General features: G+C 45.0%; 2 protein-coding genes across 2 annotated transcripts; one reads left to right on the top strand and one right to left on the bottom strand.

Moving 5' to 3' along the window:
- The first annotated feature begins 2947 nt into the window (after nucleotides 1-2947).
- Nucleotides 2948-40204, top strand: RPS6KA6 (ribosomal protein S6 kinase A6). The gene is made up of 22 exons (XM_058813930.1): nucleotides 2948-3100; nucleotides 11457-11516; nucleotides 15091-15207; nucleotides 17942-18023; nucleotides 18821-18901; nucleotides 19779-19858; nucleotides 22782-22888; nucleotides 23152-23189; nucleotides 24231-24373; nucleotides 25127-25197; nucleotides 26466-26554; nucleotides 26964-27028; nucleotides 27758-27860; nucleotides 28903-29027; nucleotides 29308-29433; nucleotides 29871-29960; nucleotides 30568-30726; nucleotides 31383-31544; nucleotides 31934-32010; nucleotides 32725-32842; nucleotides 33884-34024; nucleotides 34875-40204. Exons 1-22 carry the CDS (start codon nucleotides 3026-3028, stop codon nucleotides 34998-35000), a joined length of 2235 nt encoding a protein of 744 aa, XP_058669913.1. The 5' UTR covers nucleotides 2948-3025; the 3' UTR covers nucleotides 35001-40204.
- A 35727-nt stretch (nucleotides 40205-75931) lies between these two features.
- POU3F4 (POU class 3 homeobox 4) lies at nucleotides 75932-77263 on the bottom strand. The gene has a single exon (XM_058814238.1). The coding sequence runs from the start codon at nucleotides 77261-77263 to the stop codon at nucleotides 76148-76150; it is 1116 nt and encodes a 371-aa protein (XP_058670221.1). The 3' UTR covers nucleotides 75932-76147.
- Nucleotides 77264-121896: the final 44633 nt, after the last annotated feature.

The raw sequence follows: 121896 nt of genomic DNA, 5'->3' as shown, positions 1-121896 counted from the left end.
GTGCATAAAAGGGACAACTGAGTGCTTGGATTTCATGTTACTGATACTGAACAAGCTGAATTTTGGCTGCAGATCCCATTTATTACTATATTATTATTACTTTAATTTTTATTTTTATTTTTATTCCTTTCCTACTAGGCTCAGTAAAACACTACTCTCAGCAACTTTACCATGCTGTAGAAAGATTTTTGAAGTGAATCTATATTAAGGAACTAATTATTTTGAACCCTTCATCTAATCAAAGTCCTCAGAGGTTTTCATGCTGCTCCTGCAAGGACCTGCTGAGGGGTGGAATGGGCAGAACCTGCTGAACAGAGGAAGGTGCTGAGGTGTCAGAAATATTCAGCTTCAAATTGCTCAGCAGGGATGTGATACCCCCAGCTGAAACCTGGGCACCAAATGAGATCTGATATCCTTGCAGGCAGATTAGATGCTCTAGAAATAGGAGCATATAATATCCAGGTATATAATATTGAAATATTCATTTGAAACCCAAGACATGGGGCCCTGCTCCTCCTAAAACAGTGATTTGCTAATGTATTTTTGATGGTTTATTTCTCTATAAAAGACCATTTGAGGGGGATCTTGCTGATTTTTACATTTCAGTGACATACTGTTGCCTTTTTTATTGAATGCCTGTTGCTTGTTTGGTTGTGAGACCTAGAGTAACAGAAATTCTGAATTTCCTTTTTCTGATATCTACATACATAATAATTTCCCTTTTCCAGCCTTTGACACAAATAACAATCCTAACTCCTTTAATTATTGCTTTCCTCTGAACTTCTCAAATCCCTGGGGATGCAGAACACTTGTTTGCAGCCTGTTATTATTTGGAGCAATGGGAGAAGTCAGACGCAGGAAAACAGCATCTGCCACAGGAGTTTCAGACACAAGTTCTTGTTGAGCACTCCAAGAACTTTCAAAACTCACTTCTCACTTGATTTCCTTTGTATTTAAATAAAATGATGGCACTGATGAAGTATGTACAGATCTAACCTCACAGAAGATTTGGTCACACCAGTGTCACCAGTGCGGACACTGGGATATGGCTGTGTGCACCCACATCCTGCAAATTGTTCCCACCACAACAAAAATAGAGTGACTCGGCCTGAACAATTCTATATTTAAAGCATAAATTCTCTGTCGACATCAACTCCTGTGACTTTGCTCCTCCATTTTCTCACGTGATTTTTATTTTCTGAAGGACAAGCATTCCTGGTACACACCCCAAAACATTTGTCTTCCGTGGTTGAGTTCCAGACCCTTAAAAACAGACTTGCAATGGAAGTGCTCAGGTGCCAGCTGGCTGCAGTGGCACATTTACAATACAATACTCACTCTTCATTCACCTTTGGGAATGGGCACCTTTGGGGGACTGGGAATGGGATCGAATCAAGGACTGGAGCAGCACAGCATCCTACACTTGTCTGTGCACTGGTTGACTTCTGAGCCAAAAAAATCAGCATGGAAAGTGTTTGAGCTGTGGGGTGCACCAGCTTGTTCCCTTGTTTGTGCTCATTTCATAGAAATTATTTGGCAATTAAGAACGGTTTGAGTCTTCCTGTGCTTTATCTAGAGGGCAGGGCTTACTGATAAGTCATGCAGCATGTTCAAATACAAACTGTCATTGAGGCAGCTTTCTAGCCTTTAAAACCACACTTTTGACAGCATCATCTAGTGTATTCCAGCTCCTAAAATCAAACGGTGAAGTGGGAATATTATTTTTTCACGCACGCTCCTTCTCCTGCCCCCGTCGGGCAGTGCTGCCGTGTTTCTCTCCCAACATACATCGGCAAACAAAGGCAGCGGGGCTGGTTTGCCATGAGCCCGGCGAGGCGGCTCCGGGGCCGGTTTGCTCTGAGCCCGGTGAGGCGGCTCGGGGGTCGGTTTACTCCGAGCCCGGTGAGGCGGCTCGGGGGTCGGTTTACTCCGAGCCCGGTGAGGCGGCTCCGGGGCCGGTTTGTTGTGAGCCCGGTGAGGCAGCTCCGGGGCCGGTTTGTTGTGAGCCCGGTGAGGCGGCTCCGGGGCCGGTTTGTTGTGAGCCCGGTGAGGCGGCTCCGGGGCCGGTTTGTTGTGAGCCCGGTGAGGCAGCTCCGGGGCCGGTTTGCTCTGAGCCCGGTGAGGCGGCTCCGCGGCCGCCCCAGCCGCTTCCCGCTGCCCACGGCCCCGCGGGGAGCGGGCTGTGCCTCCCCGCCGCCCGCGCTTCCTGTCCCCACGCCTCGCACGTTCGAAAAAAACAAAACCGAACGAAACTTTTGGGTTTTTTTTTTTTTTTTTTTGTTTTTTTTTTTTCCTCTTCTCTGTCAGCTCCGTGGAACAGCCTCGTTGTGCGGGGCGCGCAGCCGGTGCCCCTCAGCGCCGATCCCTGACAGTCCGCGTCCCCTCATCCCCAACCCTTTTATCACCAATCCCTTGATCCCCGTCCCCTCAGCCGGATCCCCCTCACACCTGTCCCCGCAGTCTCAACTCCAATTCCCTCACCCCAGTTCCTCACCCCCAATCCCCCTCATCCTGCGTCCCCCACCCCCAATCCAGCCACCCCACGCCCCCTCTGACCTGTCCTTCACCCCCAACGCCTCAATTCCCAATCCCCTCATCCCCAACCCCTCCATTCCCAATCCCCTGATCTCCAACCCTTCCATTCCTAATCCCCTCATCCCCAACCCCTCCATCCCCAATCCCTCCATTCCCAATCCCCTCATCCCCAACCCCTCCATTCCCAATCCCCCTCAACGCGGCGGCGCCGCCGCCCGCCCGCAGCCCCGGTGACGTCACCACGCGTCATTCCCCCCCTCCCCATGCAGGGGATTCTCCGTCCCGCCCTGACGTCACCGCGGTGCGGCGCAGGCCCCGCCCCCGCGGGCCGCCATGTTGGGGGCGTGCGCGGGGCAGCGCAGCGCGGCGCCGCCCCCGCCGGCCGGCAGCGCCCGCACCCCGCGCTCCGCTCCGCGCCCCGCGCCCGGCCCCGCGCCGCCCCGCACGGCCCCCGGCAGCGGCCGAGCCGCCGCGGCCCCACAGCCGGGACATGGTGCCGTGCGCGCCGCTGGACGACGAGCCGCAGCCCTGCCACAAAATGGAGCTGTACGTGAGCGGCGCCGAGGTCAGTGCGGGGCGGAAGGGGGGGAACGGGCCGGGCCGGCTCCGCGCCCCGCCGGCACCTGCGCCCGGCCCGGCCTCCCGCGGCCCCTCCGCGCGGGGCTGCGCCGGCCTCGCCCCGCTGCCCCCTCGGCCCGCCCGCCGCGCCCCCGCCTCCCCGGCCCCCCGGCCTGCGCACGGCCGCGACCCGCGCCCGCCCTGCCCTGCCCTACCCGGCCCCGCCGCCCGGCCTCGGTCCCGGCCCGCAGCCCGCGGCCCCCGCCCGCCCCCGCCGTCCCGCGGGCCCGGCCGCCGCCACCGCCGCGCAGCCCCGCGGGCGCCCCGGGCCCGGCCGTGCCCCCCGGGCGCGGGCCGTGACACGTGTGGAGGTAGCGGCACCGGGGAGGCCGGGGCTTTGTGTCGCCTCCCGGCCGCTTCGTGTCACAGGTGTCCCTCCCCACGCAGCATCCGAGGGGTTGGGAACTCACTTTTATGGCCGTAGCTGCTGTGAAAAGTTACTTTAAGTTCTGCGGGAAATTTGCTCGCGCTAACGTGGCTGCGCATCCAGGTAGGTTGTCACTACGGAGGTGCCTTTGCCTTCTCCTGGAATAACTATACATTAATTACTATAAACGCAACGAGCAGAGAGAACCAGGAGTGCCTGGCTGAGGTTGGGGTGCTTAAACGTGGAATAACTTAACTCTGCGTTGGTTATCATAAACACAACGAGCAGAGAGAACCAGGAGTGCCCGGCTGAGGTTTGGGTGCTTAAATGCGTTAAAGAACGAGGAACGACTTCGAGGTATTGCTTAGTGCTCGAGGTGCTTCATCAGCAAGGAGCAAATGCAATTTAAAAGAAAATAAAAGGTAAAACTGGTTCTGTTGCAATGATTCCTGTGCCTCAGCAGAACGTGGTGCTCGAGTATTAAAACTCTGGCACTTTGAAATCAGCAGTGAAGGGTTGTGTATCAGGTATTGTCAGCTATGACAAATAAAAGATTACACCTAGGTCTGTTAGACACACAAAAGATGTTATCTAAACAAAGTTGCTTAAAACTGGTCAGACTTGCTTTCTGTGCACCAGACTCTTCTTATTGCAAGTGAAAAGGGTCTGTAGCAAAACCATCTCAAAGGACAAAATGTGCAAGAGTGAAAGGATGTCCCTTAAAGGGTGTTGTGAAATTTATTTTCCCTGATAAAAATTCAAAGGGGAAAAACAAACCCCAAATTTCTTTGTGCTTTTAATATTTGGGGATTTTAATGCCACTGCCAAGTACTATAATTACTGGATGTGCATCAGATATCAGAAAGTCAGCTGAAGTATGAAGGTTTATTTGTTCATATCGTTTTAAAAGCAGTTTGTTGTAATTGAGGTATGAAACTTAGCGAAGGTCTGAGAACTTTCTTGGTCCTGTTAAACAGTTCTTGAGGAAATATTAGGAGATTATGGCGTATCAGTGATAAAATAATCAGGAGCAGAGTGTTGGAGCTGAGGTGGGCTGTGCATCCCTGGGTGTTTTGTGGCTGGATGAGCCCCCCAGCAAGGGGAGCCAGCAGAGCTCCGGGCAGGGGTGTCCAGCTGAAAGGGCTCTGTGTGTGTGACATCTGAGGGCAACAGTTTGCAGCAGTCACTCTTGAAATTGTATTTCACAAGGTCTGTGTAAAGCCCCTCCAGTTGTGCTCTGATTAAAAGGAGATTTAAAGGTGTTTGTTGTGTTGGGGTTGGCCAGCAGCACTTAGAGCCCATTTGTGCCAAACCAGTTTCTTCAAGTTGAGTGTGAAGTTCCCAAGTGACAGGAACAAACACTTGTGTTGTCATAACCCTTTCCATTAGTGATCTCAGGGGTGTACTGCGCTTCTCACTTGTTGGATTTCTACATCCACGTGCCTTGGGGATTCAACAAAGGTGCATTTTATGTGAAAATGAATTTTGGTGTGGTGTGGCCTTTCTCTTAAATTTTACAGAATTAAGTATAGCTCATAGTATTCGTTACAGCCTTGTATTGGCAGTCTGAGAGATCTCTGACCTTGGCCTTACTGGACCTGCAGTCAACAGAGCTACTGTGAAATAGGTTTTTATTTTGAAGATTAATTTGCGCCTTCTGGTGCTCTTGTCCATCAGCTGTGGCACAGGAGGAGAAATCCGAGAAATGGTTTTCTCAGAGACTCTGCATGTTGACTAAATTTAGGATTATGTTATTAGCAGTGAGTGCATTTCCAGTAGCACTTGTGTTGACTTGGAGTAAAAACACCTGGCCAGGAAAGGAGGTGAGCTTGAAAGTAGGAAACAAATTTTCATGCTTCAAGTGACAAGAGCAGCATGAACTTTTGGAAGAAATTATTGAAGGTCAGGATTGAATTATTTTGCCCTTTATGGCGGGGGTGGTTCTTTGAAGTGCTGAGGATTTGGGGCTGTGCTGTTCATGTGTTTATATTCCTGTGACAGTGTCACTTGTGAAGCTGTTTTGTGGCTCTGGGAATTCCTTAAGCCTAGGTAGGAAGTATCAATGTTGTGCTGTTAAAGCTTCAAATATTCAGTGAATTTCTTTTCCCCTGGATATTGGATTAATAAGTATTTCCATGGTAATAAAAATAGATATGAGGGTGTTGAACTGTTTTAGATTATGAAAATGTAATTACAGTCTACAAAGAAACAGGAAAGTAAACATTAACAATTTACTGACCAAGCTGAATGAAATACAGAAATAGTTGGAATTGGGTTGAATACAGAATTTTGGGCACTTTTTGCCCCTTGAACTGGGAGGATTGCACTTACCACGAGCTCTGTAATTGCTGTAAGCACATGGCTGTTTGCAAGACATGAATATTGTGAATTGCATAAATGCAACCTCCTTCTCAAATACTTACTTTTGCAATAAATACTTCAAGAACCAGTTGCTTAATTGCCTGATTGTGACAAGCAAGACGAGGCTGAAACAAAGAAGTGACTGCAAACTAAAGTATTCTGCTGGAAAACGGGGTGCATTGAAAGTTGCTGCCCTCCAAAAGGATTTTTCATGAGCTGAGCTCTGCTGTTGTTGTGCATGAGCTGCTCCCTTTGCCAGTTGAGATAAATACATCTTTGATTTTGGCCAGTGTTTTCAGTCCCATCTCTGGAGCACGATCTGAGCCCGGTCTGTCAAAGGCCACTGAATTTTGTCAGTGTTAGGAGTTGCATAACTCCTTTGTGAGTAATTACTGGCAGTGACGTGGATGACTCAGCTCTACCTAGTTCGGTGCATCTCAGAATCTCCACAATCGCCTGGTGTTCTGTCAGGAGAGAAAGTAAAACATTGCCCCTCATTTGAGTGCCTCAGCCATTGCTACAATGTACGGATTTTGTAAAGGTCTTGGAGAACAAATTGCCTTTAAAAAAAAAAAATGGGTGCACGGTAATGCTCTTAAAGAGAAAACAATGAGTGTCTTTATGCCCTGAGAAGTGCTGCAATACAGTAATAACGATGGTGGGTTTGTGTACCACCTCTGAAATTGGTTTTGGAAATCTGCTGTAGTATTCTGAGTCTCTGACCAGATCCAGGAGTGTGTTGCAGGTAGCTCACCTTGCTTCCTGCAGGATAACTTTGGAAACACTCCACAATAACCCTAAATCCAAAGAATGATGTGATTTGTTTACTCATCACAGTTAGAATTCTGCTATTTATGTAGTACTTCACTACATTAAGAATAAAATATGAAATAATTGCTTTCCTCAAGTATAAATCTCATCCTTTTCCAGAATTACCTGCCATTAAATATAATTTGGAGACTGGCTGCTTTGTGCCCTTTGATTTAAGGTTATGTACACAGGCAGGAATGAAAAGATCTCAAGTCCTGTGCTAATTCAGTGATCCCTGTGCTTGGGGTCAGCTTTGTGTCTTGTCAGAGCTGGGACTTGTTGGAGGCACACGTAATTTTCCCTTGATCTGATAATGGAAAGGATCAAAATGTTCTTTTAAAATCACTAATTATATGTTGCTGAAGGTTTGGTGTCCTGTCTGAATGTATGATTTATTTGCCACAGGAAAAGAACTTTGTAGCTCTCCCTAGTAACTGATTATGGGTTTCAGGTGTTTTAGATTGCTTGATCTCCTTTTTCACTTGGTGTGTTCGGGAGTGTGAGGGAGTTCAGAGGCCTCTTCCCTTTGTGGGGGGAATTGAGGGAGTGGGGCTGGCCCAGAGTTTGTGTAGGTGGGGAGGGAATGTGCCCAGAACCCTCAGACTCCTCAGACCTATCTCAGGAAATCCTCAGTAGGCCAGTGTGTTGCTAATTAAATTAATGGTGCAAACTCTATAGATGTAATTAAGAATAAATGAGGAACAAATGTGGTCGTCCTGTCAGGATTTTTTTTTCCAAGTCTTTTTGACATAATTGGGATTTCTGATGTAAGCTTCCACTCAAATATTTTGAAATAACTACTTGAAGGTTTCCTTCTGTTTGTGGGGAAGGAAACTGCTTATTCCTGTGTTCATGTGGGAGAACTGGGGTGCAGCTCTGGGAACACCCCATAACTTCCCAAAGGAGCCCAGGGAAGGAGGAGCTGTGGAGGAGACAGGAGCTCTTGGTCACCCTTGGGTAGAATTTTACCTCTTTGAAGCCAGACAAGATTTTAGGTGAGTGCTGCTGAATATTGCTTTTTACTTCTAATTATAGTATGATGATAAAATTCCCAGTTCTGCTTTTTCTAGAATTTTTTAAATTCTGTTTGAATCCCTCAGCAAAGACATTTAAAACCAGGGCAGGATGCACCTGCTTTACATCTTCCACTGCTTTTCCTGGGATTAGGCATTTTTGCTGACCTTTTGCCTGGCCTCTTTCAACCAAAACCTGTAGACCCACCAAGTCCTGAGGGATTTACCATGTAAACACTGAAAACATCCTTAATATGGGAGGGGGGAAGATGGTTCCAGTCTCTGGTGATACTGGGAATACTCTGTTCTGCTGTTCTAATCAGAGGAAGAACATGTGCAATTGTCATTAAGCCTCTTCCCAGCCCTTTGGATATTCTCCAAGGGAGCAGGGATGGTCCCAGCCTTGGGATGTGTTTAACCCAGAGGCACATTGCTGTCAAGGGAGAGGGAATGATCCCAGCCATGGGATTATTTAATCCAGAGGCACATTGCTGCCAGGATAACAGGAATGGTCCCAGCCATGGGATTATTTAATCCAGAGGCACATTGCTGCCAGGATAACAGGAATGATCCCAGCCATGGGATTATTTAATCCAGAGGCACACTGCTTTTAGGATAACAGGAATGGTCCCAGCCATGGGATTATTTAATCCAGAGGCACATTGCTGCCAGGATAACAGGGATGGTCCCAGCTATGGAATGTATTTAATCCAGAGGCACACTGCTTTTAGGATAACAGGGATGGTCCCAGCTATGGAATGTATTTAATCCAGAGGCACACTGCTTTTAGGATAACAGGGATGGTCCCAGCTATGGAATGTATTTAATCCAGAGGCACACTGCTTTTAGGATAACAGGGATGGTCCCAGCTATGGAATGTATTTAATCCAGAGGCACATTTTCCCCTTCTCCCTGGGAGGCAGCTCCCTCAGCCTGCACCTCTGCAGAAGAGTCTGACCTGCCAGGTGCTCTGACCTAAACTTTGAGCTCATCTGTTTACATAGTTCTTTTTGTTATTTTTTACTAATCAACAATTTGGGGTACTTTGTGTCATTTCCACATTGTGTGTTTGGAAAGTGTCGTCAGTGTTTGCCTAAAAGTCTGAGTTCAGTTTGTGTTTTCCTGAGTTAATATTTAAAATGCTCACTTGTAGGACTTGAGCAGCACTGAGCAGCAGAATGATTGAAAGATGAAGGAATCTCCTTCACCATCCTAGTATTGGCTTCTTTCACCTGTTCTTTTTATAGAGAGCTGTGCTTTTTAATTCTCAATAATAAATTTGTGCATTTGTAGCTATTTAGTAAGTAATGACTTAGAGGTTAAAATCATTCTGTTCTATATGTTTGTGCATAAATATTCATGAATAAATCTCTGAAAGGAGCCTCACTTGGCTGTGGGAGCTGTGCATTTTGTATCTGGTTTCCACAGAGGTGGGAAATAAGTATTAACTGTCACTTTTCTTTTTTGCCAGCTTCTGGTTATTGAAACTCAGCCAATTAAGTGACTGTACAAGACAGTAATGATTTGATTTTTGTCATTGACTTTTTTTAGCTGAATTACTTAACAAGCCACCAGACTTTGGGTTCTATTCCAACAAGTTTGCAGATTTTTGTTCCTTGGCTTTCTTTAATGGACAGTGACCAGGATTCATAAACAAATATGGCAAAAGTGTAGTTGTGTGTATCAGGCAATAAAAGCAGCTTCGTGTCCTTGAACAGCATAGAAATTGGCAGGTGTCCCAGTCTGTATCAGTACAGAGAGACTGGACAGGAAAAAACAAACACAAACCAAGGAGCAACAGTGAAGGGGAAAAGTGTATGATAGGAAATTGTTAATTAAGATGATTACCTGCCATAAAAATCCAATAGCTTTAGTGCACTTGATTTGCCAGCAAGTTGAAAGTGCATTAAATGGTGTTCTCAGGAAGAACCTAGATGAAATAACACATTGATTTTGGGTTCACAACCCCGTTCCAGCCCCATTTTTGTATCTCTATTGTTTTCAGTGTATCTATAGTTCTTCTGATTGGTGGTGTTGGTTCCAGAGCTTACATTTAAGTAACAAAACTTGGGAAATGTTGCCCATCTTCATAGAAAGAAAAGGTGAAATGCACAATAAAATCACTTTGAATTGAAGTCCATGAAGGAACAATGTTGTTACATTTCTGAGCATCAGCAGTAGAAACCCAGTTTAGTTCCAAAAAAGCTTTTTGGATAATTTTGGTGGACATCACATTGTTTCACACTTGAATGTAATTTATGGTGTTGTGAAAAGAAATTGCATAGAATTGAGGATGGAGGTCAGAGCTGGGCTGAACTTTGGTGTTGCTGTTGGATTTATTCAGTTAATTTGTACAATAACAACCATAGTGAGTGTCTTGTCCTTCCCACTGTCTAATCTGTGAAAAAAAAATGCAAAAAAAGAAATAAGTTATGTAGCAAATGAGTAGCTGGATCCAGGTAATGCAGGAGTGATTTTTGGCTGTTAGAGCTCGGGTGGCAACACATGAGAGATGAATGATGGGCTTGGGTTGGAGCTACATTGGTTAAACTGAGTTATGGTAAATAGAAACTTGTGGAGTGAAAATAAATGAAGCTTTGTGCTATTTCCTTGTTCTGTTTTTCTGTTTTGTCTTTTTCTTTTTTCCCCAGTGAGGATATAGTCCAAAAATAAGTGCCAGTATCTTGCTACAAAAACTGGAGATTTAATTTTATCAAAAGCATTAATTTGTGAATTAACTCTTCACAGCTCTACTCCAAACTGGAGTCTGTGGCAGCAGTGGAAGTGGTTGAGGGTTTGCCTGGGTGACAGAGATGTGGTACAAACCTGTCCCTCCAGACTCTGCCTTTGGTTGTGAGCACAGGAATTTGGGGGGATTTCTCTGCAGTCCTATGTTTTACCAACTCCCATGCTGACAGCAACACCATATTCCAAAAAAAGTCATTACCCAGCCTAACAGTTTAATTGGTTCAACTTGGTTTTCAGAAAAAAAAGTTGGAGTTTTCTTATGTCATTTCTAGTTACTATTAATGTGAGACCTGTGCCATATAAAGGTAGAGATGCTGAACAATTAATATATAAATAAATTAGCAATGATTACGAGCAAAATCCATAATGACATTCATCCATTTTTGTCAAGTATTTCCAGTTTTTAATGACTGCTTTGCATGTCTGAACAGAACATGTCCTTCATATTTCTGGGTTTTGGTTGGTTTTTCAGTTCCAGCACTGAATTATTTGTGACTTAGAGAGTGCTTAAACTGAGTTTGGGGTTTTTTTCTCTGCAGCTGTGGGTTTGGTAATTTCAAAAAGGCTTGGAATCGCTTTTGCATCTTTTCCCTTTAAACTGCAAATTAATTTTCCTTAGAAAACTCTAGGTTTCTGAAAAGCATCTGCAGCATAAGTTACATGCATAACTGAGGAGTTCTGCATTAGTGTCATCTTGTAGGAGTGGTATCTAGCTTTTAAAGGAGTTTTAAATTAATCCCAATTAAATAACACTGGCATAATAATAATAATGATGGCATTTACAAAGGGAGATGCTAAATGATACATAAGGGAGATGCTAAATATAACTACTGAGTAGTAGTGTTTGTTTGAAACTACAGCTTTAAATTAGAGCAACCCCACCACCAGCTCTCACTTGTGTGCTCTGAAATGTAAATTGGTCAAGTTTTGAACTCTTATTAATTTGAAATTGCTGGGTCTTAATGATGTTTTTCTTTTTATTTTTTGTTTTTTTTTCCCTGCAGTTAAATGGCCTTAAAATGGCAGATGAGCCTATGGAAGAAGGTGAACCATATTCCTACCATGTAAGTGTTTGATTCCTGCTCTCTTCAGCCACTCATTAGCATGACCTCCTGTTGCAGCAGAATTGCTGCATTCCCTGCTCTTTAATAACTTCTGAACCCATCATTTCATTGAACAATATCTGAGGAGACTCTGAGTCTCAAGGATGGCTTTGGAAATTAGTACCTGGCTAGGGACTGTGGTAAATGCCTTGTTTGGGAACTCCGCTGCAGGAGGCAGAGCTTCATGGAAACATTCCCTGTGCTGGAGGGGGCATTTGTGGATCCCTCACCCTCAGAAATGCCCAGGCCAGCCTGGGACCTTTCACACAGAGTGCTGAATGCTGCTCTTGCTGCAATCACTCATTCTGCCTTGGTAGTTTTTAGTGTAGCTGCTGTACCTTCAGCTCAAAGGTATTTATTTCTGCTTTTTTAGAGCAGAATTAATGTGCACACCAGTGTGTTAATTGTGCTTTTATGGAGAAATATCCCAGGTAAGCCCCTCTTGAGGTGGGTTTTGCCCAGTGCCTGTTCAGGAGATGCTGAACTTGAGTGTTCTGTTAAACCTTGCACTAAACTTGAGGCTCACCTGTGTGTGGTGGAATGCCTGAGTGCCCATGGAAACATTGGCCAGCATTTCTCAGCACACTCCTCCTTGTGTTTAGGGTCACAAAGGTTTCTGTTGCTCAGAGAGTCCCTGGCAGTGCCCAAGGCCAGGCTGGACAGGGCTTGGAGCAGCCTGGGACAGTGGAAGGTGTCCCTGCCATGACGGGGTGGCACGGGCTTTAAGGACCCAAACCAGTCTGGGATTGTGGCATAAATCAATTTTATCACCAGCTGTAACCACTGCTTTGTGCTACAGTAACAACATTTATAAGGAAGGGATTTGGAAATGAAGTCTTGGCACAGACCCTCGTGCTGCCTGGACATTTTCTGGTGTGGAGTGGGTAAATCAAGTGTCAGAGTGGTCTCACATGTAGCAAGGAAAGGAGCAGAGGATTGTCTGAGTTTTCTACTGCTCTAGAACAGGATGAGGAGGTTGCTGAGCTCTGGAGCCACATTCCAGGGAGCTGTGACAAAGCCAGCACTGATCCCAGTGTTCTTTGGCTCCCTGGCTCCTGGAGAACCTGCTGGGAGCAGGGAAGAGTTGAGTTCCCTCTTGTGCAAGGCCACTGGGTGGGAGCTGGTGCCTCAGCTTGGGAAGAAATTTGCTGCTCAAGCAGCAGAGCACAAAATGAGAGAACCAAATTTGTAGTTCGTGGAGGCCAAAGTAGAAATGAAAATGAAAGTGGCTTGGAGCTGCTCAGCTCTGTGTGCTCATTCCTTGGTGGTGATGAAAAGGTCTCTTACCTCAGTCAAGCCAATTTTTAGTATCTTAATTGTAGTTAAGTAAGTGAAATTATATAGACATCTTTTGTGAAGATAAAACACTTTATATAAAAAAAAAAACAACCTCATTTCATCCATCTCAAGTTAGTCTTTATTTGCATGGAAAACATTTCTCTCCTGAGTTCACATTTAGAAATCCTCTCAGTCTCCTCAGCAACCACGTGTGATGTCACAGGCTAATGGCTCGAGGTGGGTGATAAACACAGGAGAGGCTGAACTCTTAAAGAGCTTTTCTCATGCAAAGTTTCACGGTGTTAGGGAATACAAATTAGGATGGTGAAGAAAAAAGGCTTCTAAATAGAATATTTACATATTTCATAGCAAGAAGCAGCCATTAAGTCTGTTGTACAACTTGGTGTGTAATTAGACAACTTGCTGCTTTCATCTGTCATCAGATGGCTTCAAAATGCTGCTGTTCTTACCTGCCTTAAATTAGGCATGTGTTTAAAAAGTAAAGGAAAATGAAAAGATAGGTGTATCTGTGCTCTGAGAGCATAAGTGACAGTCACCAAGGGGCGTGGATGAGGGGAAGTTGGGATTTTACAGTGTGTCATCAGGGTTTGTGACCAAAGAGGGGAATAAAGTGGCTTGGTTGTGAATTACAGAATTCACTTTGTTTTCCAGCAGTGCCTGGTGTTCATACCCACCTTGTGTGGGAAGCAGGCAGGACCAACAGGCCTTTCCCAGAAGGAGGATGAAATAAGAGAGGGGAGGGGAAGGGACTGGTGTGCAGCAGCAGCTGGACTGCAGTTTGGGAATATACCAAGATGTTTGTTTGGACTCTCTTTCCCCCTCTGGACAAGCAAAGCAATTAAGGCAGAAGCAATTAATGCAGTGTGATGATTGCTTCTTTTTTTTTTTTTTCTTTAATTACTGCAGCATATACAAATTCAGATGACCAGATTTCTACTCTGAATTTCTGTGTAAAACCAGAATTTCATCCAGGTCCTTCTGTATGAGCTGTGATAAATCTGATTGGAAGTTTTAATGCTCAGCTCTGGGCAGTAAGTTCACCTGACTGCAGAATGATGTTCTTTCCAAAACTGTTTCATCAGTGCTCAGGTCCTTTCCTGGTGCTGTTTGCCCTTCTCATCAGGGGCTGTAACTCACAGGAGGTTGGTGGGGAGGTTTTCTGGTCTCTGCTAAGAGAAGCTTTTAAATGAGGCTTGAAGAGAGGACAGGAGACAGCTGATCATCATTTGGTGCCCCAAAAGTGAATTCATGCCAATCAGATGGGATTTTCACTTGTGATTTTGTTGCGTACAAGAATTTTGTTGATTTTCTTGCTGGGGCTGAGGGTGTTGCTCCTTTTCCACCTGCAAGCTGAGGTTGCTGTTGTGGGCCTCAGGTTTTAATTCCAAGGCTGCTTCTTTTGACACCTTGCTTGTTTTGGCTCTCAGAAACTTCTCTTACACCACAAAAGCTGCAATCCATCATGGGATTTGTGTCAGCAGGAACATTTGTCTTTTCACAACTGGGGCTGCTGTGCCCTGCTTTGCTGAAGGTGAGAGGCACATGAGACAGTCAGGAGAGCATTAAATCACTCACCTAGCTGAGAATTACCCTCAGCTGTCTGAAGGAGGTCCCCACACAGGATAATCTTCCCAGGAGCTCTGCACCCCAGAGCTGTTTCTTCTCTTGGATGCAAGAATTCTCAGAGTCCTTAAGATGACTCATCTCTTATTTATGGTCTTCAAATGCTGCCTGTTCCTCCAGCTACAAATGGATGACCAGAGTTATTATTTGCTGCTTTGAAAAGCAATAATTACCCCAAATGATGAAATTCAATTTGGCTTTCATTAAGACTTATTTCAGGAAGGGGGAAAGATGAGAAGAGTAATCACTGGGAAAACTAAAGCTGCTAAGCAGAGGTGAAGCTCAGAAGTCTTGGTTTAAAAATCTGGGCATTTTTTCCTTTCATGTAAAATAATCCAGCTTTTCTGTAGTTGAAATATTTATGGCAAAAGGAAATGAGCATTCTTTGAAAATTTTCCTTCAGTTTAGAAATTTTAGATGCATCTGTTTAAGAAAAGAAAGATGGGAAAATTCTTCATTTGAACAGTTTTTCTTTAAGCCTTATTAGAATTTTAAATATTTTACTAAAATAAAACTAAAGAAAGAAAAATCCAGGTATTTACATGCACTTTTAACAAGACTTAGTTACTGCAGGCCTGCTCACTGTTGTGTTTTGTTTGCTTTGAAATCACAGGATGAAGGAAGTGTGAAAGAAATTCCTATTACACATCATGTGAAAGAAGGATGTGAGAAAGCAGACCCAGCACAGTTTGAACTACTTAAGGTTCTTGGACAGGGATCATTTGGAAAGGTAAGATGATAAACTTGTTCCATAGACCTGTCCAGACATTCCAGGGAAACAGGGGCCAGCAGAGCTGCTGGGAATGTTTGAAAATTTGTTGAGTAATGGAATCCATTCCCAGCCCTGCTCCAGAGCCATGGGCAGAACCTTCTGAAGGAAATGCTTGTTTGTCTTTTGGTGATGGGACTTGGCATACTGGGAATATTTGGCTTTTTTCAAGACACAAAATCTGTATTTATGTAGCTACAGAAGAGTTGATTGTGGCAGTTGGGAACTTAACCTGAAATAAATTTCCCAGCTTACTTACTTTTTCTAGTTTGCTGTATTTATCAAGTGATCTCCACCTAAAAGACCCAAATTATTCAAATGGCACAGAGAAGAAATATGGCAGAGTTTTTGTTACAATATTTTCCTTTTGTAATGTGCCACTGGGTGTCACTTTGCAGAAATGAAGGTGAAAATCTGATCTCTGTCACTGTGTTGAAACACAGTAGCTGAAATATTAATCCTAGTGTATAGGAAGGTAATTAATTTTTTAAAACCAGTCTCAAACTACATCTTTTGCAACATCTAAAGTAGTCAATCAGCTTTACATTTGTTCCCATTTTCCTGTTCTTCTGCTGATTCTTTGTGTGTCTCTAGGCAGGAACAAACCTCTGCATAAAATACAGTGAGAGAGGAAGAAGCTGACATTAGGGAGGCATTCTGTGCACAAGTGATGATGTAGAGAACAGACTTGAAATATTCCTCAGTATTTTGAGGTTGCAGAAACACTTCTTGATAATGTTCATTGCCAATTCCCTCACACACTTCTCGCTGTAGGAGCCTGAAAAGGCTCCATATATTTATTACTCCTGATTTGAGGTGCCTGGAGCCACCTGAGGGTTCAGCACAGCCAGCCCTGCCTCAGATTTGGCTTCCAGAGCTCAGGGTTCTGCCAGCCTCAGGAGGGCTCCTGTTTGCAATGCCAACAGCTGGGCCAGATGTGCTCTGAGGCTTTGGAGTGCTGGCAGTGCCTCTCCAGGTGCTGCGCACCTGAGCTCAGAGCTCTTAACTCTGTTTTTTCCTGTGAAAAGAGAAAACAAACAGGAGGGTCAGTGCCTGTTGCCCTCATGGTGTTTTCTCTTCCCAGTTTCTGCTCCCAGGCTGCGTCCTTTGGGTTTGGCAAACACCAGGAGGGGTTTCCTGCAAACTGCTATTGACATCAGAGCAGGATTTAATAATCCCACAGAAATAAAGAGTTAAACCTGGAGCCTGCTCTTGACATCAGTGCAGGATTTAATCATTCCACAGAAATAAAGGGTTAAACCTGGAGCCTGCTTTTGACATCAGAGCAGGATTTAATAATCCCACAGAAATAAAGAGTTAAACCTGGAGCCTGCTTTTGACATCAGTGCAGGATTTAATCATTCCACAGAAATAAAGGGTTAAACCTCCTGAATTACTGAATTCTCTTCATTCTCTCAGGAATGATGTGCCTTTGGAGTTCTGGACAATTTGTCTGCAAATTAAATAAATAGGTGGTGGTTCAGTAGTTTGCACTATTTTTATACTAGCTAAAATTTGTAACTTGCACACAAATTTCTCATGTTCTCACAAATTATTTGTTGTTAAGACTAAAATATTACTATGTACTTATTATTAATATTTTATAATTGTGATTGTATTAATCTCCAGCTGTTTTCTTAGTTGCTGGTGTTTAAATTCTCCCTATTTTCTGTCACCTTGGCCTGTAGGAGAGCACTGTTGTAGGTCAGTTATTGTGCAAAACTTATTAAAACAAAAAGCCAGACAACCTTGAAACACAATATTTTTCTTCTAACCAGAGCTTAAAATAAAAACAACCCCTCTCCCAACCTTGTACAACTTAGTCATAACAGTGCTTGAATTTCTGATTCTAGACTGGAAAATTTGACAAGATCGTTGAAAAAATTTATATAATTTCTAGATATAAATAAATTAATTGTAAATGAAAGACTGGGTAAGGTGAGATCAGAGAGGTAATTGTAGGGAGCGCTTGACTTTCTCTTGTGATTTGTATGTTGTGGTTTTTTGTTTTTGTAAACATAACTTATTAATCCATAACTAATAATTGCTATTACAAGAACAGCAATTTAGAAGTAGGAGCACATATCAAACCATTTTGTAAACTGGAAGATCTGGTGGTTAAGAATTAGTGTAGCTCCATGTCTTTGTAGTGCAGTGTTTTATCTAATATGCTTTTCTCAGTGTCGAGTTGTATCCCATCTATCTTTAAAACTCTTCTGGAGAGAAAAAGTAGAAAAACCTGTTGGAGTTGCTATTCCAGAGGGAAAGGGTGCTTTGATCTTAAATGGTGAGGTTTCCTTGCTTTCATCTCACCACTTGTACAGAATTCATTAATAAAAATGAATGTTTGATATTTGATACTTGGGTCTTAAGCCTCAAAAACCTCTTGGGAGGTGCAGACCAGGCAGAATTGTCATTCTCCAAGAAAGTGATAGAAGGAAACATCTTTCTGTAAGAACTTCTTTGATAAATCAGGAGAGAATCCAGAGTTTCTGGGCAGTGTCATGCTTCAGAGAGCTTGGTGCTTTGCAGCTCTGGTCTGATCAAGGAATTTTGCTCTTCCTTTAAAGGTGTGTGCTTGGTGCAGAGCACTGGAAGCTGCCTGACATTAACGGGAGCTTCGCAAATGCTTTGTGAGAGTTTGGGTTTGATTACCAAGCTTGCAGTGATTTAAAAATGGGCTTTGTATTGCCAGGTCTTCCTCGTGAGGAAGATAATTGGGCCTGATGCTGGGCAGCTTTATGCAATGAAAGTGTTGAAAAAAGCTTCTTTAAAAGGTAGGTTTGTCTTTCAACTGAGACTTTGGACAATGGGGTTTAGTGCACCTGTATTTAAAAACTTTTTTTAATCCTAAATATTTGTCAGTGAGTTCAAAATTCTTCTCTGACAGGAGGTTTTTTTTGGAGTAACTTGTAAGTTCATGTTTAAGTACTATTTTAAATCTGGCCAGGTAGCTTTAATTATGTGGTCAGAAATGTCCTTTCAAAGTTTAAAATTGGATTATTTAATTCTGTTTAGACTTTTCATTATATGAAAACGAGTTAATTTCATAAACAGTTTTCCTTTTGTCTTTTGTTAAGTCAGAACTCTGCTGTGGTTAAAATTAAGTCATTCCCTTGTTCCAGGAGCCAGAACAATTTAATTCAGTGTTCAGAACAATTTAATTCAGTGTTTTGGCTTTCAGGAGACACTTGAATGTGTGTGAGTCCGCTGTGTGTAAATAGAGCTTTACTGTTAAAGGGGAAAAAGTAATCTTAAAAATATTTTATATTCAGGACAGAGAATTAATTCAAAAATTGAAGTTGGGAATGTAGATAAGAGCTTTTTTCTTGAAAGCAGTATGGATTATCTCAAAATATGGAGATGTGCTGGAAATGCAGTGAGGCAAAGAAGAAAGCTGGGGCAGGCAGGAAACAAACCAGAGTCCTGCTGTCTGAAAGGAGGAGTTTTGTGGGAGACTTTAACATTAAAAAACAAATCAGGTGATGAGGGCAGAGATTCCTTTAGCCAGCAAAGCCTTTCTGTGTGCTGCTAAATGCATTTGTGTCCCACTGTTGTTGTTTCTCTCCCTCAGTTCGGGACAGGGTCCGCACCAAGATGGAGCGCGACATCCTGGTGGAGGTGAACCACCCGTTCATCGTCAAACTGCACTATGGTGGGTCCCTGTGCTCTGCCCCTTCCTCCCCTGCCCCAGGCCACAGCTGCTCCTGCTCTCCCTCACTTGTGGAGGGCCCACATTAGCTTCTAGCACTTGGGAAAATAAAAAAGGAGTGTAAATATGTAGCTGTAGAGAAGTTTTGTAGTGGATATTTTCACCCCCCCGACGTCCGGGAGGAATGATGAGGAGGACTCCATCTTATCAGAAGGCTAATTAATTGCTTTATTATCCTATATTATTCTATACTGTATTACATGACATCTAAACTGAATCTGCCAAGCTTCCAACTGCACAGAACTCGTGACTGTCACCCAACAGTCCCCACACACACACCTGGCCCTGACAGGCCAAGGAAACAGAACACCCTCACTTTGGGTAAACAGTGTCCATATTGCATTCTCCTATTGCACAAACACAGGCACAGCAAATAAGGATTGTTTTTCCTTTCTCTGAGGTTCAGAGAATGTGAATCTCAGGAATATTCTTGGGAAGTTGTGCCTTGCTTTTCTCTGTGAAGAGAAATGTGGCTACACGCGCTCTTGTAAGAACTTTCTGAAACTTTATGTTCAAGTTCTGCAGAGGTTTTGTACTTTGCATTGATTTAAACCAAACCACAGTAATTTATGTCCTTCCCTGTTTGACAAAGGAGAAATAAAAGAACATTATTTTAATCATCTCTCATGACTAAGATTTTCTTCTGTGAAGAAGCAAGGAATCATTCAATAAATTACCTCATGTGCTGAATTATTTCACTTCCACAAGCAAAAGTATTGCCTGTGATTGAAATTTCCTACTTGTAAAAGCATTCAGATTTGTTTTGTAGCTTTGTCATACAACTATTGATTTTTATTTACTTTTTTAAAATTTTTTTAAGCCTTTCAGACTGAAGGGAAGCTCTATTTAATATTGGATTTTCTCAGGGGAGGAGATGTATTCACACGATTATCCAAAGAGGTAAGTACCTAAAATTTTATCTCCACTCACTCTTAGACAGGGGTTGGGTTTTGTTGGTACCTTCTAAACCTGTTTTCCCCCATTTTTTTGTCGTAGTGAAGTTTTTAATAACTTTTGGGCTTTCCTTACATATCCTAGATTCTGTTCTATCCTTAAGAAACCCGAGTGTTTAGTGATGAGTAGCCCAAGTTTTAATTTGGCATCTGCAAAGTACAGTTCTTTTGTCTAAAAATGTTTTGTTGCTTGGAAACACAACTGAAGTAAATGAATATTTAGCACTGAGGGAAGGGGATGTGTAGTTCTCATGCTCTTAGTCAGCTTAGGTGCTCCTGGAATCCTGCAGCTCTGAGAGCTTTCTGCTGCACTGTAAAATTGCCTGGTGCTGCCATGCCAGTGCTCATCCTGAATCCCACAGAGTGGGAACACAAAGTGCTTCTGAGCCCACTCCCCTCCATCCAGCCCTGCCACACAACTGGACCTTGAATTTTTCATTTCTATTTTGGTTTCCTGGAGGGAGAGCTCCAGAGGAGGGGATGGGATGCAGCTACAGGCTGTTGTTGTTTTTTTAAAACATTTGCCATCAAATATTTATCACATGTTACCTTGAGTGTTATGAACACGTTTAGAAGACTTTTATTTTCTTATGGCAAACCTTTTATAAAGATCTAAATTTTTAATGGCAGTTTCTCAACAGCTTCACAGCAAGTGAGGTTTTCAGTGTTTTCACTACTGTAAATCCATTTATATTGCCAAAGCACTGGAAAAGCCACTTTCTTAAATGAGAAAACTGTTATCTGATTCTTTTCATGGCATGGGGGAGGTTGTTTATTCCCAGTATGTAAGGCCAGGAGAGTTTTTTCCCCTTATACTTCTCATAAAAATAAAGATTTTCCTTTAGGAACAGGCAAAAGAGAGAGAATTTAAAGGCATTTTTGTTAAAAGCTGAGATTGGTAACACAGTGATTATATCTAAGAATTGAGCTCAGAATTAATTAATCTGGAAGCTAAAATGGCTGTTAGAAACTTCAAGTGACCAACTTGTCCTGGCTTATTGGAGCAGGAGGTAGGAAAGAGGTCAGGCTTTGATATGGAATGTCCAATTCCAGAGGGAGTTCTGGAATAGCAGGAGGAGCTGTTCTGTTGCACTAACCCAGCTGGGATTATCCCCCATGGAACATCTCAAATAAGGGATGCTGTCCATGAGGACTCTTGCTGGGGGTTGAAAGAGAGAGGTGTTCCCTGTGAGAATCAAGAATTCATAATTCTCAAGTTTTCTTACTGTTAAGACCCCCTGTTTTTTGGAACACTTAAGTTACCTTTTATACTGGCTTTTATGTACATAAATATGAAAAAATCAGGTTTTTATTTTCTGGTGGGAATGGGAAGTAGTTTCAAAAGTCCATGGACAATGCACATGAGGATAAATTCCCTGTGGCACTCTATACTTTGCACACCAGGATTATTTTAAATTCATTTGGTTTAGTATGAAGTTATTAAAGTTATTGAAGTTATTTTGTTGGTCTTTAAATTCTTATGTGGGCATGAGAGTTTCAGCTGTGGCAGTGAGATGAGTGTGTAATGAAGTTCTGATTGGTAATATTTAATGGAGCTGACTTGCATCATGTTTGACTTGACCCAGAGAACAGCTTTGCATGTCATTGTGGGGAGATGGCAGATTAGCATTTAGCATCATTATATTCTGAGATTTGCATTTTGGCTGCTCCAAGGAGTAATAACGAAATCCAAGGAGTAATAACAAAATCCAAGGAGTAATAACGAAATCCAAGGAGTAATAACGAAATCCAAGGAGTAATAACGAAATCCAAGGAGTAATAACGAAATCCAAGGAGTAATAACGAAATCCAAGGAGTAATAACGAAATCCAAGGTTTCCCTTTGCTCTTTTGCAAGAGGTGAAACCCAGAGATTTTTAGAGGTGTGAAGGTGACACTGTGTGGAGTGTCCCAGCTTCATTGTTCACCCGAGGTCAGCCCCTGTCATTATGGAAATCAGGAATATTCTGAGCCTGGAGATCAGATCACACCTGAGCAATGCAGAGCTCAGGAACCAGGGAGCCCAGGAGTGACTGAGTGGCTGCACTGCACTTCTGTCCTGAGCACTCCACTGGTTGCTTTAATTTAATATAAAAACTCTGCCTGCTTTGGCTCTTGTCATGTTCTAGAAATTACTGGAGGAGCTTGGAATCCTGCTGGATTCAGCAAATAAAGGAATAGTTCCCTTAAAGCCCAAATTCAGTCCTTTAAAGATTCCAAGCTCCTCCAGAGAAATCTATAGAACATGACAAGAGCCAAAGCAGGCAGAGTTTTGTACATTAAATTAAAGCAACCTGTGGAGTGCTCAGGACAGAAGTGCATCTCTGCTCTAGAAGTAACATCAATATTTCAGTGTCTCACCAGGGTTCTGTAATAGTTTTTTTCCTAAGAGCAGAGCAGGTTCCCAGGCTGTCACTGTTATTGTCATCAGTGATTTATTCTCCATGTTTTTTTCCTAAATGATTTTTTTGCTTTTTTTTTCTAAATCTTGTTGATGTGAATTCACACTCACCCAATACAGCAGCCATATATTAAATTTTATGATGCAGTGGAAAACTGGGTTTGTGGCAGGAGGAGTGCTGGGTGTCAATTACCCCAAATATAACAATTAATTTATTATCTAAAAGTTAATTAATGCTCTGCAGTAATGCTGATGGTTTTATTTAAGTATTGCAGGTAGTTCTTTGTGTACTTTATAATTAACAGATATTAGTAAATCATTTCTCTTGGCTGAACTCAGGAATTATGAGTTCACAAGGGACTTTGAAAGCTAAGTTTGAAATCTAGGCAGACAGGAGTATATATTTTTTAGATTGCAGTTTTAAAAACTGAAGACAAGATCAGAAGGTAAATCTATACAGTTCTTATTAGGTTATGTTTACAGAGGAAGATGTGAAATTCTACCTCGCAGAACTGGCCCTTGCTTTGGATCACCTTCACAGCTTGGGAATTGTGTACAGGGACCTGAAGCCAGAAAAGTAAAGTAAAATGTATTTTACCACTATTACGTGTATTTTGTTGTTGCTTTGCATTTTCCACTGTAAAAAATTACAACTATTTTTGTTAAGCCTTTGTAAACAAATACAAAATGTAAACCACGTATCTGTGGTTTAAATGAAATAATATTAGCTCATTTAAAAAATAACAGAATTCAATGTCATAATTTTTAACTTATATTTTAAATGTTTTCTGTAAGCATTGATCTTTATGTGTTTTGGTGAATGTGAATTTTAATTTTCAGCATTTTGCTTGATGAAGCAGGACATATCAAGTTAACAGGTAGGCACCACTCATTCATACATTTCTTTGTAAATGAGTTTTTTTGAGTTTCTGTATTATCAATTTTAAATGCATGTAAAATTGCAGAAAATAGTTCTGTAAGGAACAATCCAAATACATATATTCTAGAAATGATGTATATAAAAGACAGTTTAGAAAACAAGTTACTGTAAATTTCTGGAAGCTTTAAATTACATTGACTGTGATAATTTTGTACTAGAGATTTCATCATATAGTTTAATCTAAGATATTGCTCTTAGATTCCAAGAGAAAATGTTTTTTAAAGCCTCAAAGACTTGATAGAATAATGGTGATGGAGATCAGGTTTATGAAATGCATTCCTTTTAAAATTCTGCTATATTTAAACACAATTCAATCCTAAATTTGTCACTTCCTTCTGAAAGTGGAAACAATGGATGGGAGCATTGATTAGCAATGATTTTCTCCTGTAAAAAAAGGATGTTTGAGATCTGAGCCAGTGTCAAGGACTTGTGTATCCACAACAAGGAAAATGTTCTGGGAATGAAATATTCTGGGAATGCAGGGCTGTTCTGTACTGAACTTGAGGCAGGTTACAGAACCATGTTGCCTTATGTAACACCAATATTCTTAGTGTGATTTTATTGATTTATCATTCAGTAAGACCAGACCATGCAGGCTGCATTCCTTTGAAACTGATTTTTACTTTTATCCAATTTTTTTGTGTGAATAAAGCAGGCAGTAAACAGAGAAAATGAGAACTTCTGAGTGTTTTAGAGCTCTAAAGGTGTAGGATTTCAAATGCCACGTTAATTCAGTAATAACTTTGATGGCTAATCATGAATTTAATGACTTTTAGAATGGTTTGGAGGTGTGTAGTAGATGAAATGTGCTCTCTCCAGATACCTGCAGTCTCTTGTTTCACAGAGAGCTGTGCTAATCACATTTCTGAAAATAACCAACCCAAACCTCTCAACGCTTGCATTTTGAGTTACCATCTATTGATTTATTTCTGTTCCCCTGCCATTCTTTACTGGCTGTGTTCTTGTGGTGCTGTTGTAGACTTTGGACTCAGCAAGGAATCAGTAGACCAAGAGAAGAAGGCCTATTCTTTCTGTGGTACTGTAGAGTACATGGCTCCTGAGGTGGTAAACAGGCGAGGGCACAACCAGAGTGCTGACTGGTGGTCCTTTGGGGTCCTCATGGTACTGTATTTGCCTCTTGCTTCCCTTGCTAAGCTCACACAAATGCACTTAGAATAAGCTTGTCCAGTTCTGCTTAGGGATGCTTGGGTAAAGGGGACACTGAATTGCTACTGGGTGGAATAAAATTGATTTTTCACCTCTAAGAGTGTTTATCAGGCACCTGAAAAATCCTGGGTTGTAGTTTTAGTAGTTAAAATCAGTTGTAGCCAGAGTGAGACTTCACTTTGTATTTTTACTTTGCATGTTACTTAATAGTTAAACTTAAAAACAGGCTTGAAAGCTTGGTTTGAAGAAATATTAATGGGATTTCTGTGAGAGTGAGCCTGTGGAAGGAATGCTGGAGTGGAGTAGTGAGATAAGTCAGTAACTGCTGCCACTTCTGCCCTTCCTGGGGTGTGTTAGAGCATCAGCCTGCCATGGAGATGGACTTGAAAAGTAAACCACTGTTCTAGAGTTTACCATTCTTGCAGTTTTCGGGATATGACAACATCTAAAACTGGTTTTGGAGGAGATTTTATTACTTTCAAGTACCTTCTTGATGTATAATATTCCTCCATCATCATCATGCTAGACATGCTACTGTTCTTACCATATAAACTGTGAGAGCAGAATTTTAGATTTGGGAACATTTCCATAATATTTGCAAAGTTCAACCAGTGAGGTGTAGAGGTAGGAAAGAGTGCAGTGTTTAACACTTTGCTTCAGCAGTTGGGGGAAGAAGTGTTGATTTAGATTAACATTTGTTCTTTCCAGTTTGAAATGCTCACTGGTACCCTGCCATTCCAAGGTAAAGATCGAAATGAGACTATGAATATGATACTGAAGTAAGTACATCTCCTTTCTTTTTCAGAAGTCCAAAAATGTCATTTCAAACATGTTTTAGTAGCTTGTTGTAACTCCTTGTGCAGCCTGGTCTTGTGGAAGGTGTCCCCGTGGCAGGGGGTGGAACAAGATGAGCTTTAAGGTCCCTTCCAGCTCAAAGCATTTTATGATTCTGAGAGCACTGAGCTGCAACAGGAGCAAACAGCAAAGCCCCTTGATAAACTTTAGATGCCAGGCTGTGAAGTACCATTAAGTATCCCCAGCAATTAAAATCTCAGGGATGAATTTGTACTTTGATTGTGGGCGTATAATGAAGATAAGAACAGTGCAGTGACTGAGAGCAGCTTGATTTACACTCTGTTGTTGTTACACTCCCTTGCTACTGTTACAGCACACCTTGTTTTGTAAGCAGCAGCTGATCAGGTGTTGCTTTGTGTACAGATGTGTGGAGAGCCCTTACGTGCTCAAATTCTCATTTCAATTGCCCCAGTTACAGCAGAAGCTGCTGGACTGGACAGACTGGGTGAGCTGGTGCTCACTGAGGGGAGCTGTTGGGCAAATATGTTCTCATCTGTCTGTGCTCAGCTAGGAGAGTTTCCTCCTGGCACAGGCAGAGCCTTGGGCCCTCTGAGGGGTGATGGGGAAGGGGAGGAGGGAGAAACTCAGTTCTTGCCAGCACAGGGCACTTGGAGCTTGCCCTGAGTGGAAGTTCCTGGTGCTGCTGCCTGTGAAAGGATGGCTCAGACCTTGAGCTGCCTCCCTGCAGCTCCCAGTGATGCTGCAGTGCTGCACAGGCATTTCCTGCTTGGCTTTAGAGTTTTCATTAAATACAATAAATGCTAAAGTCAGTGAGCTTTTATATGATGGCTTAATGAGCCCTGGAGGAATAGTAGCAATCACCTCAAGGACAGGTAATTGGGCATTTGGTGAGTCTCTTCTGTTACTGGTATTATTTTGGTAAAAACCTCCTGGTGACATGAAGATACCTTTGAAAATACTTACATGTTCCTAAGATAACTATTTTACTCTGTTGCAGCAGAAAGCTTGCTTGGGTGGGGTTTGGTGGTTTTGGTGTGATGTGTTTGTTCTCTGGGTTTTATTTTAAACCACTCCTATAACAGGAAACTTAAAAAGTTGATGAGTTAAGTGTGTGCTCTCTACAAGGCTTTGGAATAGATCCTTGATACATCAAACTGTGCAGTGAAATCTATGTAGACAGTTTTTACTAAGATAAGTTTCTTCCTCTGACTTGTTCTCTGTTTTCTTTTAGAGCAAAGCTGGGAATGCCTCAGTTCCTCAGCCCTGAAGCACAAAGTCTCCTGAGGATGTTGTTTAAAAGAAATCCATCAAATAGATTAGGTTGGTTTATTTAAATAATCAACTCAGCCTAACTTTTTATTTCAAAGAAAACAGTTGCTAGAGACTCTCAAGCTCTGGGTGATCAGTAACATTTGGGTACCATTTCCTGTCAGTTTGGGTCATGGCTTCCAGGGTTTGGCCAAGGAATGGTCAAAATGTGGGATCAGTGACTTAGGAGTGAGCCAAAGCTGTGACAGCATCCCAGCAAAGAATATTGACACTGTATTTATTTATGGGCTTTTTCTGCTCTCTTTGCCTCCCTGGGTATTTTACATCCATGGAATATTTCAGTATTCACAGTTCCCTCAAATAATCACCTCTGTGCAAACTTTTTGGAAATGAACTAATTTTTAGTGCAATCTTCAAAGTCTTTACCAAGTGTGTTAACTACAGCCTTTCTTTTGTTCAGGAGCTGGTTCAGATGGAGTTGAAGAAATCAAGAGACATCCTTTTTTTTCTACTGTTGACTGGAATGTGAGTAAAAAAGGATCTGAATGATAAAGATGTTGCTGATTTTTCTGTGTGTTGTAGCATTTGTAGCAGTATTTACATCTGAATAGGGCACAGCAAACACTGCATTACTGCTGCCTGGCACATCCTGCCTTCTCCTCCAATTCCTTGGCATCTGGAGCTGCAGTATTGACTGCAGATAGAGAGTATTAATTACAAATTGTGCATTTACTTTTTAAATAATTAAGAGTTGCAGCATTCTCAAGCTGAAATGATCCATTGGAGCATTTCTAGTTGGGAGAGACTGCTGGTGTTCCCAGGAATCCTGCAGGAGGGGTCTGTCCCTTTCCTATATTTTGATTGGTTAGTTGGTTTGTATTTTTAAACTAAAATATACTGTATGCTTTTGTGCAGAAGGGTTAAATTAAAAAAAAAAAAAAGGCAAAAACTAGATCTGAAAGGAGGAGAGAAATAGCAAGGAAATGCTCTTAGAACTTCCTAAATTTTGCATCTTTTGACATGAGGTTTTCTGTTCCTTAGCTGCAAATGGGATTTATTGCAGATTTGAGATCTTTCCCTGATTTATTTGGGTGGATTTGGAAAAACCTGGAATAGACCTTTGAGAATGGGCAGTTCTTGCCCACAGGAATGTGCCTGACAAAGGTTGAAATCTTTGTCCTTTACCCTTTATCTTGGCAAAATAACAGCACCCATGGAAGCTTCAGTGACCCTTAAATGTTTGTCCTCTTTCAGAAACTGTTCAGAAGAGAAATTCAGCCTCCATTCAAACCTGCCTCTGGAAAGCCAGAAGATACTTTCTGTTTTGATCCAGAATTCACAGCAAAAACACCAAAAGGTAGTTGTGCATGGCTGTAAATTGGTGAGGTTTGTGGGACAGGAGGGTCAAATTAATGCTAAAACAACAAGCAGGAAAGCCAGGGAGGACAAAGTTAAAAGCAAAGGATGCAGCAGGGTTCCAGTGCTTTGAAGGAGGATGTTCCCCTCAGCAGGTCTGTTCTTTGAATATTTTGCTAATCATTAACTCAGGAAGAAAAAAATAAGTGGAATATTAAAAGCTGGACTATGGTTTCTAGTTTATGATTCAAGTCAGGCTGCAGTGTTTGAGGGGAAGTATTCAATATTAAACTCAATTGGATTGCAGCAGTGATTCTTTTTAGGGTCAGTATTGCATTGACAATGCCTTGCTTTAAGAAGCATTAACTATTATAATTTCTTGGTCTGCTTCAAGTTTCACTTCAGGTTTTCTTTTGTGACCTTTTTTCTTTCCTGCTGCATCCAGCTTTTAAACCCTCTTCTCATGATTGTTTGGAGAAGGTTTGTGCTCTTAATAGGCTACACAAAGTTATTGAGCTGTGCTCACTGTGAGGTTTCAGACAGTGAATTCAGAGGTGCACGGAATATAACCTGAGGAAAACTTAATTCTAATAATTCTGGGGTATCTTTTCAGTGAAGATTTACTAATTGGATATTGTTGTGTTGCCTCACTTGTGCCTTGCCAGCAGCTCATTCACCACTGAAGCAGCACATTCTGTTGTTGCTCTTCTGTGTTACAAAGCTGTTGAGCACAAGATAATGATCTTTATTTCTTTTCCATAAGTAGTTCTGTTTCAATAAACTTATTCCTTAAAACATGTGTTCATATATAAATTCCTGCAGTGCTTTGCAGTTTTAGATAAAATTATGGAGTACTTGTTTGTGTTTGTTACTGAAGGAAGGGAGCTCAGATAACAAACCAGAAGTTTTATTTATTTAACATTGATGTTCCTCTTGTTTGCTTCCCTTCCCTCAAGATGATTTTTGTAACACCCCTGTCCTGAATGCTCTGAAATGGCCTTGCTGGCTGTACCACACTAACCCTGTGTGTCTGTGTGCCCCAGATTCTCCAGGGGTCCCACCCAGTGCAAATGCCCACCAGCTCTTCAAGGGATTCAGTTTTGTTGCAACTACTACTGTAGAAGACCATAAAATATCACCCCTCACCAACATCCTGCCCATAGTCCAGGTAATGTTTTGCTTTTTGGGAAACCTTGGCATGCCAAAGACTGACCAATGCTCAGTATTTACAGTTCTTCTTGCTTTGTTGAGGAGACTGTTATAAAATGTGTCTCATTAAATACTTCCATAGGGTATTTTTAATTTTAAAAAGTGAGTTACTGTTTTTTTGAAGGCAGAATTTCAAAGAAAAATCATGAGCAAGCAGGAGAAACTTCTGCTGTTGGTACCAGTGTAATGGCAAAGAGGATCCTGTTGCTTTAGATAACCACTTCCCTGTTTTTTTAAAGCAGCTTCATGGAAACAGTGCACAGTTCACTGATGTCTACGAACTGAAGGAAGATATTGGTGTGGGCTCCTACTCTGTTTGCAAGAGATGTATCCACATAGCTACAAACATGGAGTTTGCTGTGAAGGTACTGGCATCAATTCCACTCTGAAAATATTGGATAGTAGTTTTGAAAACTTAAATTTGTGAGTTTTCCAGCTGCTGTGTTTTTATGAGTTTATAAGTTACACTCTTAGAAGCTAAAAATACTGTACAGGAACACCTGAAATAAAGTGAGATTCACAAAGTGGAACTGGGCTGCAGGGAATTAGTGATGCTTCAGCCCAATGCATTTCCTTGTTCAGTGGAGCAGGACAGGCTGCTTTAATGATGGAATTTTAACAAGGACAGAGCAAGAAATGAATAAATGGGATGAGAAGCTGGAGGATGAATTACTCATGATTAAAAAGAAATAATGAACTCTAGAATTTTTTATTCTGTTGTTGAAATGAGAATATAAATACAAAAAATGTCTATATTTAATAACTTGTTTATGCAAGTTGTTTTTCCTGTTATTTTTTGCAGATAATTGATAAAAGCAAAAGGGATCCCTCAGAAGAAATCGAGATTCTCATGCGTTATGGGCAACATCCAAACATTATTACTTTAAAGGATGTATGTACCTCCTTTTCTGCTGCCTCTTATTAGACAGTGCTGAAAAAAATAAATGCAGATGTAGGCAGTTTATTGGGATTCATTAAATTTCTTTTACATAGAAAAATTTACTGGGAGAGCAGTATGTAACAGTAGAGGGAGTGTCTCAAAACACAACATTGTCCTGACATTAATTTTTCTAAAGGCTGTTTAAGCAGCTTGAAGTGAGGAATGATGTAAAGGTTAGAAATGCCAGATTTCTTCTTGTTTCAAAGGAGCAGCCAATGTGTTGGTAACCTGAGAAAGCAGTGGCTTGCAATGGAAGGGAAGAGCTGTTCAGGAGTGTGGGGCTGCTCTCTTCTTCTAACAGCAACTCTTACACAAAAAAAAATCACTAAATAACTCAGAGTGATGAATTAACAGCTTGAATGGAGAGTGATGAATTAACAGCTTGAGTCATGAGCTCCCAGGGTGACCCAGGAGCTGCCTTGCCCTCCCTGCTCTGGCAGCCCCTGCTGTTTGTGCTGCCCCTGCTGTGGGAGGAGGGGATTTGTGGGCACGTGGAAGTGCAGATGTTGGCTCTGTCAGAATGCTCTGAGTGTGAGTGCCCTGTTAAACCTGTCCCCAGGTGTATGATGATGGCAGATTCATCTACCTGGTGACAGAGCTGATGAAGGGAGGGGAGCTGCTGGACCGGATCCTGCGGCAGAAATTCTTCTCAGAGCGGGAGGCGAGCGCGGTGCTCTTCACCATCGCCAAGACCGTGGACTACCTGCACTGCCAGGGGGTGAGTGAGGGAGTGAGGGACTGCCTGCACTGCCAGGGGGTGAGTGAGGGACTGCCTGCACTGCCAGGGGGTGAGTGAGGGAGTGAGGGACTGCCTGCACTGCCAGGGGGTGAGTGAGGGACTGCCTGCACTGCCAGGGGGTGAGTGAGGGAGTGAGGGAGGGAGTGAGGGACTGCCTGCACTGCCAGGGGGTGAGGGAGGGAGTGAGAGTGAGTGAGGGACTGCCTGCACTGCCAGGGGCTGAGTGAGAGTGAGTGAGTGAGCCCTGCCAGCCACAGCCCTGGCACAGCTTGCAATCACTACTCCCCTGCCCTCTGTGCTTTGCTTGACTTGTTTTCCTGCTAAGAGGTTTTGTATTTTATCACAAAGGTGAATAACAGAAACAACTTGTGCTGTTATGCTGGCAAAGCCTTTGGACTCTGCATTTTATGAAACTGCAGATTTTTTTCCTGTTCTTGTTGCCAAATGGTGATGTTGGTTCCAGTTGCATTATGAGCCAGGAGGTTTTTATTACATTGCTTGAACTAGAATTTTTGGGTACTATAATTCTTTAAAACTCTCATAAGTATATTAATCTACAGAACAGCCTTTGTAAATTATAAACAAATGTACCTGCTCCTCCTAAATGATGGCTTTTCAAATGTCTTTGCTTATAGGTGGTGCACCGAGACCTTAAACCCAGTAATATTTTGTACACTGATGATTCAAACAATGCTGATTCTATCAGGATTTGTGATTTTGGATTTGCAAAACAACTTCGAGGAGAGAATGGACTGCTTCTAACTCCCTGCTACACTGCAAACTTCGTGGCACCAGAGGTATTTCAAGCTGCTCTGTTTTCTTTGTGCTGTTTTTGGTGTGTCAGATGCTAAAACTTTTCAGCAATGCTTGGAAAAAACCCTCAACAATTCTGCTACTTTTCTTTAAATATAATCACACATGCTTTTTAAACATGAGTACATGTGTTTATAATAAACCTGCTTTAAAAACAGCAGAGTTCACCCTCAAAAATAAGATGTGAGCCTTTTGAAGATCTTAAGAGATCTGGGAGCAAGAAATGTTGGTGGTGTTTACTGCAACTTGTATATTAGAAAGTCAATAATCTCTCACATGATCAGGGATGATCTTACCCTTCCCTAGGCTGTGGTGTTGTTTTGGGGTGTTTTTTTTAATATATGACAAGAATTTAACACTCTTTGTTTCATAGGTTCTCATGAGACAGGGATATGATGCTGCTTGTGACATATGGAGCTTGGGAGTTCTCCTTTACACAATGTTGGCAGGGTGAGAATATTTCTGAGCTGTTTTGTTTACCTTATATCCCAGAATGTTGCCTGAATCCTTGCTTCCATAGAAATGGTGAGACATTGGCTGATGGAATGACACAGACACAGGTGGGACAGGCAGCTCTGAGTCAAAGCCAAACAATCCACGTTTAGCTCAGAGTAGGATCAAGGTTTCTCTTCCCAGTGCAGGACTTGGAGGTGCCAAAGACTTCTCCCACTTTTCAGGAGGGAATTGAGTCTGTGAAAATAAGTGGTGGGTTTGTTTTTCCCCTCCAACCTCTTGTCCTTCCACCCCATCCCCTTTGCTCGCCTTGTGTCCCTGCCCCTGCTGCATTCCTGTGTGGAGCACTCTGGGTTGGGATCTCTGGAGTTTCCTCAGCATCCAAACCTGAGGAAGCTCTAGGAAGCATCTAGTGGCCAAATGAGTGATGTTTGCTGAAACCTTCTCTAGCAGAAAAAGAGCAGGTTTTTAGTCCTATGACTAAATCCTGTCTATTGGAAATTATTCTCTTGATAAATCTGTACTTCCCATTAAATGTGAGAAATGTTAATATTTAATAACACGTGTATATATTCTGTGTTCTGTATATATATTCATATATGTAGATTTGTTTCTGTTGGCAGTGGGATATTGACTGATTCACGAGATTTTACCAATTTCTTGCAGTTTTTATCTGTAACAAAGTGTTTTGTTGTTTTTTTCTCTCCCCAGCTATACTCCATTTGCCAATGGTCCCAATGATACTCCTGAGGAGATCCTAGTACGGATAGGCAGTGGAAAATTCTCTCTAAGTGGAGGCAACTGGGACACTGTTTCAGATGCAGCAAAGGTGTAAATGTGTTTTGGTTTTATATTTTTGTAGAATTCCAATGAAATCTACTGAGCTTTATCAGCTAGACTGCTCTGTAAGTGGAGTTTGTGTTTATGATCTGCAGACTTCATTGCAGGGAAGGATATCTGCTCCAACATTTTATTTAAAGGCTCCATCTGTAATGAATATAGATTCCCTGGGATGGTGTTGACCCACTCTGTGGGCATCTTAATCACCAGTGTTACCTTTTAAAAAAGATCAGCCTTAATATTAAATATTAATGTTTAAATATTTTTTCCCAGTCCTCTGGAACTGCACTATTGTTCATTTCAGTAGGAGTGATTCAGAATGCTTGTTGGCTCTTGCTGTCTTAGCATGAGAAATTCACTTCTGTGTATTTAAGAATGCTTCACATTTTGTACCTAAAACAAAGGGAACATTCTGTCAGCTTGCTCATATTTTGGTTTTATTTCAAACTGTTTCTGTCTCTGTTCTGTGCCCTTCCCACCCACCTCTCCTTTGGACCAACGTTGTAATTAATCAGTAGCTTGTTGCTAATGCTTCTAACAGGCAAAAAAAGTGTCCATTGCTGTTGGCTTTATGCTTTATGTGGTTTCTTGAAGGAAAAATTCCTTGCTGGTGTCTCACTGTCCCTGAATTCATTTGTAGTAAGGAGGCAGCAGAGCCCAAAGTGCAGAATGAAAAAGGAGAGAGAGATTTACAAATAATAGCATTCCTCCATAAAATCTGCCTGCTACATTTGAATAGGATTTCTAGTCTTTTAAAGATTATATTCATAACAAACATGAAAGGCACAACAGTGAGTTGCTTTGCAATCAAGGCTGGCTCTGTTGAGCTGCCCCAATAGTACCACACATTGTTCTGAGCTTCTGCAGTGTCAGGGCACAGAATGATCCCGTTTGTGTGCTGCTCTCTGTGTGCTGGCATTGTGTAAACCCCTCCACACAGGGTGCTTCTCTCACTGCTGCCATCCCTGCTGCTTCCAAGGCCACCTGAGATGCCTTGCACTGAGCAGTGTTTGTGTTCCCTGCCCTGCAGGATTTGTTGTCACACATGCTGCACGTGGATCCCCACCAGCGCTACACGGCGGAGCAGGTGCTGAAGCACTCCTGGATTGCCTGCAGGGACCAGCTGCCTCATTACCAGCTCAACAGGCAAGATGCCCCACATCTAGTAAAGGTAAAGGCACCTGGGGGCTGTGCAAGGAGTTAGCTGGTTTAGAACTACAGACAGAAGTCTTGTTTTTTCTATTTTTCTTTTAAGTTACATAGTGAGAAATATTCATGGAATGGTGGAATGGTTTGGGTTGGGAGGGACCTTAAAGCTGAACCATCCACCCCCTGCCATGGGCAAGGACACCTTCCACTGTCCCAGGCTGCTCTAAGCCCTGTCCAGCCTGGCCTTGGGCACTGCCAGGGATCCAGGGACAGCCACAGCTTCTGTGGGCACCTGTGCCAGGGCCTGCCCACCCTCACAGGGCAGAATTCCTTCCCAGTATCCCCCTAATCCTGCCCTCTGGCAGTGGGAAACCATTCCCCTTGTCCTGGCTCTACATACCCTTGTATAAAGTCCCTCCACAAAATAAATTAGTAAATAATTATTGTTAATAATTATTCCCCCTCAGTGCAGGGTAAGAGATTTTTGTGTGTGGTGTCTGTAAGGCAGTTCTTGAGCTGTGTCTGAAGTCAGGACCTGAGTGGGCACTGAAGTGGCTGTGTTGGAGAAATTGGTGCTAATCTGGCTTGAAAGATACAAATTCTGACCTACATTAACAGATGAATCTTGCACCTGAGGGATACAAAGGAAATACAAAACAAAAAGAAATGTCAGATACCCATGCTTAGACATTGGAAGGGTTCAACAACAGATTTTTATTTTCCCTAACAAATTTCAGAGAATTCACATGACCTGTCACAAGTCTTGTTTGGTTTTAATGGAGTTAGTTGAATATTTAATGTTTAATTGCTTTATTTGCTGATGAAAACTTCTACATACATGAATTATTATGACATATTTCCTTCTTCCCTAGGGAGCCATGGCTGCTACATATTCTGCACTGAACCACAAGACATTTCAGCCAGTGCTGGAGCCTGTGGCAGCCTCCAGTTTAGCTCAGCGACGGAGCATGAAAAAGCTCACATCCACAGACTTATAGATCCACTGGGACACCTGAGCAGACACAAGCAAGGGGGAAACCCAACAAGTGGCTCTATTTTGCCTGACCTGTGATCAAAAGGCATCTATGGTTTCCTGCTACACTACTTGAATTCTGTAAAAGTCCTTTTTTTAAAAAGAAAAAAAAAATCCACAGGTTCATACTGTGTTTGTTTTACAGGCCGTATCTGTTAAGTTAATTTAAACATCAGGTACACCATAATGAATTTCTCTACACTGTCCTTTGAGATCTGTTGCAAATATTCTTTCACATTCTGTATAGTTTTGCTGGGTTCAGTTTTAAAAAAATATGGTTTAGGGGACCGTTGCCAATGACCAAGTTGTACATAAAGTGTCAGTGTGAGTTTTCTTGCTTCACACCCTCAGACCCTGCTGTGAAGGGCAAATTCTTCATTTTGTAATTGGGCACTTCATTGATTCAACTCAATTCCTTTCCCTTGTCCATGACTCTTATGCAGAGTTGAGCAATGTGATGTGCCAGAGTTAATTCATCCCTGTTGATTTGGTAGGTCTGTGTTTGCATGGTGCCAGGAACTGAGGAGAACCAAAGGGATGTGCAAGCTCCTGCACTTAAATTTGATCTCTTGTGACTCAAAAGAAATGCTGGTTATGGCCTCTGACAGAAAAACAAGCATTTCTGGTTGTTATCACAAATTGTGTCCTGCACTGAGCTGGAGGAAGTCATTATGTGCATAAACTGTAAAATTCAGGCTCCCAGAAACATTGGTGCCACTTCAGAGCAAATCATGCAGCTCAATCCTTTGTTATTTATATTTCCCATCCATTAATACAGCTACTGTGTAATTTTCCTCAGCAGTCTTTCCACTAAATACACCCAATATTAGGTTTGTTTGGCATATGAGACAAACTGACACTTTATTATAACCAACTTGGCACTTGGGGTTTATTTTTTATTTATTTGGTTTTTTTTAATAGAAGGTTGCTTCTCTCTGACTCTCTCGCCGCATGTACAAATATTACAGAACAGAAATGCAAAATTCTCTTTGCCTAACTGTAGGGGTAGCTTGGGAAAATAAATAAGCCTTGCTGTGTGCCCAGATAAGGGAATTCTGACCAAGAAATTTCACAGTTATGGACAAATTCCTTTCAGCATCCTGTGGCCAGCACTCACTTACCCTCTCTGTTTGTTGTTTGGACTGCAGCTGTTCCCAAATGCTGGGATGGAGAGGAAATTCATTTCAGGGCCAGAATTACCTTGGGGTTTCCTGACTCCAAACCAATGCTAACTGCTGGTAGTTCATTCAGAGATACACTTAGAAGTGTTTTCAAAAGTTGTAGACACTGAGCAGTTGTAGTGACATAGCAGGATGATTATAAATATTAAATACATTAGTGACATTAGGCTGTGAAGTGACCAGAACTCAAACATAGTTCAGACTCATTTGTCATAATTGAATTTTCAAATGCAAGACCCCAGGGCTGGCAGAAATCAATGTTTTGAGACAGCAAAAAAAAAAACTTCCAGGAGAATTCTGGCCCAAGCACCAGGAGTGGTGGTGATCGCTCACATCTCACAAGAGGTGTTAGCTGGTCTTTGCTTACACCTGTGAAGGACTTGGTGGTGTTGGAAATACTTTTAGATAAGCTGCTTTCTTCTGTTGTGGTGGGGAAAGATGGACATTATCTGGCCAAATAGTTAGGTATGAATATTTGTAGATTTGAGACTTAATGATATAGTAAACATAGGTGTGCTCTTTGTATCACACAAAACATCCCCAGATGGAATTTCTTGAGTGGTTGATAGATGTTGGAAGCTTTAGGGGCCATCTGTGCCTAGTTTTGAGGTGCCTGTTTGAAATGCTTGAAAACTTATCAAAGAACACAACTGCTTCCTGGAAAGCTCTTTGTTTAATACAAAATCTGCCCCTTTTGCAGCTGCTTCATCCTCCTTTTCCTTAATGAAGACTTTTTCCAGCAAGAATGCCTGGAAACCTCTTGTCTAACACTCTGTCAGGGTCATTTTAATATAAATTTAAAGATGACTGCCAGAAGAATTTGAATTCACTCAAAAAAAAAAAGGAAAAAGTGATGGAATTTAAACCCCTGAGCCCAGATCAAGGTGTACTGTGGGTTGAAATGTAGTCCTGAAAGCTGTGGTGGGGATAAGAGGTAATGCAAGGCCTGGAATACAATGGAAATGTCAAACCTGAATTGTCTTCAGCTTTCCTGTAAGGCAGCAGCTGGTCTTTAATGGCTTTACCATGAATCATTTAACAATGTTTCTGTTGGTATTTTCTTTTAGCTTGCTTAGAAGCACCCCAGAATAAGCACCTTAAAAGCATTTTGCACAAGAGCAGTTGGAAGCAGCTGAAGGGACTCAAGTTGTTCTTGATGTGCAGCACAAAGGTGGTGAGAGGAAAAGAACACAAACAAGATGGATGTTCTGATTCATTGCTGAGTATTTAAAACATTTCCTGGGAAGTTACCCCTGTTTTATATCACTGCTGGCCTTTAGTGCAAGTGGTACTTCAGGGGTAAAAACAACATTACAAAGTTGTTTTATTGTGGGGAAAACATATGGATGTGTTATATCTTGACAGGCCAGTGTACCCTGGTATGCCACTTAGAATCCTCATTTAGGGGGGAAATTCCCTTGCTCTATTTCAGCATATCAGTCCTGGAAATATTTGGGATATGCAGGAACACAGAGTTCACTTGCAGTTTACTTTTACTGTATTTAAGGATCATCTTTGTGAGGCTCCTTTGGGAATTCCTTGCCTGTTTCTCATCCCTTTCTTTCCCAGCTTAGGTTTTGATATCTAAAAGCAGCACGGTCTGCTCATGGGCTGTCAGGCAAAGGTTTGAGATGGAAGAGCAGGTACTGGGAAAGTGCCCTGGCTGCAGTAAAAGGTTGGTGGAAATTATTTCTGTCATCTGGGCACAGTTCAAGTTTACAAACTGGTGATGTTCTTACTGCCTTACTGAGTCAGAAAAAAATGTTAAATTTTCAGAAAAGTTCATAATTACACAGAAGTAGGCATTCAGACTAAAGGAATTTCCACAGAACTAAATCTTGAATTATAGAAGATTTTGGCCATGGCTTCCTGCCAGAAAAGCTCCTGCTCTGGTGTTTGGTGATGATCATTATCAGTTCCAGCTCTGGTGCACACAGATTCCCCCTGGAGCTGGAGTGGGCTCAGGACTCTCCTGCTGTTCTTTCACCCCAGGATATCTCAGTTTGTACCCTTGGTTATCCCTTGGATATAAAGGGAGGAGCTCTGTTGTATTCCTGTTCCACATCCAGAAACTGCAGTGGCACCACAGTGAGCCCATGGTGGGGTCACAGGGCCCTTCCTTGGAGCTCTCCTGGTTGGGTCCAGTCCAGCCCTGATCTGTGGCTTGTGTGCTTTTCTTCTTTTTCCCATTTTGTTCAAAATCAGTGAATTCCCCTTGTCCAGGGCAGGAGGTGCAGGGGCTGAGCCTGCTCTTCCTTTGGGGCCTCTGTTGTTGGAATGTTCTTGCAGCCAGAGAGGACATCCAAAACCTCACCCAAGTCAGTCATGTTGAGCTTGAATTCTGTCTTCCATGTTTTAATTCCTTTTCCAAAGCTGATCTTCAGCTGTCCAATAATTAAAATAACCTCTGGCAAACTTCAGCAGGTGGGAGTTCCTGACAGTGTACTTAGAGACTGGTCTGTAGAGCTGTGTTAAGTTAATTACACAAGGTTATAATAATTCTCCTGGTTTGTATCAGTGAAATTAGGCTAAAACATCAATGCAAACACAGGGTTTTATGTATTTCTGTAGCACTTAAACTTTTCATTCCTAACCAGAGCTAAAAGCTAGCAAATATTTGTGGGAGAGGAGGGAGGAGCAGTTTTTTCATAAAGTTTCCAGAAAGCTTCTGAAACTGTGGAGTAATAGAGTCCTTATGTAATCCTATTGTAGGGTTGTAGGGTTAAAAGCATAAAATTCTCCTTAAAAATTTGTTCCAAAGCTCTTTGAGGTGTGCACTGGTAGCTGTTGGTAACACCCCTGCATTTCATTCACACCACACCAACCTTCTGCATCAACATCTGTCCCTGCTCCAGTTATTTTTAAATATTTGCTCCTCCAGATTCTACTGTTCCTTGGGAATAGAAGAATGGATACAAATTTGAAAACCCTCACCCTTAATGTATGGCTGAAGCTGATTGAGTATTACAATAATTTGCCTAATTAGAAAGTCTCCCACAAAATCATCAGCAGCTGATTTTCTTGAGATTTTTCCTGTGTAATGAAAGCAAACTTTCTCTGAAAGCTTTAAAAGATATAATCAATTAAGTATCTCTTAATTATTAATTTTTGGGCAATAGCTTATTACCAGTAGTGAGTTTGAATAACCCTGAATTCTCTTGTGGGGTTTTTCACACGAGGATGCTGGAGGTGGATCTGCTTTGCAGGACCAAGTGTTCAGGTTTGGGTGTTTTCATTAGGCTTTTGAGCAGTGTTTGCTAATTAATTCATTAATTAATTGCATTGTCTTAATGTCCCAAGCACTTTGGCATCTTGCACTGATGCTCTGGTTAGAGCTGAAACTGCTGGCACGTGGCTGAATCTCCATAAAGGGCATTAATTGAGAACAGTGTGCAATGAATTCCATGCTCTGAGGTACTTCAAAGATGAGACTCTACACAAGGTCCCCGTTCTCAGATATTGTAACTGTCATTTCCTTCTCTTAAGCATATTGTGGATTTTGTATCATACTGTATTTATTTCATTTAATTTTAAAAGAAATGTTTTCTTTAAAGCTCTGTATATATTGACATTAAAGTTTGCATTGTACTACGTTCTCCTCTTCTTGCAAGGCTGGGTCTGGCAGTGCAGTGGTGTTTTTCTCTTGGCACTGCTGCCTTCAATTACAGAACACCAAAGACAACCTTAAAATTGTATTTATTTTTGTCAAACTCCCTGAATAATCATAAAGGTACAGTTTTAATTAGCTGGCAGTTCCTTGAGTACTAGAATAAAAGAGTTGCAAATTCATAACATTTGGTAATTGACAGAAATCCATCACTTCTGCTTTGGAAGTTTGCTTGCTTCTGTTTTTCAAATGGATATAAAAAACAATGAGCAAACATTCCTAAATTAAATGTATATGAATTATTTCATAAACCTTGCCAAAAATCTCACATACATCAAGAGCTATTTATAAATTGATATTCAGTCAAGTGTTTCATGCCATACTTGCAGCAAAACAGACATTCAGTGGTAGGATTGATGTATTACCTCAGGGTGGGATCATCTACCTCTGTGCTTTTTACATATAAAATCTATAAAACTTGTCTAATAAAGTCTATTGAATTTGACTCCATATATTAAGAGGAAATAATTTTCCTGCAAAAATCTGATCCTTTGAAAATAGAGGCTTGCATTACAATTGGCAGGAACGACATTAAAAACTGGGTTTAAAATCCTCCTGAGGTATTTGATAAGTGCTGGTGCTGTTGGTATTCACAGTGGTTTATAGATACTTCATTTTTTTGAATGCACAGGAAGGTTTTCCTACCTTTGCCTCAGGTGCTGTTCGCTCACACAAGACACTGGTGGCAGAAGAAAGGGGGGACTGGAGCCACAGAGGAGGTACAAGCAGGTACAAGTTTCCCAGATTGTGATAATTTGTTTGATATCATTCAAGTCAGGCAGGAAAAATTAATCAAATTGGACAAAGCCATTAAAATAATTTTTAGAAGCCTTGAGTCTCAGGTATTGAGATCTGCAGGCTTGGTGAAGGTGTTGCTGGGTGGGAGGAGACAAGGCATGGATTAAAAGCCAACCTGACTGCATTTGGAGAAACCAAGAACGGGGATGAGCCAGGTGTTAAAATTAAGACTCCAGAATGTGCTTTAATTACATCCTGCTCTTTGTTTTCCTGCAAATTTTGGTTCTCAGGAGCTGTTTTCCCCATGATTCATCTCTGAAGCTTTATGACTGTAAGAGGCACCTTCCCACATCTCTTTTGGGTTTTTTAATGGGGTGCAAAATATTTTAAGGTAAAGATGTCCCACATTTGCTTGCCCCAGCTGTAGGAGGAAGAGGTAGCAAGTGTCTGCTGGCAGTTTTGCCAAAATACTGATTTAACTGTATTTATTTTAACTTTTATTAAACAATTTCCCTCCAGAACCTCTGGGGGACTTGTCTCAGAGGTTAGGGCTTCTTGTGGGCCTCTTGAAAGCCACAGAAAGCTTTGGGCAGAGGTGAGGTCAGATCTGCAGCCCCTTAAGGCACTGCTTGGGCAGGGGCTCCCTTGCAGCTCCCTCCTCTTGGGGTTGTTTGCATTTCCAGCCTTGGAGCAAAGCTTTAACTCTCCATAGCTGGTTTGGCATGCAGAGAGTTCTACCCCAGAGCAATCCTGTACCAAGCTGGGTGTAAACAAGAAGTGTAATGCCCTAGTGCTGGTTGATGGTGCAAATTCCTTATTTCAGGCTCTTGTGGCCCTCAGCATCCAGGTTTGTGTCCTGATCTCTTCAGGGATGGCTGGAATTACAGAGGGAGGGATATCTCTTAATTAAAGGGGGTTTATTGCTTGTTAAGGCTTTTGTGGGGGAATCACAGTGTAATTCTGACAGGCTGCTGCCTGTCCTTTCCATGGTGGTGTCCAAGGCCATGTTGGATGGGGCTGGGAACAACCTGGGATAAGGGAATTGTCCCTGCCCATGGCAGGGGGTGGAGAGAAAGGGGCTTTAAGGTCCCTTCCCATTGAATTGAATCACAAATTTTTTTCTATGGTAACTGCGGTTGTGGAGTGCTGACACAGGCCCTGTGTGCCCCTAAAAGCCCTGTCTGGAGCAGGTATTGTCATCTATTGTGTCAAAATCTGCTTGACTGGGACTGAATTCAGCCATTCTGAGGTGGGAAAGCAGCGGCTGCAGGGATGAGGAGCAGCGTGGGGAAAGGGGATGCAGCTCTTTATTGCAGTTCAGTTCTCCATCACAGTTCTGTATTGCCTCCTCCGGGGGAACGGGCACCGGCTGCTCACGGCGTCACAGCGACCCCGAACCCGCTCGGGATGCCGGCGCTGCTGTGCTGCTCCCGGGATTCGCTGTCCCGGGGGATCTGCGGGTCCCGTGCCGGTATTCCCGGTGTTTGCTGTACCCGGTCCCGGTGTTGGCCGTGCCGGTGGGTAATTCCCGGTGTTTGCTGTACCCGGTCCCGGTGTTGGCCGTGCCGGTATTCCCGGTGCTTGCTGTACCCGGTCCCGGTGTTGGCCGTGCCGGTATTCCCGGTGCTTGCTGTACCCGGTCCCGGTGTTGGCCGTGCCGGTGGGTAATTCCCGGTGTTTGCTGTAGCCGGTCCCGGTGTTGGCCGTGCCGGTGGGTAATTCCCGGTGTTTGCTGTACCCGGTCCCGGTGTTGGCCGTGCCGGTGGGTAATTCCCGGTGTTTGCTGTACCCGGTCCCGGTGTTGGCCGTGCCGGTGGGTAATTCCCGGTGTTTGCTGTACATGGTCCCGGTGTTGGCCGTGCCGGTGGGTAATTCCCGGTGTTTGCTGTACCCGGTCCCGGTGGCCCCGGCGCCGCCGCTGCGCTCCCCGCAGCCCCCAGGAGATGGAGGCAGCGCCCCGCAAGCGGCCCCGGAGCCTTCCCGGGCATTCCCGAGCCTTCCCACCGGGACCGATCCCCCCGGAACCCTCCGGGCCTGAAGGATGCACGGCCGGGAACTGCAGTTCAGTTGTGCTATTGGGATTAATTTGTGTTTTGTTATTTTATTTATTTCTCCTTGAGAATGTCTTGCTCTCCTGGTTCTCTTGTTTTCCTGCCTGTGGGATGAGTGATCCCTTCATGCCCATATCCCGAAGTATTAAATAGAACAGCTCCACATCTGCTGCTCCTGGCTGAGGGGCAGAGAAGCAGCACCGGCAGGACCAACCTTGGAGCATCTCCCTGAACCCAGAGGTCCCACCTTGGCGAGGATTTCCCGGTACTGGGAAAGGAGGAGGAGCAGGAATAATGAAATCAGAGATGGTCCTGAACTGGGAGGGATCCCCGTGGATCTCTGAGTGCAGCTCCTGTCCCTGCACAGACCCCACAAATCCCACCCTGGGCCTGGGAGCGTTTCCCAGCCTCTGCCGGGGCTCTGGCAGGGTTTGGGCTGGGAGCATTCCCGGGGAGTTGCTCCATGCAGGAGGGAGGACAGGCATCCTGGGGTGTGGAACCTCCCTCTGCAGCCCTTCCTCTGCTCCATGCAGGAGGGAGGACAGGCATCCTGGGGTGTGGAACTTCCCTCTGCAGCCCTTCCTCTGCTCCATGCAGGAGGGAGGACAGGGATCCTGGGGTGTGGAACTTCCCTCTGCAGCCCTTCTTTGGCTGGAGGATCCTGGGGTGTGGAACCTCCCTCTGCAGCCCTTCCTCTGCTCCATGCAGGAAGGAGGACAGGCATCCTGGGGTGTGGAACCTCCCTCTGCAGCTCTTCCTCTGCTCCTCCTGAGCAGCCAGAATTGGTGCAGCTGAGCACAAAAACTTCTGATTTGGAAACAGCAGCACCAGGCAAATCTGGAAGTTTCTCATCTAGAACAAAAACCTCAACATGCAGATTTTTGAGGTAAATAGAAATAATTTAGGTCCAAGTAGAGATCAGGTGTATGTTTTTAGTGATTTTTTTTTTTTTTTATTTCAACACCTGTGTACTTTTAAACAGAACTTTGTGCATGTTTACTGTTTTCATTAGGAAATTTCTTGCAATTTAAAATCCCTGGTACTCCAGGGTTCAGCATCTGGAGTAAAATGTATGGTAGAAAAACTCATTAAATTCTGAAAGTAAGACAACAATTTAGGAATAAAAATTAGTTAAGATCTTGCTTTGCCAGGTTAGAAAATCACATTATGATCAAGCTGAAGGTGTTCCTGTTTGTGATATGGGAATTGGACTAAATGGGATTTAAAGGTCCCTTCCAACCCAAAAGAAGGAATTTCCTTGTGCTGCTCAGGCTCCTGCTGCAGAGGGGGGAGCAGAAAATGAACCTCAAGTTAATTAACAGCTCCAGCTGCTAATTCCCCCTGCACCAGCCCAGGAAGAGTGAGCTTGCTCATTGCCTGTGCCCCATGGAAAACGATCAAACTCCAAAATAGCTGAAAGAATTAATTTAAATGAGCTGGCAGTGCTTGTCAGGGAGGGAATAAGGGCAGATTTGAGGAAATTAATAACGTAACTCAAAGTTCCCAGCAAACTCCTGGCAAAGGCAATGTAAACTTGGTTTCAAATTAATTATTGCAAATAAACATTTGAAATGCTACAGGCCAAATTAATATTTCAGAATTCTTCACTATTTATTATTGTGCTTAATTTTCTTACTTAAATATAATTTGGGCCTACGGCTGTTAAGAATTTAATTTTTGAGGTACTTTAATGAATTATAAAACATGTTTTAAACAGAAATGAATAGCTAATAAATGCCAAAAGTGATTAATTTTTTGAAATGTGCAAAGGCCTTTGTATTTAATTTTTTAAAAGTGCCCTAAATTGTTGAAAAGTAAAGAGAAAGATAATACAAAGTGGATCAATTGAATTCTGGAATAATTTACTGAATCACAAATAGTTTTACTGTGGCCATGTGTTCTTCCATGAGTCTCCAGTCCTTCCAGGAGTGTCCAATCCATTTTTTGTGTCCTTTAGACAAGGTGGTGGCAAAAACATGCTCTGAAGAAACCTTGCTCTGAACCCCAGCTCCCTGGATGAGCAGCACTCTGCCCTGTTAAAAAGTGATAGATCCAAGCTTTTCCTGGGATAATACAACATCAAAGATACATGCTTTGATAAGCCCATGACTTTCTGATTATTTTAATGTATTATTATTTTAATGTATTGGGGTTTCTTTAAGTGAAAATGAAATAGAACGAGGTTTTCATACTTTAGGTGAGCTTTTAATATAAATTTTGAACCTGGGGCTTGTGTGATGTGTAAAATTCCACGAGGTGGGATTTATGTGCACAGCTCCCTGCACAGTGGGATGGCAACACCTGCCATTAATTTTTTGTGGCTTGAAACTGAGCTTGATTTAGATGCTTTAGATGCTTCCCAAGGGAAGAGACATTTTCTGAAATCAGCCCAGTGGTAATTGTTTGGAGTTGAGAGTGAACTCACTGAGATTCCCCATGAATCAAGGGTGTGCTGCCAGTGATTTACGTCCCTGCACAGGCCTCCAAACGTCCCCACAAATTATCCAGGGCTAAGAAGGGGATGATTTGCTGCCAGTGGCACTTTGGAGTGTTTTCCAGCAGCTCCTGTTGTAGGAAACTCCTGCTCAGCAGTGGGATCAACAAAACAGGAATTCCTCCCAAATTTCCCTTTTTTTGGGAGTGCACAAATGCATGAACATCCCAGGATCTCTTCAACAAGGAGTAACCTCTGAGCAGGGCTGGGTTTGCACCTCACAGCCCCTGTTCCTCCTCAGCAGAAAACACAAAACCTTGGAGAACCAACAAGGTGAGATGTGACCTGGGTGTCCTGCTGCTTGACAAAGGTGGGAGAGAAACTTTATTTGGGATGCAGGGATAAAAGGCCACATGGATTTCCATAACTAGAGGAGACTAGAAAGGGAGATTTACAACAAAACAACAACAAAAAAAAAAATCCTTAAGGGATTAGAGGATAAAGTTATTCTAAAAAACAATACTAGGAAATATCTACCTGTGAAATTTCTTGGCAAGTTTCTTCACCCTGCTGTATTTCTCCCTTATTTTCAAGCTAGGATTTATAGAAAAATTATTAAGTCCTATTTTTTTTTTTTGTCCTCTGAGCTTTGAAATTTCCTAAATTCTCTTTACTTTGAATTTTTTTTTTTTCTGAGCCTTTTGAATGCTGGAATCTATTTCTGTTTCTTTTCTTATTAATGAAACCTTTCATCCAAGAAAACTTTGGAGAAGAGAGATCTAATTTCCAGCCCTACCCCAGTGAAATCAGGTGAACAATCAGCTGGACCATCCAAAGGATTATTACAATTGCAACATAAGCTATTTAAGAAAATGTCTATGGGGAAATATCTGGAAATGTAATAACTTAATCCTAAATACCAGGAAAACAAAGCAAATTACTGAATAGAACATAGAAATGGAGAGTGGAGCAGAGGCAGGTGCTCACCTGGGATGTCTGTTTTAGGCAGGCAGAAAGTTTTTGTTGGGCTGAAGGTGGCCAGGATGGCAGTCAGGTTGCTGGTTTATTGAGAAAAAACTTTTTTTAGTGCTTGGATGGTGTGGGACTGGCGTATCATGTGCTGTAAGGGGTGATTGATCCTAAAGGTGAGGTGGAGCTGTGTTTGCTGTGGCAGGTGCTGAGTTTCTGGCTGGACTAAGGCTGACACTTAAATAGAGAAATTCTCCTCACTTTGAATATTTCAAATGTCAGAATATCAAGGATCCAGCTCACTCTTTGTTAGCACAATCCCTTATCCTTTAGAAAGGTTCACATTCCATCTGGGCTGATTTGTAGGGACGTCAGGAACTGTGTGAGCACATCACAGCTGACCTAAGAGTTGCTTTCATTATTTATTGCCTTCAACCAGCGTTTTCATCCCCCCCCTTTAATTAACTCTGCCAAAAATGGCTTCTCTTTCTGGCTAATCATGGAGGAGGGACGGGAAGCTGAATCCATGAGTTCATTTCAGGGTGGAGGAGGAGGAGGATGCAGAGAGGGGAGGAAGGAGTTCATGCTGTTTGATCAGTTATGGAAGCAGGCACAGGTTGGAAGGGCAGGGCTGTGCCTGGATTTGGGCCAAGGGGATGGAGGGAGCAGGGCCAGGGATGGAGGGAGTGGGACAGGGGATGGAGGGAGCGGGGCAGGGGATGGAGGGAGCAGGGCAGGGGATGGAGGGAGCGGGGCAGGGGATGGAGGGAGCAGGGTTAAGGGATGGAGGGAGTGGGACAGGGATGGAGGGAGCAGGGCAGGGGATGGAGGGAGCAGGGCAGGGGATGGAGGGAGCAGGGCCAGGGATGGAGGGAGCAGGGTTAAGGGATGGAGGGAGTGGGACAGGGGATGGAGGGAGCGGGGCAGGGGATGGAGGGAGCAGGGCCAGGGATGGAGGGAGCAGGGCCAGGGATGGAGGGAGTGGGACAGGGGATGGAGGGAGCGGGGCAGGGGATGGAGGGAGCAGGGCCAGGGATGGAGGGAGCAGGGTTAAGGGATGGAGGGAGTGGGACAGGGATGGAGGGAGCGGGGCAGGGGATGGAGGGAGCAGGGTTAAGGGATGGAGGGAGCAGGGTTAAGGGATGGAGGGAGTGGGACAGGGATGGAGGGAGCAGGGCAGGGGATGGAGGGAGCAGGGTTAAGGGATGGAGGGAGCGGGACAGGGGATGGAGGGAGCAGGGTTAAGGGATGGAGGGAATGGGACCAGGGGATGGAGGGAGCAGGGCCAGGGATGAAGGGAGCAGAGCCAGGGGATGGAGGGAGGCCGCTTGTGCTGGGGATGTCAGGAAAACCTGTCCCTGCTCCCTGCCAGCCTGTGCACAGCAATTATTCATGCTGCAGACCCAATGCTAGGAGACATGGGCCCGGGCAGAGGGAATGTCTAGCGCTGGTAGGACGAGATCATTGTGCTGCAAGTTGAATGAAAGGAGGTTTTTTTTCATAACAAAGATAAGACAGGCAGTGAAAGACACTTTTTTCCACGAAGGAAGAAGGCGTTATCCTGCCTAAATGATTTAGACAGACTTTATTTTCTTGGAAAGCCTTGGGTCTCTTCATGGATCATTGTCTCCAAGCTGAGTTGCTCAGTGAGACTTTCATCGATGGCAAAGAGACCCAAAGGGGCTGAAGGGAGCCTGTGACCTTCCACCACTGCAAGTCTGGAGCCATAGAAATGTTTGTCAGCTTTGAAAAGAAATGGTTGCACTTGAGATCCTTTCCTTGGAAAAATCCCTCAATCTGGAGCCACAATGAGGCGTGATTTTAGCACAGATCTGCCAGGACACATGGGTTCCTTTCTCCTTTCAAATAAAATATGGAACTCAGCTGGGGTGTCTGAGCTTTTGGGATATGACAAGGAAAACATTCAATCTTATTTTTAATTCAGGCGAGGTGAGCTTTGTGTGTAATTGGCTTTTTGGAAGCAAAACAAATATGCTTTTAATTCTGGGAGAAAAACAGGGTGACAAATGCTCCATATGAGAATTTGGCATGGAGGCCTTTCCTCTGGGGAGCAATACTTGTGTACAAAGAGAAATGCCCAGGTCCCAGCTCAACCCAAACACGTGGCCACCAGCCCCAAAGGCACTTCTGCACTAATGGAGATGGAATCGGGGCTGATCTGCACCATCACTTGCTCTGGGTGAGATGAAACTCTGGGGTTAATGCAAATGTAAGTTTCTCTTAAGTTTAATTCCCGTAGTCTGTGATCCCACTCTGGTCAAAACCAAATTCTCCTTCCTTGAGCTGGGAATTATCTTTTTCTGCTTCTCTCTCTTTCCTTCCCTGTTCTTGACACATGAAAATAAATGATGCTGCCCTAGACTGAGCTGTGGACTGACATTGTGGGGAGTTCCTATTTCCAGTAAACCAAATTCCTGCTTCTCACTTGCAACACTCAAAAATTCCTGGTTTGTCAACAATAACACCAGAAAACTTGTTTTGTTTTGGGTTTTAAAAACTTTTTCTAAAGCAGGACAGCATCTCCAGCCCACACACCGTGGTGACCCTGCCCAGAGCAGGGAGTTGGAACCTGAAGATGTTTTATGTCCCTTCCAACCCTTCCCAATGGTGTTAAAACAACAGGATTAACCTGCAGAGTTCATTTCTCCATATCGCAGGAACACAGATAACAAACAAGGTGAGAGAACAGATCATTTCATGCCAGTCTTTGTGTTTCTGCCCATTAATTTGCTGTTTATTGTGGGATTGAAGCAGAGGGCTTTGCTTGGGCTCTTTCTGAGCCCCCACTGCTGTCAGGGAAACCCAGCAGGGCCCTGGGGCTCGTTGGATTTCCATGCCAGGCTGCATCCAGGGAAAACCCTCAACAGTTGCACATGGGATGCCTGAGAAAGGTCTTTTTTAAGAAATCTATGAAAATGGAGGGCATACACTGCCCTTTTCTGTGGGGGATAAAGGGATTTTTTTCTCTTTGGAAATGGTTGGAAATTGCTTTGTTTGGTAAGAACATCTCTTACTCATGTGAATGATCCATGATGGGAATTCCTCCTAAATCATCACTTTGATATCAATAAATTGGCTAATAATGACTCAAAACCTGAGTGCTGAATCTTGACCTCTGTGTAAGGCAAAATTTGGAGCCATCACATTTGTTTGAAATCAGGCTGTGGTGCGACCAGAGTGGGGGGCTCCACTCAGGGCAGTCAGAGCAGGATGAGTGTTACAATGGAAAATAAACTCATTTATTGGCTTATGTATCCATAAACTTTGTCATGTTCAGCATTTTTGTGTAAGAAGGCTCAGAATTTTGCGGAGAAAGCAGACGCAGGCTTTTGTTGCAAACTACAAAATAATGATGTTCTTTTCACTGCTGGGTCCTATTTAAACAATACTTACCTACTTAAGATATTAGAAAATCAGTAGAAAATATTTACCTACTTAAGATTTTAGAAAATCATTTACATTAGAAAATCATCCATAACACCTTTGGTTTTTTCCCCCACTTGTTTCTTTCCTGGAGTTTGTTTTTCAAAGGCTGCACAAAGGATTGAGGCTCCAAAGAGCTCAGGGGAGTTAGGGGGGTCTCCTTCCTTCCAAGTCTTGCTGCTGCTTTGGGTTCCCCTTCCATAAATCCCCACCCAGCGGGAAATTGGGATGTGTCCTTGTGGGGAATGGCTCCTTCTAGGAGTTTTGTCTTTGGCTGAGGAGGCTCCTTCTTCCAAGCAGCAATTTCCTTCCTTCCTTCCTTCCTTCCTTCCTTCCTTCCTTCCTTCCTTCCTTCCTTCCTTCCTTCCTTCCTTCCTTCCTTCCTTCCTTCCTTCCTTCCTTCCTTCCTTCCTTCCTTCCTTCCTTCCTTCCTTCCTTCCTTCCTTCCTTCCTTCCTTCCTTCCTTCCTTCCTTCCTTCCTTCCTTCCTTCCTTCCTTCCTTCCTTCCTTCCTTCCTTCCTTCCTTCCTTCCTTCCTTCCTTCCTTCCTTCCTTCCTTCCTTCCTTCCTTCCTTCCTTCCTTCCTTCCTTCCTTCCTTCCTTCCTTCCTTCCTTCCTTCCTTCCTTCCTTCCTTCCTTCCTTCCTTCCTTCCTTCCTTCCTTCCTTCCTTCCTTCCTTCCTTCCTTCCTTCCTTCCTTCCTTCCTTCCTTCCTTCCTTCCTTCCTTCCTTCCTTCCTTCCTTCCTTCCTTCCTTCCTTCCTTCCTTCCTTCCTTCCTTCCTTCCTTCCTTCCTTCCTTCCTTCCTTCCTTCCTTCCTTCCTTCCTTCCTTCCTTCCTTCCTTCCTTCCTTCCTTCCTTCCTTCCTTCCTTCCTTCCTTCCCTTTTCTTTCTCCCTTCCCTCTTGTTTATGAGGAAAACATAAAATCCCTTTCTGCACTTAAACTCATTCTGGTGATGCTCTAAATTCCACGCTTAAGGATGCATTTAATTAAAGATTGACTATGGCATAAAGTGGAGGTTAATTAAATACCAATCAATCCCTGTATAAAATACATCTAAAGGGGCTTTGGCTCAGGCAGTAAAAGCATCTCCAGGAGGAGATTCCCCTCCTGCTCACTGTGCAGCTGCAGAGTGGCTCCCCACCCTCTTTTCCTTGCTGTATTTGCCATCCAGGATACTGAAGCCCTACAGAAAAGCTATTTTGATGGAAACAAAGCCATGGTGTGACCCACTCCTGCTGTTCAGAGGAGATTTCACAGGGACTTTTCCATCCCCACTTTGTTATGGTGATGTTGGTGTAATTAGAAAAAAACTCTCATTGATGAAAGAATATTTTTGTTCTCCCCAAAACTTTTTGAGAAGGTCCTTTATAGGAGCATCAAAGGAATCCAGAGTATCCAAAGTTAATAAAAAAAGATGATATTTCATGGAACATGTTAAGCTGTAAATGCCTTGTTGTAGGATGTTGTGTATGCTGAAATTGAGGGGATCTGCAGGGAGAAGCTTTGGAGGATCTGGAAGAGGAGTCCAACACAGGAGAAACCTCAGGTAATTTTAATACTCTTTTCCCCTGTTCTGTGTTCCCATGAGGGAACGTTTTGGGAATGTTCAGAGAGAAATCTGGAGTTTGTGCTCCTGCACTGGTGGCTTTTAAGCCATGGACAGACTTGGAATAAGAGGCCTAAAAGTTTACACTGCATCAAGAGCAGAGTTTAGTCTCTCTCTATCTAGGCCTAGTTCTTTAGGAGACCCTGAAAGAATGATTTAAACATGATCCCTGTCCTCCATGCTCTGGAGTGCTTCAGGAACATTGAATGGTGAAAAGCAAAGTTTTCCTGCTTCAGAATAGGGCTTTCTTTAAAATAATTCAAAAATCCTTGATTTTCAAGTTGTTTAGTAGTTTTTTATTGTGCATTCTCATGTTTAAACTACCAAAACTAAACAGATGAGCTTTTGACAGGAACAAAATAATAAAATATTGAAATATTTTAATTTTAAATGCTCTGTTCCATTAAAAATATCATTGTTCTTTTATTGCTCATAAATCCCCTGGAACCTGAGCTTTTTCCACTGAGTCTTTCAAAGACTTTCTATTCCACCTTATTCAGAAATCTGCTTTACAGGGCTGCAGTGATGTCCTTACAGGGAGCTCAAGGCACTTGGTCAGCATGGCAGGGCCTCTTAAAATTATTTTTCCAGCCCTGCAGAAGGAGAAAAGTGAACTCCAAGCCTGTGAAGAAGCAGCCTGGGATCCAGCAGCCCCTGCCACGTGAGGTGCAGGCTGCAGAAATGAAGTTGGAAGTTAATTGTTCCTGTTGCTGAAGGGCCCAGGTTAGCTGCTGTCTTTACACTAATTTTTGTACCATCCCAGTGACCTTCATATCATATTAACAGTTTTTATATTATGTTAGCAAATTGCTCTGCCAGAGCTGCAAGTCTGATTGCATTCTGAAGGTCATTAATATGATATGAAAATATTATTGTATTCTCTCCTTTCATATTTTATTAGTGATATGGAAAGCAATAAAGGAGCTGATTTTTGCTGGGAGGTTCCCCAGGGAAAGTTGCTCTACAGCACTGGTGTCCCACATTGGCTCCTAATCCAATCTCAATGGGAAGTTCAATTTCCTCATCATTAATTATTTAGCTGTATTTAACTGCTGTAAATTCTCAGATTAATTTTTTTTAACTGTTGAGTTTGATGACCTCCAAAGACATTGGTATTAACCAGTGCAAAATGAAATATTGCTTCACACAAGTGGAACCCACTCTTCCACCAGGGCTTGTGTCAAGGTGTAATAATGGCAAATTTAATTTTTCTGCTGCAGGAGGGAAGGCTTATTTTATTACTACCTTTGGTGCAATTCAGATTTGCAGCACAGAGGAGGAAGGTGGCACAGCTGGGACATTCCTTCAGGGTGAGCTGGCACTGGAGCTGTGCCCAGGACATTTCCAGTGGTCACCAGGCCAGGGACAGCTGCTGTAACCCCCAGAGCTCAGCTTGGACCCAAACATTTCATTTACTAAAAGTCCTGACACAAGTGAGCAATGGGTAAAACTGGTCAGTCACCACCCAGAGCCAAAGGTGAAGGCAGGAACTTTTGGGCAGGTTTTGGCTGTTATTTAAGAACAACAAGGCTTTGGACATGCAGAAAAGTGGGGTAGAAACTTTAAAAGAGATTTTAATAGAAAAGAAAGGTCATTGCTTGTGGATACAAATGATTTTTGAGGTGACAGATATTTTAGAGTGACTTCAGCCAGGAGGGTGACTTTGGTAAGCAGCAAGTTGAATTCTTCAATGCTTTAACAGCCCTTAGCTCACCCTTAGAATGACATCTAACAGGAGTTCACCAAATGTCGCCCACAGCAATATTGGATTGGGCTATCACAGCAGCCAGGTATAACATGGTTTTGCCAAGCAGAATATTGAAATGCTTGAATTTGTGCCATTTCCCTGCCACAGTGTGAGGGTGCTCTGTGTTCATTAGCCTCAGTTGTGTGACACAGAGAGCTCCAGATCCTGGGAAAACACTTCCAGAGTGGGTTTGTGATCGGGTTATTTGTGGTCAGAGCTGGCAGGAAAGTCAGTCTGGAGGCTCCCCCAGCCTGGGAACATCCCAGAGGGCTCCTGAGCAGCACAGGGAAGGAAGATGCAGCACAAGAGAAAGGATACAGCGATGCCTTGTGCGGGCTGACCTAGAACAGAGACTAGATGGAGCTAAAGAATAAAATAGGGATTTATTAAAAGGCCTCCTCCTCAATGGGAGCGGCTGCAGATGGCGCTGCTGCACCGAGAGCGGGCGGCGCTGCGGGCCCGGCACCGGAGCGGGCCCGAAACGGCTCTGTGCCCCAAAACTGCCCCGACACGGCACCGGAGTGAGCCCCGAAACTGTGCACCCCAACACTGCCCTGAAACAGCATCGGTGTGAGCCCCAAAACTGCCCCTGAACCCCAAAACTGCCCTGTGCCCCAAAACTGCCCTGAACACAGCGCCCATCCTGCACCCAGCACTGCTGAGCAGCTCAGCTCTGATCCCGCACTTAGCACTGGTCCTGAACAGCTTCTCCCCCTGAACCCCCTGCACCCCAACTCTCCCAGCCCCAGAAGAGCCCCTCACCCTCTGTACCCCCTGCACCCCAACTCACCCAGCCCCTCACCCCCTGCCCTCACAGCTCTGCCCCTCCTGGCTCACCCAGGCGCACAGGAGTGGCTGTGGCCGATCTAATCTTACCCAGTGAGAGCCATTCCCTGTGTCCTGTCCCTCCATCCCTTGTCCCCAGTCCCTCTCCAGCTCTCCTGGAGCCCCTTTTGGCTCTGCAAGGGGCTCTGGGGTCACCCTGGATCTTCGCCTCTCCAGGTGAGCACCCCCAGCTCTCCCAGCCTGGCTCCATTTGGGCTCCACCCTCGGAGCAGCTCCGTGGGCTCTGTTGAACTCACTCCAGCAGCTCCAGGTCCTTTCTGTGGGGATGCCTGGTCAGGATCCCACCTGAGCAGGGCAGAACCCCCTCCCTGACCTGCTGGGGTGAGCCCAGGCCGTGGCTGGCACTCTGTGCCCAGGATTGTCACTGCCAGTGCCACCCTGGTGCTACCATGGGGCATCACCAGGTCACATCCACATCCCCAGGGCACTGCCTGGCCTCAAACATGGGCTGTAAAACCCCAGGAGAGCCGAGGACAGAACAGGCAGAGCCACACTGAGCCCCAGGAGGAGTTTTATGGGCAATAATAAAGTTCTGTGGTGTCTCTTACAGGAGAGAGGAGTGTGTCAAGTGCAATGCTGCTTAACGTGTCTGAGACAACAGTGTGAGAGTACTGAAGGTAAGACCCTGTGGACTGAGCCATATTTCATCACAAACAGAGCCCTTTAACCAACAAACTTGTTCTGGGAAAGTTTCCAACTCCGACGATCTCTGGCGTTGTGGGGTGGTGGGATCTCTCATGCTAGGAGCATCAAAGGAGTCTCTGGAGATGCTTTAACAGAGGACAGGAGCCTGGGAGGGAGACTTCAAAATCCTGGCAAGGGTACAAATAAAATACACTTTGGTCTTAAATTAATGTAAAATTTTATGAAACTGTCTCTCGGAGATTATTCCCAATGCGGAGTTAAAAAACAAACAAGCAAACAAAAAGCAACAACAACAAAAAACTCCCTGGCTGGTGTCCACAAAGAACAAGTGCTGTGGTTTCCAACCTCTGAATGACATTATCCTCCAGTAACTGCCTCTTTGGGAAGATTCCACATCACCAAGTTTTATCTGCATCCTCTGCTTTAAAAAAAAAAAAATCCCAGGTCTGTGGAAAAAAAGAGAATTTGTCCTTTACCTAAACACTGATTTATGCCAAGGCTTTTACTGGTAAGTCCTGTCTGTGCCCTGCCAGGCTGTGTCCCCTCTCTGGACATCATGGGGCTCTGTCAGCTCCAGGATATTCATCCTGAATATCCAAACTCCCCATCCAGGGCCTCCCTGTGGCTGGAGAGCTGGGGTGGGACGTGTCCATCCTGGGAAGAAAACAAGAAACACAAAGAAAGAGGAGTAAAAAAAAAAACAAAACAGAAAAAAAAACAAAACAGAAAAAAACCCCTAAGCTTGAGAAGAGAAGGAATTAAAAGAAAAGATGATAATAATAATAATATTAATGACAAATTTTAATTAATAAGTGGCTAATTAATTTTCTAAGCACCATAAAATTGCCATAGCAGCCTAATTGCTTTGCTGCTCTTGCCACCAGGCAGGGAGGAGGTGACGAGTTCTAATCCCCTGCATTTCCACGTGGGAGGTGCTGATGGAGGGGACACGCTGGGCTCTGCAGGGGCCGTGCCACCACACGGGGCCCTGCCCAGGTGCCACTGTCACCTGAGCAGGAGCTGCCACCAGGAGGAGCCGGGCTGGGGCGGTGGCTCTGACCCCAGCAGGGATACAGGGACCACAAGGGGCTTGCAAATGGATTTCCAGCTTGCCACGATTCTGGAAGAGCATGAAGACACCATGGGATTACTGCAGCTGCTCTCATCCTCTCTTTCAAACCCTCTTACCCTTGTGAAAATATTTTTTTGACTCAACGCCAGCACAGATTATTGGTTTTATGCTTCTTGCTCTGTAACAACCAAGTACTTATAGGAAATTACTTGTAGGAACTCACTCAGAGGAACTGGGGATGTGCAGATGGAACTGGGGATGTGCAGATATCAGCTTGCAAAGGCACAGGAGCTCCTCTTGGTGGAGAAGAATCCTCAACACCTCAGGCTCCTGGGGTTTGCTCCTCTGGCTGCCTGGTGCAGGTGTGCACAGCCCAGCCACCCCTGTCCAGGGCACATGGTCACTTTGAAACAGTCATTCAATGACATGGATTTTTTCTTTCCTGGGCTGTTTTTGCCATCAGTTCTGTGATGAGCAATTTGGATTTATCTGAAATTTGAATTTTTCTGAAATTTGGATTTATCTGCACTGACCCCTCTCATGTGCTGGGTGTGTTTTTAGGAATGAGTCCTTTCTTTTCCTAAAGGTGGTAATCAATGAAACCACATCATTTGCCATCATCTTATTACTACATGAGACTTCATCTCTTCCTGCAATTCCTGAAGAAAAAAAGCAATGTCTGGTTGGGGGCTCTGTGCTCTGTGGGGTACAGCACAAATTCTATTATTTCACACAATTTGTGCTGCTGACTCTTCTCCCTCTGCATATTTATCTTCCTTCCATTCCCAACAAACTTGTTTTTTCAGCACTTCTTTGTCATAAGGATGATGAGGATTAACTAAATGCATGTAAACATAACCATAAAAAGGGGGGAAATTACACTGCATGAGCAAACCTGATACTCTTCCCAGTTCATTAGAATTTAATGAAGAAATACTCAGTGCCCAACAGGGGAATCCTAATTCATTATGTCTTTTGAATTCTCATTAAGCATATGCATGGTGACTACTGGAAACCTGCACCCTTTCAGCTCTGTTGTCCATTACCCTGACTAATAAATAGTCATTATACTTAAATACTGATGAGGAGACTCGAGGAAGTTTTATTCCTGTAATTAATTTTCCCTGGTTAACTCCTGATGATTTTCCAGAGCTTCTGCTGGTGGTGGTGACTGAAACAAAATCCTGGCACAGGTGAGGTCAGAGAGAAGCTGCTCTAAAAGTGATTTGAAGATGGAGAAGAGGATGGACACAGGGCCCCATTCTCCCCACCTTAAGGATGCTGCTTCAGGTTTGAGGGGCTCTGCTGCTTTTTTATAGCGGGGACAAAAGCTTTTTATCCATCTGAATCCCTGGAGGTGCCCAAGGCCAGGCTGGACAGGGCTTGGAGCACCCAGGGACAGTGGGGGGTGTCCCTGCCATGGCAGGGGATGGAGCTGGTTGAACTTTAAGGTCCTTCCCAGCCAAACCAACCTGGGATTTTAAATGCTGTTTGCTGTTTTAGGCCCAGTACCTGAATGATGGTGAATTTTGGCTGAAGTTGTCCCAGAGCTGATGCTTTGCACAGTTTTCCACACTCTTGGGTGAAAGCTTTCAAAGGAAGGCTGTACCAGGGAATGTGGAATTACTAAATCCTTCTGACTTCTTATGTAGCTTAAGGCAATGTTTAAAAACTTTAAAATGTTTAATTGCTTGGAGCTGTGTTTTCCTCCATAGGTGGCAAAGGGTTTGTTCATTCCTGTTTCTCTTCCCAGTTGTTAACACTTGTTGTCTTTCACCTTTATTACTAAAGCTGGCTGACAGCTCTGGGAGGAATCTCTGGGGTGCTGGAGCTGAGCAATGGCTGCTTTTATCCCAGCTGCTTTCCAGGGGACCTCCCTGCAGCTCAGCTTTGGGGGTGTGGGAGGAATGTTCAGGGGGAATGTTTGTCTGTCAGGTGCTCTGGGGGGTGCCAGCCCCCCAAAATCCCCAGCTCATGCTGTAAATGCCAGCATTGGTTCTCTGGTGTGGGACAGGACCCGGACCCAGGGCTGGGGAAGTTTTGTCCAGGTGGGAATTCTGCAGTGGCTCAGGGATGAAAGGCAGCTGATAAACTTGAAATCTGAGCCAGAGTGGTGACAAATGGCTCATCCAGGAGCTCCCTGTCCCCTGGAAGGTGGGATGAGCCATTCCTGGTGCTCCCTGCCCCTGGAGCAGCCAGAGGAGAGGAACACTCGAGATGTTGTCACAGAGCCCGGGCTGCCCGTTTGCCACGGGCTGGTGCTTGGCGCTGGATCAAAGCGGATCCCGAAGGGAGCACGGAGGGGATGACAACCCCGGAGCACAGCGGGAATAACAATCCCCGAGCACAGAGGGAGTGACAGTCCCGGCTGCGCAGGGGACGGACCCGGCTCCGGCACTGGGGCCCTCCGGGGATGGAGCATCCCGGCTCCCTTAGACAGCTCCAGAGCATCCCTGCTCCCCCAGACTGCTCCAGAGCATCCCTGCTCCCCCAGACTGCTCCAGAGCATCCCTGCTCCCCCAGACTGCTCCAGAGCATCCCGGCTCCCCCAGACTGCTCCAGAGCATCCCGGCTCCCTTAGACAGCTCCAGAGCATCCCTGCTCCCCCAGACAGCTCCAGAGCATCCCTGCTCCCCCAGACTGCTCCAGAGCATCCCGGCTCCCTTAGACAGCTCCAGAGCATCCCTGCTCCCCCAGACTGCTCCAGAGCATCCTGGATCCCCCAGACTGCTCCAGAGCATCCCGGCTCCCCCAGACTGCTCCAGAGCATCACATCTCCCTCCAGACTGCTACAGCTCCTTCTGTGTTCAGTCATGGAATTCTACCTGAAAATGCACCTCAGAGCCCTCCCAGTGCCCAAAGCAGCTCCAGGAGAGCTGGGCAGGGACTTGGGACAAGGGATGAGGGGCAGGACAGAGGAATGGCTCCCACTGCCAGAGGGCAGGGATGGTTGGGGTATTTGGGAAGGAATTTTAGTCTTGTCCTTTGCAGGGTAGCTTTAAGTCATTCAGTGTTTTCACAGTTCTGTCAAACCAAGGGTTGGTTCTTCAGTGCATGAAAAATCATCAGTGCCTTGGACCTGGAGTCAATGGATTAATGAGGAATTGATCCAAAGCACACTGGAGTTAATGGGGGTGTTCTGACCAAGCCCAGGGGTTGCCCCAAAGCTTCCCAGCAGCCCTGCAGAGATCCAGGTGAGTTCCCTGGTGGAGATGGAGCTGGTGCCCACAGGCTCCTCAAATTGTCCAAATATTCCTCATGGGAAGGGCTGGCCAGCCCTGGCAGAATTCCCAGGGCAGGGGTTCAGTCCCCGTCCCTGAGGGACTCACAAGCCCTGTGGATGTGGCACTTGGGGACATGGCTCAGTGGTGACCCTGGCAGTGCTGGATTAATGATTTGACTGGATGATCTCAGAGGGCTTTTCCAACCTAAACAATTCTGTGATTCCATACTGTCCTGGGCTGAGCTTCCTTCAGTGCTCCAAATGACATCCACTCTCCCAAGGCATGTGTATTCTTCTCAGATTTTTATTGCTTTATATTAGATTTTATTTTGCTTATAAATGTGCAAGTGAGCACAGTAAATCTGTACATAAAAATAAACCACATTTGCTAAAATCTTCTAACCTATGGACTGCTCTGGACATGCCCAGGCTCCCTCTCACTCTCCAGGCTTTAGGACTCAGTCATTATTTGTGTCACTCCAATGACAAATCACCACTAGAATGAGGTTTTATCCTTTTAAAACAAAATAACTTGTATTAATTCCTTGATTTAATAATTGGAGCCTTGACTTTTAAGGGGGGGGGGGCAGGTGTTTGTTGTGATTAATAGGAACACATTCCCTGCATATCACAGAACTTTACTAAATCTTAGTAATGGTGTGGGGGTCAGTGTCACTGTTATTATAGAAATTATAATTATATCTTTGGGAAGCTGTCAGAAAAGTATCTTTTCCAGGAGTCAGAGCAGTGTAAACAGACTGTACAGGCAGGCACTACCCTTTCCATCAATAGGTAAACAATCTTTGTTAAGCTCATCTTAATAGTCTTATTTTGTTGCCACATTTTAATTACTCATCCTGTCTGTTTATATTCCGCTGCGTTTTGCTGAAGATACAAGCTTTAAAAATCATTGGTATTTAGGAAAATCCAAAGCTGGGGTGATGCATGCTCAGGTGCTAATTTATTTACATCAATTAATTTCAGGCCCCTGATGTAAACCAATTAGTATTCAACACTTAATGGAGTCATTATCTGTCAGATTAGCTTTTAGAAATGCTTGTCACTGCTACAGGACCAGGCACCAGAACTTTGCTAATAAAACTAGCAGAATTAATGGAGTGAACAGCATAGATAATGACTTAATGTGGAACATACAGTATAGAAAAGAGACTGAACAACTGTCTTCAAGAAATTAAGATATCATTGAGCTGGCTACTTTATTCCAAAACTGAGCTCAGATGGGCTCTTTGGAAACATCAAAGGTGTCTTGCTAAGCCTTTGCAAAGTTTAGTTCATAAGAAATAACTTCCACCCTTTGTGCCTCACAGGCTCCAGCCCAGCTTGGTGTGGCACACAAAAAGCAGCTCCTTGTGGTCCCTCCCTGCTGTCACTCCAGGCTGCTCCTTCCCAAGCTGGGAATTACTGGGAGCATCCAGGTTACTGAGCTGTGCCTGTGGGTGCCACCTGAACTTCCCCAGGTGAGCCCTCCTTTGGGGATGCACTGATCACCTGCAGGGCTATGAAAGAGTGCAAAATGAGTTATATTTGGGCAGCAATGTTTGCCCATAGTTTTGTTTTTCCAAGTTAAATTTCCCTTTTTTGTGTGTGTTTTGTAATTTTCCATGTGCGCTTTGAGGTCAGTCTGGTTGTTCTGGTGCCTCGGGGACAAATGACACCTGTGCTAAAGTCATCCCTGCATGGAGGGAAATCACAGAGCTTAATTCCTACTTAAGCTTTGAAAAAAAAAAAATGCAAGTAGATCCTAAAAGATCAGAATGGTGTATTTGTACAGCAATTCCTGTGATTTGTGCTTCACTGGGAACTGTGGCACCGACCTGCAGGTGAGTCTGGTGACGCTGATCTCACTGCAGGGACAGTCCTGAACCTTCAGCCCCTCTCGTGTCCTGACTCAGGGAGTAGGGGCTGGTCTGGGGGCCATGGGGTCTTCAATATGTCCATAATGGCAAGAAGAATTCCCTACATCATTGTATCTGTGACTGCATTTGAAGAAAAGTCACTAAAAGTGACTAAGCCAGGGCAATGCTGTTCATGTTCAGGTGCTCCTTTCCTTGTCACAGCACCAAAACTTGAACTCTGCCACAAAATAAGAGAGAATAAAGCTGTTGTAAAGCTGTGTTATTTACTGCTCTTAGAACAAATTGTGATGTCCTGCCAGCTCTGTGCTGCTCACCTGAGCTCTTGTTCTTGCTGGGTAACCAGAGCAGTTCTTACAGTTTTAGGTTATTCACCTTTTAGGAAACACTGTGGGAGAGTTGTCTTCAACCACAGGGATAATTTCACACAGTTTTAAAGTCTTCCTTCTTTAAATAACTGCCTTAACACTCTGTATATCCCCCCTATCCTTACAGAATTGATGTACATTGATGGCCATTTATGCCTAGTTTACAATTATATTGGTTTTTGCATTGATTGTGGTTGTTCTCCTTGATGGTTTTCACCTTTCCAGAGGGACTCAGTTTCTGGCACAAAATCAACATTTACATTTGATTTTCAGCACGGCAAGTGGCTGCTGAGAGTGACTGAGAGGGAAATGGGTGCCTGTGCACCTCCCTCCAGGAAAACCATCTCATTTCATTCATCTCCACTGCCCAAGAACCTCCTCACCTTCCCCAGCCATAAGGCTTCCTTCCAGGACTATTCCAAAGGAGGAGGGAGACCAAATGTGGCTCTCAGGGTGTAGGGGAGGTGATGTTGCACTGCCCTAACTATTGGAAAAAGCCCTTGATGACAGCTAGACATGAAATATCCTGTCCCTGTCATATCCATCCCCCACGGAACCACAAACATCTGCTGTCCCAACACCCCTGTGCCAGAGATTTTAGGGATATCACTGACAGAGAGTATGTGTGGATTTGTTTTCCAGTCATTGCAGCAGAAAATCCTCAGCTGTGTGATTTTCTCCTCCAGCTGTTTGTCTGTGGGATCCCTGGAGTGGGAGACCTTGGGCCATGAGGAAGGAGAGGTTTGGAAGCAGCCTCAGGAAGGTGCAAGAGCTGCCAGAGGGACGTGCTCCATGTCTGGGTAAGCTGGGCATCACCTTGGAGGGGTGGAGGGCCAGGAGCCAGACCATCTCTGTCATCTTTAGGAATAAAAGATGCTGATTTTATAAACTTCTGGCTCAGCTGAGCTTAATTTTAATATCTGTAAAGAAATTTCAACCTGGATTAACCTCCACTACACTCAGATTTCATTGTGAACATTTTTTACAGCTGTTCAGTGTTTTCTGCTGTTGCAAAGAACAATTAATTTGGGGAACAATAATTCCTGGCTTCAAAGCCTATATCCATATGGCCATCAAGGCAGTTTGTAATTCCATAATTGAAATCATAGATGACTGCTGCAGCATCCTCAGTGGGGCTGGGGTTTTTGGAATGTTTTTTTTGTTTTCCTACTACTTCCCCTTTCTCATCAGCCCAAATATTTGCTGGTTTTACCTCAGAACTGGTGATGTGACACCACTGTGTCCTTTGTAGGGCACAATTCGAGGTGACACCACTCAGATGCTGCTTTGTGGTCCTACCTACTGGAGATGCCCCTCTGAAAGGAGAGGAAATTGCTGTTGGATAACATCACTGCCTCCATCACAGCTGGCACTGGCTGGTGCAGATACATGTTTACATTTTGCTTGGAAGATGTAAACACTAATTAAGCATTAATGTTAATGGGGCCTGGGCCCCTGGCTCTGCCCTGGCTGCTGTCCATCTCACCCTGCTCACTATCTGTGCTTCCTGGCAGAAAATAAGGATAATTATTTATTCCTTTCCAAAGAGGGAGGGAAGGGACACCGGGGAGGGTCATGTAAGGACAGAATATTGTGTTACTGGGAATAAAACCAAATCCTATCAGCCTGAGAGGAAGGCAGGAGTGGTTATCATCCCAGGTTCCATTGTAGATGTGATCACTCAATACCCTCTGTATTTCCTGTTCTCAATTCCTGCCTCCAATCTCAGGCAGTTTGCTGGAACAAGCCTCTCCAGTTGTCCATAGCCCAGGGACAAGATGGATCAGCACTGAGTGCAGGGGATGTGAAGCAGCATCCAGCCCTGCCATGGTGCAGAAAATCTAGCAGATCTACCTTTTGGTTTTAATTCTCTGTAAAAAAGCCTTTCCTGTTCCTGTTCCCTCTTTCTGCACTGCTGTGGGATGCACTGGTTGTGGAGGAGCCTCCAGCACAGCCTGGCCCTGCCGTGGTTGTGGCTTGGCCATTGCAGGGCTTTGATGGCAGATTTTCCATTCTCCCTTTGCTCGGCCCCGGCGAGAGCCAACGCTAATTAGGGAGGGTAATTCCTCCCAAACGGGTCCTCTCCCTTTGTGAGCCCGTGGGTTTGCCAGGAGAATAAAAGCTCCCTGATTGTCCCCTCCTTTCAGCCCTTCCCCTGATGAGGAGTGTTGCTACACCTAATAAATTAAAGGACACAAAGTTAATGAATTTTTCATTTGAACTCACAGCTAGGTATGGATTAGCGAGGCTGACGTTGCTGAAGAGCTCAGAATTAGGAAGGGTCCTACAGGGACATTTTCCTCTTTGCTCAAATCTTTTCATTCACCTTTTCAAGCATTATCTTGCTGGGCAGAAAGAGTTCTTTTCACGCCGTATAGCCCGTGGGGTCTGCTTTTTTTTCCACATAAATGTGATCATTCATTTTGTTTGTCTAATGGATAAAAATAAAGGGCAGTGTGAGTGACATTCAGACAGCTTTTCTCCTCAAAGAGAAGGGATTCATGCGATCCTGAGCAGCACTCTGGAGCACACTGAGCATTCAGAGTCCCAATTCCTTTAAATTCCAGTTGACACCAGTGGAAAGTTGGTTTTCCTCCCACTTGAGCAGGGCTGGGAGCTGCAGCCGGCTTGGCCCTGTAACTAAAATTACACTCAATTTATTTAAAAATTAATTTTAAGTTAATGTCAAAGGACCTGAATGATTCAGAATTATTTGCTGAATATGAATTTCAAAAGATTGCAGCTGCTTTTAGTATGCAAAATGATTTCTGTTTCCTGGAGCCAAACCTGCACATGCTCCATTTGGAGGGAAACATTACTTTATTATCCCTGTATTCCTTGCCCAAATTAAACCTTTCCCTAAGAACTCCAGTTTGCTTCACTTGCCTTTTGACACTCTGAAAGACTCATTTAAAGAGTGAATCAGGTTTTTGGCTAAAACAGAAGCTGTTGAAGTGCACAAGAGGCTGGGGAGGGTGGGGGGACTGGGGTCACTTCCCTCATGGGGTCCTTACTCTGGACCAACCCAAACCCCAATCCCAGTGAGCTCTGGCTTTCCCACCCCTCAAATTCATGGCTGAAATAACTTAGAGATCATTTCTAGTTAGAACAGAATCAAGAGGGATCTTTTGTGATGCTTCAAGACACAATGGGGAGGAGGGGCAGAAATTATTGAAAAATTAAAAGTAAAAACAAGGGAAAAACCCCTCAGTAAATCCCACCAGCCTCTTGTAGGAGCCCTGTAGATCCATGGGGAAAGGGGGAGCTGGAGGTGCTGGGATCCCACTGTCTCAGCTTCACTGTTCAAACTGGAAATGACATTTTTATTCAATTTCTGCCCAAAACCTTTAAGTTTTATTGCTGACTGCTTTTGTAATAACTGTATGCTGCACCTATAAATGCATTTCAGCAGCAGATTATTTTATGCAAAAAAGGTGCAAAGGCCTTTGGGAAGAACCTATTGCCCATTTCAAACAGAAACACTCCATGCAGGAGAGATTTCCCCACTTCATAAATAATTTGGGATCAAAGATCCTGGCACTGGGTTAGGCAAGGGTGAGCGTAAATCTGGCTTTAACTGAGATTCATGTTTCTATTAAAAAGTAATTGCAAGGAACAAATCCTGATTGTCTTAATAACTGATATTTATGTCCCTCAAGCAGCAGAATGGATCCATCATTTTATACACAGCTCTGAAAAAAGGATTAGCACTGCTTGTATCCCTTTTTCCATTGCTGCTCCTACCCCTGTGCCCCCTATTCCCTTGTCCTGGATCTCCCAGAGCTCATACCAGTTACCTAGAATTCCCTTTCCTAACCTAGAAACTGCTGTCACCTTCCAATTCAGGTAAGAAAGAGCTGGGAAATGATCTCAAGTAAGGGAAATTTCATTTCTAGTCTTGGTGGCAAGTTTCAAACCCCCAGCACGAGTGGTGATGAACAATTCCCGTGCCTGTGAACCTGCCTGTGTTTGCACCATCTGCCAGTGGGAGTTTTTGGAAAACTTTTGGGGGTGGAGGGAGGTTGTTCTGGAGGGAAATATTCCTCTGGGGATTAATTTTGTGCAAATCTGGCTGTCAAACACTCCAGAAGCTGATGCCCAAGGCCTCTCCTGCTCTAATGGCAAAGGAGAAGGTTCCCCAACAGCTGCCAAGGGGGCACCTTGAAGAGGCAGAGCAAAGTGGCAGAGATTAATCAAAATTATTAGTGAAAACCAATTATAAATGATGTCTCAGGGATTCAGGGTTTTTTGCTTATTGAATAGGTTTACCATTTCCTTCTGACTTCTTTTTTTTTTTTCCTAATATGAAAAGAAAGTTATTGCAATCTGTTGATGGCATCAGCACAGAGTGGGAGGGATATTCCAATGATTGCTTCTCCAGTTAAAATATTTCCAAGTGCTGCTCTTCCCTCTTTTTCAAGGATGACTACTCTTGCTGAGCATCTCTGTGGGTTGTTTTCTGATTTATTTTTTTTTTAAGTGAATGTAACTTCTTGGAGCAGAGAGAATTTCAGTGTACACATTTGCTTTGTGGCACTTCCTAATCTGTCCAGGCTGATTTGCAACTCAAACAGTAAAAAAAAATTTATTTCTAAAAGTACTTTTTAATGGAACCAAAAGGGATTCCAGAGGAAATATTCAGAGACAGCTAACACTTCTGCATCACAAATGTGCTGTGTTTCTTCCTACTTCCCCCATTCACTATGACACTTGCAAACAATTCGTCGTTGATAATTAATATTAATTCCATCTGCTTAATTGACAGAATTACCAGGGGGTGACGAGATCGGCTTCCCAGTATTAAATAATTTTTACCAATTTGTAGTGCTCAGCTTGCTGCTCTGCTGATTTCCCAGTTGCTCCATCTCCTGCATCTCCAGGCAGACACAGGGGGAATCACAGAGCTCTGGAATCCGGGCTCGGCAGCCGCAGCTTCTCTGGGAGAGCACGGAGCCCGTGCCTGATTACCCAGCCATGGGATCCTCCTGCTGCTGCTGCAACACCACAGACCTCCACAATGTATTGCTTGGGCACATCCCATGGTGTTCAGCACTGTGAAAAAACCACAATTTTTGTCTAATCAGGAGCTTTTCTGCTCAGCTCAACAGCACTGCTGTGCACCCTTCATCACCATCATCCACAGCGCTGTTTGCTGTGGGGACACATTGCATTAATATTTTCATGTTCAAACACAGCAAAAATTGCATGGGCAGCCTGAGTTTTTCTGTGTATGAGCTCAGAGACTTCCCCCCAAAAAATTTACCAAAAAAAAAAATTAATTTTTGTTCTAGAACACAGACCAAATATTTAGCACGTGGAACAGAGCAAAAAAAATCCTGCTTGAGGAATTTAGTTTATTTTTTTTATTGAATTTGTAAAGGCTCTTTTCTGTAGTGCAAGAATAGTTACTCCTAAAAGGATCTTCAGTGATGATTTTGCTGCACAGGTGGTTCTGGAGTGCAAAGGCTGTGTTAGCACCATGGATCCATGGATGTTCAGGAACTGCAGCACTCAGTAACAGCCCCAAACATTTGCTGAACCCAGCACTGCCCTTACACACCAAAGCACTCCCCATGCTTCAGCCCACACCCCAGTTAATGTTTATTCCTCTTTTTTAGTGTTGTTTCTCATTTTTACCTCCTCTAGGCTGGGCACCAGCTGGGCACAGGTGAGGCTGAAGCCCCCATTTCCTGCCTGACCCTTTTTGGCTCCCCTGTTCCCACCCCTCTCATTCCCTTCCCTCCTCCCTCGTTTTGCAGAACAGGAGGAACTTCCCTTGCCCAGGACAATGGGAACCCATCACTGCAGGGCTGGGATGTCACCAAGGAGCTGCCCCAAGGACACCTGGCCCTATTTGGGAGTTTCAGTTTATTTCAACACAGGAGGTAAATGATGGACAAAGCCCAAGAAACAGCACTGAATTCCTGTGACCAGGTTTAAAAGGCTGTGAAACCTGGCGGAACTTTCTTTTTTAATTTTCTTTCCTTTCTTTCTTTAAGCTTTTGGTTTCCATAAAGCACTTGGGATGTAAAGTTTGGGATAACTGATTTAACCATGCACCTTTTCTCACCTATCAGCCCAGTTCTTCCTGTCCTCTTCTCCTGTGTCCAGCGTCTCAGTCCCTGCTGGGTGCCACCTATTAGTTAACATTAAATCATGTATTTCATTTATGTGATACTAATTCTGGCTTGGTGCCTACCCTACATTCTTAATTCTTTGCAACTGATAACATTTTATGTACATATATTTATTTTTTAATACTCTATTACAAGACAAATAAAAAAGGGTGCTAGTGATATAGCAGAAAATAAAATAAATATCAATGACATCATTATATTTAATGTTTTGGCTTTACTTTTCATACACTTGTAATAACTGCCATTTTAATGACTTATTTTCATTACCAACTATCAGATCAGATTTTGACAAAACAGCGTAATTTTCCAGAGTAATTTGTTTGGGGTAATAGTAGGAAATAATACACTTAATGATTTTGCATATTTTACTTTCACAGCTCTTCTTAAACAGGAGTTACCTGGAGCTTGAGGTAACTTTGAGCAGCTCTCAGTAGCCCAGGGCTGCTGCTGGCTTGGCAGGTTTTGTCCCCAGACTGAATTTCTTCATCCTTTAGAGTTGACAGAAACTTTCTTTTCCTGCCAGGAAAATTCAGTGTGAATGCAGCAATTTGTGGTGTTTGTTATGTGAACAAGGTATCATAATTTTAATTCCAGGTATGGCCTGTGAAAGTCCATAAACATTTAACAGACCCATAAACCCTGACTTTAACCCTTTTACTGTGCCATAGCTGGACTGGCCCCACTGCCTGGCATCCCCCAGGTCACCACTGTGGACACAGGGATCAGACAGCACCAATCCCAAAAAGGTCAGAGCAGCCTGGTTTGTTATCCTCTCCCTTGGAATAGATGAGGTGTTACAATTCCCACAGCGCTTTCCAGGCTTAGGTTGGGGCAAGAGGGAGGAATGGCACAGAATAAATCCCTTGGAAAGAGAGTTGTGTGATGGGGATTGAATCAGGCACCACTGAACTCATCCCTTTCACCACTCCTGTGCCCACAAGAATTATCAACAACTCAGGATGAGAGGTGGAAGTGTTTTCTGTAGGAAATAAGGAAAAAACCCTCAAGTCTTTTCTGCTAAAAGAATTGTTTGGTGTTCTTTGTTTGATGTGCTTCATTTTGGACAAACCAGCAAAAAAGTATTTTATAGTCAAGGATGAAGAATGTTACAGAGCAGGAAATGTTCACAGTGAGTTTGACACTTGGAGTTCATCTAAACTGGTGTGCAGCACAGGAAATGGGCACAAAGCTGGGCAGAGTTCAGTTTGTAACCTGGAATTAGGATGGAGGTCCTGTAACAAGGCAGAATTTAACCTGGATTTAGGATGAAGGTCCTGTAACAAGGCAGAGTTCAGTTTCTAACCTGGATTCAGGATGGAGCTCCTGTAACAAGGCAGAGTTCAGTTTCTAACCTGGATTCAGGATGGAGGCCTGTAAGGGGTGCTCTCTCTCACCAGGCTGGGCTGGAATTTCTCCAGCACTGTTTCTGTCCAAGAGTGGCACCCAGAGAAATTCCATAGGGAAGGAAACTCCTGCCCAGAGGGCTGAGAGCCAACGTGGGTGTGGGATGGGCAGGTTGCTGTGCCCTGAACACCCAGCCCCATGGAGTCAGGGGCAGGAGAGCAGATCCCAGGGAGGGGAGCCCAGGACCTTTCCCAGTTGTGCTCATCTGCATCCCATCCTGGGATGGCTGGGAAGGAGCTGTGATTTTCCCAGGTCCAGCTGAGACAGCTCCAAGCGATGCTTTACCACAAAGGTTCTCCACCACAGGGAACTGGGAACTCAGAAAAACTCAGGGTTTGTCATTTTCTCCTGCACCATCCTGAAAAATCTTTGAACTGGGCTTTGTACTTGAAATCTAATCCTGTTATAAATATCTTACTATGCAACTGCATGTTTTTTCTGAGCAAACCACTGCCAGCCACATCACCATGCATTCATTTCTGCAGAGATCTTGTTACAAAGGCAGATTTTCTGAGGCTCTACTACAGCTTTACTACACTATGAGGAACATACGAGAGTAAACCCCACACCATTACATTTTCCATTAGGAACTCCTCGTGGCTGAATAACTGGGAGTGTGTTGCATCCTCTCCCTGCTGCAGCTGGGAGAAGTTTGGGCTGAGCAGGGCAGGATTTTGTGTTTATAAGGTGCTGTGCTGGGTTTGTGTAGAATGAGCTACAGATCTGCCCACTCTAGTGAAAAGCAGGATTGTAAAGAAGGATTCAACCCTGGAAAAGCTTGACGTGGACAGAATTCCCACTGCTGAACTGTTTCCTTTGTGAAGAATTTATATCAAAGATAATAAAGTTTTAAATCAATAGTCTGAACGTATGCAGAGCTATAATCTTTGTAGATTTGGTAATCCCCCGTGACATTTACAGGACAGTTTCTGCAAACTCAGGATTCCAGAGCTGAATTAGCATTTCTGAGGTGTAGGAGATCCCCTGTGTCCGTGTGATGTGTGTGGAGCAGCAGAGAATCATAAACTGACGTCTGACAGTGTTTGTATTTAAGCTTTAGCAACTCCATTTCAAGATTTAGAGTGAAAAAAAGGAGGCTGTGGCTGATTTTCCCTGTCTGGGAGAGTTTTCTGGCAGGATTTTGATTCTTTCTCTGTCTCCCTGAGCTGTGTGGAGCCTTGGGAAGCCCGGCACAAGGCCAGCCCTGCTTTGCCCCTGTAACTCACAGAATTTGTGCCACGGAGTCGGACCCCAGCACCTGCTGGGCGCCTTTCAAGCTGCTTTAACTGGATCACAAGTTCCCAACTGTAGATAGATGTAACAGAGACTAATCCCATAATCTGGACAGAAGTACAAGCCCTGGATGGGGAGCAGCTCGTGTTACCTCCAGTTGTCCTTCAGTGATGGCAGGGGAGCTCAGACACTCTCATCTCCCCCAGCCACTTTTTGGTGAGTAAGATCTGTGGGCTGATTTGATTTGATTTCATTTATTTGATTTGATATGATTTGATTTTTCCTTCCCAAAGTCTGAAGATGAATATGCAAAACAAACCTTCTTGCTTTGGCCAAATAGGAAAACAACTTGGGTTCAGAAATGGCGCTTCTATGCTGGGTAAATATTATTTGTACTTGAGGCACAGAAGTCAAGGACCGGCATAATTTAAAAAAAAAAAAAAAAAATCCAGTGATGGAATAATAGAGCAGCATTTTGGGTGTCTAACTAACACCAGGGGTGGGGAGAGCTGCTGCCCAGCTTTCCCCAGTCCCTGTTTGAAACATCCCCATTCCCAAAGGTCCCTCAGCAGCCCCCAGCCCTCGGCGTGGTGCTCTGTGCCAGCAGAGCATCGATCAGGAGCCGCCGAGCCCGGAGCCGCCGGTCGATGGCTCTGCAAACCCAGAGCTCCCAGAAATGAGATTTACCACTGCCTTTTTAACTTCTTGTTGACAGGCTCTCGCCACTGACAGCTCTTCCTCGCTCTCCTCTTTCTCTCCCATCCCAAGATTTAATACTGTTTTACCACTCTAATTAAGGACGTGATTCTACAAATATTTGCAAGCCGCTGAGGCGCTCGCTGGGAATCGGGAGCCACGGATCCACCCATAGATCCCATCTCAGGCATGTGCAAACCATCCCCACTCCCATCCCACCACCAAAATGGGAGTTTTAAATCCTTTTGCTTGTTCTGCTTTCCCAAGTCTTTCAAACTTAACCCAAAACCCACTTGGGGTGAGATTTCCTATACTGCTCTTCAGCATAGAAGTTTGGCTTTCTTTCCATGACATAAAACCAAAAGTTCTTTACTTTGGTCCTTTCCATCTCTTGCAGTGTTAACAAAAATAGATGCTTATTGCTTTAATAAAGGTTTTGATTTGGAAATTATTTACCATTTAGACTTCGTATGCTCTAATTGCTTTTGATTCTTTGGAATATCTCTAATGCAAAGCAGCTGAAAGACTGAGGTTTAAAAATGGGCTCTTGCACATTTGAAGTAAATTTCATCCTGCAATCAGTCATAAAGATCTTAACTGCAGCTATCACATATCCTAAATATGTAATTGCTGTGGAGCCTTTCCAGTCTATTGGTTACAGGATGCTGGAAAAAGGGGAAACTGAGTACAAATGTAGGCCCTGATGTCTGTGGGTATTTTGGGGGGATATTGAGCAGATTGGTCACCTGCCTGAAATATTGTCTACCCATTTTTTTCCTAGGATGGAACCCTGGAATTCAGTTGAGCAAAGATTAATTAATAACTCCATTTGCATGGTGAGCTCACTGATTGCTCTGGTGAGTAAACAATTAATTTTGTCTGGGTTTTGGGATCGGGGCATCCACCCCCAGCCCCACATGGTCCTGGGGGAAGGACTTAGGTTTCAAATGTGCCTCCATCCACATGTGGATCTGCCCTAAAATCAGTGGTGGCTTTGGTACATGGACTCAGCCCAAGGTTGCTTTCATCTGTTCTGCCTGAACCTATGGAATCAACCCCTAAAAGTACAGAAAAAAAACCCCTTGAAATATTTCATTTTGAGAGATTTTAAAAACATCTTGGTCAAAGGCAGCCTAGGTATGGATTGACTGGTCCATATTTTGAATGATCTGTAGTGACCAACCTAAAGTGAAATAGCATCTCTGCTTACTTCTTGTAATCTTTTGCTTTCAAGAGAACCCTCTCCTATGTCCTCGCCATCTTTAAAGAGCACAGCTTACAAACATTGAAAACTTAACTCAAAGGAAGCCTCTGGTTGGTTTTTTTTCCAGTATAATATGGAAAACATGGAAGATTCAGCCTCAAAAATTGCTGAAGACGTTTAACACCATTAAAATCACAAAAACGGTGCAATTTATTGTCATCAGAGAAACACTTGCTTTCAGCCCATTCTTTAAAGGATAGTGTGAGATATTTACATACTAAATTAATGTGAATGGCTGCTAAGTACACACCAAAATTCTTCCAGCTGGGAGACACAGGTGTGCAAAGGCCAGGCCACTTGGGTTCTTGAGGAGAGCAGAGGGAGAAGCTCCCCCAAGCCCCGAGGCTGCTGAGATGGAGCCTGGGGGTGGGCAGCTTACATAAACCCTGGATGTGCTCGTTCTGCAGCTACTTTTTTATAACAAAGCCCAAATTTGGAGTCTCTCAATTCTTATGATTCTACCCCGTGCTTCTCTCCACCCCCTCCTGAGTTCTTTTTTAAAAAAAAAACTCCCTAAATTCAGAAGGTAACTGTGAAGCTGAAGTTTCTCTCTCCCTGCCCTTGGTTTGGTGGGACTTTGGGATGCTGAGCTCCACCTTGATGGGCTCAGCATCCCGAGGGCTCCCCACGCTCACCATGGATGATGGGCAGCGAAGAAGACAACAGTGATCTGTACTTAACATTAGGTGGCACAAAAGAGTTTCCTTTTGCTCACAGGAACACTGAAATCGATGGGCAATAACCAGCAGAGATTTTCTTTTCTTTAGACGAAATTCTCCTATTTTCTTCAGCTTTCCAGCAGCCTTTGAAGTGCTTCTGTTTATAAACTTACTTGATTTCGTCTTTCATTGCATCCCTTTTGTCTCAACCTAATTTGTTTAAAAATAAGACATAACCCAGCCCTCGCTGTGGTTGTATTTACAGAGCAGCCAAAGGGCTCTAAAACGGGCTAATTTCAGTGAAACGCCTTCTGTCCCTCCTCCAAACCAAGGCTGCCTTGAGGAGCTTTGCCTCCCTGGGCCCAGAGGCACCGTGAGCTCGCAGGGCTGGATTTAACCAGGGCTGGCTTTAACCCGGACCTTCTCCATCTCCTCAGCTGGGGCTGTTTACAAACCGCGGCTCTTTACTCCTGCTTTGGTGCCCATGCCACATTCATCCTGTTCCTGGAGCTGACTGAAAAATCGGCCTTTTGGGGGTTATATTTCCTTCTGCTGCTGCTGTAATCCTTCAGGAGAGGGAGCCGGAGGTCGCGGTCCCTCAGTGGAGCCACCCGGGCCCCGCTGCCCAGTGCAGGGGCGGCCGCAGGCCCGTTGCCCCCAAGGCCGCGGTGCTGCAGCTCACAGAGATTTAGCAATGAAATAAATCAGTTTTACGGTTCAGGAACAATGCATGGCCCACTGTTCACATCCCAAATCCCTCTCGCTCCCAGGTGCAGGAGGGGTGGTGTGCTGGCAGTGCAGTGGGAAGGCGCCTGTCCACTTGCGTGCTGCTGCTGTTGCTTATTGAAGACCAGAGCTCGCTCCCTGCTCGGGCCGCTCCTCAGGATTCCTAAAGGTAATTTTTTCCCCCCCTACACTGCTGGCAGAAGGGTTGGGTATTGTTTTCTCCGAGGTTCGGCTTCAGAAAGGGGGAGAAGAAATGAAAAAAATAAAATGAAAGCCCATTTCGCTGGCGATCCCTTGAAGTTTTTGCTGTTTCCCTGCCTCCCCCTGCACCCCCGGCTGCCGGGGTTTCGCCGTTCCCCGGTGGATGTGATTAAGGGTTATTGTTCCTCCGCTCGCTGCCCTCCCCGCCGGGGGAGCGGCCCGGGGCGGGGACGGGGCTCGGCGCCGCGGCCCCTCCGCTGCCGGCGGCCGCGGCCCGGCCACGGTGGGCGGGGGGACGGGCGGAACAAAAGAAACTTGCCCGGTACCCGGTGCCGCGCTCGCCGCCGCTGCCCGGGGCCGGGACCCGCCGCGGGGGCAGCGCGGGGATGGCACCGATATCGGTACACACGCACCGCAGCGGCTCCGCCGGTGGACACACGCTGCCCTGCCCCGCCAAAGCCGCACGGATCCTTTCACCGCCCCAAAAGCGCTTTTTTCCCACCCCACAGCCGCGGCAGGTGCCAGCGGCACTGCCCGGACCGGCCCCTGGATCCCCCCGGCCGTACCCGGGGCTGAGGGGCCGGAGGAGCCCCCGCAGCCCGGCCCGGCCAGCGCACAAACCACGCACCCGCAGGTTTCCAGCTATTTTGTTTTTCTTTCGTAAAAATGTTTATTTAAACCTTTTGGGTTTTTTTTAATTTTTTTTTTTCCTTTTACAACAATAAAATATTGCGTCAATATAAACCCCTTGACTAAAACTGGTCGACAACCAAACGTTACAGCCACTCGTGTGTTTCGTTATTATTTTTATCCGACACCCATTTAGGCTTCTTTTTTTTTTGTTGTTTCTTTCTGAAACGTTTTTTTTTCTTTCTTTTTTTTTTAAACATAATGCGGAATTTATTGAAAATAAATAATTGTTGGCAACTGCAATAGGCAATTTTGGATAAAATAGTTGAAAAAAGCAACCTTTAATGAAAATAGCGTTTATTATACATCAGTTACTAAATGAATAAACTAAATGATCTTTCTTTAAATTAATAACTTCCAAAAAACGTTTAATATACAAAACTGTACAGTTATAAAGTTGGCAGAAATAGGCAGGTCCTCAGTGTCGAGTTATTTTTTTTTCTTTTTCTCTTAATTTCTTTTTTTTTTTCCTATTTTCTTTTTTTTTTTTTTTTAGCGCTTACTGAAAAATACTTGAAAAATATAAATGTCGAAAGGAAAAAATCTGGAGGAGGGGAAGGGTGAGGGGGAGAGGAGAGGAGAGGAGGGGGGGATGCTGTGCGGGAGCCGCGGAGCAGGGACCGGCCCGGCCCTCAGGGGGCCGCGGGTGCAGCCCCGGGAGCGGGGGGGGAGCCCGGCCCTGCCCGGCGGCCCCGGGGGTGCGGGGCTCGGGGGGAGCACACACACGGACAGACAGACACACAGACACTCACACACACACGGACAGACAGACAGACACTCACACACACTCACACGGACCCCTCGCGGGTGGGTGCGCGGCCACCGCGCCCCCCGCCCTTGGGGACAGCGCAGCCCCGGGCTGGGAGGGACAGAGGGAGAGGGGGCGGGTGCAGCTCAGCACTTCCCTGCGCCCGAAAAACGGCGTTTGCATTTTAGGGGATTTGTTTTGGTGGTAGAGGGTTTGTTTTTGTTTTGTTTTTGTTTTTTTTTTCCCCTCCCTGTTTTGTTTTGTCGGTGATTATTACGATTATTTTTTTTCTTCTCCCCCCCCCTCCCTGCCCTCCCCCCTAGAAAAGCTTTTCCACAAATCCAGCATCTCCCTGCGACGCGGAAAGAAGCTCAGCGTGAACCAAATGCGGGCGTTTTCTGTCCTCCTCCCTCCCTCCCTCCCCCCGACACCTCATTCCTCTTCACTATCGAAACAAAATACAGAGAAACCGATTTCCGAAGCGAAAGCGCAGAAGGATAAAGGTGTTTTACTACAGACCTCTCAGTCTGGCGCTGATTAAAAAGCCCAACTCATCTTCGGAAAGAAAAAAGACTAGCAAATGCCACGGGTTTGGTTGTGATGCTTAATTTCGGGTAAATCTCCTAGAAATAATTATTTTATATATTTATATATATAATTATTTTTTTTCCTTGCGAGAAGAAGGGAGGGGGGGAGGTCAGGCTTGTGACCCGACCGTTTTACGGTGTTGGGAAGTTCTTGAAAAGGAAGAAAAAAAGCTGCAACAAATAAGCCCGTTCTTCACATCGGTGCGGGGCTCCGCGGGCGCGGAGGGAGCCCCATCTCCTCCGGGGGGGTGAGGAAGGGCCGCGGCCGCCCTGCCCCGGCCCCGCTCGGTGACATTGCCGGTGCTTGGGGAAGGGAGGAACGTTTGGACTGCTCAATTCGATACAAATTAGGTCACAAATATTGTGTACAGTTTGTAGTAAAACACCTCAGACATTTAAAAACGCTATATAAGTCTTTAAAAATGCAAAACTAGTCTATTGTAAAACAGATTCACCTGAAATACAGCTGATATAACCAAGGCGCTGGAAGGTTATTCATAGGCACACATCTGTCTTTCCTTTTCTGTCGGGTTTTTCGTTCTTTTTTTTTTTTCATTTTCTATTTTTCCGTGGGTTTTCCTTTTTTTTTTTCTTTTTCTCGGATTCTTTTTTTTCCTTCCTTTTTGTTTGGGTTTTGTTTTGCGGTGGGGTTGGTGAGGGTTTTTTTTTGTGTGTGTCTTTTTTTTTTTTTTTTTTTTCCTTCATCCTAGCGGAGACCGAAAAAAAACCTTGTCTGCGAGTAAACACCGTGTGTGACCAAGTCGGAGAGAGGAAAAAAAAAATATTGCCGAGGCGGCGGCGGGCGGGGACCCCTCGCCGCGTCTCCCGAAACCATAAGTTAAAGCCCATAGTGCGGGCGGGCAGCGCCGCGGCCGGGCAGTCCCGGGGCCGAGCCCGCGGTCAGAGGTCGTGGCAGGCCGTGTCCGTTTTCACGCCGTGCGAGTACACGTCGTGCTGCGGCTGCTCGCCCGGAGGGGTCATGCGCTTCTCCTTCTGCCGCCGGTTGCAGAACCAGACCCGCACCACCTCCTTCTCCAGCTGCAGGCTGTCCGCCAGCGAGGAGATCTCCTGGGCGGCCGGCTTGGGGCACTTGAGGAAGTGCGTCTCCAGCACGCCCTTGACACTCACCTCGATGGAGGTCCGCTTCTTCCTCTTCCTCCCCTGCGCCGCGATCTTGTCGATGCTCGTGGGGCTGCCGGTGGAGGAGTCGGCCTCCTCCAGCCACTTGTTCAGCAGCGGCTTCAGCTTGCACATGTTCTTGAAGCTCAGCTGCAGGGCCTCGAAGCGGCAGATGGTGGTCTGCGAGAAGACGTTGCCGTACAGGGTGCCCAGCGCCAGCCCCACGTCGGCCTGGGTGAAGCCCAGCTTGATGCGGCGCTGCTTGAACTGCTTGGCGAACTGCTCCAGCTCGTCTGAGGTCGGCGTCTCCTCGTCCGAGTGGTCCTGGCAGTGGTGGCCGCCCAGCTCGCCGTGCTCGCCGCCGGCCTCGCCGCGCAGCCCCGGGTGCAAGCCCTGGCCGGCGGCGGCGGCGGGCGGCGGGGTGAGCCCGCCGTGCTCCAGCATGCCGCCCACCGCGAACCCGCCCTGCGAGTACACGCTCAGGGGCTGCCCGGCGGCGGCGGCGGCGGCGGCGGGGGGGGCGGCCAGCGAGGCGCTGTGCGCCGGGCTGGCGCCCCAGGCGCTGGGGTGGTTGGCGTGGGGCGAGTGGTGGGAGACGTGGGGCGAGCGGTGGTGGATGATGGCGCCCAGCTGCAGGTCCTCACGGCCCGGCTTCACGTCGGGCTGCTCCAGCGGGCCGCCCGCCAGCGCCGCGGGCCAGGGCGCGCCGTCGCTCAGGCTGGTCACCCAGTGATGCCCCAGCGGGTGCCCATTGCCGGGGACGCCCTGCAGGTACTCGCTCTGCAGCAGCTTCTGCGGGCTGCGGAACGGGCTGCCCTGCTGCATGCCCGCGCCCTCGGCGTGGGCGAGCGCGCCGGCGCCCAGCAGGCCGTAGGGGTTGGAGGCGGCTGTGGCCATGGCCGCGGCAGCCCCACGAGTTATACTGTGCCGCCGCCGCCGCGCCAGCCTTTGACATCCACCGGCACGGCGGCCCGGCGGCGGCCGCGCCGCGACTGGCACCCGCGCCGGCCAATGGGGGTGCGCCGCCGGCCGAGCCGACCAATGGGCGCGGCGCGGGGGCGGGGCGAGCCGCGGCGGGGCGGGGCCGCGGGGCCGCGCGGGCGCGAGGCAGGAAGTGAATCACTCCGCCGGCACCGGGGGCCGGGCGTGAGGCGGCCCCGCCGCTTAACTCCTTCCGCGCCGGGCGGGGAGCGGCGGGGCTGAGGGGGGGGGGCTCGGCTTAAATGGGGAGCGCCTGGGAACGGGGGGGCGCGGGGGGCACGGCTTAAATGGGGAGCGATTAGCGGCGGGCAGAGGTTAAACGGCGGCGCCCCGGCGGCAGCCCCGCGGGACCACCCCGGCGCTGCCCCCGCCCGCCGGTCCGGGCGCGCTCCGGGTGCGCAGCGCCCGCTCCGCTCCGCTCCGCTACTCCCCCCGTGCGGCTGCCCCGAGCCGCGCGTCCCCGCCTGCCCCGGGCCGTGCGGCACCGCCGCGCTCGGTCGGCAGGAAAATAAAAAAAAAAAAAACGGAGAAAAGCCCCAAATAATAAAAAACAGCCCCAAAAAGAGGAGCTTCCCGGCCTCGCCGCCGGTAAATCCCGGTGGCTGCTCCTCAAAGTTGGCAGCGCGGGCGCGGTGCGCCGCCGCTGCGCGCCTGGCGGGCGGGCTGCAGGGCAAAACGGGGAGAAAAGGAGAAAAAGTGGAGGAAAAAAAGTGAGAAAAGGGAAAAGAATGGGGGGAAAATCGCGTGCGGTGCCCGGGACCCCCCCGCGGGAGGAGCGGGGGGAGCGCGGAGCCCCGGGCCGGGCAGAGCTCCGCACCCGCGCAGCCCCGGGACCCCCGACCCACCGGCGAGTTCCAAAATGACCTTTCCCTGCATCGTTTTGGAGGTAACCGAGCTGCGTAATTATATTTGCACTTCCAGAAGACTGCATCAGAGTCCCCTTATTGGTTTGAAATTCCATTAAATATATTGCAAGAGCTCCTAGGTTAAGCTTGATTTAAATTTGCATACATTTTCATATATTTAGCAGAAATAAAAGAAGGCTTGCAGCTACCAGAAAGTCATTAAGGCATTAGTTTCTCTGAGAAGACAGATCTGAAGAAAATTCAAGAAAATGAGAAAATAGATCTAAATAAGGTGAGCGCTCCTCTGGTTCCTTCCGAGCCGGGTCCCATCGCTTTCCTCATTATAATAATAATAATCACAATAATTTCTCGCCGGGGCAGCGTGTGCGAGGGGTACAGGCAGGGCTGGGTGCTGAGGAGCGCAGCGGGCCGGGGCAAATCGCGATATATCGGCGACTCCGCGGGTCCCCGCCGGGCGAGCGCTGCGCTGCGCGCCCGCGGGGGTGCGGCCGGGGGGGGGGCGGCTCGGGAAATAAATCAGAAATGAGGAAAAGTAAATAAAAGAGTGAAGTTTGCGGGCGGGGGGGTCGGCGGGCGGGCCGGAGCCGGGGCTGTCCCCGCCGCAGCCGCGGTCCCGGTGCGGTCCCGGTGCGGTCCCGGTGCGGGCGGTGCGGGGCGCGCAGCTCCGCGGCCGAGCCCGCCCGAGCGCGGGGAGGGAGGGCAGGGAAGGAGTTACAGCAGCAGCTTCTTCTTCCTCGTTGGTTTTTTTAGCCTTTCCTTTTTATTTTTTCCCCTTTCCTATATTTTTTTTTTTTTTGTTCCCCCCCCCTCTTCTTTCCTTTTTTTTTTTTTTTTTTTTTTCCCACTCTCCGCCTTCACAAGCTCCTCGAAATAAACATCACCGCAGCCCGCGGGGGAAAAAAAAAAAAAAGGAAAAAAACCCCACTAACCTCCCCCCCTCCAACAACATCAAATCCGCACTGTATAAAAACGTAACTAAATTATTTAAAATTAATTTGCACTTTAACTTCCGAAACAATTTTTCAAATCCCATTGCCCGTGAAAATAGATGTTCAGATCCGCCGTTTAATTAAGGCAGAGTCTCTGGCAGGGAAATAAAACCCCGAACGTCCCATTTTAATCTTTGCTGCGAATGTAGCTAAGGCAGAGCCCGGCTCTGCTCCTGCCGAGGCGGCTCTCACCTCGCCTATAGCAGAGTATGGTGGATTTTATAGTGTTTTTATCTGCATATAGTTAAATCTTCTTGCTGTTCTAACTAATCTGCTGGAGAGGGTTTCTTTAGCTCTTTCCTGTCAGTCTAACTTCCCAAGTGTAACAGATGCCGCTCTCAAGCGGTCCTTTCTGCTGCTTTTCTTTATTCAGCCTCGCATTTTTCTCCCCATGATCTGGGTTTCCATAGAGAGAGGAATAAAAGGGGGACCATGGCCACAAATCCCCTGCCCCATGCAGAATAAAAGAGCCTTATTCAATAGCCGACCCCGTCTGGACATGGGAGAAAAATAAGTACATGCAAAGCTACTGTTGCAAGAATTTGTAACTTATTTTTCATAGACCGAAACCCAATAAAGTTTTTTTTATTATTAAAAAAATTGTAAAAAAAAAGTTTTTGGGTTCGGACTGTGCGCTGGAGCCCTTTGGCTCTGGGTGCCCCCGCCCCGGAGGGACCCGCGTTTCCTCAGCAAATAACTCGCTTTAATATCTATTTTTTCTGCTAAATCTTTGGCGTGAAAAAGCAATCACAATAGCTGGAGGCAGCCACCGTCCTGGGGCAGCGAGAAGTCGCTATAGAGAACGCCCCGCTTTGAAGTGCGGGAGCTGCGATTGTGTCGGGTCCCCCCGGCAGCACCGGGGCTCTCCGGGGTCACCGTGGCCGTGCCTCGGTGCTGGCGGCGGTGTCACCCGCGTGGGGCAGCGCTCGCTGTCCCCTCTGTCCCCTCTGTCCCCTCTCCGTTCCCCTCCATAGCTCCGCTGGGGCTGCGCTCCTTCGGGCTCTCCCCGCGCTGGAGGTTGGGACCTGCACCCACCAACGCCGTTGTGACAGAGCTGATGTTATTATATTTAACCGATTTTTATTTTTTTTTTACCCACCGCACCACCACTCCTCTCATTGTTCATCCGCGGGAGGGGAAGGCGAGAGAGAGGGGGAAAAAAAAAAAAAAAAGGTCTAAAAGGGGTTCGTTTTGATTGTGTTTAATACAGCATGAAGCTCGGAGCGGTAAGCTGTGCCTCGGTGTCGTGACCTCTATATTGAAAACTTCACCTTCAACACAAGTTCACTTTAGAGACAGGACGAGTTAGATTGCGCTTGGTGGGAACAAGTGCAAATTTAAAAACAGAGTCAATCATAACGGGGGTGGGGGCTGGGAAAGGGCAATTTAACCGTTTCTGGAGCCAGGAGTTAAGGTTTGCATTGTGTACATCCAGGCGCTGGGGCTCCTGCTGAAGCCCAGCGGCTCCTGGAGCTCCGGAGAAGCTTTGGGAACACCTAACCAGCGTGGGGAAAGCTTAGGAAGCAAAAAGGAATTTACAGAGTATTAGCAGAAATTAGCCAATACCGACACAAGCTCAATTAGTTCCTTTTTTTTTTTTTTTTTTTTTTTTGGTCTCTGTTGGCTGCTCTTGAACGTGAGTAAATGCTGTGCAGGGAGGGAGAGGAGGGAGAGAGCCACACAGCCATCTCCGAGCCACGGCCAGGAGATGGACTGACAGATTGCAAATTAAACTAGTCCTAATGTACGAATGAATGCGGCCCCCCCAAATCTCTCCCAGCACCAGCCCGGCAGCAGAGCCCGGCACGGAGGGAGAGTGGCTGCGGCTGGGCTGGTCCAGGGAGGGACAATAAAGCCAATCCCGGGCAGGAAAAAATCACAAGGTAAATAGTATTTGTATTCTAACTGCTGCGGTTTGGGCGACTCCTTGCTCCTCTGCTCGAATCCCCTGTTCTTGTTATTATTATTATTATTATTATTATTATAATTATAAATAATATCTTTTATTCCACGTTGTTGATGTTTGAAAAATGTACTTGCTGCGGGAAAAGAAAAAAAAAATGTCGTTCATTCGTGCACTGCCCCGTCTTGCTCAGGTCACTGTTATTTTCGAGCTGGGTCGGGTTTAGGAAGTCTTGCCTCGAACATTTGGTTGACGGAGTAAAAAACCGTAAATAATTCGGGAAGTCTCTCCCCAAAGCGCCCATTTTTGCTGCGGGAGCGGTCTCGCCGCGTGTGACATCCCCGCGTTGGGGTTGGTTGTGTTTGGTGGAGGAGCGCGGCTGGGGCAGGGCTGCGGCCCCGCTCCGTGCCCGGCTCGGGCGCTCCGGGGTCACGGCGGGAGCCCCAACAATGCCGAGCCCTTCCCTTTAGGCAGGCACTTTCCTCCCCGTGCCACTCAAACAAGAACGCGCTGCTTTCGTCCCGGACCGAAATCCCGTGGTGTTTGGGTCGTTGCTTGTTTTTTGTTGTTGTTGTTTTTTAATTTTTAATTTTCCGGCGAAGCTTCTCGCAGCGAACGGGGGGATGCGCTCAGAGATGGGCACCCCCAGCTCCTGCCATCCCAGAGGCCGTCCCGCCTGTGCTTTAGAAATAATCCAAATACAATTCCCGAACGGACAGAATTCTGCTCAGACACGTTTAAAGGAGAATGGGTTGGTTTTGAGCACTGGCTAGTTAACCTCTGTTGACTAATGAGACACTGAAGACAAATCGCTCTGTTCCTTGGATAACAAATACCTGCGTTGCTGTTTGGTAGCTTACCGAGCAATTTCCATGTGGGCTTTGGGTTCATGTGTTGTGTTTTCCCTTTCATTTATTTATTTATTATTTATTTAACTATACGCTTTTCCAGCCGTAGCAGTCGGCGTGCAAAGCATCCAGCGATGCTCCTGATCTCTCAGAGGGACTGAAACGCCTCCTGCATTTTGAAGCGCCTCGTCATCCCTAGATTTACGTTTATAAATACGTAGATGCTGCTGCTAATTCTTGCTTTTCTCACAGACTTTCGTGTGTTTACGGCTCGGTGCAAACTTTCCTCCTCGCTCCCTTCAGATCGCGCCAACCAAAGCTGTTGTAAAAATGAACTTTCAGGCCAGAGTGCTTTGCTAAAAGATGTTTCCTTATTGAATCGAGCTTGGGCAGTGCAGGATGGTGATGGTGGGGCAAGCTGGGTGTTGTCCCCCACAAAAAAATCCCCAACAGCCCCACCACAGCTCCATGCGCTCCATCCCCAGCGTGTGCGGTTCCCTGGCACCTCCTGGCAGGATTTTCCTCTCCCCCCTGCCCAGCAGAGTGCCAGTGCAAGGCTCTGGAGGCTGCAGCATCCCTTCCCCTCCTGCCCTGCCCGTGCCCGGGGGCTGCGGGCGATAAATCACCGCGGGCCCCCGAGCGCACACGGCAGAGTCGCCATCGAAGCGGGGGAGGCAGCCCTGGGCTGCGGGAAATAAATGGGAATAAATCAAAGCGGGGGCTGCCCGTGCCAGGGGGTGCCCGGAGCCCGCCCCGCTCCGCCCGAGCGGAGACGGGCAAAGGCGCTCCGCAAACTTTTAATGAAATCACCGGCGGAATCGATTTTTGTGGGTTTTTTAACCGCGTTTCAGACATTGCAAAGTGTTCCTCTGGGGATGGGGGAGGGGGCAGCAGGCAGCGGTGCAACGCCAGCTGTATTGGATATTGAGTTATTTCATATTTTAGAAAATCAGCGGCGTCTCTGAGGGTCCTCCAGCGAGGAAAGGACTCCGGGAGGGGCTGGAGCCAACCCGCGGAGCTGGGGCTGAGCCATGCAGGTATCGGTTTGCAGTCCCTTCGTGCAGCTCTAGGGGCCCGTGTTATCCCCGCTCCCTGATGGAGAACCCCGGGAGAGCCGGCTCTCCCCCTCGGACAACGCGTTCCTCAAGTGCCACATCCAAGTATTTCCTATCCGCCTCTTCTCCAAACTGTTTAGAAATTACTAGTAGCGGATAAGTAAATTGCAAGTAAACCTAGTGAATTAGGATGATTCTCTATCAGTTTAATTTATGTTTTATAGTTAGTTTAGCCTTCTGATTTGATTGCCTTAGTAATGTGAATTGCCTACAGCTGCTGATGATACAGCTTTAATTCTGTTTTAAAGGTCATGTAAACATGTGCCTGTAGCATAAGGAATGCAAATTCAATTCCCTTTTAATGCTTCCTCACATTCACTTCACAGCCTTCACCTAGAAAATTAGCAGGATTTAATAGGGAGCCGTGTGGCTGTTGTGATTCCATTAAAGCCCCTCTCCCCCAGGCGTGGCTCTCCCGGCCCACCCCACCCCACGCCCGTGAGGCGCTTCCCACGCCCGTTTTGGTTGAAATCGAGGCATTTTCCACGCCGGGACGGACTCATCCCTTCACCTGGATGCTTTATCCGCAGGTAACTGTGCCAGGGAATTCCCCCTCCCCATCACCCAGGTGTACACCTATGCGTAAGGCTGTAGTACAGCCGCGTGTTCCTTACGTCACGGTGAAAGACGGTGCTGGGAAAGAGAAAAATGGATAAAAATTCTAGTTTTGGGCCGAGGTGGGCTCTCCCCATCAGCAGGAGGAGAAGCTGCGCCGCGATGCCAAGGTGACAGGTGTGAATGCGAGGAGGCGCCTGCGCCTTGCACACGGGCATTTTCGAATTAATTTTTAAACGCAGCCGCTCTGAGTTCATCAGAGATTGCTTCACCCTACTGCAGGGATAAAGAAAAAAGGGGAAAAAAGGTAGAGCCATAAAAAAAAATTATTATAGCACTGTCATCCTCCTGGTTCAAAGGGTTTTAGTGAAGTTGCTGGGAAGTTTCGCCTTTGAACGGGCGGGCTCTAACGAGCGGGGAAGAGCGTCAAAAAAAGCCACTCTGGAGTCGCTTTGAAAAGGGAACGGTGTGTGTGTGCAAAGCGAGCCGGGCTGAGGGGCGATCCCGCGGCCCCTCCGGCCCCAGGGACCCGGGGAGCCCGCACCGAGAACCGGCACCGGGCACTGGGACCGGGCACCGGCACCGGGGAGCGGCGGGACCGGCCCCGGGTCCCGCGGGCTCCTCCCGGGGACAGCGGTGTCGCAGGAGGTGCCCACAGCCCCTTTGGGTGTTTTCCTGTGCTCAGGGGGATCCTCTGCATTACCCCAAACCCTTCCCGGCCGCCCGCGGGATGCGGCAGCATCCTCCCCTCATCTTCATCGCCGACACCTCTGCCTTCATCCCATCATCTGTGTGTCCCCTCAGCTTCATCCCCATCACCTGTGTGTCCCCCAGCTTCATCCCCATCACCTGTGTGTCCCCTCAGCTTCATCCCCATCACCTGTGTCCCCTCAGCTTCATCCCCATCACCTGTGTGTCCCCCCAGTTTCATCCCATCACCTGTGTGTCCCCCAGCGTCATCCCCATCACCTGTGTGTCCCCTCCAGATTCATTCTCATCACCTGTGCCTCCCCCAGCTTCATCCCCATCCCCTGTGTGTCCCTCAGCTTCATCCCCTGTGTGTCCCCCAGGTCATCCCCATAATCTGCGCCTCCCCACCAGCATTCCCACCTCTGCCTTCATCCCCATCACCCCCGCGTCCCTCTATCTTCATCCCCATCAGCCCTGCCTCTCTCTGTCCTCATCCCCATCAGTTTTGCCTCCCCAGCCTTCATCCCCCCCCTCTGCCTCCCCACCCCTGCCTGTGCCAGGCCCTGCTGGGCCACCCCGCTCCCCACTCGCTGTGACAATGGTTCAGGTGCCCTCAGGTGCCCCCCGAGGCTGAAGGAGCCCTGGTGCTGAGGGCACCTGCCCCCTTCCCTGGCAGTGGCAGCAAGGAGCCCACCCTGTGCCCGTGTCTTCCTTGGTGAAAATGAGCATTTTTTAGCAAAATCTGAATACTTGTAGTAACAGCTCATTGGTGATTCTGCTAATGTTGCACACCTCATTAAATAGCCCCAAACACAAGGAGGTTTAAATGACTTTATTGAATTAAAAATAGCATAGGAAATCACCTATGGTACTTTCATCAAATAATTACTGTAAACTCTATACATACAGAGAGAGATCCCTTTTAACAAATCCATTCCTAAAGCACGGGGGGGTTCTGCTTAATGGCTGAAATAACTCAGAGCAGCACAACCCGCTTGAAACATTGAGCCACACTCGGGCACTTCCTAATATGTTCCTGTGTGTTTCCCTGAGTGTTTTTCTTCCTTATCTTTTTTATATCTGAAGTTCTATTCCCCTCCTCTACTCCATGTATTTGATCATTTTTTCAAGTCCCTTGGCTGAACCAATCTCTTTTCATGCAGAGGATAAAAAGAGAAAAACTTCAAAGTAGGTTCAGGTAATTAACAGCTGAGGGGAATATAATCTAAACCATAGGCCCTGCTTTGCACCCAGGTCTGCTTTCAGAGCCAGCCGGCAAGGGAGTGCCTATTCCCTATAGCATCCAAATCTGCTTCCTCTGAACAGCTTTGCCAGGCCTCCAGTTATCACATCTGCATTTCAAACACCATGTCTCTGGCATTAATTATTAATTAGCCTACAGTCACCCCAGAGGATTTAAGTTCCAGCCTGCACATACTTATTCATTGACCTCTATCTTAGTTTTTGTTGGAAAAAAACCCACTAGAATGCTTAATAATTTCCTTTCTCTCAGACCCTCTGTTCCAGTTTCGTGGCAGGGAAACAGTATATTTTGAGATGGAAAATCACAGGGTTGTCTAGAAATTTGTTTAGAGCAAAACGCTATGTCAAGAGTTTGAACAAACCGTTTCAAAAGATTTAGAAGGAGTTTTGCTGGAGCATTTTTACCTTTGACAAATGAATTTATGGATTTCCTAGAACTGAGAGATGGTGGAGACAAATGCAAGGCAGTTGGGCTCAGCGTGGAGCAGTTCTCCATGTGCACTTTAAAAATACAAACTGGATTTAATTACTGGGTAGCACATTTAGAGGATCAAACCGAGGCAAACGTTCATGTGGAAACTCTGGGTTTACCCTGCTATTGACACTGGTAAGAAGGAAAATAAAAATGCTGTTGCAAGGCACAGGAGTGCTTGGGCATTAAATCTGAGCTCTGTCCTCAGGAATATGGAGCTGAAGGAGCCTATTTCTGTATCAGTCCCAAGGTGGTTTGGAAGAGATCCTCAGCCATTAGAATAAGTACATATCTCACTGCTGCTTTCTTTGCCACTTTTTGTCTTGAGATTGATGTTCCAGAAGTAAAAGTATCAGAGCAATCAGGTAGAAACTGAGTTATATGATTCTCTTTTTTTCTCAAAACTCCATGAAATCCAAAGTGCCTGTTTAGAGTTTGGATGAGCTGTCTGTTGAATACTCCCCTTTGTTGATGGATTTTAATGCTGCAATATCCCACCCCTCTTTTAATTCCTCATGCAATTATCCCGAGATAAACTTTTAAAAATGTCGCCGTGGTTTCTCATTTTTAGTTGTGGTGCTGCTATCTGAAATAGTCACTGAAACATGAAATATTTCTCCACTTTGCTTCCTAAGGAAGTGTTTAGTCTGTAATCATGAGGTCAGACTGGTTGACTTCTGTGCCAGCCTAGAATTGATTTTTGAAAGCATTTAATCTGCTCCTAAGACTCTTTGAATTCCTATTTAGTGGAGGATATGGAAAAGAGCTCTGAGACACAAACATTTGTACTTAAACTGCCTCGGGAAACAAAAATGCCTTTTTCCAAAATTGCAGCTAAACCAACCCTTTCAGAAAATCATAAGCTTGTGCTGAAATGAGCACCTGAAAATAGATGTAGGGGCCAAAACTGTTGACTTCCATGAGGGATCTCTCTCCTCAACCTACCTGAGAGTTTTTGAGTTGGTTTGTTGCTGCTCTTTTATTATTTTCACATTTTATGAGTAGATCTGGGGAACATTCAGCATCCAGTAATAACTATTTTTTCCTCTGCTTCAAATATTTAGAATATTTCTTACATTCAATTTAAACAGCAAAAAGTGCCTGTATTTCACATGGAAAAGAGGAACAGGCAATACTTCAAATTTAATTTCCAGGAAGATGGTTCCCATTTATAAAACAACAGATTGTATCTTGGTGCTGAAGAGGGAGGTAGATCCAGACTATTTTAATGAGACATTCAGGACCTTTTAATCACTTCTGCAGTGATACTAATACCAGTAATAACAGTGATAATGGAAAAAAAAGCCTGGTGTGAAACCAGGGCTGGAATCTGTTCTCGGTAAATGTCAGAATGTTTCTGAAATTAAAACTTAGTGTTAATGTAGCTCTGTTCCATATGAATATTAAAGAGGAATAGGGGCTGAATTTCTTGCACAGCAGAGTGAGATGTTGTTTTAGAAAACAGCCACATGGCAGCTCGATCTGCAGGGATGGCTCTGGGGTGGTTTTGGGGGTGGCTGAGGGTGAGGGCAGCTGGGCTGGGTTTGAGCCCTCTGTGCTGCCTCCTCCTTCTGCCTTTTGTTTGCATTTATTGCCATTTATTAACCAGGTCCTTGGGATAAAGGTTCCATGCCCCAAGATTGGAAAACTGTTTCCAGTGCTGTTAAATTACATTTCTGTGTGGTTGTAGAGCCAGGAGTGAGGAAAGCATGAATATACAGATACAGTGGGTTTGACATGTTGTGAAATATTTGTACTGTTCATGTTAGGAGAGATGAATTTCTATAAGAAGCCTATTTTATGCTTCATTTTATATATATTTGCATTTATAGCTTTCTGTTAGAGCTTAAATATTTTACTCTGTTGGTGAGATCTAACCCTTGGCAAGTCTGGAAATGCTTTGACCTCCATTCTTATTACACCCTTCACTTTTTTTTTCATTTAAAATAACACCTGCAATAGTTTTCCAGCCGTGCCTGACATCCACCAAGGACTGAGCTGGAGCTGCATTTTGTATTTCGAATGTTTCACACGAACATGTTTGGAATTCAGATTTGGAGGGCTGCAGATCACTTTTTATGTAGAGAAGCCACATGGGTAATTCTGATTTTCAATTACTTGAAGAGTGATTATGGTAAAAGACTGTTGATTCCTTGTGTGCTCGGGGTCCATGGGCATCTCTTGATGAAGCCCTGGGTGCAGTTTGAGGGAGGCTTTGCCACCTGTGCACCTGGAGGTGGGAACAAAGCTCTGGTGGAAGGGGTGGGTGAGGTGGAGATCTCTGCAGATGTTGCTGTGTCAGCAGAAATGGGGCTGGATTAGATTAGATTAAATTAAATTAGATTAGAGGAGAATGTTGGGCTGGAATTTGAGCTGACATCGCCGCGCAGGGTGGTGCTGAAATTTGGGGAGCAAGGCTGGGTGGCAGGAGCCAAGGATGTGTGCAGTGCCACCAAAGTGACATCAGAATGATTTTGGGTAATGTTTGAAAAAATCTAAACCTCTGGAAGATCCTTGTTCTCCTCATTGGTTTTGCCTGGCAATGAACGTGCCCTGGATGTGCAGCACATGTGGAATTGATGTGATGAAGGGTTAGGGTTCGGGTTAGCAGATCCCTGTGCCCAGAGGTGCCACAGATCCTCAGCAGAGGGTGACTGGGGACTTTGGCATGGTGACCATCAGCCAGGTATTTCTGTATCACCCTGAGCCCATCCTGAGCTTGCTGTTTCCCTGACTAAAACCTGACCATGCCTGTCCTCCTGAACTTTCCTTTCAGCCACGTCAGCCCTAAAGCCCCAAAATGTGACATCCCCAGAGCCCTCGCTGGCCCTGCCTGGTGCCTCATTGTGTGCAGCAACCCCGGAGTGTTTTAGCCCTTCCAAGGCAGGGAAAGGCTCAGGATGAGCCTGACAGTGACCACAGCCCCTGCTCATGGTCACAGCCCCTACTCCTGGCCACCTCTGCAGGGTTTGTGGATGTCTCCCATGCAGGGTTTGTGGATGTCTCCTGTGCAGGGTTTTGTGGATGTCTCCCATGCAGGGTTTGTGGATGGCTCCTGTGCTCCTGGCAGGGTTTGTGGGGTGGCTCCTGTGCAGGGTTTGTGGGGTGGCTCCTGTGCAGGGTTTGTGGGGTGGCTCCTGTGCAGGGTTTGTGGGGTGTGTCCTGTGCAGGGTTTTTGGGTGGCTCCTGGCAGGGTTTGTGGGGTGTCTCCTGTGCAGGGTTTTTGGGTGTCTCCTGGCAGGGTTTGTGGGTGGCTCCTGCCAGGCACCCCTGGCACAGCCGGGCACATCCTGCTCCTCACCCACCACCTTCCCCTGGACCCCCACGCTCTGCTGGGCACTGAGCTCCGTGCCAGCGCCCCTGTGCAAAGTTTAGAAGAATTTTTAGAGTTCTCCATCCTCCCACTCATGTATTTTCCTTTCTTTTTTCTAATTTATTTTAGTTTCTCTTTCCCTCTCCACGCAAAAATTGCCGGGGCTCCGTTTGCTCCCTTGCTGGGAGTTTGCAGTGGAATAAGTTAATGGGGCCAGGTTTAAGGTGAATTGTCACAGTTTGGGTGACTTCAATAATGCAAATAATGTGCTTTCTAAAATAAAACCTTTCATCACAAAAATCATAGAATATTGGAATGGTTTGGGTTGGAAAAGACCTTATAGATTGTCTCATTCCAGTCCCGCTGCCATGGGCAGGGGGAAAAAAATATGAGCAGCATTTAAAAAACGATTTATACATGCAATCCAAAGAATAAGGATGATATTTGGGAATTTTTGGCTTTTGTTATCATTGTTGTAAGTTTTGAAATCACAGACCTGAGTGTATGTGTGTGCCATGTAACTGCTACCACCAAATCACATGGAACACTCCATGGTAATTGTGTTCATAATTATGGAGTTAATTGAATTTCTGCAATAGTTAAAAACAGGCACATAAAAGTCTCTCAAGATTAAATGTTTTAGTTAGGGAAGAACACACTCTTTTGGAATATTGAATAAAACAAAAGCAGTTCTCATATGCAAGTGAGCTTATGACTGATGAAATAACCTCCTAAAATGAACCTTGTCCATAAATGCTGCTCCAAACTGGGGTCACACAGAAGCCAGGGATTTTTGCAATGCTCTAAGGAGGAAAAGCTGAGTACGTGGAGGTGTTTGTGAGCTGGAGAGCCTCTGTAGAGGAGCTGCAGCCTCTGCATCTGCCAGGCTTTGGAGGTACAGGAGTGCTCTAAAAATGCTCTGCTGCCAAATTAGCCCTGCTATTGACAGGGTGATATTGGAACAATGTGTTAGAAAGTCAGATTTTGCTTTAGCGTTTGGAAAGTAGAGGTAGCTCTTTTTTTTTTTAATTTTTATTTTTAATTTTGTGATCTCATTGGTGGTTTTGTGCCACTTGTGCTAACTTAACTCTCTGATTCCACAGAGGAGTCACGAGATGTAAAACCACAGAGAATGTGAACCTGTGGGTCTGCTGTCTTTGTCCTGTGCATTATCAACTGATTTATCTTTGGAGAGAAAATAATAAGGGCAAGAATTCCCAGTGCTTTTGATATTAAACCTGGATATCTCACCATAGGCAGAGTCATCCTCCTGAAAATGAGAAAAGATTGATAAAAACATATTGGAGTCTTCTCTTCTCCTCTCTCACTAAGAAACAGAACTACTCCTTCCCCCCCCAAAAAAAAAATTTATAAGTTTACTCATTGCCAGAACAGACAATGAAATAATACACATTTGTTAAAAACAGCCCCAAAAGTCAGCTAGCATAGTAATGCCCCAGCCCTGTAGGAAATCCAGCTTTAATACTTCTTTTCCAAGGGATCATGTGTGGGGTTTCGTTATTTTCTAGTAAGATTCACAGGAGACTGTTTCTTTTAATATCCTGTTTTTCCTACTGATGAGATTGGCTTGAGTGGGTAAAATATAAAATATTGATAATTAGACCTCAGCTCCCTCCTCTTTGGCAACTGAGAGTTTCCATTCACTGCTCTTTTTGTTAAAAGTTGCCCCGTTCCTTTTGACAACTGGGCTTTAATTTTAAATATCACCGATGGAGTAAAAAGCAGATGAAGTCCCCCCAAAGTCCCCCAAAGTGCAGGGGCTTTATTGGCGAGGTTTGAGGCTCGGCAGCCCCACTCCCCTCCCCCAGCAGCGCACTACAAAGCGTGTTGTACAGGGACTCCATTAATCCTACATTTCCTAGATGGTATCTGAGGCACAGTGGGTTTCCACAGAAATTAATTTGTCCTGACAACAGGCCTAAAGATTGGAGTCCAGGGATCACTTGGCAAATTCCCTTTAAACTGAGCACAATAATAAACAGAAAGCTGATAACGACAGTTCTGAAAGACCACACAGAGGCCGGGGCCCGAGCCGAGCGCTCGCCGCGGATCCGCGGATGCCGCCGATAACGGAGCCGGCAGCTCCAGCGCCTGATAGGAAAATGAGCCCCTGATTTATGCACACTTTCATATCCCAGCACTGGGCAGGGCCTGCTCCAGCTCCAAAGAGCATTTTTAACTCTTTTCTGGAATCAAAGGCAAAGTTTGAGGTTGATCCGGTTCTGCCCGTTCTTATTTAATTCTCATCTTTAACAGCTCCAGGGGGGTTGCTGTGTCTTATTTTAATACAGCCCCAATTTCCTCAGTGCATCTTCCACGTGTAAGCATTAGCAAAAGTTGGACAGTGAGTAAGATTATGTTTCAAGGAATGAACCAAAAACGTTCTCCATCTAAATCTATTTTCTTTGAGATGCGATAGCTTAGGGTTCAATCATCTCGTCTGTGGTAATTCCTTCTTAAATATAGCAAAAAGCATTTTAGACAGAGTTATTGCCTGTTTGGTTGGTTTTATTTATCCTTGCCATTGCTTATTTAAATGCTGTTGTTTTCCCAAAGTTAAGGTCTGGAAATATATACTGATATAGGAAGTGAATAAACAAACATTCAGTGGATATTTTAGAACTTGTTAAGATAAGAGCGTTTCAACCCCTGATATTCATTAACATAGAATTTAGAGTTTTGATGATAATTAGGATTTGTGGCGTGTCAGGAAAGCTCTGCCAGTTGCATCTCTGAAAAAAGTAATCATAATATTAAGAGTTAGGACTGATAGGGTGATGTTGAGTAAGAGAGATGTTGTGTAACTTTTCACTGTTCAAGCACATGGTATATAACGATTTAAGCAATGAGTTTAAAAAAGGAGGACAAGCTAAAAAGATGTGCGGAAAAATAGATTTTATTATTGAAAGGTATCTTGAAATAAAAGGCTAATTTTGTTCTCGATGTCCAAACTATGAAACAGCAGCCTGTGAGGCAGAGGGGACTGTGTAACTATAAAAGGATGATCCCAAAGGCTTTTCCCAGCCTCAGCCCCTCTGTGATTCCCCAAGGCAGGTAGGTATGGCTGTGAACCTGAACAGCAGGAGTCCTGTTTGATCACTTTTAATGGGGCAGATGTTCCTCTGGAGATGAAAACCCAGCACTTGAGATAGCCACACTCAGTGATCCTCAAACATCACGAGCTTCCCCACCTATGGCAGCACTGCTGGAGGTGAGCACTGATGAGGTGCTGTGGTTGGGTCGTGCCCAGAGGGCAGGAGCAGATGGGTGCTCCATGCCAATCCCTCCATCCCAGCTCCAGAGGGGTGGCAGGGGATGGCATCTCCATCTGAGCTCCCAGAGGGGTGGCAGGGGATGGTGTCTCCATCTGAGCTCCCAGAAGGGTGGCAGGGGATGGTGTCTCCATCTGAGCTCCCAGAGGGGTGGCAGGGGATGGCATCTTCATCCCTGCTGCAGAGGGGTGGCAGGGGATGGCATCTCCATCTGAGCTCCCAGAGGGGTGGCAGGGGATGGCATCTCCATCCCTGCTGCAGAGGGGTGGCAGGGGATGGCATCTCTATTCCTGCTGCAGAGAGTGGCAGGGGATGGCGTCTCCATCCCAGTTCCAGAGGGGTGGCAGGGGATGGCATCTCCATCCCAGTTCCAGAGGGGTGGCACGGTGCCAGTGGCTGCGTGGATACGGGCTTGGAATGTCCCAGCCCTCGCCATTTGCCACGCAGAGGGTTTATAAATAAAAAAGTTGTGCCTCACGTGCTTTTCCAGCACAGCCAGTGCCCAAAGTACCCCTGACTTGGATAAAGGCAGCACAGGATTTGTTAGGTAAGAGCTTAACGAGCTGAGAGGTGGGACTGCGTCATCCTGGCAGAGCGGGGTGTTTGCCCCCCACCTCCCTGCTGAGAAACAAACCCTTTCACTTTCACTATTGGCTGCAAATTAGTTTGTACACTACAAATTAATCAATTACTGCCATCGTGTTTTGGAGATGAAATTCAGGCCGAGCAGGGCAATTTGTATTTGTCACACTTAAGGGACTCTATTGTACCCAAAGGCAGAGGATTTGAGAACAACTGGGTTTAAAGCTGTCGAGCTCCTCTTCCTAGGGCTGCTGCAGCAGCAAATTGACTGGCTGTGCCTCTCAGTTCTGCAAAAGAACAAACCCAAAAACTCCCCTCCACTTTTTATATCAAAACCACTCTGTGCATTCCAGTGTACGAGCTATTAGTTTTTTTGAATTTGGATCAAATCAGGCATTTTTCCCCCAGCAAATAGTCCTCCAGTGTGCTTTATGCATTTGATTCAAAGGCCTGTGTATTATTTGATGTTCTTAGGAGATAAACAATAAACTTTTGAATATGTTTTTTCCATTTGAATACAAGCCTAGGGATGCTTCACCCTGCATCCTAAAGCCTGATTTCCCCTGGGACTCATTATCATGCAGCTCACATGTTCAGTCACCTACACTGTTGAACTTACTATCAAATAACCTTCGAAATGTTACTAGTTATTACGTGTCAGAGGGCAGATTTATGATAAACTAACTTTGAAACAAAATAATGAATTCTCAGCGTTCTGTTTCCAGCAGCATTTCTGGTAATTTGGCTGGATTTAAATTTTAAAACAGTAAGTTGCCTTTTTCTCTTATTCTGTCATATAAAACAGCTCCCTCCCCTCATGAAATTTCTCCCTCTTTAAATATGGTTTATGAGGATTTGAGCAGTGCCTATAAAGAATAAAAATGAGAACATTTGTCTGGGAGCTACCAAACTGCCCACTGGAGTTCATTTGTGATTAAACTTTCAGAGCTTTCTAACTTGGTGAAAGTTAAATTAACTTAACCCTTAGCATAGTCCACCTGTGTCCAAAACACAGCTGAGCAGTAGATGTTTGCAGGCAAAAAATATTTTCTCCTCGTGCCTTTTACTGCCAATATTTTAAGGTTTTGAGTGGTGTTCTTGTATTGGGGTGACAAAAATCAATAGTGTTGTCTTCTCAGAGAGATGGTTTATGGCAGACCAGAAAGGTTTTCCAAGAGGATATTTTGAATTTCAGCCCCCAAAGTCCATATTTAGGGAACTAAATAATTAGCCAATTTTCATGAAGGCTGAGCATGACTTCAGGGGATCTGTGGGCACTTGGCCTCTTTCAAATGGCAGCCGGAGCCACCGTGACTTTTAATGAGATTATATCAGAGGGAGGAAATGCAGGTAGATAAATGCCACGCACCCGTTTTGGAGGTGATTAGAGGAGCAAACATCTGCAGATGAAATTTAAAAGCACTCACTATATCAAAAATAAAATCTGGCTAATTTGGGGGGAAATCGGCGCGGCTCTGCTTGGCACCGGCGGGGTTTTTGTGGCTGCATTTCAGATGAGCGCGGGGCAGATCAATGCCTGCGAGATTTTCATCTCCTACCAGACAAAGTCGAGGCTTTGAGATGGTGCTGATCTGTGAGACTGACCCGGGGTGGCTCTGTGAGGCTGGGGATGGAACCTCCATCTCCAGGGCTCCCTCTCATCTCTTCTGCTCCCCTCGCCGTGATTGTGGCTCTCCAAGGGCACCACGGGCAAAAGTTCCATAGCAGGCTGTCTATTAATATTTATGCAGCAATTCAGGAGGTAATGCATTGTTAAAATACAAGTTGGAAATGCACCAAATTTAATCACTTTTAGTACTAGAAATTATCTGTTTCTATGTCATTTAGAAGGCGGCGGCAGGGGGGTGGGGGCATCGTTATGATATTTTATTTTTTAACCAAGTTATTTGCCAGTTCTGACACAGCTTGAATTAGAGGGCAGAAAATGATCTCGTGCAGATAAAGTTTTTCTAAGGAATGCATGATATCTCTGTGAAATTTGATGTGAGGAGTTAAAAAATATTTGAAGTGAGCCCTCAGTGAGTCAGGAGGTGCAGGGATCAGCTGTGCCACGTCAGCCAGGCCCTGTCTCCATGTGCTGGATCTGGTGTGCACAGAGGCCACTGGGATTTGCCCTTTGCTTCCATGCAATTCCTCCTGCCTGCATGGAGAAAGAATATTTTTATCACTGGTATCACTTCATTTTTGCAGCTGTCTGCTGGCATCAGGTTAGCAATATAAACTCAGTCAGGGAGCAATCTCTGCCTTCCACAGGCTGGAAAATCCCCAATTATTATTTAGAGTTAACCTCCTCAGAAACTGGTCCTTGCTGAAACTGTTCAACCCCAAAAAGAATTGTTAGTTATTGTTATCTGAGGACCTCCTACAGCCTTCCCTTGGTCAAATAAAGCTTTTATTTGTTTTCAATAGGACTTTTTTCTTAGACCAAGCTCCGAGCTTGCATGCAAGTAACATAAATCCAGTGAAAGTAAAACATTAGTTAAAATGTATTAAAAAGTAAAAAAAAGAAAATGTTTGAGAAGAGCGTGGTGCTCAAATGGAGCACTTTTTTTTCAGGTCACTTGGCTTTCTGATGTCATTTCTGGCAGCTTCGTTAGCCTGGCTCCATCACGTTCTGCTCTGAACGATAACGTGATGGGAGATGATCAAAGTGAGAATGCAAAAGGCTCAGGACATTTAAAAAATGTTCTATTCTGGAAATTGTTCTAAAACTATAAACAGATTACATTAAAAATCTGTCTTACCCAACATGGTTGCTCATCATCCTTTTTTAGAAGGAGCTATTGAGAAGTTTGGGTAAACAGCCTTGAAGTCTTTATGATGGCAGGCTGGAAATTTCTCCAGAATTTTAGGCAACCCGAGCCTCTCTGAAATGGAATGTAACCCATTTCTGCTGCTAGGTGCCTTGTTTTAATCTTCACACTTAAAAGTGGCAAAGCATATGGGTCAGATCACCCATTCCTGCTAATGGACACAGTTCCCTTGGACTTGGGTGTCCAATTATGCCAGCTAAAGATCAGTGTGTTGCTGGGCTTTATTTCCTTATTTTTCTTGTCTTCCTGATCCCTGACCCTTTATCAAAGGAATGCCGTCTATAATATGATAATAACATGAAATTCTGAGCTCTCTTTCTAAGAATATACCCCAAAGAATTGTCAGGATGCTCACCTTTATGGGAAGAGCAGCTGATGAGCAGTTTCAGCCTCACAATTGTCTTTTCCTGGCACGGGGAGAAAGTTTGGTACCTGTTCCTGGCCTTGTGGTGGGATATTAACCATTTCTGCATTTCCAGTTGCCCTGTGGGCTGAGTGGGTAAATAAACTCATTGGCAAATCAACAAAATGACAGGAGGCAATTTTTCCTGATTTTAGCTGCATTGTAGTGCTTGGGAAAGTGAGAAATTTGTGAGGTTTTTAAGGGCTCCATCCTGTGGTGCTCTCAATGAGTGTGAGGATGTGGCTGAAGCAGGAGGCAGAAATCCACAGGCACTGTGACACCTTGGGTATGGAACAGAGCTACACGGGAGGATTTTGTTCTCCAGGCAGGATTTGACTTTCTGTTTTGATTTATGGGCTGAATATAAATGTGTATTTTAAGGAGTCATTAGAGTTTGTAGTTTGAAATATGCAGGTTTGTGTAGGAAAGGGTGCCTGGGCTCCTTGTACAGCCCCACTCACTTTATAGGAGAAAAAATGTGAGAGAATTGTATGAGGGAAGAAAACCCTTCACCTCAGGCTCTTTACACCAAATAATGGTGGGATGGTCAGGAATGGCATGATCCATGAGAAAGCAGGGAAGGAAAATAGGGAATACCTGTGCTGGGCTTCATTGAGAAACATCTATTCCAGGCGTATTTTCATCTAAATCAGTTTTGGTGGTGTTGGTAGGGAAGTGCTTGAGAAGCGTTGGGGCTTGTAGGTGCAAATAAAGAAAGGCACAGCAGGAGCATCCTAAATGTTGAGAGAGACACATCAGGACAATCCCTTGATAGCCAATCCCTTGATAGGGAGAGGTTTTGGCACCTGCCAGGCTCCCCTGTCCCCATTCTGCTGCAGCTGGAGCTCCTCTCCTTGGGTGGCAGCAGCACTTGCAGCTGGTGACCCTCGTTTGGTGCCCTTTGGCTCCAGCTCTTATCATGTGGGTAAATGCTGCTCTTGTTTACAATAACGGCAATCTGGAGCAGCCCCTCTGCCATTTCTCCAGCACAAATATTGCTCTCGGGGTGATTCCCATCTCCTGCTCCGTGTAGATGGAGCCTGGGGGGCGAGGGAGGCTCCTTCCCAACAATCCCCCATCCTGCTCTGCCAGCCCCAGGTGACTGAGCCAGCCACACAATTAATCTGTGAGGATGGAGCTGCCCTTGGGCTTTTGTGCCCCTCTCACGTGCAGCACTTCCCAGCTCCAAACCCAGCTGTGGGTGCAGCCCCCAGTTTCTTCCCACACCTCGTGGATTGAGCCTGGAGAAAATGCTGCCTGGCCATGACAAACCGAGCACTGGCTCTGTGATTTGTGTAAGCTCGAATTTTCCACTAATTCACTTATATATCCTGGATGGAAAACAGAGCCCCAGGGCTGCTATAAACCATGCTGCTGGAGCCACAAAGGGCCGTCCTGCCAGCTGGGAATCGCTGGAGCATGCAGGGCTGGGGCAGGACCCAAACCCAGGGGATGCCCTTGTCAGAGGGGCTGTGGGGTGGGAGCAGCTCCTGCCCTTCCTGGGGTGGCTCCAGCCCTTCCTGGGGTGGCTCCAGGCCTGGGCAGTGCAGGACAGGCAGGAGCCAGAGCTGTGTCCTGGCCACCACGCCGGCTCTGGTCGGTGCCCGCTGCCTAAAACCAGCCTCTGGTGTGGGCTGTTTGGTGGCAAACATCCTGGCTGGCTGTGCTTTGCTCTCCTGCAGCCTCCCTGCACCCCAGGGCTTTGTTTTGTGCCGTGGTGCAATTCCCCAGCATTAATTTTCTCCATAAGCCACCCATAGATAATTTGAGAGCGTTTTCTTTTGAGCACAGCGAGAGTGGCACATCGGCTGATTCCCCAAATGATTGCTTGTCTTGTGACAGAGAGCTGTTGACCTGCTCCTTTAATGTTACAAGTCTGCATCTAACTGCTCTCTTAATCCAACCTACTTCCTTCTTTTTAATGAAATTGTCCCTTTAGCCTTTTTCCAGGGCTTCCTTTTCAACACTAACATTAGAAACAGGCTGCTCAGTTCTTCCCTCTGCTAACATCTTGCCCAGAGCTAACTTGCAGCTTCACTCTGTCAGCTGTAAGATATAGATATACTGTTGTCTTAATTACTCATATTTCTCCTGCTGCTCATAATTCTGCTTGTTCCACCAAAGAGCTCTTCAGAGAGCTTTACCGCTTGCCTCTGCCTTTCTTTGGGGGTTTAAAGGTTGTCAGATATATAAACGATCCTTGTTGCAGAGCTTTGGTGGTGACAGTGTCCTTTGTGGAGAAGATTTAGGGGGATGGGAGGGCTAAATACGATGGCTGCTTTTAGGCTCCATCTCTGAGGAAGGAGAGAACACACATCGTGCTACCTTGCATAACAGAGCACCAGGGAGGGTGTTTGGCAAATCCCCTCTCTAATGAACAGCCAAGCAGCTGTTTCTTCTACAGCTTAAAGTGCAGATGCTGATTGTCAGGAGAAGGGTTTTCTTTATCCACCACTGATTATCCATGGCTGTATCTGGCTGGCTGCTATTCCTCTAAAAATGCTGTTGAAAAGGGACTGGACACTTAAAAAAAATCACTGCTGTGCCAGAGGGAAGCTGTAGTCCTTTGTGGTTTCTGCTCTCTCTTTTATGATTATATACTACTGTTTCTGTTATCTCTATTAATTAATCTGTCTGCCACAGCAAGTATTGCATGTTGAGTGATGTAGAGCAGGCTGACAACGTGATGTCCACAGTTTTTTGGCTCAGGTTGGAACAAGTTTTGTCACCTCTAGCAAGTTAAACCTTTGGCCAAAGTCCCTCTCTCGTGGCTACTTTGGGTCCACTCTCCATTTTAGCAGCCCTCAGCTCCAAGGTGGTTGAGTGGCAGAGCAGATTTTAGTATTCAGCTGGTTGTCTCAGTTCAGCTGGCTGACAGGTTCAGGACGCAGTACTGTGAGTTTATTGTTAATTGAATAAATTAGGAGCCTGTCAAACTGCTGTGGTTGAGCCTGTTTCCCTCATACAACTTGTGCTGGTGGAGTGCCTGGAGGTGGGACTGTGCTTTCCATGAGTGGGGCTTAATCCCCTCACTCCAGGTTTTGTTGTGGCTCTTTTATATATTATTTTATATATTTATATAATTTTTTCAAATAATTATTGGTGAAAATGCTGTGCAAGAAATATTTGAACATCAGAGTGGTGAGAGGTGGTGACACCAAAGATAACACACAGGTTTCACCTGATCTGATAGCAGGAACAGGCAAATAAACACCAGGCTGCAGAAAGTCATGACCAAACTCTTGCAGTAGCACAGACGTGACTAAAGAATCTGTTAGAGGAAGCAAATGGAAACAGATGAGAGAAACTGCTGAGACAAATTAGAAATAAAGAGTAATTGGGTTCTGTGTGGAGGAATAGCATGGGGAAAATAGATTTTCAAGTCAGTGCTCTGCTCTTGAAGAGCTGAAAGGGATGAGAGGAGCTGTCTGGGGCAAGTCAAGTTCCCAGCAAGGTCACAGCAGTGAGGACATGAGGGAAATCCTGGCAAGGTGTCTCAGTTCAGAGCATTGCCTGTAGGAAACTCAGAGTCAGGGAGCACCATGTGGATAACCCACCCTGCAACCCCAGCCCCAGACAAGAGCACTGGTGAGCATGGCCCTGTTAAAAGCCTAGGTTCCCTCAGGTTTGCCACAGGAATGTGTTTGGTGCAGAGCAAACAGAGTCCCAGGCTGGGATGCTCAAGGTGGGCATCCCCCTGTCTGTGTGCAGGGTGGGCTCTGCCTGGGGCCAGGCTGTCCCACATCTGCCTGGGCAAGGCAGGGCACCAGGGGCACCAGGGCAGGGCACCAGGGCCCTCCAGAAGGACTCTGGGGCCACCATGAGCCTGCCTGGGGCCAGGCTGCCTCACACCTCCTGCCTGGGTGGAACAGGGCACCAGGCCTCCTCCAGAAGCACTCTGGGCGCCCCCCTGAGCCTGGCACTGCTCTGAGGCCTGCTGGAGGCTGCAGAGTGCCCATGGTGAGCTGGTATTTGGCTCTATTTACTCAAGGTTTCCTCATGGAATCCCAGATTTGCCTCCTGGAGCAGCCCTGAGGGCACAGGGCTGGGTGGGTTGGTGGCCATGCAGCTGCTTTGGCTCCCTGGCCACTCTCTGCCCTGCAGAGCTGGGCAAAGGCTCTGACCTGGTGCCTCAGCTCTCCAAACATAGGGATGTTCCCCCATGAGCTCCTCTCTGCAAAGCCAAGGGCTGTTAAAAGAAGAAGGTCTCGTGACTGTGTGGTACTTGGATGCCATGGCAATGTAATTAGCTGCAGAGCAATCTTGCTAAAAATGTCCTTGGTGGGAGAGAGGACGGGGTGGGAGAGGATGGATGTTAAAGGGGAGGAAGTTTCCAGACCTGTGGCTTCACCACAGCTTGGCTGCTCCAGCCAAGTCCCTCAGCTCCAATGTGAATGCAGAGGTTCAGAGCACAATGTTTACTACAGCGTCCAAGTGGGAGAGAAAGCTCCACAAACTCTTGGAGGTGTTAAGGGATTATATAACACCTTCCCACCCCCAAGCCTTTCCAAGCCTTTGGAAAATTTTATAAAATATCTTAGGCTAAAAACCTTTCTGAGCTGCTGGATAACTTGAAGCAAACTTCAGAAAAGTATTCCCATTACTTTTCCCTGGTTCTCCCTTTTTTCTCTTCAATGTTATCTATGGATCCAGGGACTCCCAGGCTGCCTAATCCAGAGGAGGCAGGCACGGGGTTCTGCATGGAGCAAAGCTGGGCTGCTGATTCCTTTATCTCTGTTACTCTGCCAAACCCTCTGAATTTGGCAACCTGGCTCTCTTTATATCCGTTAGGCCTTTCTTCCTCCCTCCTCCCTCATGACCTCTGTGGCTGCATTTGCCAGAAGTTCCCTGTGTTAGATATGAGGCTGTGTATCAGCATCCACAGGGCAGATGCTCCCAAGCTGCTGAAGTATTGAAGAATTCCAGAATACTGGAATTGTGTGAAGCATTTGGAGCTCAACTTGAGCTCTGGTGAGCTGGAAGTTACTGTAGAGTCATTTCACCAAGTTTTGCCCTCAGCTGTGTCCTCTAGAGAGGGAGAAATCAGTTTCTATTGTTTATGGTTAATCCTACTGCTCATTTATATAAGCAATTATAGATTTTATTTTTGGGTTTAATGGAGATTGACTGTAGTAATGAAAAGTAAGGTTTCACAGAGATATTTTTTAAAATTAAGTGAGATAGTGCAGTGATGCACTAGGATTTGGTGGCCTTTTGGTGGATTTCTGTATTCAGAAATTCCTTTATTTGAATTTTCCTGCATGTTAGGACAAGGCACAGGCAGCCGTGTTTTCCATCCTGATGAATGGAAAAGAGCTCAAGGAGTTGAGCTGAGATTGGCTTCCCCTGCAAGAAAATTTCTCTCTGTCGCCTGAATTATAATTTTAAAGCATGAAAAACCTTCATCAGGACAGCAGCATTTTAACTCCTTACATTTTACAAACTGATCTTTGCACAGCTAAAAAACATCCCTGTTCCCTGAAGCTGTTCAGAGTTTGCTCTGGGTTGTGAAAGTCTGTAAGGTCACCTGGATTGCTGCACATCAGTGAGGTCCCAACAGGGAGTTCTTGAGGAGACAACCAGTGCTGTGATTTAATCCAAATCTGTTTAATCACAAATAATCCGCATAACTCAAATGTGCTCACCCAGGATCCAGTTTCAGAGCTGTGCTGAAGGGAAATCTTGTGTTGTCACAAATCCTGCTGACATCAGTGGGGTTTCTCATTGATGCAGGACTTAGTGCTGGCACATGAAATTACAGCAAAATTTGGGGTTTAGCATATTTGCAATTTACTGTATTTTTAGGAAGCTCTTCTTTGGAGGTGAGTGAGTAAATGAACTCTGGGCCACATCCAGCAAAATCTCAGCCTGAAGAGTTGTGCCAAGTGCCGGGGAAAATAATGCAATAATCTGAAATAATTTGTGGTGTGATTTAAAAAAGCTGCAGAGGTTTGGTTTGTATTTTTGTCTTAGAAATGTCACTTGCTACGAATGAAAAAAGATCCTGTGCTTCCCTCCAGGCATTCTGTGTTGGGTCAGAAATGTTTCAACAACAAAACCCATAGGATTTGTCAGAAGAAATAACACCCAGATGTTATTGCAGTGTTGCTGGTTGTGATTTTCATCTCCAAGATCCCAAAATCTACTCAGCCCCGGTTACTGGGATGTGCACACAGCTCTGGAGCCTTGGAGCCCTACATCCCAAAATCTGCATCCGAAACCTTCATCCTAAACCTTGCATTCCCAAACCTGCATCCCAAAATCTGCATTCCAAACCCTGCATCCCAAACCTGCAAACCAAAATCTGCATCCCAACCCTGCACCCCAAACCCTGCACCCAAAACCTTTTCAGAGACAGGGGAGCTGTAAACAGCTGAGCAATCCTGGTGAACAGAGCCCACACAACTGTGCAAAGTAATCCCAAAAAAAATGATGGAAAAGGCAAAAAGAAGACACCAGACTTTTCAAACCACTGAGACGCCAGCCAGGCTTCAAGATAAATAGCGAAATAAATAAATAGTACATGATCTGAGAGGCTGAATCTGTACCCATACCCACCCTTTGTTGGTCATCCAGTGAAATTATAAATACAAGGTGAACTTTTTTCATCCTGCAAACTGTGTCACCTCTGGTGCATTTCTGACGTGACTATTTTTTTTTTCTCTGTGGCCATTTTGCAATTTTCTCTGGGTTTGTTTTGATTGTAAATAGGCACACACATTAGCTAAAGCCAGATAATTTTCTCCTGGCCAGCTTTGCCAGTAAATCACTGAGCTATGTAATTGGGTTTGTATAAAATTATGCACTGCAAACTTGGGAATAAGTAAAACAGAAACAAAAAGTTGATTTTTGTAAATAGTACCAATTTTTTTACATTCAAAACTTCTGTTTGCCTCCATTTTTCTATTTCCTATCATGATAATTCTTTAAATCTTGAATGAGAATCCAGCTACAGGATAAATTCAAGCAGAACTGATAATAATTTCTGGTTTGGCTTGTAGGTGGAGTTGAATACAGTGGTTAACTGCAAGCAATATGTTCTGAAGATGATGGTGTTCAGACAAATACCCAATTTGATTCTGATAAATTGGATGCAAGACTTTGACCAGCATGAGAAGAACAGGTGAGAACCCTTGAGACTGATGCAGAAATAATCACTATTTTGATGGTCAGGAAAAATATTGCTCCAGCAGCACAATAGATCTTCTATTAGAAACTCAAAATACTAATTACAATCTGCCTAAAGACTTATTATAAATGAAGTGGAGATGGAAACATGTTTATATTATGGGGAGGCTTATTTGCAGATAAGCAGGAAACCAGTCACACATCTTCACAAACATAATTTTAGCTGTTTTAATTAGCAGGTTTGCTTTGATTTAATTTAATTCAGCGATTCCTTCTATCTTTCCTGACACATGTGCAAATAAAACGGGCTGACCTGGCTCCTGACAGGCCGTTTCCTTTTTGGTTTCTGGGTTTGTTGTTGTTGATTGCGGCGGCGTTTGCGGCGCGGCGATGGGGTCAGCCCTTGCTCCCTGCAGATGGAGGGTGGGGATGACAACTCTGCCTCTGAGGGGGCTTTTCCCCCCCAGCACTGCTGATTCCCGAGGTGCTGGGTGTCAAAGGCCAGCAGGAGTCCCAATAACCTCCAGTTCCCAGTTCTATTTAGGGTCGGAATGACAAAAAATAGAGTTTTCCTTGCGTAGTTGTGGTAAAAGTGAAGCGACCTTTTATTTGCTACAGAGCCAGAGCCTGGAAAGAAACCCCACGTGTGCATCAGCTTTGGGTGGAAAAACAAGCTTTAAAGCTGTCAGAATTCATAGATTTAATGTTTGGAGATTTGGTGGGTTTATTTAAAAGTGAAAGTTGTTATTGACAGAATAAGAACGCGTAGTCCAGGCTAAAATCACAACATTAATACGCTGACAAAACCCCAATCTGTGTTGACTTTGTTGAGCTTTTTGTTGGTCTGAGGGCTTGGGAAGTATTTTTTCTTCTTTGTGTCAGAAAAAACATTGTGAATACGCCAGGTGTTGTTCTCCCCTCCCTCTGCAGTCTCACAGCTCTATGATAGGTAATTAAAATAATCACTGAAATGTTTCAAAGCTACTGCAGCCTTTACTTGACTTTTAAAATTCCTATTTGAAGAAGAATGTTAAAATTAATTTGTATCTGGCTCAGCAAAGTGCTCTTTACTTGAGCAATGGACTTTACAACATTGCCAACAAAAAGAATGGAATTAATATTATATTTGCCTTTATCTAGGGTTATTCTGTTAACTGTTTTATACTGGAAATTAATTTCAATATCACACAGATGCCTACAAGTCTTGAATGCAGCAGTTTTAGCATGCAGCCATAGCTCTCCTAGTTCATAATCGTGGTGAAAATAAGAATTCAAAAGGAACAAAGTTGCCAGGACAATTAAATGATTCTACCCCCAGATAATGGAAGGACAAAGTTTGTATTCTTGGACTGTAAAATCCGTCAGAGGGAAAAGTGTTATTCAAGAAGTATTGTGTGGTTATTTTGAAAAGAATGGTAATTTTACAAGTTTGTCTCTCTACTGAGGAAAAATACTTTGGAGATGTTGGGATAGGAGCATTTTTGAGTGGAATTCCTCTGTTTTTCTTCCCTTTCTCTATTTTTTGTATTTCATTCCCTGCTTCTGTAGGCCTTTGGAAGCCTTGTAATTCACCCTTTCTAGAATTCTTGGTCTATGGACAGGATTTTATTATTAAAATAAGCTTTTTTGTAATGTACTCTTTTTGATCCTTAAAAAACCCTTAATCTTTACAAATGAGTGCTTTGTGTCCCTGTAAAGGGGATCCTTCTCCCCTCCTTCCCTGACTTGTCCCTCTTTGGGATTGGCACTTCCCTGGCATGGATCAGAGTGGTGGCAAGAAAGGACAAGCTGAGGAATTTTTGGGATAAATGGAATAGGTTCAGGCTTTGAAATGACTGATTAAAAATCAGAAAAAGCCAGGTAGGATGGAAGGCTTTGCATCTCCCTCGTTGGTGTGTGGGGAATCCTTGCCTGGTGTAGAAGTCAATATGTGAATAAAGCAAATGTTTTTTCATGTTTACTTATGGAAATACGTGAGATACCAGGGAACAGGGTGCAAACCAAAAATATCAATAGTGACAAATTCAAATAAGGACTTTTCACTATTAAATTTCAAATATAGCACTATTTGTGCAAACATTTCCCATTTAGGAAAGAGAGCATAACGTCTGTTTTTGCTCTATTGCAGACATTTTTAACACCATGAATGTTTCTAAATCCTTTTCTTCTAACCACACACAGGCATGGCAAACAAATTTACAAATGTGGATGAAAATACAACTTAAATTCTCATCTGCGTCCTTGTGTCAACACAACTCAATCTGACAGTGTGTTTTTGCCAGGTGGAACAAAGAGCAATAAATTAGTTCTGAACATTTATGATCTTGCATTATAAAGACTCCAACAGACTGTGTTCAAAATCAATTGTCAGAGTGATGGGGATTAATAACTCTGGTTCTGTAACCTTTTCCATATCTGCAGCCTGGCTAAGGGCACGTTTCAAGATCTGCTGCCATATTTCATTATTGCAACCTCAGTTTGAAAGACCTTTTTGATGCTTAAAAAAAAGAAACAGATTAGTTTTTAGTAGGGCTGGATGAATAACTCAGAATTAATAATTCACTCAGTGAATTTTGCCTCTTATTCTGTAGGAAGAATGAAGAAAAAATAGTTGTCAAAATTTTTCTAGTGACTCATGGAGTTTTTTTATTAATCAAAAGTAGAAATCAGAATTCAGGCTGTGTTATGTATTTGTGATTGATCAGTCAGGTGGTATTGGTTTAATTCCCCAATTAATTAAGGACAAATACTAGAATAAATTTCATGATTAAATATTTGAGGAGACAGTTTTTAAAAATCCCTTTCCACCTTCAAACATGCTTAAAATCAGGTTTGGAAAGAACTCCTGAAAGCAAAAATCCGAGTGCACGAAAATTGTTGGAAAGGAAACATAAATAAGGCAGGAATGTGGCCAAGCCAAGTTTATTACAAGACACAAATAAGTTTAAAGCTTCCACAAAGTTTCCCCTCTTAGCTCCAGCACCTGTTTTGGGAGAAGAGCATTAAATATTGGGACAACTATGGGAGCAAGGTAAATGAGAGGTTTATTGAAATTCCCTGCCTCCCCAGCCCCTTTGCTGTGTTTCATGGCAGTGAAGTGTTGGATGTGAGTGAAGAATTGGCGCCTTTGGGCTCTCTCTGCCTCCCACCTGGAATCTCTGCATCCCACCCGTGTCTTCTCCTGCATTTTCCTGCACTTTGCTTTGCTTTCTTCCCAAATAGAGATAAAACAGTTAAATGTTTCCCAGGCAAATGCCCACATGTGATCTGCAGGGCCGTGCATACCATCAAACTGTCATTTCCTTCGATTAACCTGCGCCTGACCTCCCTGCCCCGGGCGCTTTCCCAGCCCTTCCTCCTCCTCTGCAGCCTGCTGCTCTCCCAGGTGAGAGCCTCTGTCACTCGGGGCTGGACACGCTCCTGCAGAACCCAGGGGAGATGCTGGCATGGAAAAATGGGCAGAATTTGCCCCAGATTGCACAGCCCAGAGCTGGGTGTGCCCAGGTGTGCAAAGGATGCGCTGCTCGGATGAGAGCGGGTGAAGAAACTTGAATTTTAACGGTGTCTATAAAGTGGTTTATGAATATTGTGAAATATTTAAGATCATAAAAGGTTCATGAGTGAGATCTACAGGACTTTTGTGTTTTAACTCCTTCATGTTCTCAGGAAGGGACAGTTTGTGGCCAGTTTGCCAGTTTTTGAGAATAAAATCAGGACCAGGAGAGGATCAGAGTTATTGAGTCACCTCCCTACAACAACAGAGTTTGGAAATTGCCAGGGTCATCTATTTCATCATTTTGATACCCAAAATGTCTGTATTTCATCTCAATTTTTATCTACAGGTAGCAAGAAAATGAAAATTAGGAAGCCCAGAAGAAATTAAACATTTCAAAATGATTCATCCCTAACAAAAATTTCAGTTACTCCAAACTGAGCTTTTTTTACCTGGTGGTTTGTGAGAAATGCTGATGTTTGTCTCAGCTTGGGACAATTTTATTTTATTTTTTTATCCTGAAATTCCTGTAGAGAGAACAATATGGAACTGAGATATTATGAATCCAGTCAGATCGTGCTTTGGGCTGACAGCAGAGAAAGCAAAGCCTCCATTGAACCCATAACTTCTGCTTATGGAATAAAATTTATTTTGGGATGATAACAAAGGCCATGGGTGGTGAAGGATCTCTTCATCCCAAGGTAAGCTGGTACAGTGGCACAAGCTGAAACTAAGCACTTTGGTTCTAGGCTTAATTTGAATGTTAAATCTCATATTTTTTGCTGCGAGATTAAAAATGTGCCATCAGAAGCCTCAGCATCACATCAATTCCTATGGATGAGGATGGTTTATCCCTTAAATCAGTCTGTGATGTAGCAAATAGGTCAGAAAATTCCTCACCATTTCATAACCAGGCATAATTTACAGATCTTACAGGATTTTTGTAGATAGAGAACCCTGGAAATGTTTAGTTGGAAAAGACCTTTAAGATCATCAAGTCTCTTTTTTTTCTGAATACAACTTTTCCCCTTTTTTTAAAATTATCCTGTTAACACTTAAAGAACAGAGTCTAAGTATGCAGCATTCTATGATTTCTACTTCACCCCTGAGATCATGAAACCTGTTGGAAAATAGTTTTAAAGCAAGAAAAAAATGCAATGTAAGATTCCTGTGCAAACTCTGGATCCATTCCTTCTACCAAGAGTTTACAATCTATTTTTAAAGTTTTTTTTCATGCTGTCCTTTGTTTTTCCCCCATTCCAGTGGGAATGTTACATTTATATGTTACATTCATAAATCAGGTGGAAGCAGATATTGCAGATGTACAGTGGGGATGTTGGTGAGAATTTGGTATGGCATGGTTGGTGAACCAGTAACACCAAGTTCCTGCACTGGTAGGAACTGGTGTGACTGGTCCAACTCTGCTTTAATTAATACCTAAAAATTAAATCATTCTATAATTCCACAAGGATTATTAAGAAATCCCATTTTTGGAGTAAATGTGACCCATTATTGTCCATATTGAGGTTTTTCCAAATGATTCTCCAGAAAAAAACCCAATATTTTCTGTGCAATCCTCCCCCAAACCAATCTGCAGTGACGGGGCTCCACTCACCTGCTGGAGTGGAGAATTTAAATGGAAGAACAAAAAGAAACTGAAATTGCCTTAGGGATTGAGGTCAGGTGAAGGTTAATCAAAGGAAATGACGGTAAAATGGCATTCGGGGCTCTTGGTACATTTTTAATCATTCCTCTCCCTGTCGCTCATAAAAGACACAAAAGATGTCCAACTTTTTGCAATTGTATTTAGTTAAGGATGGCTTCTATTTTTGTCTCTTGATTGTTTTAAAATAGCCTTTCTTTTTGATTTCTCTCGTAGATTTAGCTCCTGAAAACTTGCATTGCAGAGCCTTCAAGATGTGTGTGGGAAATTGGGAATGTGTGTGTGGGGGGAAGAAGAATGTTAAGAAAAGGGAGTAATTTTCCCCAGAATATCTCTCATTTTAACTTCTCTTTCTCAAGTGATAGATTTTGAAGGATTTCTAGAAGTCATGAGTTTAGGGAATAAATACTCAGGAAAGCTAAATATTCACATTATTACACAAGTGTCAGGCCAAGTGAAGTTCATGATCGCAACTACTGGAAACAAGAATAGTTTCATACTCTGCTATCTACAAGCTATTTTTCTGGCTTTAAATCAAAGTATTTTAAAATATTTTTTGTAAAAAATATTAGAATAATCTCCATGATTGCTATGAAATTGTGAAGTCCTGTCTGAATTTGCAGGCTGTTGGTTTTATTCTGATTTTGTGTAAGTGAAAAGGCCCCGTTTGGGAACTTCTCTTTCCCAAGTTTGGAGCTGTCACTTTATGCCCGTCACCTCAGATAACTTTGGCATAACTACAACAGGAACAGGAGCAACTTTATGTAACTTATAACTGCCCAAGGCGACTTTTAAAAAAATGTGAGCAATGCATTTTTCTTTTTTTTTCCAGCTCTGTTTGTATAGACTCCCTTCCCCCTGTAACACAAAGGGTCCTAAAAGTGATGGATTAAACCCAAACAGCTTTTAACTGAGGTAACTTGGTGTAGCAAATGTGTTCTCCCTGCTCTTTTCACCAGGGTTGTGCACTGAGCCCCTTGAATGATGCAGCTGGAGCTGAGCTTAGGCAGGACCTTGAGCCAAGTTTAAGCAAGACATTAAGCTTTTGGAGAGGTTTAAAACCATATCCCTGCAGCCCCATTCAAAGAGTTGCAGGAAAATGAGATTTTATGCATATGAGATGCTCCACACTTAGGGGAAAAAAATGAAATAGTCTGGAAATTATTTCCCTGTGTGTCCCTGTGCTGGTGTGGCCGGGATTGCCACCGGGAATGTGGCACTTTTCCTCCAGATCCCACTTAGCAAGGGCTGCCACATGGATGCCAGATGGGCTCTTTGCCAGCCAGGAGGAGGAGGAGGAGGAGGAGGGAAAGCCCTGCCCACCCTGCAAACCCTGCTGAGGAAAAGCCTGACAGGGAATTGGTTCAAAAACTGGGGAAAATGGGAAATGTGTATCAAAGTGGCTGAGCACAGGTTGGGGTCGCTCCCAGGGAAGGGAGAGGAGCAAGGCTGGGCTCTGGTGCTGGGGGTGCAGAGCTCCCAGTAACAAGTGCTTGGTTTTGCAGGCACAGAGTGATGAGGAACCCAGGGATTTCTGTGCTCCCAGGGTCTGACTGGGGTTTCTGCTGCTGTAACAACACCAGAGCCAGGTTTAAAGAGGGCATTTTCAATGCAGCCTCAGCCTGAGCAGCCAGTGCTGCCCCTGTAACGCCCTGTCTGGAAAAATCTCTGTCCTACTAACAGAAATCCAAAGGTTTCTGGTGTGTCTTTGGCAAAACAGGAATATCTGTTTAAGTAAAAGAACAAAATGTGAGAGAGATCTTTTAAAATGAGAACTGGGTACCTGAGCTGAAGGCAGCATTGATTCCTGACAGCTGGAACACTCTTGGAATGAGGGAATGTGATTTTTCCACCTGCTCTAGTGGAAGATGCCCCTGCTCATGGCAGGGGAGCTGAAACTGGATGAGCTTTAATGTCCCTTCCAAACCAAACTGTTTGTTCTATGATTTATTTTTTTTAAGCAAACAACATGACCTCAGAATTTTGCTGAAATCAATACCAAAGAATCATGGCCAGATCATATCTCTATTTTTAAAACACCCGATAAAAATATTCAGTGTATTGCACCCCTGCATGCCCAGATTATTCAAGTATGGCAAAGATCAAGTTGGTTTGAGCATTTTTTTTACAACTAGTGAGATCATCACTCCCTCTCCTGCCCATGGAGCCCATCCTGGATCAGGGCTGCTTTGAGGACAAGAAGTTATGATCTGATTGTAGCTGGATTAATGGGTTTGGGTATTTGCCATGTTGTGGGATAAAATAGGAGCATTAAGAGATCCCCCATGGGTGGAAAGTGGGGTTTGTGGGCAGAAAGGGGGGTCTGGTGTTCAGTCCCTGCTGAAGCTGAGGTGAGGGCAGTGAAGCAGCTGAGGGGAAGCTCTGCCTGGTGTCTCGCAGTTTTTCAGGCTGATTTTAACATCTTGTACTGAATTATAGCCTGGGAGGGGGGCTCAGGGTGAGGAACCTCACTGGAGCATCAAAGGAATATGATAAAATATGATGGAGGAACAGCAACAACTGATGGCTTTGCATTTCCTTTCCCTCCCTGTTTCTGGAGAGAAACCTTCCATGCGAGTATTCTCAGGTGATGCCTTGGTTTCTGTTGGAATAAATTGCTTGTCTCAGTTTGATCCCCGAGCCTTTTGATAAGAATAATGTCGTTTTGTGCCTTATTAGAAGCATGGTTGAGTCCAAACCCTGGCACGGCTGTGCTGGGTGTGAGGGATCAGGGAAGGTCAAGGATGTGCTGAGTACAGAGGCTCTGGCAAACAGAGGGTTTGTCTCTGTGCTCTCAGCTTTCTACCTTCATTTCCCACCCTTCCACCATCAAGATGCAGGGATGTGCAGGAGAAAATTCACGCTGTCTAATTTTAGATGTCCAATTTAGGTTGCTCCTGGCTGCAACAAAGCACAAGCTCTGCTTGCTGCAAGTCCCTTCAGCTGCAGAGTCAGTTTTCCGTTTGAGCAGAAAGCACAGTGGGAGCAGCTCCACATTTCAGCCCTGTTCCCCCCCAGGCCTGTCACCAGGCCACTGGGCTCTCACTGAGCACCCAAATCAGATCCCCTGTGGGAGCAGGACCAGTCATTGCATGGCAATTTTGTTGTTGAGGCAGCTCATTTTATTGGGAAGGTTTCTGTGATAAATCCTCAGTGTAAGAAAGGTTTGAAAAAGAAAGGAGCCAAAGCACTTCTAAGTGGGAAAGTGTCACAATGAGCTTGGGGTAAAGCTCAGTTTTCAGCAGATGTCTGGAAGGGTGGGAATAATCTCCATGATTACCTGCTGGGTCTTCACTTCTCCTGCTGCTCTGTCCCATTGGCTCTTGCAGCTCTGGGTCAGTGAGCAGCAGAAGGCACCAGCTCTGTGCTCAGATTAGGGGAGGTAAGAACCTTGCTGAGGTTATTTCTTGTATCACCTTAAATTAATTTAATGCTTAAAATAGAGACAAGCCATTTCTGAGGGATTTAAACCTGAAAATGCCCTGGGAGCAGCCACTCCCTGCACTCTGGATGGGATTCCAGACCCACCTGTGCCCACCCTGTGCCAGGTGCTCCCGGAGAACCTCCCTGAGCAGGGATTGGCACCAGTGGTGTCTCCAGCCTCGCCCATCACTCTGGGATGGTCTGGGGGAGGGCAGAAACAGCCAGGACATTTCTCTGTGGGTTGGTCTGGAGACAGGAGCTGCCTGGAGGGAGATCTTTGCAATCAGGGAGGTTCTCCCTTCTCATCCCCAGAAATTTGGGAGGTTTGTGGCAGCCTGGCCAGCCCTGAGAGGCTCTGCACCATTTGCTGAGGCCACCTGTGGTTGTGGCTTTAGATGATGTGTCACCATTTCACTCTGGCATCCGTTCAAAGTCCTAATTCTGTGCATCAGTGTCTTTCAGATGAAGAAAGTGAAATCCTTTCTTGCCCCTGGTGTCTGAGTAAATTGATATCAAATTCTCTAATGAAAAGACAACTGTTGTCAGCAGAGGCAAGCAACAAGAAAATCTGGGACAGGAGGTAACTTCATGATGGATTCTACATCCTCAGGGACTTTCTAAGCTCTGAGGATTAATTTTCTATTATATCCACGTGTGGGGCTTCCCTTAAATACACTTCCCCTAACAACTTAATACTTTTTTCAATTACAGTATCATAAAATGCTACAACTTTTTTTGACATTCTGCCACTTGGAGGCCAAAGCTTTCACCACTGTGACTGTTGCTACCACTTTTTGCTTTTCTTAAATGAAGCATTTTTTTGCTGTCCCACTGAAGCCATGGTTTTGTGGAGAAAAAGGAAAAAACAGGGAAAAACCCCCTTGGGAACTGAACTTCTGCAGGGGTTTGCACTCCATGAGCTTGATCTGCAAGTCCTGATGGACTTACAAATCCTTCCCATTGGCCTCTTCCCAGTATTTTAGCTCAGTTGCCTCAATTTACTTTATTATCTTTATTTTTTAGATTTCTTTATATATACTTTATTTTACCATCTCTGTTTCCTGTACAGTAATTCTGAGAGTGCTTTCAGACAAAAAGGTATTTTTACTTGTCCACATTCTTGACTATGTGAGACAAAGCCAGAGTACCAAAGATCCAGAATTTCCAGGAGTGCATCAGAATTTCATAATGCATCTAAAAATGAATTGCTCAGGGTATGAGCCAATGGCTTACCAAGAAGAAGGACTTGGATAACTACAGGTTACAAATTATTTTAGGAGAGTGGTCAGTGGCTCATTTAGTTTGGAGTTCTCCACCTGGAAGTGTAAGGAGTTGGAGAAGGAAAAGTAGTGTGAGGTGTCTGAGAATGAGCTGAGCTCAAGGGGAGGCACCAGCGTTGGTGGGGCTGTGTTCCCCTTTGGAACGCTGATGGATCAGTGCTGTGGGGCCACTTCTGTCAGAACAAGGCTTGAGAGGACTTCTTCACCTGGGAACTCACAGAACCCTTTAGATTTTGTTGGCACTGAGGAGAAAGGATGCCCTGATTTCACAGGATAGCTCAGAACTCTGTAATTTTAGGAACACTACCCCAGATGCCCCCAGGTAAATCGGTATTTTTTATGTTTTAATGATTTTATAACCAAAAATAGATATCCTTAATGTAGATACATGATTTTACAGCAAAATATTACTAAATCAGGACAGGATGAATTGAGAAGCTGGAGGTGATTGCAGAAGGAGCTTGGGCAGATATGGAGATTCCCATGGGAGAGCAGAAGGCTCCTTGGGTAGGCAGGGACCAGGACCTCTGTCTGTCCCCAGCCAGGATGGAATCATGGAATGATTTGGGTTTGAAGGATCTTAAAATTCATCCAGTCCCACCCTTGCCATGGAGGGACACCTTCCACTATCCCAGGTTGCTCCAAGCCCTGTCCAGCCTGGCCTTGGACACTTCTAGGGATGGGGAGCCCACAACCCAAGGATTGAGTCAATAGAAGTGTTGGGAAACAAGGCTGCCCAGCGGCTCTCCCACATTTTCCATCTCCTTCAGTGAGGGAAAGAGGGAAAAGCCTTCCTGACACAATGCTCACAGGGGACACGTCACCGAGTGTCAGTGCAGGGAACATGAACTGATCCCAGTTAATCTTCCCTGCTTCCTTCTGCACCTCCATTTTATAAACTGAAATTGGCAGGGAATTATGGCCACAAAACCTGATTTCTGCCTCAGTTCTGCTCCTCGGCACAGAACTACCTGACAATTAATATTTGTGTATACCTTTTGAAATCTGTGACCTTTGGGGAGTTGACAGAGCTATAATATTGGTCTTTGTGTGCTCGCCTGGCTTTTAAAGTCCCTGCCTGGTGGATGTAAGTTCAGTGGATACAGATCTGAAACTTGATTTCCTCAGTATAGCTGCATTAGCATTCAGCTGTGGGTATGTAAGATAATAGTATTAAAAGCAACCTTCCATCCTGTTGTCATGGATGCAGCACAGCCCAATCCTGGGAGCACTACACCACCAGTCTTTGTACAATCTCATTTTTATCTACAAATTTTGATTTAATTATACCAGAAATTCTGCAGCCTTCTATAATATATGATTTTATTTTCCATTTCAAGCATAAAAATGTAAGAATTGAGCAGCTCGAGCTCTTTGTCCAGCGCTCTTTTTTTTTTTTTTTGCATTCCAAGTATCTGTCAGTATTAGTTATGAGACTGTGTGAAATAAGTAGCCATGAAAGATGCCTGCTTTTATGACAGAATGAGTGGTTTCATGAATTTTAAAGGAGCACATTTGTATTTTCTGTTCTTGAACTACATGGGCTACTCGCAAATATGACAGAAGATAATTGTTTGAGGAATTATGATGCCTTTCAAGATTTTGCGGGATATTACTATTTTCATAATCTTTCATTTATCAGCTCCTGCTGCCTTGATTTATTTATGGGTGTAATTTGGAAATTAAAGTACTCCCACTCTGGCAGCAAAGGTACATGTTTGCCTGGCGTGGCTGGTGCTCCCTCCCCTCGGCAAGGATAATGAATGTGCTAATTTTTGTGTCAGACACCCAGGGAAGGTGTCAGGGCTGGGGGCAGCCAGGTGTGATCCCAACCCACGTGAGGCACGAGGGGAGAGCCTGGAGCCTTGGGATGAGCGGGGATTTCAATCTGCAGCAGCACCCATGGCACCAGGCAGAGCGCTCGCTGCGTTTGTCAGGGTTTAAATGAAGTTTATCAGGGTTTAAATGAAGGCATTGTTAGCAGGGATTTGGTATGAGTGAGTAGAGGCTTCGAGCCTTTAATTGACTCGGGAAATCTTTTTAGTTGTGATTAGAGGCACAGATACTCAGCTGGTGAGGACTGATGGTGCTCCATTGAATCAATTTTCATACCCTGTCTGGAGTCAATGGAGCAGGGCTCATTTATAACTCTGTACCTGGCCTGTTATTATAAAAAAACATTCCAAGCCTGATATCTGAGTGGTACAGTAACCTTTTATCAGGGAGCTGCTTGGGTCAATTTAAAAAAAGTCATCAAAATCAGGGTAAAATCCTTGGGCTAATAAATTCAGTGGCATGAGCTATTTCCATTTGGTTGGGAATTTAAGGGTGGAAACCTACGGCTGTGTCCTATTTGCTTGAAAGCTCAGTGGTGGATCTGCCATACTTTCATATTTAGCATAAGGTTGTCTTCTTAAAGACTAAAATGAAGCATCTCTATATCTATATGAAGCATCTCTATATCTGTATGAAGCATCTCCATATGAAGCATCTTTTAAAGATTAAATGAAGCATCTCCATACTCTTTTCTGGTTTAGCCTTGAAGTATTTTTATTTTTTTTTTTCCCTTGGCAATATTATCTCACTTTCCATCCCATGATAACTGCATAGAAGGATTTTATTTTATGGTTAAAAAAAAAAATCATCTGGATATCTCTCTGTAATAAACTTGTCCCTAACATCTGAATATTATCACTGAAGATCCCCTCTCGAAATTCTGTGCATGCCCGTAATTAAACTGCTCTGAAAGGTGCAGTCAGGAGAACCAGGCACCAACATTATGGAGTGAAAATTAAAGAGGCAAAACATCAGAGTGTCTACTGTATGTGCCTGCTGTTAGACACTCAAGCATGGAGAACAGGATACACCTCTATGGATGGATGGCTTTCCTTATTAAAAAAACACAGTAGGACTCACAGTAGGGGAACACACTAAAACAAGGCTTTGTAGTAATTTCCTTGAAAGAAATTTCCCAAGATAGCAACTTAAAAAAGCTTTTAATCTCACGACTGGCTCTACAGTGAGTTTTAGTGGAGCTGGGATAAAAAAGGCCATTAGATTGCAGCTGATCTGGTGGAGTTGGTCTGAAGCCTCTTCCCTCCCAAGAAAAGGATTAGACTTCCCTTGCACCAGAACAAGGGTTGAATAGATTGATGTGATTCTGGCATATTTAAGAACCTTAAACACATATCTCTCAAGTCTGAAATGATGTGGGAAAACAGAAGTCCCCTTTCCCAGCTGGAATACTTGGCCAACCGCGCTGCCGCGTGGCACCAATGCGTTAGATCAAGGTTCCTTCTTCATGTCTAAATTTGAAACCACTGTCCCTCGTGATTTTGAGCTGATGTTTTATTTTGGGTCTCTGAGTAGTGTCCTTTCCCACTTGGGAGGAACATAAAGTGCTTCTCATGAATTCCTGAAGAAGAATCCAACAGGACCATGTCCTGCAGCATCTTGTTGTGCTGCACTGGGCCAATAACTCCCTCACTGAGATTTGCCTGACCTGTTGTCTGTTTTACATGACTACTAAACACCAAAGTAAGGGGAAAAAACCCCAAAATCTGACCAAATCCCCCTGCAAACCTACTGGAAGGCTGGCCTGTGTGTTTTAGTTACCTGATAACTCTGAAACTGCCATGGCTGCAGCTTTGTGCTGCTCTTGGTGTCCAGGGCCACACTCTGAAATCCTGTGGCTTCTCCTCAACCTTCTCCTTCCCTGTTCTGGTTCTGTGGCTGTGGGGAGGTGGTCCCAGGGGTTTGCTAGAAGGGGCTGGAGGCTGAAGGGGCAGCAGGAGCTGCCCACCCTCCCTCCAGGCAGCACCAGAGTGCCCAGCACCGTGTGTGAGCATCGGCAGAGGAGAGGGAACATCTTGTACCTATCTTGTGTCAGCAAGCTGAGAACAGGCAAGGAACATGTCTGATAATGTGTTTCACATTGAAATAATTAAAGAGAATTGTTGCTGGAGGGAAATGTGCCTTTAAAAATTAACCCTGACATCTCTCCGACAATTTGGCGTATTACAAGAGATCCTTTTTTCCCCTCTCTTTTTTTTCCCTTCTTTAGTTTTACTAAACTTGATATGCATTTTTCAGCACTTTGGAAAATGCAGAGCCTTTGAAAACTTCCCTGTATGAATAGTCTATACTTACAAGAGCAGCCCATCTATTTTCCACTGAACTACTGCTAGGAGTGATGTTTAAAGGAACGGGGCTGAAGTAAATGACACATTCTGCAATGCCCTGGAGCCTCTGCTAGTTATTATTGTTTGAATCTCTGTCTTGATTGCATATATTGCAGTCTTCTATCACACAGGGAGCCAGTTTTGAAATCTGAATGTTGTTCCTCAAATAACCATCGAGCAGCTAGCTTTATTATTTCTTCTTACGCTGAAAAAATATCCTTGGAAATTGAAAGTAGTCATTTCCATAAAGCACTCAAAGTTTAAAAATGTTCTTTTTGAAGGAGCTGGAGTATTTGAAAACAAATGTTAATGTCTATAAGTGCAATATTACTTATTTTTTTAAAATTCAAGTTGTGGCAACACCAATTACTTTCACATTTTTGTCATCTGCAGGAAGTTAAATATACAAACAGGTATCAGTGACTGGGAAGTTTGGCTTCACTATATCACGGCTATAAAAGTTATTTACTGGTTGAAGAATTGTGCAACTTTTTATTGGGGTGAGTTTCTGTATTTTCTGTTCTCCATTAGATCATAATTTGTTAGTCTAGGGGTAGGAAATGTTGGGTTTCTCTCCCTTTGTTTATTTACTGGTTTGAAGCTGCATTTCCAGCCTGAAAAGGGCACAGAAGGTGGCAGGGCTGGTGAGGGTGCTCAGGCTGCTTTTCCTCTATGTTGTGGCTGGAACTGCCATGGGAGTTTTCCAGGCTCTTTCCCTGTGCTGGTCACCAGGAGGAACCTGAGGCTGTTATTCCATACCTGGTGGCTGGAATTCTGCAATTCCTTGGCCTGAGAATGGCTGAGGTGCTGCTGAGGCATCCTTGGATTTCAATTCTGCAACTAAGAAAACAGGCATGCAAATTGTCCTTCAGGCGCTGCAAAGTCTTTTTGTTTTCTATATTTTCTCTTTCTTTATTTTTTTTCTTCTTTTGAATAATGTGTGACCCGATGGGAGGCAAACACAGTTCACTGCACAGGAGCAGGAACACATTTTAATTTATACCTGCAGTTCCCAGGTTGCAGGGCAGATTCCTGGGCGACACTCTCTGTCCTGGAGCACCTCAGTTTGGGGTTTACATTGACAAAATCACCTTGCAGCAGCCAAACCTTCCTGCTTTCCTTAGTCAGGGAGAAGAGATTCAGCCTCATATTTCCTCTTCCCTTAGACTTTTGACAATTTGGTGATTTTGGGCACAATCCTCCAAGATGCTGAGTACCCCCATGGGCATTTAAACAGGACAGCTGATGGTTTGTGATTTTTCCTGTGACTCGGTGCTTCCTTAGTTAAATTTAAAATACAAAATACTTTAAAAACACTCCTTAAAAATATTTCTCTTGGCTTGGGAAATATTTTTGCCCTTTTAATAAAACCAGCAGCTGAAGAAGAATCTGTTAGCTGCTGGGATATGTGCTATAAACCTGGCTGTACACAATATTGCTGGGATGTACTTTTTGGCTATTAAAGGCTCATTAAAAAAATTAAAGTCCTTACAATTTACAATATTTTCCATTGAAATAGCATGTTAACACATTTCTTTAATCAGTGTGTAACTGTCAGGGGAAAGAACAATTCATCTAGTATATGCATACATTAGGAAAAAAAATTATCAGATTTAATTTTATTTGTTTTATATTCAGGGGCTTTTTTGAAGGAATTCCTGCAGGGAAATGGTTAATCTATTTTTAACTAAAGCTTACTTTTGTAATCTATCCAGTGCTTAGAGTTCTGTCATTGATCTATGATTTATGTGATTTAAACCACCTCTTGGCTGTAACATTGGTTTCTATCCAAGATGCTGAGCTGAATACTAATTACGAGATCAAATTTATGCTGTTGGGCTAAGCAGCTGAAGGAGCTTTCCATGCAGGACTCCCTTAAACCACACCACCGTTCAGCATTAGTGGAATATTTGGCGAGGGGGATGGGGAAAAAAAGCTGGAAAAGGGGGAAAAAAATACAGCAAGAAAGCTGAAGTGTCCTTTGAAAGCTTTATTTTTAGTTCTCTTGAATGAGTGCACAGTGCTGGATGCAGAAATTCAGCATGTGAATATGCACATGGGGCTGTTTTTCCAGCAGAATCTCACTAATTCCCCCTAACGACTGGGAAACCCACTGAGAAAAGCCAAATGGCACCAGCGAGCAAACAAATAAATATGATTGAGGAGATTTTATTCCAAGATGTATTTTATGCCTTTATTTTGACAAGTATCACGTTGTCAGAATGATTTATGTTATTTCAGAGCATACCAGTAAATGCACTGTAGGATGGGTTCTTACAGGAAGAAAGTCTGGGTAACAATAGCTTTGCTTTGCCTCTCCTCAAAGCATTTTTGCTGAGAAATCAGCCAAGAGCACCAATTTCATAGAAAACATAGGTTTCCTTCGGTAAGAATGAGTACCAATTCTATTCTCCTGCATCACCTTTGCAGAGGAGGTTGGGATGGCAGCAATTTTCTTTGGGAAAAAATGTCAAAACCTGCTCCAAAGAGCTCGGAATCCAAACCCCAGTCTGAATAAAAAAAAAAATTCCTATTGGAATTTTATTGTTTATAATGATTTTTGAGAGGAAACGTGTTCCAATGCACCATTTGACTTTCATCTCTGTTGGTGTAATGTTGAGGTGCTTCATTTTGATGATGCTGTAATATTTTAGATTTTCCAGGCTTCTTGTACTATTTTGTTTGTTTGTTTATTTATTTGCAGTGTGATTTTCCTGTTTCCCAATGCTTTGCCTTACATTTTGTTCCAATTGGGCAACTGGAACATTTCCAGCCTCCCACTGCACCTCGTTAAAATGGAGCATTTCCATAAAACGCTTTCCCAAACTCAGTTTCGCCGGAATCATTTTAGGAACCTTTTCAGAGATCTTTTAAGAAATACTGAGGAAAATACTGGGATTTCTCACAGAATTCCAGGTTGTGACCATTTCTCCTGCCTTTTTAGCTGGGGAGGGGCATGTTCTGGTTTGGGAAATGCCTTGGCCAATGGATCAGTGCACGAGGGTGTCCCCAGGCACGGAGCAGGGGAAGGATTTGGATGCTCTGCTGTTCCCCCTGTGATATCCATGCTGCCACTGGTGAGGATGATTGCCTGGAGCCCTTTGGGGCTGTGTCCCCTCCCCTGGCAGAGGTTCCTGCAGCCAGCAGGTCTCCCTGCTCCGGCCGTAGGGGGCCCTTTGGTGGGGAATTAGTTTCCTTTTATCCTTATTCTTGCTCGCTTTAAAAACAGAACCCAAAGCAAATAAAAAGCCAGAAACAGAAATAAAGCAAACAGAAAACCTTGAAGAAGTTCCTTCCAAGGGTAATTTTAGACTAATAACCTCTGGTTGTGTATCTCTTGCTCATGATTTTCTTCATTTATTATTTCTCCCATTTCTAATGTGGAGAAACTCATATTTCAGCTAGATCCTTTTTGCTTTTCAAAATTATATTATTTATAATCCACTTGATGTCATACTTGCTTTTAATGTGCATTGTTATAAGCAATTTGCAATGTGAAAATAACCCACATTGTGCACATTTGGGGAAAAGCTTTTGAATATCCATATGCACACGTGATGCTGAAGTGGGATGTGCTTGGGGACAGTTTTATTAAGAGATGCCACAATTCATGATCCCATTTGTGTATTTTGCTGTCCTGTGATGCCATCCTTACCTGCCCTCTCTGCACCTGCAGCAGATCCATCCCTAATCTTAACAGAATGAATTTCCTCACAGTCTTCAGTCTGCAAAAAGGACATTATTAAAAATCCTGGATGAGCCCAGGGACACTGGAGGACCCCCACGCTGTGGCTGTGATTGCAGTCAGGTCACTTTGGCAGCTGCACGTGAGACATTCCCTCACTGCTTCTGCGGGGAAATAATTTGCACCCTCGGTGATGTTGTTGATCTTGAATGATCTGAGGTAAAACAACAGAAATGAGGATGGGCCTGGAGTTAATTGCTGTCATGGTCTGAGGGACTTCAAAGGGATGATTTTACCAGGAGCCTCATTAATGGGTTGGATATTTTGCTGTGCTGAACAGGTGGCTGGAGTGCTCCAAAGGGAGTGTTTGAAGATGGGAAGCCCCTCTGGGATCCTCCGTGCCCGTGGAGCTGCCAGGGCAGGGAGCAGCTCCAGCAGAGACTCCCAGGGTGGGCCAAGGCCTGGACGTGTGTCAGGGGAGGCTTGTGGGGCCCACAGAGCCAGGCCACCCCATTGGGGTCTCCATCCTGAGCAGGAGGTGATTCTCTGGAGCCTTGGCTGGTGGGACTG

This window comes from Ammospiza caudacuta, chromosome 14 (assembly GCF_027887145.1).
Source record: "Ammospiza caudacuta isolate bAmmCau1 chromosome 14, bAmmCau1.pri, whole genome shotgun sequence".
NCBI classification, from domain to species: Eukaryota; Metazoa; Chordata; class Aves; order Passeriformes; family Passerellidae; genus Ammospiza; species Ammospiza caudacuta.
Note: the sequence above shows the minus strand (reverse complement) of the source record. Positions and strands in the feature narration are given on the sequence as shown.

Excerpts from the sequence above, each read along its gene's own strand:
- POU3F4 (XM_058814238.1), bottom strand. The coding sequence starts at position 77,263 with ATGGCCACAGCCGCCTCCAACCCCTACGGCCTGCTGGGCGCCGGCGCG.
- RPS6KA6 (XM_058813930.1), top strand. The coding sequence starts at position 3,026 with ATGGTGCCGTGCGCGCCGCTGGACGACGAGCCGCAGCCCTGCCACAAA. Across the intron at positions 18,902-19,778 it reads CATCGTCAAACTGCACTATG|CCTTTCAGACTGAAGGGAAG; the intron begins GTGGGTCCCTGT and ends AATTTTTTTAAG. Across the intron at positions 27,861-28,902 it reads CACAGCAAAAACACCAAAAG|ATTCTCCAGGGGTCCCACCC; the intron begins GTAGTTGTGCAT and ends TGTGTGCCCCAG.